The sequence below is a fragment of the Perissodus microlepis genome, chromosome 11, assembly GCF_051167445.1.
Source record: "Perissodus microlepis isolate ML-2025 ecotype Zambia chromosome 11, ASM5116744v1, whole genome shotgun sequence".
Taxonomy (NCBI): domain Eukaryota; kingdom Metazoa; phylum Chordata; class Actinopteri; order Cichliformes; family Cichlidae; genus Perissodus; species Perissodus microlepis.
Window position 1 is genome coordinate 6,373,062 of NC_140471.1, and position 144,179 is coordinate 6,517,240.

The 144,179-nt window shown below is 43.1% G+C and overlaps 5 protein-coding genes across 8 annotated transcripts; 3 read left to right on the plus strand and 2 right to left on the minus strand.

Annotated features, from left to right (window-relative positions):
• The first annotated feature begins 1,304 nt into the window (after positions 1-1,304).
• Positions 1,305-77,978, plus strand: LOC146377132 (dolichyl-diphosphooligosaccharide--protein glycosyltransferase subunit STT3B-like). Its single transcript, XM_084942753.1, has 16 exons — positions 1,305-1,951; positions 40,732-40,840; positions 41,727-42,014; positions 44,698-44,763; positions 46,765-46,864; positions 53,565-53,663; positions 54,098-54,244; positions 57,362-57,410; positions 58,218-58,372; positions 68,821-69,032; positions 70,316-70,503; positions 71,690-71,861; positions 74,405-74,578; positions 74,680-74,793; positions 74,877-75,086; positions 75,192-77,978. Exons 1-16 carry the CDS (start codon positions 1,677-1,679, stop codon positions 75,270-75,272), a joined length of 2,439 nt encoding a protein of 812 aa, XP_084798879.1. The 5' UTR covers positions 1,305-1,676; the 3' UTR covers positions 75,273-77,978.
• A 488-nt stretch (positions 77,979-78,466) lies between these two features.
• On the minus strand, positions 78,467-81,495 carry kiaa1143 (KIAA1143 ortholog). Its single transcript, XM_084942762.1, has 3 exons — positions 81,382-81,495; positions 80,670-80,820; positions 78,467-80,534 (listed from the first exon to the last, which is right to left on the minus strand). The coding sequence occupies exons 1-3, from the start codon at positions 81,493-81,495 to the stop codon at positions 80,311-80,313; spliced, it is 489 nt and encodes a 162-aa protein (XP_084798888.1). The 3' UTR covers positions 78,467-80,310.
• LOC146377134 (uncharacterized) lies at positions 80,793-87,766 on the plus strand. 2 transcript variants are annotated; one of them, XM_084942754.1, is made up of 11 exons: positions 81,826-81,907; positions 82,956-83,042; positions 83,177-83,361; positions 84,129-84,239; positions 84,413-84,553; positions 84,631-84,867; positions 84,959-85,334; positions 85,456-85,691; positions 86,246-86,421; positions 86,495-86,934; positions 87,060-87,766. In XM_084942754.1, the coding sequence occupies exons 1-11, from the start codon at positions 81,883-81,885 to the stop codon at positions 87,311-87,313; spliced, it is 2,268 nt and encodes a 755-aa protein (XP_084798880.1). In that variant the 5' UTR covers positions 81,826-81,882; the 3' UTR covers positions 87,314-87,766. The 2 variants fall into 2 exon arrangements, with proteins under 2 accessions (XP_084798881.1, XP_084798880.1); XM_084942755.1 differs by lacking the exons at positions 81,826-81,907; positions 82,956-83,042; positions 83,177-83,361 and adding an exon at positions 80,793-80,880.
• A 111-nt stretch (positions 87,767-87,877) lies between these two features.
• Positions 87,878-89,812, plus strand: LOC146377135 (transmembrane protein 42-like). Its single transcript, XM_084942763.1, has 3 exons — positions 87,878-88,094; positions 89,023-89,169; positions 89,306-89,812. Exons 1-3 carry the CDS (start codon positions 87,900-87,902, stop codon positions 89,447-89,449), a joined length of 486 nt encoding a protein of 161 aa, XP_084798889.1. The 5' UTR covers positions 87,878-87,899; the 3' UTR covers positions 89,450-89,812.
• A 495-nt stretch (positions 89,813-90,307) lies between these two features.
• Positions 90,308-108,272, minus strand: zdhhc3a (zDHHC palmitoyltransferase 3a). 3 transcript variants are annotated; one of them, XM_084942758.1, is made up of 7 exons: positions 107,816-108,272; positions 105,570-105,993; positions 105,251-105,375; positions 101,080-101,176; positions 100,797-100,878; positions 99,298-99,428; positions 90,308-91,888 (listed from the first exon to the last, which is right to left on the minus strand). In XM_084942758.1, the coding sequence occupies exons 2-7, from the start codon at positions 105,909-105,911 to the stop codon at positions 91,682-91,684; spliced, it is 984 nt and encodes a 327-aa protein (XP_084798884.1). In that variant the 5' UTR covers positions 105,912-105,993; positions 107,816-108,272; the 3' UTR covers positions 90,308-91,681. The 3 variants fall into 3 exon arrangements, with proteins under 3 accessions (XP_084798884.1, XP_084798886.1, XP_084798887.1); XM_084942760.1 differs by having other exon boundaries at positions 105,570-106,031; XM_084942761.1 differs by lacking the exon at positions 90,308-91,888 and adding an exon at positions 95,025-97,921 and having other exon boundaries at positions 107,816-108,271.
• Positions 108,273-144,179: the final 35,907 nt, after the last annotated feature.

Sequence of the window (144,179 nt, forward strand, 5' to 3'; positions counted from 1 at the left end):
TCTCAGTATCACCTTAAAACTGTCAAAGTGTTGATTTTAAACACTAACCTTGATTTTTATTTCAAAAAATGTGTTTATTTATGAGCACACACCACACCACCACCAGTCTCGTTCATTTTTTCCCCTCATCCAGATCCAAATGTATTTTTGAGACCAATATCCAAGGTAGTTTATGAAAAACACGCTCTTGACACACATGCACATGCTTTGATTTAAATGGGCCTATTGTGAGTCTCCCAGCTTCAACTAAGTACACTTTAATTAACCTCCCAACATTCAGCCCCCCACCCCATAGGTAGCTATTGACCCTATGGGTCATTAAGACACTATAGAACTTGACTGCATGCTGAGGTGGCAATTCAGACATTTGATTCATGTTACAGCACCTCATGAATGAATGAACATGGTGCAATAAAAGTACTTTTAGAAGTACATTTTTTCAAAAACTTACATTTATTTGAATTTACTTGAGTAAAGTTAGGGGTTGCCACCGGAGCATGCTGTCAAGTCTTGCTAATGACCTACTAATTTTATTCAGGTGTGTTGCAGCAGGGACACATGTAAGTTTCAGGACACTGGCCCTTGAGGACTGGAGTTTGACACCCCTGCCCCACACAAGCGTTTTTATGTAACCTCAGTTTTGCTAAAGTCCCCCCATTTATCGGTGTTACATAGTATGAATTTGTTTAATTAAAAGGACAACATTATTCTTTGAACTTGTAAAATTTAAAATTACTTTTACGTTCATGTTGAAGGTCTATTTTTTTCAATGTTTTGAAATATAAAATTGCTTTTATTCTCTTTGTGTAGTCAAATCATAAGCTTATAGCGATAGGAGGTCTCTGTCACTTCACTTAATCATTAATATAGCCAGTAGTTACAACTGAGACCTTATCACATAGTGGTAGCGGCATGTACTGGTTGATCTGACACAACTGTCTTTCATCTTGATGTCTTCATCAGAAACAGCTCATTACTTCCGGTGTGAATGAGTAGACCGGCTTGTACCACACAGAAAGTTGGCACAGAGCCCTTCTTCTGGCACATCGGTCCTTGTTCTGTCAGTTTCTTCACTATTTTCCGTGAGATTCATTTATTTCATTGGCTCGAGAGAAAGCCTGTCGCGTGCCATAGGCTTTTCCCGCTGTCTGTCAGCCCCCCTCCAACACCATCTTTCACTTCACTTCTCACGCTGGAGCGTCTTCACCGGTCAGGTTGCTCTTTTGTCATTGGTCGTTTTGGCCGTCTGTCAAATGCGCTTGGTCGTAGATTGGGTTTCTTCTGGAACCGCGTCCTCCTCAGCTGTACCTGTCTCGTTGTGAGAGGCTGACAGCGCTTCCTGTTCCACGCGCTGCTCCCGCCCCCTTTCATCCAGCTCCAAGGAAGGAAGGAAGAACTGCTCGAGCCGCGTGTGTGTCATTTCCAGTGTGCTGCAAAACCGCGCTGCTATGTAACCCCCTGGGATTATTGAACTGGTTTCGCGGTCGGTGGGAAGTAAGGTTAGAAAGTTTGGAGATACAGCCGGTGATTTGGGGGGTCCGGGGCCCGCAGGGAAGGTGGTGCGAGTGGGTTTGGAAGTGGAGCGTGGCAGAGAAAAGGAAGAAAGGGGGGTTCTTTCCTGTGCGAGAACTGATAGCTCGCTTCGCTTGCTTGCCACGACAGGACTGACGTAGAATATGGCGGAGCATCACCCGGTTTCTGAAAACAAACACAAATCCTCGCTGAACTCCGGGGTGGCGTACTCTGGGAACGGGCGCAGCAGCACGGCGGTGGCGGAGAGAGGCAACAGCGCAGGAGGAGGAGGCGGGCTGTCCGGCGGCCTGTCGCAGCCGGCCGGGTGGCAGTCCCTGCTGTCGTTCACCATCCTGTTCCTGGCTTGGCTGGCTGGGTTCAGCTCCAGGCTCTTCGCTGTCATTCGTTTCGAGAGCATCATCCACGAGTTTGACCCCTGGTAAGTTAGTTTCTCCGCAGCCCTGGCGGGTTTAGGCGGTTCGCCGAGATTAGCCTGTTCTGTCAAGAAGTTTCTGTGAGAACATGGCAGGTTAACTGTGACACATTTCGTAACGATCCTTCATGAAAATAAAATAAAAATGATAAAATGACGGCCTGCACAGTTTGTAAAAAGCAGCTTCTTATTGTGCTCAGTTATTAGACGGTCATCTTGGACAGAGCTCCATTGTGCCGACGCAGTGCTTTAAAATTATACCGCTTTCCCCCCCTCACTGTCCTGTTTGGGGGGAAAAAAGGTGAGCCTGAATGACTTTGGTGAGGCTTTTAGTGTCATGTGATGCCTGCTTTGATACTGTAGTTCCTAGTAAAAGTGCAATATCAGAGCAGGCGGTGGGGAGAAGGGGGTCAGAGGAGTGACCGAGGACAATAGTGACAGCTTCATCTGACGCTGGGTGAAAACGGAAAGAAGCGGCCATGAATGAGCAAATTGGCTCCGGTCCTTCTGACACAGATTTGTCCTGTTTACCCGCTGATAAGCACCAGCACAGGTTATGGAGGCTAATATAGTTGGTGTGCCAGCAATGTGCCTCATGCATATTACAGTAAAAGGCTTCCAGTGAGCAAAATGTACCCAGTTTTCTTTCTTTTAAAAAATATTGTTGCGATTTTCAGTGGAAACCATTGTTTCTCCTTCTGAAACTCCCTGCCTCTGCAGGGCACCTTTGGTTTTCCATACAAGTACATTTTCTAAAGTTTCATTTTCAGGTGGGGTCGGAGCACAAACTGCTGTGGTGCGAAAAGGGCTTCCTTACACTCTGAGACATTTAGTGCAGCTGACGGCTGGGATACCGAGTCCACAGTTAAGACTTTGATATAAGAGAGTGTTTTTTTTTAAAAAAAAGAAGGGCTGCTGGCCAAACTTTGAACTTTTTCCTGTGTTTGTGTGCCTTTCTGAGATTCTTCAAAACTTTCCTCGGACATAGTGAAGCCCCTCACAGGCTGGCTCTCTGCTAACCAGCTGTGACACGTCTGTCATGCCTTTTTTGTGTTTCATTTAGAACTGTGTGCGTGGGTTCTGCCAGGAATAGTCCAGGTGTTTTTTTTTTTTTGGGTCCAATGTATTTTATTTGTACTCTGAGGGACGATTGCCTGGTCCAACCCTGCGTTGCATCACTGAAAGCATTTAATGATTACTCTGAGACCAGCAGCGTGGATTAAACTGCCAGCTCCATGTCTGTCTGCTGAATAAAAGAGGAGGCTTGAAAGCTTTGGCTGGGTGAGAATCCCTCAGTTTCTTGTGTGTCACTGTCTGAAAGTGTAACATGGCGTGACATGGAGTGAAATTTATTCATGCACTGCTTTATTGTTCTATCACTCTCCCTTTGCTATTAGAACAGCAGCCTTAAGTAAAGTACATGTTTGGATGGCGGAGGGGGTGTGCATGCACCTGTTGTTTTTTTTGTTTGTTTTTTGTAATTTATTTATATAAAAAAAAAAATGTGACTAGTGATTACAATAAATCAGGCAGGTGGCACAATCTGCCTCACCGCGTGCATTGAAGGGGAATCCCTGGTGTGCATGTGTGAATGTATAAAGGAAGTAACAGAGCGAGAGTTTGAATCCTCTCTGCATGTGCACCTTGTGTGATAGAAGAAACCTTGAGGTTGCCCAGCATTCAGGAGAACAGGAGCGAGTGGGATTTACAGCAGTGTGCGATTGTTGTCTGATGACACTCTTGCACAGCCCTGTGACCTCACTGCAAGGTTGTTTGCCGTTCATGAGCTTATCTTTGAAACAAGAATGGAGGAGTATCAACCCTCCGCAACCCCGTTTGTTCTCCACCTCCCTCGCTCGCGCCCCCTCTCTCTGATGCATCCCTTTGATGTGGCTGGCTAATAGTGCGTTCCCCTCAGAAGTTCTAGATCGAGCTTTTAGATTTGACAGGAAAGGGAGCTGTGGCTGACATTAGGTAGCCAGCCCGTACGTGGTTAGTTCTGCTTTAAGTTTGGACTGCGTTAATATGCACAGTGCAGCATCAGAAAGAAGAAAAACCAGCTTCATTAGTACTTACGTCTTTGTCTGATGGACTAAAAGTTGCTTGCTTGTGAGTTGGACCTCCCTCACAGCAGCAAGGTCTGGCAAGGAGAGCGCGTCTGATCCACCTGTCATCTTTTTTCCTAAAGCGCCATCTCTCTGTATTAAAGCTTGTGGGCAATTTAAGGGAATTGGTTTCACTTGGTGTCCGGTTCTCCCGTGGCGACGATCTGATATCGGTGCAGGCATCAAAACCATTCATAGGTCGTCCTATCAAAGTCATCCAGTTTTATTTTTTTGAAATGTTGTCATTGTCATGGCTATTTCAATGCCTCTCTTTGGGTAACTGAGGGTTAATGTTTAACCTCATCGTATTTTTGACTGACTGTAGTTCGTAGTGAAACTGAATACTGAAATTGTTCAGTACTGAAAGCACCGAAGCATGTCTAGTCAAATGTATAATCTTGTTTCCTAACCCTTGAAGTGGATAATCCCAGAATAAAATGAAAACTGTAACTGTTTCAGATGCTTTTTTTTTTTTTTTTTTTTTTTTTTTTTAATATTTTAACTGACAGAAGATGAAATTGGCTGTAAGTAACAAACACAAATGCTGTAAGCAACTTACAAAACACATTATGTGCTCTTAGTGGGAGAGCCTCTGTGTGCATACTGACAGGATGTGATGCATAACTAAAATTACAAGTGAATGTTTTAGTTCAAGACCAACAGGAGTGAGAGTCATCGCTGGAGAAATGATCTCACCGACTGCATCACAGTCGATTTCGAGAAGTGTTCTGCTTTAGTTTTCATTCATCAGGGCCTTGTGGTTCGCTGGTACTTGATGTCCAGATATATTTGTCTGAAGACCTGCTTTTCAAGTTGAAGCTACATGTTGAGAACAGTGAATATGCTTATACCCAAACTTGTGCTGTTTTTCACTTCTCACCCAAGGGAAGTTGCAGCTTTTGGACAGATCTTTTAAATGCTGGGATGTGCAGTTTGAGGAAAAAGATACTTTCATGTTGGAAGCTAATTGAGATCGGGATTTCACCTTGGTGGCTTCGACTGGCAGGAGGAGGTGGTGGTTAATGTTAGTCATTGTATTTTTGCCCTAGATAACAGGGAAACTCATTCATCTCTGAAAGACTTTCGGTGATGCCGCTATCCGGTCACGCTGTTGTAAGCAAAAAAATTTATTTGCTTGCTTTAGTAAAACAGAAGTTCAATTTTACAGCCTATAAAGAAACTCACTGATGTACTTTTAATCCAAGGATGCTGCTCATGGATTTGCATCTGCAGAGGGGGTCGTTGCAGCAGTAACCGCTGGGTGAGGGGTGAAAGTTGCCTAACACATGCCCTGTATGAGTAATGCTGAAATCATCCCATGAGCTACAGAGTGAATGGACCTCTAGCCTTGATTTGAAATAATATTGCAGATGGCTTAAAAAAAAAACAAAAAAAACCGGAGGCGATTGGAAAAAGCATTTTACTTGATTTCAATCTTACAGCATTATTCAAATATATCTTAGTAGAGACATTGCCATTGAATAATTCTCTATACCCAGCTGTGCTCACATCACTGGCTAAATTATTCTAAGATTAATTTCCATGTTTGAATTCTGCAAATCAGTTGAGGCAGACCTTGTTAATCAATAGAGGAAGAGAAGCAAACGGAGCGGGATTACAGTGAATTCTGTCTAACATGAAAATGCTGTTCTGTTCCTCGTGTCCACAAACGTGGCATAATAAGAAATGGCTTGCTGTTTATGGAGGACGGAGTTGATGATGTGTGTGAACTGCAGAGTGGGCTATCATTGGGGCCACATTACCAGGCGCTCTGCGAATGGGAGCAAGAGGTTTTGTTTTGTGTATTGAACAGGTATTAGACCCAGGCTGTGGCGCTGCTGTATGTCTGTCTTTAAAGATCTAACCCCTCTTCTGCACGTTCCTGAGGGGGAGAGGCGCTTTTGAAGATTGAGAATGTAAAACAGGGCAGGCAGGGGAGGCGAAATGAAAAGTGCCTCATTGAAACTGAATCGGAAAGCAGATTCTGCACTTAGCCTGGTTAGCTTCATTGACACTGGCTGCTTTTTTCACTAATTTCTACAAAATTATTTCATCCCCACTGCCACTCAGGTCAAATGCCTCAAGTTAGAATTGTTTATTTCCTTTTCCTGTTTTCATTTCCCAAGTTTAGGTGACAGTAAAGTCACTGTTAAAACAAAAATTGTGTCCCAGTCAGCAAAGCACTGCAGCTACGTCTGGGCTTTGGCTGATGATTCACGAGAGCAGCCCTGTGGTCTCCTGTGAGGTGCCTTTAGCGGTGCATTCAGCTCGGTCACTAAGGTCATGACAGTTTGTGCCTCTGGTCAGCTGTGTTGCCAGACTGAGTTGATCCAACTGACACCTGATTCCTTAGTGGCACTGACTCTGCCAAGCGCCAGCGCTGTCTTTGGGCAGGGGAGCAAATGTTCTTTCCTACTGGCTGATGGTAGCAGGCAGCGAGATGAAGGCCCGGACAGGCTATCTGGCTCACACACAGGACCTCGAGGGGACAGCGACGTTGTGCAGTGTGGACTTTAATCCACACACCCAGTGTCATATTTTATTTACTGCTGAACTGATTTCAGAATTTTCACCTGTGATTTAATTTTTTTGTGTTTTTGTTTTTTCAGTTGGGTCTGACACACATTGTTGAATGTAAATCAATACTGTGCAACTGCCATGCAATATATATGACCTTTATGAAGCTGATAATGATGAGCTGTAGATGCTGGGGCTGTGCCTGTTGCTGCTTTACCAGAGTAATATGATGCCTACCACAGAGTTGAGCTCATTACAGGCATCACGCTACTACTTCCAGTCATTCTCATTCTCAGTGTTTAGCATTGCACGGAAGTGATGCAGATGGAAATGGAATATTAAAATCCTATTTTGATGGAAACTGGAACAGCAGTAATGAAAAACAACATTATGAAGGAAATATCAATTTAGCCACAGTCATGGCTGTCAGAATGTGTCAGGGAGAGGTTTGCTACTGTACTTTGAATCCGAGTGCACTATAATGACCTGATTCACCACAGGACAACAATGAGTGCAATTTAAAAATAAAATAAAATAAATGAATACATTTTTTTTGTATTGTTAAAGGTAATCTATTGTGGGAATGCATATTTAATGGCATTAATGAGGATGGAGCAGCACTCCATGTCATCACAGACGCTGCTCAGGAAGCAGGAGCTGCTCTTTCTGTAATAGCATGTTAGAAAGGATCCAGTAATGCTGTTGATCCTGGACAGGTCACCGGTCTGTGACAGAGCTGACGCAAAGAGCCGCACAACCGTTCACATTCATACCTACGAATGATCAGTTAAGCTAAAACGCATGTCTTTGCACTGCGGGAGGAAGCCAGAGTACTCTGAGAGGAGCCATGCAAAGAGTCTGTGTTCTCTCTTTATTTTCATATGTTTTAAATAAATGTATATATTCAAAACAACACGACAAAAATCCCTTCATGTTCACACACCTGGTATTATCCACAGGGTCTAACAAAGGCGTTTGGAAATACTGCTGAGCCAGTTTTAATTTGAATCTTCTTGGATTGCATTTTAGTCTGTATCTGTAGAAACACTGACACGTAAGAGCGATGAGCAAGACATGTCTGCTTCCTGATCTGGTGTCATCACTTATTACTTCTTACCTGATTCCTGATGACATGACTCTTTCCCGGTGGATAAACACCAGTAGTTTATCCATCATGGGCAAAAAGCTGAGTCAGTATTTCATCTCATCACCTTTTCAATTTTTTGTGTGATTCTGTTAGTTTCACAAAGTTTGTATAGCTATGGATGGATGGATGCTTTGAATTTCCCCTGTGGGATAAAAAAAGTACATAAAATATAATTATATATAGAAGAAATGGAACAAAAACATCCCGTTCAACAAAAATGAAATATTTGGCACAAGGTTATAGAGTCCAGGCAGGACTCTCGGTTAGCGTCACTTTGTGTTGCTGCTGTTTTTAAACAAACATGACTGTTTCTACAAACTCCAATTGGACTGCTCATCTGTCTCCAGGTAAAACACCTGTTTACCTTGAGTGACACATTATCTTTGCTTCACCTGGTTCCCTTTCGCTGTGTGTGGAGGAGCTGCCTGTGGCACACCTGCTCAGGAGCATGACCAGAAATGAAGCTAAACGAGTCTGTTTTCCAAGCTGACACAGCTCCTGCTTTGGTCCCAAGCAGCTCTGCTCTTTTTTTCATCCTGCGTCTGGCTTTACACTTAACCTTGGTTGCCTGTCCATTTTAGAATTCATTTTAACATTTTATTGTTTGCTTTTAAAGTTTTAAATGGCCTGGCTCCTTCTTACCTGTCAGACCTTCTACACCGATACACTCCACAAAGGTCTCTCAGATCAACTGACCAGTCACTCCTTGCTGTCCCCATGTCGAGACTGAAACACTGGGGGGGACCGAGCTTTCGCTGTTGTGGCCCCCAAATTATGGAATAAACTGCCCATCAATATTAGGCTGGCCCCAACACTTGAAATGTTTAAATCACTTTTAAAAACACACCTTACCAGAGTCAGCTTGTAGTCAGTTTTAGTCAGCTGTAGGTCACTCTTAATCTTTTTATTTTGCTAATTTTATTCATTGTATATCTTATTGTCTATTTTACTATGTTTTAATAGTTAATATATATACTGTCTTATTTTTATCTTCTTTTTCATTTATGTATTTATTTTATTGTTATATATATATTTATTTCTTTGTCTGCTTAATGTATGTTTTTAACTGCTATCTCTGTTTTATTATCGGAAAGCACTTTGGCCAACTTTGTTGTTTTTAAAGTGCTATATAAATAAAGTTGGATTGGATTACACAATAATACTAAGTGACACCTCTGCTGCAGCACACTGACTGTGGATCAAACCCACATATAACCCATAGCTCATATAAAGATATAATGTGGTTCTGTCAAAGTGCAGACCTGTTGGCTGCTCATTTTTTCCTCCCTCACGCTGGCCCTTTTCTGTTGATTAGCGTATGTTTAATCAACATTACAGTGTCATTCTCTATATATATCTATATCATACCTTATTATTTCTGTTGTAAATATTGACTGTGGCGGAGTAGTTCTCCTCACTGTAAGGTATTGCCCACGACTAGAGGTCTCAGGGCAAGGACTGGGTGCTGCTGTGGAACAGCGTAGCAAGATGACCGGGAACAGTGACATGTCAGCGGTTCTTTGTTAGCACTTTTGTGCTAATAGAGTAAACTCCTTTAGAATAATCTCTTCAAGACATCAGAATTTCTTTCAACATCACCAGCTGCCACTGTGCCCTGATTCAGCTGCAGTGTCACAGCTTCACACAGCTGCACAGATGAGCTGGCAAATGGCATCAGGAGGGGACGAACACCGGAGGAGTGTCATTAATAACATTTTGGACCTTTTGATGTGCCAGTAATTTGTTTTCCACCAGGAAATCCTGACCACTGCGTACACGTGGAAGATTTCCTTTATTCAGCTTACATAATACTAATTCTGCCGTTTCATTACGCAACAGTCAGAGTGGGGATGAGTCATTTTAAGCTATCGTTCAAAGGGGAGGGGGGAAAAGGTCGAGCACTAGTGTGAACTTGACTTTATGGCCACCCCCACTTTACAAATGTTCATGTATTTATTTAATAAGATGACAGGGAATGCTTTTGTTGCTGGCCCCTGATTTTTAGGCTGTTGCATGGAGCCGTTAATGTGAAAGAGCAGTTAGTGTGAAAATGCATTAAAGTTGACAGAGTGTTTTACTGGGAGATTGCAGTCAGAGGAAGTTGATGCTGGTAGCACAGATTATCAGGCCCAGTATCTGCGTGTGTGAACATTGGAGTGACTGCAGTGAGCTCTGGCTGCTGCTGGAGCTGTGAAACCGATGTATTAACACCGTAGGCTGACAGCTTCTCTTCCACCAGTGCTTTTTGATCTATGATCGTGTGCTCTACTTTTTCTTCTCTGTGAAATCTGTGTGTGTGTCTGTGTATGGGGGCATGCGAACATTTACAAGTAGCACTGTGATGTGCTGTGGCACTTCAGTGGGGGATATAATATGCACCCGAGAGCTAGATTTCTTTGTCCCATAATACCAGTTCTGTGTAAGCAGAGTGACAGACAGCAGTGATGAAATGGCTGCGCAATAAACCCTCGTGTTTTTGGCACACGTGTCCCCATCACAATGTTTTTGTTTTTTTGTTTTTTGACTGCTTGTTGTCTTTCTGGTTTCATGTTTGTGTAATGTCACCATGATTTGGTTTTGTGAGCTTGAGCTCAGATCTGTCTACAGCTTAAAGTGTGCTACCCTAACCAGTGGGGTTGCTCAGTTCTGACCTTGTGGTCCATTCTTAAACAGCCCAACACTAAAGAAGCACTCATCAGATATGGGACCAATTTATATATTTTAAAAAAAGAACAACACTGAACGCATTTGAAGGAGTAGTTCTCTGAATAAACTGTAAATAAACTAGACAGGAAGAGTCACGTCTTTTCTAACAGCCTGATTCAGCCACAATTACAAAGACAGGAAACCTGGAGGATTTCTCTTTTGCTGCTTTGAAATATTTTATTTAGCAAAATGATATTGCGAGACAGCACAGTGGTTAGCACTGTTGCCTAACAGCAAGAAGGTAATGGGTTTGAATCCTCTCTCTCTGGGTTCTCTGGCATCCTCCCACAGACCAAAGTCATGCGGTCAGTGGGGTCAGGTTAACTGGTGATTCTAAATTCCCCATAAATGCAAATATGAGTGTGAGTGATTGTTTCTCTATGTTAGCCCTGTGACTGACTGTTGACCTGTCCAGGGTGCACCCCACCTCTCGGCCTATGGCAGGTGGGATGGGATTCAGTCCAGCGAAAACTTGAGAGACTGATCGATAATGATTTCTTATTCCACCTCTTTTGCTTTTGTTACTGTGACACATCTTTCATTGTCAGACAGACATTGCTCTACAAACAAAACAGCCTGCGTAAAGGTAATAAACAAAAGCCACGGTTCCTACAAATGGTGCACTTGTATTTTTATCAGACAGGTGAAGCCCTGTGACTTCCTTTTCCACTTTTTTTTTTTTTTTTAAGCTGACATCTTCCCTAGGATGCCTCCCTCATGCTCTAACAGCCTCCACTGTGGATGGACCTGTCGTTGTTTGACCTCCAGCTCTACATCTCTGTGACAAACACACACACTGCTGAATGTCAGTTAACTTGTTTTCATTCACCCTGCAGGCCTCACCTCTTTGAGCTCCATACTCTCCTCCTGCTCGGCTGTGTTTTCCCTCGTCTGCAGCTAATTGGCTCCTCTTTGTCTCTCCGGGACCTGTCTCTCTCTCTGCGCGTGTGGAGGTGGATTGGTCTGTTCATGCAGGCATCTGACAGTGAGGCAGTAGTTGTGACTCTGTGAACTATTGTCATAGTGCTTGCAAGCCTCATGAGTTTGAAAAGTAGAACAAGTAATGGCACAGACAAACTGTTTGCCACGCTGTGTATTAAAGATCCTGGATTTTAAAGTGAAGGGGTCACTGCAGGACACGAAGTCATGTGACTTGTGGAATGCAGAAAGAGACCAAATGTGAGTCTTTGTTTTAGGTTGTATATTAAAGCTGATTCAGAATGATGGCATGTGTGTGACAGTGCCTGTGAAGCTTCAGTGTTTATAAAAGGTTCCCTCCTGGTGTAACTGACGTGTTCGCTCGAGAAAGTGGTCCTGTCTTCTGAGTGATGGTGTTGCACACTATCCTTTTTCCACACAAATGAGCCATGGATCCTTTGATCTCTCCCGTGGAGGGCTACTTCACTGACCTTCTATATGTACAGACATATGGACTCTACTCATATTAACCCACTGCAACGCTGACTTAGTTGCTCTCAGTTGGGGCCACCAGTTGGGGTGGCTGTAGCTCAGGAGGTAGAGCAGGTTAGTGGTTCGATCCCTGGCTCCTCCAGTCTGTATGTCAAATAAATGTGTCTGAATGTAGTTAGAAGCACTAAGTATAGAAGAAAGTGTGTGTGTGTGAATGGGTCAATGTGGCATGTTGTATAGAGCGCTTTTATTACTCCGGGAGAGTAGAAAAGCGCTATATAAGAATCAGAATCAGTCCATTGCTCTCGTGGCTTCCAGTGCTGGGATGGACTCCCAACTCCACTGTCCCTGGAGTGGAACCTTTATCTGTTACTCATTTGTCACAGTGGGTTCACTTGTATTTGTAGATGGTATTATTTTCAAAATGTGTGGGTGAGCCTCCTTTTGTGTGCACCAACACAAGTTCATTAATGACGACCTCCTTCTCAGGCTGTGAAAACAGCTGTGCTCCATGGCTTGAAGGCAGCTTTCTAAAGCCTGCAGAAAAAAATGGCACTCATCATGTAGTCAGTGTTATCAGCTTTATCCTCGACACTTGAAAGAGTGCACAAAGTCTGCATTGTTAATTAGAGTTGTGGTGCAGGCTTCTTGAGTTCAATTATGGGAAGGGTTCAGAACGTTTGACCCACATTGGTTATGTTGGTCTTTGATGTGCTTTCATTTTGGCATTTTACATTTTCCCTTGTGAGGCTTCAAACTTTACAGTTAATATTTAGGACTGCTAAACGTCTGATAGGTGTGCACTGATTGTGAAAGTGTGTGTAAGGGGGTAATTTGGCTCATAGCTGATGCAGTCACACTGATTTATTTATTTATTTATTTTGCCTCTTGGTCACTGTCAACCAGCACAGCTAATGTCACGCGATGTATTATGGTCTCTGTAACAGTGCCTTCCTGATTGCCTAGTACACCTCCATGCCCCCACACACTAACAACAGTCCAGCAGCAGTCTTGTGGGTTCACAGACTGTTACTGGGTGAATTGGATTGCTTTGAATTTCTCACTAAACTTAAAGAAGCCTGTTTTAGCTGCCCTTTTAGCTATGTACTGCATATGTGATTTGTCAGACCAATCTTACATCATTACCCTACATCTCAGATTGTTCCATATAGTGAAGCATGCAGATATTTAGTTGGAGTTAGCTGCTGCTATTACTATTATTAATATTGAAAGTTTAATAATTGAATCTGTAGGATTCCTGCAGTTTTCCATGTGGATGGTTTATGGACGTGAGTAAGCAGCAGTTCATCAGAGAGCCATTCTACAGAGAACGTCCTTGATTCGACGTTTCTCTGATTCTGTCTGAGGCAGCACATGGTTGCATTTTGTTCTGGTAAATTTGTTTTGATGTCTCCACATTGGCACTACTATCTTGTGGTGAAGATGAGAATATGAAGTTAAGAGTGTGTGATCTGTCAGTTTACCAGAAGGTGATGGATACTGGAGAAACATCTATAATTAAAAATGGCACCCAGTGTTACGAACTGTTTTCTTCTGTTTGGTTTTTAATAATTGCTATGAATTAAACTGAAGGGCCATGCTGTTTATTTTGAGTAAGAAGATTTATTTATTTTTTGCTGTGAACACAATCCTTTAAACTGCTGTATCTGGCTGTGTGCCTCCACACTGCTAACACACTAGTATCTGCAGTCTTTTGAAATCCTATTATGGAGACACTGACTAGATGCACAGATCTCTTTGTAAATTATTCAAATGAGTGGCAGATGCTTAATTTTCACTTGCCCTCTGCAGTGTTTTGGAGGGATTTGTGTTGAAGGAAAAACTGTTGAGTGTGTTGTTGCTACCTGTGGGTGCTCTGACATAAGCGTTCTGCCTTAAAGAGTGCATTTTTATTCCAAACCAGATTTCATTTGATGGTAGCATGCTAGAGAGTTTAACGGATGTTAAACTCTCTAGCATGCTACCATCCCTCTGTGATATCACCCACTTCCACCACCCTCACATGTGTTGCGTCTTTGCTTTGAGTGCATGCAACTGTGTGACAGGTCTACAGGCAGTGTGGGAGAGCTTTGTTTGGGATGTGATATCTTGGATATGTCTTCAGGATATTTCATTTTGTCCTCCGTAAATGTAAACTTGAACTTGATGCTCAAAGGTCACTTTGACCTACCTACCCCCCCCCCCCCAAAAAAAACCCCCAAAAACAACCCAAAACAAAATTTAAAAAAAACAAAACAAAGATTTTGTCAATACTATTCCTGCACCAAGCATGACGTGATTTCACTTGAGTGTATTAAAGATTAAAGACAAAGTGATAATAGTTTATATTCAAAAGGTCAAGGTCAGCAGGTCATCACGATGGTCATTTTATAACTTTCTAGAAGCGGCTCATGTCGGACTCAATCAGTGTTTAAGCTTCCTCCACACCCTGTTCTCAAATACTTTTATATCTACCAAAACATCAAAGCACAGTAAAGGTTAAGGATCCTTAAACAGAGAGTGCACACAGAGAGCAGCACCACATACCATCAGAATAGAGGGCACAGAAAAATATTCAATCTGACATTTTATATTGTTTCTTTGCTGTGATTGCTCATTGCTTAAATGTTTGTCAGAGATACTGAAGAAGAATATTGCAAACTTTTTCCTGCAGCATTTACTGGTGTCGTGACACTAATGTTGTGTAAAGGTTTATACTAGGGGTGGGTTTTGATAATCGATTTATCAATTAAAATCGATTCTGGCTTGGATAACGTTATATCGATTCATTAAAATCCTGAATCGATTTTTTAATATTAATTTATTTTGCCAGAATCTCAGGTGAAACCTCACAAAATTTTAACAACCACCAAACAGCTAAAACAGTAAATGAGAGCAGGTACACAGATTCTGCACAAAGACGTAAACACAAAGCGCAGACCCGCGGATCAGAATCAGTGAGATGTCGCCTTTCTCACCCGACGGCACGGACACGGTCAGGGCTGAAAGCCAACAGCTCGCTGATTCTGATGTTTCGGCGGGACCTTGTGAATCGGAATCGAATCGATTCTAGAAATCAGTGACGATACCCAGCCCTAGTCTATACCCCGTAGACCCATGTTTGCTTTTAAATTTCCATTTCCCTGCAGTGGGTAAACTACAGCTCCTACAAAAAGAGTATTTTTACTCATTTGTGTCAGCAATATGCGTGGTGACACAAGTTTATTAGTGCATATTAAGAAAATTTGCAGTTTTGGGAATATTTATCAGTGGTTGCCCCTTTCAGGTGCAAACTTTCAATTTTAGGAAACTTACAGTAGTGATGTGCAGACATTTTCTGAACTGAACACATTTCTGGTTAGTTTGCATCTGGAAACCTTTGGATACAACTTTCTTTAGTGTCTCTGTGCCCATTTATTATTAGCAGCTGGTACAGCTAGTGAGTCAAAGGCCAATTGCCACCATCTCAGCCAGTCAGAATCCTTTTGGCATTAGCTCTTAACTCAGCAGCTGCTTCATCCTTTGTTTAGTCAGATGTCTCACTTTGGATACCTTTAAACCAGGTTTATTTTATTTAAAGGATATAAGAAGCATCACTCTTTCTGACATGCAGCTGTCTCCTTGTCTCTCTCTTAGCCAGTCATCCTTTACCATTTGCTCAAACATCCTTTCGTGTATCATCTTTCTTCTGCCTCTTGTTCAATCAGTGAAGAGAAGTTGACGAGCTCAGTGCCGGCTCCACACGGACAGCCACTGAATCACACTCTGACTGATTTAGCTCCAAGTATTTCCAGCAGCATCGGTTTGGAGTGAATGTGCTGCGCTTGCAGATTGTCCCATTACATTGAGGAAAGTCATCTGTAACCATCTGAGCCCTTTCACTATCTGTCGGGGACCAAATGACTGCTGTTGGATCTTGTGTGCATAAGTAGTGAGATTTGCCATGCTTCATTTGATGAGTAAATAGATGCAGTCTGGCTGGAGGACTTTCCTCCTGATGATTTCTTCCTCTGTGCCTCTGAAGGAGTCCCTGCTTTGTCTATACTCGATGTTTGAATATGACACGGATCAGTTGAGCTTTTGTCATTAGTACATCACAGTTGACACACCTGAGTTTGGTAGTTTCTGATAAAATCAAATCTTTGCCTGAGCTTTTGTTTGTTTTGTGCACTTCAGGCCTGAAAATGTTGTAACTCGCTGCACAGTTCGCATTACACTGAAACTCGAATACTCTACATATGAATGCAGATGAAATGTGAAAAAATAGTATTTGGCATCTCGACTCTCAGCAAAAAGAGGATTTGCTTTGTCACTAGTCAGCGAGCAGCTTTCTTCTTTCCCAGCGGCGCTGTCCGACACTTTCCCTTGTTAAAATGACGAACGTGACTGGCGGCAGCTCATATCAGCTGTTGCTAATTAATTTTAATCCCATGAATAACTTGAAGGCAGACCGACGTACACGACACAGTCTGTCTGTATCCTGCCAAAGAGCGCCAACGCCCCATCACGAGAGAAATGTGTGTCTGTGTTTCACATCTAGCTGAGGGACGGGCCTGCTATCTGACACATTGCATCTGTGGAGACTAGCATGATGCAAACTCCTAGTTAAACTTTTACTTCTCTTTCAGTAATTTAGGTTGTAAACTTTATCTGAATCTCAATTGCCAGCTCTTCTTTTTAATGCAGCTGCTGTACGTGTTTTTATTTTCACATATGGTCATTAAGAGCTCATTCCAGTCATGCACGTTGATGACTTTAGGATTTCCCTTATCTTTACAGTGTGTAGGCAAAACAAACAAAGACGGGAGCTGTTTCTTTCTGTAGGCTGTTGGATTATAACTATATAATATATTTTGTGTAAATTACACAAAGAGTCCTATCCATTAGATTCAGAGCATGAAAAGAAAAATCCACTGACTTGGATAAACATGTTCCTGTGTGTGTGTGTGTGTGTGTGTGTGTGTGTGTGTGTGTGTGTGGTGTACGAGTAAGCCTTTGACATAGTGGCTTTTGTCAAAGGTTCAGCAGTGGAACCCCACTTATTTAGACCTGCTGTCAGCTTCTGATTTAGAGTCGCTTTGAATTAAATGGCATGCTGTCAGAGAAATACTTAACTTGTTCTAGTCTCACACTTGCATAAAGTAATAAGTAACACTAGAGCTGGGTGATTAATTGAATTGTAATTCAGTGCCAATTTTTGCCTTTCAAGGATTTTTTAAACAGGATAATCGGGATATGACTTGTCCTGTGTTATAAATGAAATGCACCGCTTTTCATTACGACAAGCTTTCAGCCCTCCGAACAAGCTCAGACTCATTCACTGTTTAGTGCAGCTTCAGCAAAGGTGACAGAAAAAAAAAACCTTTTGGACAATGAAATCTGTTTAGAAAGAGCTACATTTGTTAAAGGTTTCCACAGGTGAGCCTGTGCCTGCAGCTGCCTTTGTCTTGGAGGCTGTTTCACCTGTCCGAGGCACTGGTTGCTTCAGCTGGTGCTGTAGTTTCTGTTTCTGGGAGTCTCTGCTTGGGTCCGACTGTAAATTTCAGTATCGGCTAGTGAACATCTTCCTCTGCACCTCAATCTGTGCCTGCTAATAACCGTACTGCAACACACCAACTACACATGAATCCTTGAGCTAACTCAGCACAGTGGACTTGGGGCCACATTTACTAACATGCTCCACCAGTGCAAACTGGGCTTTGGCCAAAAGAAAGTACCGTCTGTATTTACAAAGAGAGCAGTGACAAGATTGCGTTTCAGAGGTGGGAACTGTGAGAGTTTTGTCTCTAATGGTGTTGCATGTGTGTTTTTGCGATTTACTTTCTCAAGGCGCAAAGTGTGCAAACTGATGCACAAACATTTGCTACGTGCAGTTTACTGCTAATTGTGCTGATATTTAATGCACTGTTGAACAGCATATCTGAATTTCACTGACTGCTCCTGTGTTTAGAAAACACAACTTTTGAAACCACCTGGAAACTAATCGCACTAATCGCACCTATGAGTGTGTTTGGCGATTGTGCTATTATATTTTGCCACATTCAGGATATCTGGCCCTTGGATTATAGTAGGAGTGACAGTATGTCTTTGGAGTCCATGGTGGGTCCACGTGTGTGCCTGCAGGCAATGATGTTTCATACCTTAGGCTCTGAAGCCTGGATTATACTTTGTTGTGAACAAAGACAACTGGAGACCCGACGGTATTCGGGCAGTAGTCATTCCTCTTATACAACTTGAAAGTCTTTTTCAAGACTGTTGCCAGGGCGCATGCATGATTGGTCCACTGTAATGTAACTTCTGTGTGGGCGAATCATCAAAAAACAGGCAGGGATATGAACTAGGGCTGGGCTATATATCGAGTTTTTAAAAAATATCGATATATTTTCATACGAGATATAAGATGTGACAATATCCTTTATATCGATATAGTCTACGTTACGTTATAATTATACTTGTGGAGCCACAAGTTTGCCTCTCTTTCGTCCACTTTTGTCTCTACGCAACGTTACTCGGCCTCACCTCTCCTTCACTGAACACAACTCCCCCTCCTCCCCCATAGCGTCACCTGCAGGCAGCGACAAGATGGACACGGCAAATCTCCGTTAGCGAGATGTGGGGCTGGACGGCGTCAACGTGTTAGCGAGCTAACCACGCTAACGACATGCAGCCCACAGGGGCTGCACGGCCTAAAATCCTTTCATTTTCTCAAAAGTTGACAGCGCGCCTTATGTATGAATTCTGGTTGTGCTTACTGACCGCGAACCGATTTTAGGTGGTACACGGCGCTCAGCAATCTGTCAAAAAATGTTTTAGTACGACTTTGGTAAGCTACGGAGCTGCACTGCTTGATGGATTGTCGGAGCATTACGGCTACCGTAGTCTGGAGCCTCGCGGAGTGATACGTACTGTGCTTCAACGTAATATTACCGTATTGTGTGTGTATAAGGGCCATAAATGGCACCTGTTAAGAGACGTGGTTACAAAGAGGATTTCAAACTCAAGGCTGTCAGTCACGCGGTAGAAGTTGGGAACAGAGCAGCTGTGAAATCTGTCTTTGTTATTATGCTCAGCGTCTGTTAGTTTACATTTTGACTGCACAATTGTGAGCTTTTTGTTATGCACAAAAACAACATTGTTTTCTTTTATTTATGGAGCATGATTATTTAATAAATGCTGATAATTTCTTCATGTAAATCTATGCTGTATGTAAATAAAAATGCCTGTGTGACATCTGGGACAAAATGTGTGACTAAGAACTCTCTTTTTGTTCTTAACTTATGGCTTTAAAAAAATATCGAGATGTATATCTTATATCGCCACCCAGCTAAAAAATATCGAGATATGAATTTTGGGTCATATCGCCCAGCCCTAATATGAACCTCCATGTTGACACCCATCCTCATTGTCCAATGATGAAATCTGCGTGAATTCTGCATGGCTTTTTGTTGCACCTGAAATGCCCCACAAATTGCAAATTCGCATGTATTGGCTATACAAATACGGGCCATTTACCATTGTAAGATGGGCTTGACAGTCAAACTGCCTATTGGACAATCCTCTGTCCCACTCCATGTCTACCTGTTTTTCTTTTGTTTTTCATTTAAATTATATTTAAAGTTGAGGGAAATTTCCTGCAAAAAGACATCTTTTAAAAGTCCAATAACTATATAATTAATTTGATAAATCAATGCAGTAAATAACAGCAGTTACAGTTGATGACTACAGTTGACAAACATAATTGTTATCATGTGGAAAGCTAGCAGGATTCCAGCTATTCTAACGTGCAAAAATGTAAAGATTAGTTTAGGGTTAGCTAAGGATGCTAGGTACTCGTGCTGTAGCTGATTTGGGTAATGTTCCGTAATAATAAATCTATTATGGTACCTATTTGCTGTAGTTCTGTATTTAATTGTTAAAGCATTGCACACATATTTTTCTCATAACAACTAATTTTCACAGCATGACCTAAAAGCAGAAGTTTGAAAGGTGCAATGGCTTGCAGTACAGGGAAAGGTGAAAAAGCTGCGGTCAGGCCTGCAGAGGAGAAGTGCGCATGAGTTCCTCTGCTGTGCTTCTTTGATATTCCGCCCCATCGTTCCTCATCTTAGATCCACATGAGCGGCATATTAAAGGGAGTTTCTACAGTGCTAACTTTGCATCAGAGAAATGTTGTTACCCAAATTAAACGTAACAACAAAGCTAAAATGATCAGAACGGTGTCGCCTTCTTTTCACAGCTGATTAATCTTTTAATGTGACAACAAACAGTCTCTGTGGCTGTCACTGATAAATATTTATCAGGATTACAAATTCGTTGTCCTGGTTTTATAGCTGACAAGAAACACAAAGGAGCTTGTGCAACATGTTAGATAGCTTTACAGTTCACTACAAAAGACAACAGTAAACCTGAAGAATTTTTCCTGCTTCCATTCCTGTCTTCTCTCTCTCCTTAATAGCCCGAGCTAGCCTTGCTTCTTCATTGTGGTGCTATGCCTTCACCAGGTCAAAGATATTCTAGCTGGGCATGTCTGTTTAATGCAGCCAGCCCTGTCCCTGTGCTGTCTGCTTCACTCTCGCACTTTCTCTCCATCTCTCGTCACGGCATTTCTCTTTGACTCCCAGCAGAGCGACGGGTTCTTACATGTAAGCCTGGCAGTGATGTGAATAGCACAGTGATAATAGGGGATCTTGGTGATGAAGATAGCAGTGGTTTTCTCATTTTGCTCATATTTTCTTGGGAACAGATTAAAGGGTTTCCATATAAAGGATGTGCAGCATCCAGTCTGTACTGCTGATTGGATGTTGCTGTGTGACTATGGGAGAGTGACCTGCAATATGCCAGGATGGGTGCAGCAAATTCACCTCATGCAATCTTAAAGCAGTGTTAGCGACATAGTTTTTCCATTAGGGGTTTTAGTTGGAAAGTATAGTGTGGCAGATTCCCTGCAAGATTTTTCACTCCAAGTCAGTTATTGACTGCTTGTCTGTGGCTGCCAGACAGGTGGCTGTTAAACTTGAATAACCAAATCAACACTTTGACTACTGTTTTCAGAAAGTGCAAAAGGACTGTTGGTAACCATAGCAACGATATTTGAATACAGCTTGTCTTATGTTTTCTTTGATGTAGAAGCATGATAGTGATGTCCTGATAGAAAACACCCACAGCTGTGATGTTCAGAGTTCAGACATCCAGCAATCATAAACAGACCTTTAAACCCACAGAGATCAGCTCTGTACAAACCTTAATATCATACAATCTTTTAAAGGGAACCTCCAATGCCGAACGTTCTGATAGCCAAACGTTCAGGCTTTTTGAAATGCTAACTCCAGTGTCCCACAATAAGTACCTAATGATGAAATTGTTTCCCTCTTGTAGCAGTCTGTGTTGCTGGACATGTTCATGCTATCTGCATATTCAAATACATGGATTTGGATTTATAATTGCAGAAGGTTACCAAAGGGCAACCGATCAGACTTTCGTCTGATCGGGGCCTGAGACGGCAGCTAAAATGGCTCTTTTCATTTCAGAAGTTGAACTGCGGGGCTGCACCAAAGCTCACTGTAAAACGAGGATTATTTTGAACTGTGTATCTTACAAAGCTAGACTAGGTCTAGACTGGTTCTTTTCCTCTGAGCTCAGCTCACTGTCGGGTTGTTCTGTAAATAAGCTCAGCTTTTATAGCTGGGATACCTCATTTTACCAAAACTGTAAGTGGCATTGGAAGCAGTTTCTCCTTGCTTGACATCTTTTTGTTCAGTGTTGCCTTTTACTAAAGCCACAGGTAGATTATTTTGATTGGAGGATCTATCAGTTTTTATTAATTTTCCATTAATTGCCCAGCCCTAATTAGGGGAAATGGTGTAAACAAATTCCATAACATGTTGGATCACATGTGCCCATATGGCCCCAGAGGTGATCCTACTGCATGCTGACTTCACAGCATGATTGCATTGATGGTGCGTATAAAGAAATGCAGAAATTCATATTTGAATGACTTTAGCTCAGTCTTTGGCAACACTACTTGACTGTAGTCTAAAGAAAAAATTCTGAGCTCCTATCTTTCCTCCAGCAATTTAGCAGCTTTTTAACTCTTGTAAAAAGCGAGCCCATGTCGAGGGAGAAGCTCTGTCAGGAGTTGGCTGCGAATTTCTTTTTGAGCCTGAGAGCCAAATGACAAATAGGACAGCCTTGCCCCAGAAACCAGACTTAGGGAAACATATTGCCTCCTTCATCATGTGGGCAGCCACCCACCATAGATAGACCTGTGACCTCTAATTTAGGAAACAACGCTCCAGGCCTCACAATGACAAACTGCAATTGCTTCAGTTACTTTAAATGTATTTAAATCACTTCTCCTCAGTCAGACCTGTGGGGCCACACTGGGCTGAATGTTCTATTGTGATCCATAATGGGAATCATTATGCTTTGCTTGCACTTTGATTACTGTGATGGCAAGCCTGTCACATAGCAACCTTGTATTATTATCACCGGCTGCTATTAAAATGAGTATTCACACAGCAGCCGCTTCCACTGCTGCAGCTCTGTGCCATTTATCATTAGGAATTTGACCTCAGTCTGAATGAAGACAGAGTGTAGGAGAGTCAGAATTTAGGCCAAGGGAATGAGTGGGTGAGCAGTGTGCTTATGCTCTGGGATTTCTATGGGCTCAGCAAACCTTAAACAAAAGGCATATTATTTATAAAAAAAAAGATTAGTCACATGATTTTTCCACCAGACTTTCACTGATGTGCCGAACTTTCTAATCTTTAAACACACTATTCACGTCAAACCGGTATGTTTCAGTGGCCTCAATGCCCTACTGACCTTAGAGACCGCTGCAGATCGACAGGCTTACGGTCAAAAACACATAGTACTCACTCCCTTGCTGAAATCCCTTATAAATATTACTCTATTTTTTTTTTTTAAATATTTTTTTTTAAATATTGAATGCACTTTAGTGAATAATTATGTAAGGTAATAAACTATTTATTGAGCAACATAATCATGGGATTAGTTTTTCCCATAATGAAGCAGCCCTGTGATTGACTAGAATATCAAATGAGACAAACAATACACTGCAACAACAGGAATGCCAACCCCCTGTAGAGGATTGGTGAAATGCAGAATGTAGATGGGGAAGAAAATGATACGACACACACAGCGACCAATGAAAGTGTCGAGTCTGGCTTGAGAGACTTCTGGTCTCAGTGTGAGTTCCCTGCATCAGTAATATAGTTCACAACAGTCCAAGACTAGCCAGCCGTCCCGTGCATCAGTTCAAATATGTTTTTTCATACAGGTTCATGCTGGTTTGGATCCTTTGGGCGAATGCAGTCAAGTACAAGCACAGCCGCTGATTTTATAGGATGCGTTAGCACACACGACGACCTGCTGTACCGTCTTCTCCGTGTTCTTAATGCGCTTCGTGATTTTTATGGAGGTATTGCAGAGAGGCTGACGTGCAGCAGTCACAAAAGTGCAGGCCTCAGGCCAAGGCTGCACTGATATGAAAGGAAATGAATTCATCACACAGTGCAGAATATGAAAGACCACAGCAGACACTTCAAACACTTCAAAGCCTGTTTGCTGCCAGAGGAGCAGATTTGACAGGAGCGATCTTGACATGCATCACGTTTTATGCGTCGCAAAATAGCCAGCATGATTTTGGTATCCAACTTTGATTTGTAAAGCTAATGGCTAACATTTGTAGGGAAATCTGGTTGTGTATAAGTTGGGGAATGACTGCTCAGAAAGTGGCTTTACAGCCAGATTTCCTTGGAGTAAACTTGAAGCTTTGTATATAAAACCAATACATATTTACACCAGGGAATCTTAAATTGAATTTCGTGAAATGTCAGCTCTTGCCTTGCCATCCTCTCCCCATGCAGCTTGTGCATCCACACTGGGTACTAAACACTTAATAACTTTCCCTGACATGCAACGTGAATAATGGCACCGAGCCACCAGCTAAATGGAGGTCAATTTTCACAGTGGCTGGTCAGTTTGTCTCCTGCCAGCCGTGGTCGCATGTACTATACCAGCTGGAGACTTTAGTCAGCAGCAGCACTCTGTTTTGACTCTTTAATGAAGTGAACTTTGCAGAACTTGGCAGTGTGGGCAGTACTCACAGACATCTCTGTGCTCTGGAGGACGAATGGACCACTGAATATGATTGATTAAGCTTTATGCTGGCGGTAGGTTAATGTTCATTTTATCAGTTTAGAGTGGAATTATTAGATGCTTGTTTCTTTAAGGTATTGATAAGGAAACTACTGGTGTGATTGTACCCATATATGCCGGGAGTGTCAAACCACAAGGGGCCAGAATCGGTCCTTTCAAAACCTCCATGAGTTTGATGTCCCTGATCTACACTATGTGCTCGATCAGTGTATGTAGCTTAGCCAATTAGTAATTAGTGTGTCCTCTGGACTGGAAGCAGTGTTGGCTTATTGGAGTGAAAGATTGCATAAATTTTTCCATATCAATCAAGATACATGAACGACAAATTAGACAAACATATAATATGTTAATGAATACATTTTTACCTAATTTTATGATGTCATGAATGTTTTAAAACTGGATATGACAAGCAAGAGATAATGGTATTTGTCCCTGATAGCTGCTGTTTGCTTTTAGTCTTGTTTCAGATTCTGTGAAACTTTTGAGTTCGTTCATAGGTTCAGTATGAAATGCTTAAAGATTATTTTGAACTGGGAATCACATAAAGCTACTTTAGTCAGTGCTAATAACGAGCTTGAAATGCTTTAAAAAGCAACTCATGATGTTGTAGCTGGACTCTAGCCCGTGAGTATGTTCAAACCCTGGCTCTCAGAATAACTCCATATGCCCTAAGCACCATTACACTGATATAGTATTGTAAATTAGCAGTAGTACTACTTTCGGCTTTATGCCCTCAGTCTCTTCATAGTCCCTGACTTGCATTTCAGAAGTGGATAATTTCATGAATAATTTCACAGGCTCCTGAGGGGATGACCATTACCTTTTCTAAAGCTTTATTCACATAAGAACTTTGGACAGTCTAGAGGGGATATTTTCTGTACATGGCCCACAAGATGAAATGGCCACATCATGGTAAATGGCCTATATTTGTATAGCGCTTTACTAGTCCCTAAGGATCCCAAAGCGCTTTTCACATTCAGTCATCCACCCATTCACACACTGGTCATGGCAAGCTACATTGTAGCCACAGCTGCCCTGGGGCGCACTGACAGAGGCGAGGCTGCCGGACACTGGCGCCACCGGGCCCTCTGACAACCACCAGTAGGCAACGGGTGAAGTGTCTTCCCCAAGGACACAACGACCGAGACTGTCCAAGCCGGGGCTCGAATCGGCAACCTTCCGATTACAAGACGAACAGCCAACTCTTGAGCCACGATCGAGCCACAAGCCAGATCCTTTTGCACATGTGGGAACTACCTGCTTTACTTTCCAGTAGTAAACGTAAAGAATATTAGCTGTATTATTTGCACAGCTGAATTTTTACCAGGGAGCTGACAAGTACAGGAATTTGCATTCCCATATGCACCTCTGACCAGTGATTTCCTGTCCTGCCATCATTGGTTTATAGACTCTGAGAAAAGACAAGCTGAGGTGAGCTGGTAGATGTGCACTGGCTGATTTGCAGGGTGTGGCTGATCGTCTTATGACGGTGTGAATGACTGCTCCCTGCGTGCAGTGAAGAGAGTGCGCTGCTCTGTTTCGTCTCCTCCGATCTGTTCCTGAAGTGCTGAGCAGCTGGTTGGAAAGGCAAAGCAACTCCTCATTAAATAATCATCAGGACTGCAATGGGCTGAACGATGGCATTGGGCTGTTTGTGCTTCACGCTGACCAACCAGCACCGCTGAAAACAAGAGCTCCAACCAACCTGTGAACTCGGCTTTCATCATAATTATAGAAATTTTGCCATAGTGGATTTGCATTTGTGCTCATATGTACTGAATTCATGTTTCAAACACAGTACAAGTTGCACAGGTCAGTTTGAACAGCCACCTCCTCGCTGCTACTGCAGCAGGATCTACAGCCTGCTCCAAAACTCCAGAAATGCACATTCCCTTTATACATATTTGATAGACTCCTTGTCCAGGAGAGAGGTGCTTTCAGGGTGTTGTTGGGTCTCAAAGTCAAAGCAATCTGCAACGAATGCTCTTCTGGGAGGCTAATATGTTGCCCTCGCCAACTTACTTTCTTCAAGGGCCTGTTAACTTAAACTTGGTGTCATTTTGTGTCATATCACCTGTTTTTGAAAAAGTATTACTCGGCTGTTACTCTCCCAGTCTTACTGACTCCTATGAAAAATGTTTTCTCCTCGGCTCTTTAAAGTTATAGTCAGCCGCACATGCTGAAGTCCTTGAAGATGAGCAACTGCACATTGAGGAGAGTAAAGACATGGAAAGGAAGCCACAGCTTTGTTAGTCTGCTTATCAGATCACACATTGTGCCGTCCTCTCTTTCATAGGATTTAAGATGCTTTTCTGTTCTGGAAATGGAGACTAGTTCAGCTTCACTGTGCACCAAAAGCAATCTGGGGCCTAAACCTTTACACATTGGGCCTCCTTCTCAAACTTTTCTATAGAAATGTTATTTTCCCTCACATGAAAAACTCCCACTGGATTTATGCTCACAGGCCAGTTTTGTTGAAACCACTGTGTTTATTTGACAAAACAGTGGCAAAGAACCCTGAATAACCTTTAGCTTCATTTTTCTGCCTGGTGTTGAGAGATCGACGCTCACTGTAATCAGTGTACATAAGTGGTTCTTTCTTTTTGATAAAAAAAAAAAGCTTGGTCAATAAGGTACATTAGCTAACTAAATGGCTGTAGCTTAAATGTAATTTTGAATCAGAATCAGTCTCCTGATGGTTGGACACGGGGAGGTGTTAAATTAAACTGGGCAGGCTGCCAGGCTGTAATCCACTGGTGAAAACGCTGCAACATTTATAAAGCGCTGGATTAAGCTTTTATTTATTTATTTTAGCTTTTAGACTGTTTGTATTTAAGTGATAATGGTAGTACTGAGAGAGCGGAACAGTTTTACTAATCCACTCTTCGGTGTACAGGAAGTCCTCCTTTGTTTTCATCGGTGTTACCGACGATGCATTAGTTATCCCTGCTGTTTTCTTTCGTGTCATACGAGTTATAGATGAACACATAATAATTAAAGTGTACTGGTGATGAATCGTCCTCCACCCTAAATCATACATTAACAATAGCATGATTTTGCACATGATTCATAATGATGAAGATAAAGGAAAAATAGAAATGACCAATTAAAAAGACCAATTAATGAGACTGAAAGAATGACCCATTTTAAACCTGAAAGTAACTGTATCATGATGTATCTGTAGGTTGTATTGTAGAGGAGGCCTATGTTGAAGATGTGTTTCATTGCTGTTCTGTTTTAAGAATTTTTAGACCAGGTTGAACCAGTGGCTGTGAAATGCTAAATGAATGAACTGGGGATTATTTTTTTTATTTAATCTTCTTATGCACGTCAGAGCTGTGACTTGGAGCTCACTTTTTAAAGGGCAAAAACTGACAATTGCAGTCCAAGTTAAAGGAAGCTGTTTTGTCATCAGACTCGTTCGTGACCCTAAACTCTGACTAGGAAGCAGGATTAGTGGCTGAGTGAGGGAACTTCATGGTATATTCAATCACTGTCTACTGATCAAGTCATCAATCATTTCTCTGGAAAATAGTAACAGTAATATCCTCTGAAGCAAGGTGTGCAGATCAAAATCAAGATCATTATGAGCAGCTTTATTTCTGGCTTTCTCCTGGTTGGCTGCAGGAAATGCCCTCGTTTAAGCCCTAGTATAGTGATCTCCAAGTGTTCCTAAAACAGCCTTTCTGAATCCTTACACAGCGTAAAAGTTGAAAGTAAGCCAACTTCCTGGTTGAAATATGTTTTAACATTAGTTGTTTTCTTGCTTTTAGATTTTTATAGTTTTCAGAATCTCCAAAAATTATAAATATATAAACATTTTTTTTGTTAATGGATAATATCTGGATAAATAATCTAGCTGGGGCTACTAGATAATCTCCAGAGCTTTCTGCATGCTCTCATTTGTTCTGGGACGGTTATGTAGTGTAACACAAACATCATGTAAATGCACTTGTGGGTAAATTTGGAAACCCTGGATTACCTACTTATCTAATAACCACCTTTGTGTGACCGCGTATCGTAATGCTAACAATTGGTTAAGTGCAAACAATATCCTGAGCGTGTTCATAGTGCAGCTCCTCTGGTTTACTGGACGGATGCAGACCGAGGTCTCTTAAATAAGGTGGAAGATCCACATTCAACTAGATTTTGCGCTTTTCTCCAGGAAGTGACAGCTGTGACGCAGACGATCAGTAGAGATTGATGTAAGGAATCAGACTACATGATGAGATGAAGGGAACAGTGATCGCAGTCCTTTTTAAAAAGCTTTCTTTCTCTCTCTCATCACTTTCTGAAATGGACTCCAAGTGCAGAGAATTAGACCATGAAATAGGCTACTGACTCAAATGGCTTTTCTGAGTCAGATTTTTTTGTGTGTGTGTGTGCTTAATTTCAGTCACAAAATGGAGAATATGAACACAGTGGCAATAACACAAGTCATTTAAATTAAAACGGTTGCAGCTAAAGTTAACCTGCAGTAACAAGCTCTGCCTCTCTGCTAGTGTTGAGGGGTTTTCCCGGACGGCATTCAGATATATTTTCATTATTATATATAGTATCTCAACATAAGAATGGCTGAAAACACTTCTGACTTGGCCATTTACATGTACAGGAAGCACAAGTTTGATGGCATAGTTTAGTAAATGCTATTAGAAAGGAAATACCAGTGATGATGAGGTAAAACACCTGTAATTAGTTAGCAAAGATGAATAAACCAGTGGTAGCCATCTACCAAGAATGGGTTCATGTAAAGAGTGATAACACAGAGTCAGGGAGCAGACATGGGCGCCTCGTCTGCACTTCCAGAAATGATATTAATGCATATACAGGCTAAAACGTCATCTCTTAAAAATGAAACCTGGTGAGCAGCTTTCCCAAAAATCTCCTTCATGGCACTTGGACAATTCCAGAGCAGCGTTAACGCAAAGTTTCACAAAGGATATATTTGGCTTGTGTACAAGAATTACCAGTCTGCTTTTTCATTTTTCCCCACTCTGTGTGGGTATGAAGACATTAGAAAATGTAATTTTCCCACATGATTCTATGTGTGCCAAGTTAAAAGACAAAAGGCAAGTATAACAGAGGCAAAAGGCTGACTTTTTTTTTTTTTTTTTTTTCATATGACTCCCACACAGTTTCATGATTTCCAAGAACAAATCTGTTGTAGGTGGCAGAGGCTGTTTCAACAAGTTAAAGTAGCTTTGATTCTACCAATTACTGAAACAGGTGGAGACCCCCATCTGTCTGTGGAATCAGTCAGTGATTTCTTCTGTCACTGCTTCATAATTAGTGCTGGCAACATGCTCCATCCTTAGCACAGCTTGTAGCCCTAACACTTGAATTTGGGTTTCTTTTTATTTTTGTTTGGATTTGTTTGCTGTGTATTCTCGGATACCCCCAGATATTTATATTAAATTTATGACATCGTACATGTAATTTTATTTTATTTTATTTATTTATTTATTTTTACAAATAAGTAAATAAACATCACAAACAAAAAGAAGAAAGGAGGAGAAAAAAGCAGCATAATAGAATAAGAGGCCACGGTGTGGGATTCACAATAAAACAAAAAGCACAACTTCTCGTCTCACGCGATTGGCTCAAGTCTGTTTCAAGGCCTCAATAACGGTGCCAATTCTCATGATATATGCAGTTTTGAAATAAATGCAGTTGCATCAGCATACACAATGTCTCTCTGGTTTAGGGGTCAATGTATTTGCCTTACATGTGAAAAATCCCTGTTTTGACACCAGGAGGATTCATAAAACCAGCCTCAGGCGGCCACAAGCTAATGTACTTCCAGTGGTGGAAAAATTTGGTGAGCTATGGGCTCTTGATTTCTGCTGTTAGCCTTGAAAATAAGCTATTATTATTGTTATTATTATGAAAACTCAATAGTGTGGCTGTAGCCCTAAAGCACCTCCTCAGCTTGAAGCTGTAATATTTGGCTCGAGCTATCAGATAACCGATGATCGTGCTTTCCTGGCTGATTACTAAAGCAAGTTTTTATTAGAGCTGGCCCGGGGGTAAAATATCATGCATCGAATTTGCTTCTGTTTCTGGCCATATGATAAAGAGCCATCTCCGGCCCCAGCTGCTGCCTCCCCACGCCTGTTGAAGGTGATTTAGACAATGAATGAGGGTCACCATTTCCTACGGTAATTTGCACTCTGATGATTTCTTATCTTGTCTGCAGCATCCTCGCTGCATGCTCAGCATCGGGTCACTGGTTGCTTAAGTTTGGAATTTGTTTCATTTCATTTGCTGGATTTATTTAAATTAAGGGAAAAGTTGTGGGTGATTTTGGTAATCTCTGATTCGTACCTGTGCTGACCTTTTGTGGTGGTTTTTGTTTTTTTAATTGGCCAATAATGCTCAGGTGGAGTTATTCTCATATCCTCATTGTGTCTTCTTGCTTGTCCACTGCTTACCATAATATAGGATTTTCAGGAACCTGATGAGACGTGATCTCAATGAGGATAAAACTGAGATCCTCCTTATTGGCACCAAATCAAACCTTTTGAAGGCGAACCATTTCTCACTCACCATCGATAACTCCACAGTTTTCCCTTCTCCTCAGGTTAAGAGCCTTGGTGTCATCCTAGACAGTTCACTTCCCTATAAATCTCACATCAATAATCTCACCTGTTCTGCCTACTTCCATCTATGCAACATTAACAGATTACTTCCTTCTCTTTCCACCCAGTCTACGTCCATTCTTGTCCACAGTCTTGTTACCTCCCGTATTGACTACTGCAATTCTCTTTTGCACGGTCTTCCCCCAAAAATCCCTCCATAAGCTTCAACTGGTTCAGAACTCCGCTGCTCGCGTTATCACCAGAACCCCCTCCTACCAGCACATCACCCCCGTTCTTCAGGAACTTCACTGGCTCCCTGTGAAATTCCCGATAATATTCAAACTTCTTCTGCTCACCTTCAAGGCCATTCATAAATTCGCTCCTCCTTACCTTTCTGACCTGTTAACCACTACCTGTTCTGCCCGTTCACTTCGATCTTCTTCTTCTATCCAGCTTGCTGTACCTTCCTTCCGCCTCACCACGATGGGAAGCAGAGCTTTCAGCTGCTCTGCTCCCAGGCTGTGGAGCTCTCTGCCCCCAGAAATAAGAAACACTGGTTCTCTCCCCCAGTGTAAATCCCAACTCAAAACTCATCTGTTCAAATCTACATATTCATTGTGAATCCACTGTTTGTTAATTTTATCTTGTGCTTTTGTTTTATTGTTCTTATTCTGCCATTGTTTTACTAAGTGTTTTATCCTATTGTAAAGTGTCCTTGGGTGACTTGAAAGGTGCTCATAAATAAAATTTATTATTATTATTATTATCTGATTATGCTTTTGTGCAAGGTCCCTCTCCTCTCTTGGCGTTCAAACCACCATATTTGTTTTTCCTCTTAGCCTCTGACTTCCACACTTCATGCCTGCTCAACCAACCAAACACAATAAGAGATCAATGATCCTTTTTTTTTTTTTTCAGTTTTCTTACTTGCTAGTGGGTTTTTTTGGAGGGGCTTTTAGTTATTGTAGTCCACAGTACAGGTGGATTCAGAAGAAAGGGTGAAAATCAAAAGTCCATACTGTACTATCCACACTCATCTGTTTGTGTCTTGCAGGTCAGACTGCTAGAGCTCTGTGTTTTCAGCTTTCCAGTGTTTCTTTCAGCACACACTGGTTTATTGAAACTGGTGATGGGTGAAGCTGGTAGCACTGATTGCCTTCCAGTACTCAGAAACTCTGAGGGTGTATCCACCCACCTGAACATTGTTTCGGACCAAACGCCCAATCAGATGGAGGACTCCACTGGAGTGCATCTGGGGTGGGTGAAAACCCCTCTCTCACTTCTGACTGGAATCGTGTATGTGGACAGGCACATGTGGGACCATAAATCCCTCCCTGCCAGTGTAACGCCTCAGTCTGTTTTTCCAGGGGCTGGAATACTGCTGCACGATGCAAACTCTCTTAAGGCTTAAACGTGCTGATGAATGACTTGGCTAATAGAAAACTAATTACCAGCATTTTTGGTCATTAATTTACATTCATTATAATGCTGAGCTGTGGGTAATCCTGATGGCCTCTTTTTGTTATTTTCCTCACAAAAATAAATGAAAAAATAATTGCCACATTAATCAGTAATGAATGAATTATCAATTGTTCATTTGGAGCATATTTAAAATTTGATGGAAAAAAAAAATGTTAGCCTTTTCATACTCCGACCCTCTATCCTCGTCTTCCCCTCTTGCCTGGCTCGGATCTTTCCTCCGCACTCCTCCTGCTCCTCCCTACATTCATTTGAACTAATGTCCCATCTTCCTGTTTCCTGTTTCTGCTCATCTTCTCCTCCCTCTGTCTCCTCCTCTCCCTCTCCCCTGGTAGATCACTTCTCAGCCAAGACTCGGAACAATGCAACAGTTTAAAAAGAGAATAAGAAACCCCCAGCGCGCGCGCGAACACACACACGCACGCACACACACACGCACACACACACACACTCCTCTGTCTTGTCTTTATGGACTGTGAAATTAGGTTTTACTTAAAATGGGGCCAGTGGAGTTTGGTGAGGATGAGTGATTTAAAGGATTGTTTGCAGTTTATGAACATAGGGAGAGGCAAGGGAACAGAGCTCCATTTCTTTCATGTTGGCTGCACCCATCTCATCAAGCATTCACAGAAGTCTGACCTCATACACAAACACAAACACGAGCTTGATAGGTGGAGAGAATGCGCTCTTATACTTTTTATTGCAGGGGCCTCTGACCCTCTGCCCACTCATGTCAGTGCATGTGCCGAGTACCCATCAGCACGGTACGGAGCTTGATATGGTTTCTCCCGCTGCCCTTCTGACCTGAGCCTCCACTTCAGCAGTGTTTTGAAACTGTGGCTGCCTCTCCCTTTCAGGGATCATTCTCACAACCTGAGCTTTGGGCTCCTGCTGAGTCCACGTTCTGGTAGTTAACTTGCAGGAGTCCAGACTTGCTCTTGGAAAAGTGTCAATATTTTGGGTTGATATGAAGCTCTGTGCAGATAACCTGCTGATGGGTATTACTCAGTTTTCATTGACTGCCGAAGCTGCTGTTGGTGGTTCTTTTGCATTCCTGCACGTGTTGTGTGAGCAGTGACTGCAACAGTCTGTTAACTTAGTCATTGTTAGTTTAGCAAATCACCTGCTGTTGTGGGCTTTAAAGCTTTTTATGTCAAATCCAGTGCATTTACTGTTACACTTCACTGTCTCCCTGTTAGTCTAAAGAGTTTTGAGGGTGGCTTTATTATTAACAAGTTTTCAAGGAAAAATATCTTGAATCTTTTAAAATATCTTTTTGGGAAAAAGTAGAAAATGAAATCACACTTTACTTAGCAGCATGAGTCGACTCTACCAGCAGTTAGAGTAACATTAGCAGACTAGTGTAGGTCAAGTGTTTCACACAGGCTGTACACAAAAGTTGGCATAGCTCAGTGTTCCCCAACCACTCAGGTGTGCCGTGGAAGATTATCTGGTGCCACCTGATTAGTACTCTAAGCGACTGGTGTGAATAACGGGCAGAACAATTACATTCTCCTATACTAGAGGGCAGTACAACTACCTGCTATAATTAAATGGGTTGCCAACTGCCAGTAAAAGAGAAGACGAGGAAGAAATTACATAATAGTCATGCTGTAAGACACCCAAGCGTGTAATAGCAATAGATAAATATTTGAAAACAAAAAGGAGTCAATCTGACCTGGTTCATGGAGAAAATTCCAACCCGTTACATCAGTAACGTGCTGTGTGGATCTGCTGGCAGCCGTACAAGACATGATCTGGGTGCAAAATTAATCAAACTAAGACTACCCAAATAGTGATGCTGGCATGGCACAAACACCGTCACTGTGAAGGCCTAAAGAGACGGGGTCTTAAATAACCTGGCAGAACACTCGCCAGGTGTTCTGAATCTCCGGTCATCTCTTGAGTGTGCAGCCAAACAACTCCTGCAACGCACACACGATGGTCTTGGAGCCGTAACACTGTAATAACATCAGTCACTGTAATATGGAATCATTTGAATGATCTCAGTTATGGACATGAATACTCATTTCCTGTGCTTTGAAATTTAGAAGTTGTTTTTCAGTAAATTTCCCTGTCTCTAACTAGACCAGTCACTTCCTGCTCTGTGTAGTAAGCTGATTTTTAAGACTTGGTGGAAAGAGGAAAGCATGGTGTCTTTATTTGGATTAAAGCAGAGTCAAAGTGAAGGATTAGAGAGTCCCAGTAGAAACGGCTGTGTTACTTCTGGAGAAACCTCTCTGCCTGCCTCTCTGTACCGCGAGCATTTTATGCATGACAGCACTTCAGAAGCCATTTCATTTCTGTTGTCAATTTAAATCTCGAGGGTTTGGGAATACATATAAGATTTTGGGGTGTACTGCTGTCGCTCTCAAATGGATTTGCTTTAGTGTGGCCGATTGAACATTTCTCTGGGACTGAAGTGTGCAGGTTGGAGAAACCAGAGATGGTTTGGAAAGTGTCATTCGCTGAGTGTCCCACCGGAACCTTAATTTTAAACACATACTCGGGTCACATCTGCTGAAAACAAGTTGATTCAGAAGCAGTGAAACAATGGGAAAACTAGACTCAGGCTGGCTTACATGACAACAAGGCTGCTCTTTTAAGTGCTGCTTTGCTGTTGGTTAAAACAAAACATGGTTTAACTGAACTGTAACAAGTTCAGAGCAACACAAGGCAGCATGCAGTATTTGGAGTGCTTATTGTATGTTGTTATGGAGGACACACACATTGGTGCCTTTGTTTCCTTCATGCACCTTGTACAGATCCTTCACTCTTAACTTGGCATGTCAACACCACAACATTATTTCTTCTGGGACCTTTTTGTGTAAATATTTTTGCATGCATGCCTTTTTTTTTATTTATTTTTTTATTATGTGTGTATATCATCTGCTGTGTGTGTGTGTGAGATTGAAGTGTACAGCTGCGCATTCATCTCTTTGATGTCACTTCCTGTCATCTCCTCAGAGCTGTGTGTTTTTCAGTCCTCCTGTGTCGAGCTCCCCCACGCACCATCTGAAAGCAGCGGGAAGCAGGATCAGCCTGTGGAGGCTGCCGCTGCGCCGCCTGTCCTTGGAAAACCTCGTGGCGCGGGTCATTAGAAGGGGACGCTGCCCTCGCTTTGGCTGCACTTTGGCTGTCTGCTGCGTTTAAAGATGCAGCAGGCCAATTTTCAGCGCACACAGCGAGGAGAAAGGCCTTGTTCTCTGAGATAATAAAGCAGAGTCCTATATTTGACTTCACTCTGCCCTAAAACGATGGCTCTGATTCAGCTGCAGAAATCAGCTCTGACTGATACTGTTATATTGACAGTGAAATGACATTTACTGATGTCGGTGCCAATATCTATCTGTTGTCACATCACATTTGTGCTGCCTATATTCTGAAAAATGTAGGCTTGAAGAGCTTCGTTTCCCTGCAACAGAAGGAGAAATAAACAAGAACAAAAAGCAAAGGAAGCTAAAAATGATCAGCATCCACTCTTGGAAGTAGCTGCTGTGACATCACTCACTGGTTTATGAAGGCCTGTTTTGAATAGCTTGTCAAACAGAAGTCATTAGCCAATGAGCACACCGGAGATGATCTGTCTTGTCAGTCTTGTCATTCATCTGTGCTTCAGATGAAGAGAGCTGGACTTACTTATTTTGCTTCTGATTACATCTCACCTCTCATCTAAGAGGCTGCTTAAATTCTCAAAACGGGTATTGAACCGCTCATGGAGTTTTCAGCTTGGAGTTGGTCCTGAGAGAGTTCCCAAGAAGTGCATGTTCAGTTAGACGCCATTTGTGTCCACTGTGAACATGAACAGAGGTGATCATTGAGCAGGTGGTGGCGGCCTACAACACAAGCTATTAGCCATCTCTCAGATCACACCTGAGTGCCCTTCGCAGGATTTAAAAGGCATTTCTTCTTGGAAGTTTTACTTCTACCACCACGATACTGTTTCAGAACACTGAGTGGCAGGTCTCTCACAATCAGTGGATCCCTATAAAAGACAAGAAAATATCCAAATGGAGACTCTAAGACACTGTACTAATAAATGGATACACGTACAGACCATGCATTTGGTACTCCTGTGAAATTACAACCAGACAGCGTTTTGCTGCAATTTCCAGACGACCTGCAGAAGGTGTTGTCATGGTAATCTGTCCCAACGATAGTTTTTCATTCATTGCTTGAGTTTTTGCCCCCCGGGGGCCGAGCGAGACCACATGTTGTCTGTGGTAAAATAGATTTATCTCAGTGCAGTAAAGCTTTCTGCTGGCTCTGAATTATTTACAGACTATAATTTTTCTAGCCAACTCTTAATTATCTGTTGATGAATGGCTGAGAGTGATTAGTGTTTGTTCTACTCTGGAAAAGAGATGTTCGTATTTAACCCAGAAGGCTGCTGCTAATGGAAGCGTAGTGCTGGATTTGAGGCTCGATGTTGTACTGGATCTCTCATACATATACCACTTGAGTAATATCTTTAAGTGGAAAAACAGCTCATTGGTTTTTGTCAGTGGATTTGAACAAATGGGCATCTGAATATATTCTCTGTATACCCCACCCTAAAGCTATTAGCAAAGAGTGAATAATGTGCAGAGTTCAGTCAGCCAATAGTGCTGTCATATATCTTAGATTTGCTTTTTTACTTTATCTTCCAGGCATGGGGAAGGGCCTGACATAAGTAGGACTTTATCTGCAGTATTGTGGTTCACTTTGTGAAGTACATATTTTACGGAGGCATGTTTTAAGCAAGGATCAGCCTGTTTAGACATCCCAAAACCTCAGGTGAGAAAAGAAAACAGAAGAAATATGTGGAAATGAGAAAACTCAATTACTGCTGGGTTTATGCTGCTCACTCGATCATCCTATCGCCCCTTTACTTTTACACTCCTGTTCAAAATTGAGAATGTTGTCTAGTTCCCATAAATGCAATCAGCTTTGACCTTTAAGACTGCGGTGTGGTTGCTTACTTTAATTTAGAGCCCTGAAGTGTTTAAGTTTTGAAGGTGCAAACCTTGATCAGTGCCATGGAGCAAGAAATTGAAGTCCCAACAACTCAGACTCTATAATTTACTGAATGACACTCTGAATATGTAAAACCTTGATATACAGGGAAAAAAATCCAATTGTGTAAAAACACATTTCCCCGTAGAACTTTAAAAGTCCCCGTTGACTCATTTAGTGTAAACTTCTGGGGTTCAAGAGCCCACACTGCCTGTAGTGCTGTGTGGCTGGGATCAGATTTTCTTATCTGGGTTGAGCTCTTAAGTCTCTGATACCAGTTTTAGTTGGTGTTATTATTTGGAATAGGATGGGACCAAGCTGGAGTTTTAGCATAGAAAGATTTAAAAAATAAAGAAGGTACTCATTCACCGGCTTTTGTTTGGTACAGTAGCTGGAGTTAGTTTCATGTCCTTGACTGAATTTAGAAAGGCTAGTGTGCCTTTTCTGGGGAGTAAAAAAAAAAAAGAAAAGAAGTTTTTCTGTGTTTTAATGAGCTCATATCCCACGGGTGAGACAGAATTCTGCTTCATCTGACATCCTGGCTGGAAATGGTTTTGAGAGCCCATCATCCAGAGTGTTGAGTGTGGGAGGTGAGTGTTTAGCCCATCCACTGGCTGTCTGAAAAGCTTTAGGATACTGCTGGCTTTCACAGACTGTAATGGTAAGAGGAAAGTTAGAGGAATTTTCTCAGACCAGGGAGGAACCAGGGCAGCAGACACACGATGGATGACTTCTGTTGTATGTACAGGCTCCTTTTCTCTCATTGCTTTTTTTTTTTTTTTTTTTTTTCCTCCAATCAGCCTCCAAGAGTGAGCATAAAAATCTGTGCACGTACCCTCAATCTAGAACTCACTCCTAAGGGGGCTGAGCAAGCCATATGCTGCAATCCCTCCATCAAGTTCTGTTTTTCGTGGAGGGACAGTTTGTATTGAGCACTCTAATACTTTGGAGAGGCTCAGGGGACAAGCAGACTAACTGCTGAGTAGTCTCAGCTTGGAAACTAAGAGCTACGTGCAGGATTTGTACAATAGCAGCAGTCTGTCTACCTGAACCATCTAATTATAGTCTGGGCTGTAGTTGAATTGCTCTAGTTAAAGTCTCACTGTCTGTAAACAACAGGCAGGCAGAAGGCTGGGGAAGAAAAAGAAGGTAAAAGTGAAAATGTTAGCAAATGAGCATGACTGGAGAGGGGAAAAAAAACTGCAATGAAGCTGTGCATCTGTTACGGTGTCAGCTGAGAGCACAGTAGTATGTGAAGGTGTGGATGAGGCAAGTTTCTGCCAGTTTACCCAACAACCCTTTCAATTAGCAGTAATTGGTTTTGCATACGAGTGTTAACGGTGCAGCCAAACCATTGGGGACCGATACAAATACGGTCACACCCGGCAGTTTGCAGGAAAACTAGGCACGGATCTGACCTGACTTTGATAAAAATGCAGTGCTCAGCTCCATGTAATGATGTCCTGTGCTGATGGTTTCTCAGCAACAAACTGTTAATAGGTCGAATACAGAGCTACAGCTACTGTTGTTTGTGGAAACGAAAAAAGCATCTTCTGCCTGTTAGCAAGACAAAGGCGAAGAAAAAGACCATTGCATTTTGCCACACAACCATACTTTTGCTAAAATTACTGAATAAGCTGTTGACCTCACTTCTTGAGTTCTGGCTCTGTTTAAATGCTGAAATAAAGGCCAGTTTTTCCTACACGTAGACGTCTGTTATAGCATACTGCAACGTTTTGGGCAGTAGGAGCAAGTTCTCAGACCTGAAATGCTGAGAAATGGTAGGAAAAGACTGAACCCTAAGTTGTGCCCTCTAAGGCAGCGGTCCCCAACCTTTTTTGCGCCACGGACCGGTTTATGCCCGACAATATTTTCACGGACCGGCCTTTAAGGTGTCGCGGATAAATACAACAAAATAAAACTAGTACCGGTACCGAAAAAAAGAAAATTTATTCATAACACACGTGAAAAGACCAAGGAAAACAGAGTTAACGATAAAAACGATAACAAAATAACGCTGAAAAACGATAAAAACCCTGAAAACCAAACATTTCACACCTGAGCCTCAACTCTCGCGGCCCGGTACCAAACGACTCACGGACCGATACCGGTCCAAGGCCCGGGGGTTGGGGACCGCTGCTCTAAGGAACATCTGGTTTGAATGTAGGTTTTTCTTTAGTAGATTTAAAAAAAATAATCCACTCTGTGCATTAAATATCACCCACTCTCTGAGCCTCTACTTACCTTAAGCCTTGACCTGCCTTGTGGCGAATGATGTTTTTAAATCACTTGCATAAGGTTTGGAAACATGTTCAGGTTAAAGTTGTGGTCTCCATTTGCTTTACAAAAACATGGAAGATATTTTCAGAGACGCAGTGAGGACATGCACAGTGTAAATGCTTTAAGCCAGTGGCTCATAAAACATTTAACTCCCTGATGAAACAGAAACACAGATCCCATTTATAGATTGCTATATTTCTTTTTAGATACCCCAGGAAAAAAAAACGTGTCACAGGTGTTGGATGTGTCCACACGTGTGTACTGAATACATGTCTAGACTGGTGTCTCTTGGCTGTGGTCCATTACTTGTTTACATCATTACAAATAAACCAATCAACGCAGATTGGGAGTCATATGAAACCAGAGGTGACTGAACTGAACCCCTGGCGAGTGTCATCCACAGTGAGTGCTACGTGGATCTGCAGGGGAGGGTTTATATATTTAGGAGACTAACGGGAAGCCGTGCTGTGCTTGTTTATCTTAGTCGTTGCAAAGAGCTCCAAAGGTAATGATGATTATGTGATCTGCTAGCCGTGACTGGAACTGAACCTCATGTCAGGAATAATGAGAAATGTTTAGAAATTGGCAAAGATAAAGAGGTGTTTTGTATTGTAAAATGACATGGAGAGTGAGTGGGAGGTAGTTATATGTTAAAATGCAAGGGATAGAAACTGAGAGGCATCCAGGTTATCAAAATCATTCTTCCAAGCTCAGCAGTTTCCCTGTAAAACAATGTCATTAAAGTCACGTTGGCAGCATTTCTATTTTTACACAGTATTCATATTTAAAGTTCATAAAACTTTCACCCCCTTAGACATATAAGCAGAATCAATAATTGTACTTTTGTCTGTATTCATTCTTATTCTTGCTAGCTGATGGTCAGTAGATTGATTCGTTTACTCCCATCACTTGGACTTTTAGAGGTCACACACTTCCTTCCTCCCTTCCTTTGGAAGCGGACCAAACAAAAACAAACAAAAAAATGGTAGTTAAACTCTAAATCAATTCATTACGTTTTGTTTTTTAAATTGCATTTAAAATAAGTAAATGTTATATTTATAAGGTTGGTGGTTTTAATCCCTGGTTGTTCGAGTCAAATACTTTTGGGCGAAATGATGAAATCCAACTTGCTCTCCAATTCGTTCATCAGAGTGTGAACGTTAGAAGGCACTTAAATGTCCAAAAAAGTGCTTGTGTGAATGCCGCATGTTGTATAAAGAGCTTTAAGTGCTTGAGCAGAGTAGAAAAGCATTTTATAAGAAGCAGCTGTTCGGTTATTTACTTGAAGCCAGACTGAAGCTCCCCGTTGTCAGGAGACCATGATCTTGAACTGTCTCTCGTAGGTCCTGGACTGTGTCTAACTATCTTGTCTCTGGTTGATTGTTTCAGGTTCAACTACAGGTCGACTCACCACCTCACCACAAATGGCTTCTATGAGTTCCTCAACTGGTTTGATGAAAGAGCCTGGTATCCTCTGGGTAGGATAGTTGGGGGCACGGTAAGTATTTTGTGTCTTCTGTGCATGAGTGTGTTTGTGTGCGTGGTGCGAGTCAGAGATGCCTGACTCAGGGTTATGAGGCACTGTGTGCACTTTCTGCCTGTACTGCACCTCTTTCTTTGTCCTTATTTCTCAAGAGTCACCTTATCATGATGAATCTTCCATCATCGGCTCACTTAAAACCACACACACACACACACACACACACACACACACACACACACACACACACACACACAAACAAAAGCATGGCTGGATGGCTAAACAGCTCCGAGGGGAAGCGGGGAGGTAAGAGCTTGTACGACACAGAGTGGATCTGTCTTCATAACCGCTAAAGGACAGACTGGCTCGAGTCACTTTTAACTCGTCATTACATTACAACTCATCTCTGAGCGCCTGACTCCTCCTCTTCTCTATATTTATAACTTACGTGTGATCTCTCTGTATGGGCTAATCTGTTCCCCAGAGTGCACTTCAGTGCGTTCACATTATCAGAGAAAACAACAGCTTGAATGTGTTTTTGCATAATGTGACACTGGGAAGAGAAAATGTTCTACTGAAGCTATACAATTATAGTGGTGTGTGTGTGTGTGCAGTCTGTAGAAACAATGCGTTAGGGCTGGGCAGTCGTTTCCTTGTGAGATCTTTAGAAAGTGATACAATCACAGCTGGGCCAGAGGGGGAGGCGGAGGGTTCCAGTGCACCCATTAATTAATGAAATCTATACACTGTATGTCCCAGGAGGAGTTATGTGCACACCCACATTGCTTAAATGAATTATTTAATAAATATTGCTGTTTTCTTTAGATAAGGCTTTAACACATTGAGTGAAATGGAAATAAAGATTTATGATATTCTGAATAAATTTCAACCCTCTTCCTTCTAGGTGTACCCAGGCCTAATGGTCACAGCAGGCCTGATCCATTATGTGCTCAACCTGCTGCACATCACTGTCCACATACGGGACGTCTGCGTGTTCCTGGCCCCGGTGTTCAGCGGCCTGACCTCCATCTCCACCTTTCTGCTCACGAGGGAGCTGTGGAACCAGGGGGCAGGACTGCTGGCAGCCTGCTTCATTGCCATCGTTCCTGGCTACATCTCCCGCTCCGTGGCTGGATCCTTTGACAATGAAGGGATCGCCATCTTCGCCCTGCAGTTCACCTACTACCTCTGGGTATGCCTGAATACTTCTTCAGCCTTGCCATAGTCTTATCACTCATACAGGGAATAATTAGAGTGTGAGGCTTTGAAGCACAACTCATGTCTTTTATTTAAAGCTGCATTAATCACTATTCTTAGATTAACAGTGAACCAAAGGACGTGAGGTACTGCTTCCAGATTACTAATTAACAGCCAGCACAGCACTGACCTAGCCTCATGATCTGACTGAAGTCCATTTTATTCATGCCTCATTAAAATATGCCATAGTAGGGGCTGTATTTGCTCTGTGATAAATCTGATCCGTTGGTTGCTACTGGTTGCTAGGAGCAGGTGACTAAGAAATGGGCCAGTTTTCGAGCTGTTATTGCTGCTGGCTGAGTGACAACCATTTCTATGTTGTTTCTATGTTACTGCACTCATCTCATTCACACTGGTTACTGTGTTCACCATATTTTCTCTGGCATGTGCGCAAGAACATCACAAGCCTCGTTTTTTTGCCCTCCCAACAACAGCTGTGAATGGCATGTTTTTTTTCAAGTGCGGAGCAGCTGTTGATGGGCTGGAACAGTAAGGTTGAGAGGTGACACGGAGATTCAAAGGCCCAGCAGGGTCATTCAGCCTGAGAGGAAAGATATAGTTAAGACTAGTCTTTTTTTTTTTTTTTTTTTTTCACCTTTCACTTCATAAAGCTCTGATAAACCTAATGCTAACTGCCTTATACCAACAAACAACTAGCTGGTGAACACAAGGGAACATTTGGTGCACAAAAACGCTGCCCTGTGTCTGCTTGGTGTGGATGTAGGTTAACAGACTGCAAACAGTCACCCAGGTAACGTCAAGAAGTCATGTGCTTTTAGCTTGTTTCCCTTTTAATAGACAGGTTCCAGTGTACTTTTACACTGAAGGTCCTTCACTCATTGATAGAACAAGTGCTTTTCTTTCAGTGGAGACTTTCCACCTCTTTAGCCGCTATGGAGTTATCTGAAAATGAAGCGGTAACACTTTGAAACTGTGCATGTGTGGTAGAAGAAAATATTTTTAAACCTTATTTTGGGGCATTTTTTTTTATGTTCCTCTGGGGACTCTGTACATATAGTTTTTATTTCTCAGTGACCATGCCCATCCATTTAGACTTTAATAGTTGCTCAAACATCTCAGTGGCTGCCAAGTTGCAACACTTCCTGATGGACTTATGGTATCAATTTCAAAACTCACAAGTCTAAAAATGCATGCAAGATAAACCTGGGCGTCTCTCTTGGGTTTCTGCGACTCGCTCAGCTCACTGAAAGACACGACTGTTTTGGAGAAAGCCTTAAATAACAATGAAAATAGGAAAAAAGCAAATGAGCTTGCCAAGTGTTACCATTTTGGCCTGAGATGGTTGCTTTCAGTCTCACGCTGCCAGGATTTTATCTCACGCCAAGTAAGAGGAAGCCTCAAAGCTGCTCGTCATGAAAAAAAACAGACATGTTAAACAGGACAAAGTCTGAGGATCTCATTTTTCAGCTTTTCACCACCAATGTTGGTCAATAAAAGTTATTTATTGGCAGAGGCAGGTCAAGCTACTTAAAGTTTATTAAACCCCTGCAGTGTGATGCAGCAGCAGGATTCATCCACAGTGACTTGTGGAGTTGTTAAATTGCCAATGGCAGTGTGTTGACTTCAGACAGGGGAGCTGTCACTCAGCGTCGCTATTTAAGAATTAAATGTGTGAGTTAACAGAAAACTAAACGCATTCAGTGCCATAGAACTGTGGTTTTGTGAATGTTGTAGCAACGTCTGAATGAAGCCCTGAGGCACCGACATGTGACCCGTGTGTGGGTGACAATGCCATCGCTTTATCAGACTGATGAAGCCAGCAGTGTTATCTGTCCCAGGATGAGAAGGGCTTAAGCATCTTTCTGCTTCTACAGATCATTCCTCACACTGGTCCTCAGCGATTTGTCCACATGGGCAAATGGGCTAATGTTATTCTTACTAAAGACCATCACCATGACATTTCAAGCATACCATTGAGATTCAGAGGACCCCTTTATCCCTGTTAAAAAGCCCTGAAGTCACTGTTAAGTGGTGGAATAGAAAGATGGGGAATACTAGAACAAGAACTGATTTCTATTTCCTGGATTCAGGCAAGTCTGAAATAATTGCACCATGAATAAATCACACACATACTTAAGTACACATACAGGCTTTTGAGGGCTTAGTAGATCTGCTCTAAGTGAAATACAGAATAGCTTAATAGTCTCCAGTGAATGCTCCTCATTCTCCTTTATCATCTTGTTTCCCCACTTGTTCACTTGTCCTCAACTTTCATTCAGTATCTGCTCTTCTTCCATCCACCACATCTCATTGGTTCAGCTCCATCATCCGTGCAGCCAATTGCAACAGCTCCCACCTGAGCCTTCGTTAAGTCAGGGCTCGTTAGCCTCGTTAAGCCCTTGTTAGCAGCTGCTGTGTCCTGCTGTGGGTAAGGTAAAGATGTGTAGGACACGGTGGTCTGCTTTGTGTGTGGGTCATTAAAGAGGCAAACATGATGAATAATTCAGACTATCATGTTGGGCAAGCAGCAGTAGAGCAAAATCATCGAGGAAAGAAACAGCGAGCAGCGCAGCTTAGTTAATGGAAGGCTCTGATTTACATTTGTGTGTGTGTGTGTGTGTGTTTGTGGGGTTAATGCTCTCTGGTGTACACCGCAGGTGAAGTCTGTGAAGACTGGATCAGTTTTTTGGACCATCGGATGCTGCCTCTCCTACTTCTATATGGTGAGAACTCACACGCACAAACACACACAGATCCTTTGTTATAATTATGACACTTTGCTGGTAACACTTGTGTTCTAATATGGCAGGAGGATGGAAATCATTCATGAATGTTGTAAGGACTAAATGTGCAAATGCAGAAGTGTTAAAGGTCATTGTTTACTATTCCTCGTACCTCCGTGTGTGTGCTTGTGTGTGCTTTATGAGAATGTTTGGCATAATCAGGAATATTTTTTTTTTATTGTTGTGCAGTAGTTTGGAAATTTAAACCAAAGGCCTGGTCCCATGGCTGCCTTAGTGCTTCCATTTCTGACTTATATAAACAGGATGTCTTGAAGCCTTCTCACCGTGCAAAAGAAAATATCGTAGATATTACAAATTCAATTGTATTTATATAGCACTAAATCACAACAGCAGCAGGCACTTTATATTATAAGATAAAGACCCTACAATAATAGAAGATGCCCTATGAGCAAGAACTTGGCGACAGTGGGAAGAAAAAACTCTGAAGATGCTCCTGGCAGAACCATGCTCAAAGAGGGGCAGCCATCTGCCACGACCGGTTGGGGGTGAAGGGAGGGAGACGGGACAAAAGACGCACTGTGGAAGAGAATCAGAGATTAATAAACAACTAATGATTAAATGCAGAGTGGTGTATAAACACAGAGTGAAGAAAAACCGCTGTGCATCATGGGAAGCCCCCAGCAGCCTCGGCAGCTTAACTAAGGGAGGATTCAGGTTCACATGATCCAGCCCTAAGCCAAACACTTTGGTTCTCCTTTAAAATATGACTATAAAAGGTAGCAGGCAATAACTCTTAGATTATGATGGCTTCTTTTAACTTCTGTTAAACGCAGGTGCCACTGGTTAACTCTTTTAGCTTTCATTGGCTCCTGTTACCTACCTGGTTAGCTAGTTTCATCAAATGGCAGTCGGTGCCTTAGCACGCCCTGAATTTCTCCAGACGTCTTCCGCAGTATTCGAGTTTGTTATATGGTTGGTTTGTAGTTGATTTAAGCTGCTTATTAATTTTAGCGGTAACCTACAATAGTTATTAATACACACACGCATAAAATGATCTTTTTTTAGTTAGCGGTGTCATTGTTATGTTCTGCCCCTGGCTGAAAATAATTGGAAGGGGTTCAGCAAATAGCCTCTAGCCCAACTTCAGCATTTGTAGTCCAAGGCTCACTTTGAGCACAGTTCCTTAGAGAGAGTGATTCTGACACTTGATAAGGACGGGGCCTGAACCTTAAACTGAAAAGGAGAGCAACTTGTGGATCGCAGAGTCACTCTGCATCACTGTCAGTGCGCATTGCCGTGCCCTTCACAGAACTGTTGCAGCAGTTATGATGTCCATCAAACTTTTTTGCACTCGAACCACCGGGAGCCATTTTCATCAGACGAAGACATGAAAAATGTCCTCGGGAGAACCGTTCCCTTAACCTGCCCATCATTCACGTCAGAATGTGAAGAATCACCTCGTGCCGTAAACTGTGACGCCGCTTCACTGGCAGCCGCTCGCTGCCTGGCAGTTACATGACACTTTGAGACGAATCAGAACAAAGCTTGAAAAGGGTTGCGTGTGTGTGCATCTCTGTTCTGTGCATGTGTGTCTGTGTGTTTGTGCTTCTGAGGGGTTTGTACCAGCAGCATAATGTGAATGCCAGTCGTAATGCTGAAGCTCATAATGATTTCACAGCTCACAGGTGGGCTGTGCAGCTTTGCACCCTCCTCCTTATTGCAAAGCGTCTCATTATTGAAGTGAATAAAAGAGAAAACACAGTCACTCTTTAGGGATTCGTGGGCCAGTTATACTTCTACTGATTATCTGCTACAGTCGAAAGCATTGTACACATTCAGCGGGGATAAGCTAGCCATGTAGCAGTCTGTGTATGTGTGGAGGTAGGCCTTTCTGCATGCATAATCCAAATGATTCTGCCCCGCCATTAATGAAAGCTTTGAATTAATTAAAGTGGGCTCATTAAATGTGTTTTTTGACAGGTTTCTGCTTGGGGTGGTTATGTGTTCATAATCAACTTGATTCCTCTTCATGTGTTCGTCCTGCTGCTCATGCAGCGCTTCAGTCGGAGAGTCTACATAGGTGAGATGCAGCAAAAACACACACACAAACTCATTTACATTCATTCGAGAGTGGGAAGCGATGACTTGAGGGTTTGCAGTTGTGCTCATTTGATGTTGACTTTATGCAGAATCAAGAGAAGATGTAGGGGTGCATTCAGCAGCTATGCACACACAGGCTCTGCTTTCTCTCCTTGAAAAGACTTTCAGGCCCAGCACATGTGGGGATGCCACACAGAAGACCATGTGCTTCTTTTTCATATCTGCGCTGCATAAACACAGTTACTAATAATTAACACCATCCATTAGCAACTGATGTTCAGTTTACACAAATCCCCCAGAGAAGGGCAGAAAGGATCTGGGATAAAAGTACGGGACTGAAAGTGGAAATGCAGGCAGGGAAAGGAAAGATTAAAGTGTCTTCCTTTCAAAGAGACTATCACACATGTCGTCACACACTCCTGAGCTCGCCGTGCTGATCGAAAATCATATCCTGATTCTGATGCCACATCACCGTGCCGTTGTTTCAGATTGAACTCGGTAGCTGAGCTCATGATCGTTTGGAAATGACATGTGGATATGTACAGACAAACTGGTGAGGGGAACTTGGTGGGAAAGCTGTGAAGTGTGGAATCAAAGAAGCCATACTGACTAGTGGCTGAACTCAGGACAAGTATAGAAAGAGAAGGCTAAAAGTGGAGATGAGACGGGGCGACTGTTGGGTTCTGCATCCTCCAATAGGATTATTGACAGAATGAATAATTTAACATGGCGCTTTCCTCCCTTGGTCTCTCACCTCCTTCATCCTCCTCCCCTCACCTCCTGCGTCTGTCTCTCTCTGAAGACCAGCACCGTACATTCTGCTTGCAGCAACACAGTAATTGAGTTAGTTCAAAGCTGTAATAGCTCGCTGTGTTCTGTGATGCATACCTTGTACTGTGATTTGGAGTCCAGTCTGTGGCCCACTGTCACACCCCAAACCCCGCTCGCTTCATCTTTCCTGTCTTCCAAAGCAGAAAAGCCGTAATGAAATCCAGCTGAAATTTCGTTATGAGCAGTGCGTCCTCTGTAGCTGAATAGAAACCCACTCAGATTCCTCTTTTTCTCTATTGGACTCAGCTTCTCACTCAGTACTCGTCTTGAGTCGGCATATTGCTCAGCATCTAGAGAGCACGCACTGTGTGCGTCTTTATCAGAGAAGGGTAAAGTGTCAGAAGTAGATCACATATATTGATCTTTTATTTCTTTATTTTTGCTTGATGTTAAATAATGCAGAGAGATTTAAGTAGATGCCACAGTGGTGGCATACACTTTTACCAATAAGAAACGTATTTATGCAAAGTCAAAAATCTAATTAAATAATAGAGTATATACTTTGTGACATAAGCAGCTGCCTCTGTAGAGAGTGCATGGGCTTGAATTTGGTAGGATAGACCACTTCTCCATGTGATGCAGGGTCTGGTTATAGCGTCCTTCCAGCTGGAGAAATACAGTTTCACCTAGGGCTGTGCGAGATGACGAAATATATCGGATGACGAAATTAAAACATCCGTCGTTTCACATTATACGCTATCGTTTGTTTCATGGTGACGCAAAATACACTGTTTATGGTAATATTTTTTTATTGTTTGGATGGGCACCGTGTGGATGCAGGCACAGAGAATACTAGCATGGCCAGTGAAGATGAGGCAGAATCGGGTAGCTCCAAACAGAAGGAGCAAGGGGCTACCTCTGTAGCATGGACATGGTTTGGTTATGAGAAGTCTGACACGGACCAGAAAACTATGCAAATTATGCCGCAAACTGGCCACCACCACAGACTCAAACATGACAAACCTCTTCTACCACCTACGCAAGAGTCACGTGAAAGAGTAAGGAGAGAGTTTGCGGATGAGAAGCAAAAAAGAGCCGTTAGGTACTCAAACTAAACCTTACACGCAAACATTACATAGCGCCACGCCATGTAATAAAGACTCACAAAGAAAATGGCGGCCGTTACAACTTATGTCTAAAAATGTATGGTTTCATGCATGGGTCAAAAAAACTCGACTCCAGGTACACGGTGCCCAGCTGAAAACACTTCACACAAGTCGAGTTACCCGAGATTCACAGAATTTACAGAAAAAGCACCATTTTGTGATATACATCATTATCGGGATGAGAAATATCTGATATCGAGATATGAGATTGTGATCATATCACACATATCAGCCCCAGTTCCCCTGGCTATGGAAAGTTTTGCCCAACTTCAAAACAACAGACTTTCTGGAGAAGTGGTTAAATGATATGAAGAACTGACACAACAGCAACGTGAAGGCTGGGGCTCGCTGGTACACAGCCACTAAATTTCCAAAATAAGAGCAAAATAACACTTTAAGTAGTTCACTAATAAACGAGTCAAGACTCAGGCAAATATAGAATAAAAAGTGACAGCCATTAATATACCTGGGAAGCACACTCTATATAGCACCAAGCACAAAAACAGCCACCTTAAGGTGCTGTAAGGTAAAGACTAGGGATGGGTATCGTTTAAGTTTTATCCGATACTGGTGCCAAACCGGTACTTTTGAAACGGTGCCGGTGCTCAAACCGGTGCTTAAAGAATGGAGAACACACACTTTGTCCAAAAACCTCTCATGTTTAGCTGTTTTTTTGTAAAAAGATAACAATGTTAGCCTTTTCTGCAGCTATGGGGCATATATGGCATCACTCTTGGCTGGAAGCAGCGCTTAAACAATGGAAAAAAAACAAACTTTGTCCAAAAACCTCTCATATTTAGCTGTTTTCCACTTTTTCTTTGGTCATTTTAGCCTTTTTTGCCAGGGTGAAGGGAGTATCTACCATCAAACAAGAAGACAGCCGCATGTAGGACAGTGTTTGCTAGTTCACCTTACATGCATTAATTTAATAACGTGGTTAGCGTACTCAACGTAAATTACACACGAACAACATTAAGCTACTCACGCAGAGAAGAACGGCTGCTGCTGCCATCATCATCCGTCATCATTTCTGCTACACTGGCAGGGCTAGGGGCCAGGACTCTCCTCTTTGGATTTTTGGGGGATGTTGCTAACTCCGGGTCCGATAACAGGCAACCCACCCGCAGTAGATGTGCACGGTGTGAGGTCTCGCAGCAAGCTATCAAATACGGCGCATTTCTCGGCTTTTAAAAAAAAAAACGCTATGCGTCGGCAGGTGTTTCATCAGATTTGAGGTGTTACCTCCTTTGACAGTATCACAGTATCAGCTTAAAGCACTTGTTGCAGGCTGCTGAGTTTGCATCTTTTGCTGTGAAGTACAGCCAGACTTTGACCGCTTCGCCTTGGGCATTTTTAATCTGTAGCTCTGCTCTAAAAGAACGTACGTACATGGACCCGCCTACTATCCTCGGAAACGTAAAATGATTGGCTAGAATCTAAAGTGTATCACAGCTCAGGAAAAAAAGCACTGAAATAAAGCACCGAAATGTGCGCTGCTTTTCGGTCTGGTTACTACCGTTTATGTCAGAACCGGTGCCATCATGGCACCGGATACCGGTACCCATCCCTAGTAAAGACTCTACAGTAATACACAGTGGTGTGATAGTAATGTCTTTGAGATGGATGTGTGCCTGAATATTTTCATATGTAAGGTTCCCAACAGTTTATCAGTGAAAGCAGCTCCACCTAACTACACCTATCAGAACAGAAAGCATGTGCTTTATATACATATTAGTGTAGTTCTGTATTTCCACTTTATGTGACTTATAAGGTCATTAGGTACAGCTATTATCAAACATGGAGCCCTGCTCCAAGTCTGTCTCTGCTAAACTTAATCTGTTCACTTTTAATCAGCATCAGAATCATAAAAGCCCTTCTCAGTGTGATGCAATACACTCCCAGCAGCTACAGCTTTGAAAAACACACCATAGTGTTGAATCTAATTTATGTCACAATATCATTTTTTACAAAGGATTTATTTCAAGTCTAATTCTGTTTGATCACAGTAGACTGTACGCGCATATCAATGTTTCAGCTCAGTGCATCAGCGTGGCTAGAGCAAGGTGTTTCCTTACATTAATTTACCACAGCAGTTGGTGAATCAGATCAGGCCGGCATCAGCAGTCTTTATTTACATTTTCCTCGTCCATGATAATGTTACCGTCATCAAAAGACCGTCACGGTGGGAGATTGATCGAGTCAGCGACCAAACAAGCTGCACTGCTTTTACATGGAAATATAAAGTCTGCTTTGTGGGCCCACACGTGGGGGATCTCTAGAGCACTGCCAGAGGAGGAGAGGAAATGTACATATCTGATTGGATAGTTGAACATTTGAACTTCCTGTTCCTCTTTGTTCCCTTCAGTTGGGTCAAGGCAGCTTGAATATTAAAAAGAAAACTGAGTGTATGTCTTTTTTCCTTTCGGAGTGAGACATCTCTCGGTACAATAGCAATAATAATCATGTCAGCTTGTGAAGACAGCAGTGGGGGGCTGATGTTTGATTCCTTTCTCATGAACAAATTGGTGTAGAACCCAACCACCTCCCTCCACACCCCCCTACCCAACACTTCCCTTAGATGTGCTTTTTTGAGGCTCAAGTGGAAATTGGAATCCTTACTATTGTTACAGAGTGACAACCACATTATGTTTTCTCCTGCATACAGCAACAATTCACTTAATGTTCTATTTAAATACATCAACTGCTTAAACTAACATTGTGCAGGACATCACTGTTTTCATCATTGATTCTTGTTTCCTGTCCATTCAGTCAGTTTGGTACAAGAAATCTCCTTTATGGATTCACTGCAAGTGTAGCCACGGTAAACATAGTTTAAAATATGTATGCCTCAAAGATATAAAGGCCTGGATGATCTGTCCTCTTCTTTGCAGATTAGGTCAAACTTGAGGTTATTTGGCTCTAAAAATATCAAACAGTGTCTGGAGCAGGAACACGAAGATTTTGCTCCATAGAGCAGCATTAACAGCCACAAAGCCACTCTGAAGCTCTCCTGTCCCTGTCCCCAAGTGTTCCCTGGCCTAATTATTAAGTGCAGTCGAGGGGTGTACCGAAGGTGCAGTAAAGAAAGCAAGACACACCCACACAGTAGGCTGTAGGTGATTATGTGCAGCTGCAGAGCCTACCATATCATGACATGAGGCAGTAGTCGGTGATGGCAGGCCACCAAACGAGCTTGGAGGAGAACGAGGCAAACCCCCATCGTCTTGTTGTTCTCCAGTGTTAGTGAGGATTTTTACATTGTGGGCACACTTTGATCTTAAATGGGCCTGACCAGGGAAACTCTCCTTTCTGCCAGTGTAAAGAAGTTCAACTGCACATTTATTTCCTGAGATATCATAATATAAGATGGTGTGGATGGTCGTTGGGAGGTCTGTCCTACTAAACATTTGTCAAAGCTGTTCAGTGGGCCAGTATTTGACCAGTCGATTCTGGCCCACGGTCCTTATGTTTGACACCCCTGCCTTAAAATATTAAGCTCCTTCAAATAACTGATGTTGTGATCTGGAGCTGTACAAATAGAATATAGAAACAAGTATAGAAACATGAGTCAGATGGCTCTAGCAAGTGCACATTCTCAGCTTGCGTGTTAGCCTGTTGTTTCATTAGCTGTGTAGTGCAAGTTTTGTTTTTTGTTTTTTATTAACTAGCAGGACTTGTTTGGAGGCTTTTATTCCTGAAGCTCTGTTTAAGTGCGTCTGATCCCTGAGCGGTCATTTGAAATGGTTTTCAGGTTTAGTCGACATATTTTACAGCCTGTTGTCTGGTTGTGCCGCTGACTCCCAAGTGTGTAAATCATTTGAACTCTTAAGTCGCTCTCACACTGTCATTCATAATTTAGGCTCAAAAGGCCTTTTTTGTTTCTTTCTTTTTCTTGTGTTCAGCGTCAAGGACTTTTCTGGGTTTGTTTGCCGCTCTTCTAAAATCACAAACGCCATTTCTTCTCAGGCTCCATCTTTCTTTGAATCGCAGACATTCTGTTTCATTTATTCACATTACCAACACATTCCCCAAGTCTCTGGTAATTAGAAACACAGTAGCTGCCACAGATGCATTTGTGCATGTTAAACAGGAACACGTTTTTTTTTTTTTTTTTTTTTTTTTTAAATTAAGATTAATGTGCCAAATGCAGGTCCTTCTGTCCAGTTCAGGTTTTCTGTATGATGTAAATTGTGTGCTGCCTCATGTGATGAAGTACTTACATCTGTGAGATCTGTACAGTGTTGTTTCTGCAGTGAAAGGTCATTCTGTCATTGTGAACGGCTCAAATGAAAGCCTCTGCTTACCCACTTCTTACACTGGAAGTTGCCCGGAGCGCACTGATTCTTAATGACACATAAAAATACGTCGCAAATACAAAGTTTCGTTTCAGAGGAAAAATAAAAAAGGGGATGCGGTTTGATTAATAGCGGTTTGTTTTCAGCTGTGGTGGTTTGCAGTGCTGTAATGAGTATTTTGTGCAGCTGCATGGAATTTGTGGGACTGAGTTAAAATAAACTAAAATTATTGTATGATCAGTACAGTGAAGGATTCTGTCAGCAAATGTGGGGCTCAGAGGAACCGGATAGACTTTGCATGTACACGTTGCACTTGTTAATAGAATCTATTCATCAGTTGGCCAGTGTGCTGACTGGATTAGATTCAGACTGATGTGAGTGAAAGTAAACACATGTAACACAGTTGACTGTGCTCATCTGGTCTTAACTGGTTGTTTTCTTCCTGCAGCCTACAGCACTTTCTACATCATCGGCCTCATCCTGTCCATGCAGATCCCATTTGTGGGCTTTCAGCCAATCAGGACCAGTGAACACATGGCTGCAGCAGGTCAGTAACCAGTCACCTGGGGTAAGGGTGGAAAGTATTGTTGGAAGTCTGGAATATGTTTACTGCAAAGCTATGGAGCAAGTCAGGTTTTCTAACATTCAGCAGAATCATTTTTATACTTGCAAAAAAAATCTGCACTACTCTCATACTTTGTCAAACACTGCACAGTATGCTAAAAGCTAGATTTCTACTGTGAAGGCTGAAGTGTAGATTGAATGCATGTCTTGCCTATGACGTTTGCTCATTTCCATGGAAGCATTTGCTTTGCGTGCTCTAAAAAAAGATGTAATTATCTGCAGCTTTATTTTTACTTTGTCAGATACAACTTCTAGGTTTGCCTCTCTTCTGTTGACTTTAAACAGTTCTGCATATATTTTCTGGTTGTGTTTATTTCAGATCTTAAACCCAGTCTTGTTTGCACTGTGTCTCTGCAGGTGTGTTTGTGCTGCTACAGGTCTACGCCTTCCTGCAGTACCTAAAGGACAGACTGACCAGGCAGGAGTTCCAGACTCTCTTCTTCTTGGGAGTCTCTCTGGCTGCTGGAGTTGTTTTTCTCTCTGTCATCTATCTGACATACACAGGTTGGTTATCTATTAGAAGGCTGGTTGTTTTATTTGACAGTGTGTAGTAAAGATAGATAAATATGTGGCGAGAAGCAGAGAAATGACATGCAGTAAAGTTTAATCTAAGTTTTTTTTAGTGCTGAGAACATCCTATGTTATGTTAACAATTTGGAAATGCAGTCACTCCAGAAATATTTGATAACATTGATGACCCTGGTCTAAATACTGTATCTTTCTATGAGAACGCTGCCCTGGTGTCACTGATCATGGAAGTTCCACTAACACCACCATGTGTGTCTGAAAGCAGAGCCCTATCCACTTTAATGGCACTTGTTCACTTTTACAACAGTCTAAATCCAAACGGTGCCCATTCCTGATGGTCCATTCAACCGTTTGTCCTCACAGGTGTCAATGCAGACTGTGAACATGGACCTTCTGCTGTCAGGATATACACGTTCCTGTGTAAATGACCGTGCAGAGGCCAAAAAATCTGCACAATATTTGGCTCCTGCTTAGTAAAGTATCAAAACACTAATAGTTTCACTTTATTTCCAAATCTTCTGGTTCTTTTTGGTCTTGCACTTGCAGGTTTTTACTTGGATGTGCAGATTTTTGCTCTTTGCCTGGAGAGAGCTGTGACGGTGGTCTCAGTGGGCACTGGGACACAAACTGGATATAGAGACTCATCAGTGTAAAATTCTCTTAAAGCTTTGGGGTTTTTGCTCAAAAGTGATTTAACTAGCTTTTCCCAAGCTCATGCTTATATGCAGTGCAGTTTTACAACATTTTGCAGTTTGTGCTGGGAGTAGGGGCAGAATGTGTCATGCAGCTGCAGTCTTTGGCACATTTTCCCATAATTCAATTTTTCAATTCAATTCAATTTTATTTATATAGCGCCAAATCACAACAACAGTCGCCTGAAGGCGCTTAAATACATAGTGACAGCCTAATACAGTCTTGTTGTGTATTCCTTATGACTGCAGACTGTATACAAAGGGATGGATTTTTACACATACAATCCTATAATTACATAATATTTCTGTTTTCATGGTAAGACATGGTTATTAAGACTTGACAGAAGCTATTCTTGAGTTGGCTAGTCACTCAGTTCCACGTGTGTGCAGCATTTAACATATCTCCAAAGGGTAATGATAAGTCAGAACAGCATGGCGTTAGTCTGGGATTTTTCGTGAGCGGTATAAGGAAGTAATGTCCTGTTACACAGTCCATCGCTATTAGGAAAAAATGATGCTGTGAGAGGAACGACACAAGAACGACTGAGCAAACATGATTGTGATGGCAATTTTCATGATGGAGCCTTTACTCTGTCAGAGATAATAGTTCTGCTTTCTACGGATGAACTGTAATCAGCACTAGAATGAAAGTGAATAGGCAGGTCATTCAGCTGAAATGCACTGCGCTGCACAGGTGAGCTTTTCTAAATCACTCTGTTCTGACACATCAGGGCTAAGAAATCTCTCACTATATCATTAGGCTGTCACTCTCCTCTGTGCCACAGAGTGCTGTTGAAGCGCGTGGCATTACACGGGGAAGTGGCTCTCTTACTTCATGGATCTCAGTTGGTGTGAATGGGATGGACAAAAAAAGTAGGAACGCTTGTCAGTTCAGAAGAACCATTAAAAACAACCTCAAATGATCACACAGTTGAAATCAGTGCATCTAACAGTCCTCTCAGAGCATTGTAATCTTGTTGAAAGGAGAACCTGACTGCTAGGATGGATTCTGATTCACTAAGAAAGATGTAATGGACCAAAAACTGCATTGTAGTGTGATTGACTTGGCTTTATGCAGTTCCCCTGAAGGTACTTTTAGTTGCTTCACATGGCTTCACTACAACAGATGGTTTCCAATCCTCTGCAGAGATGTCGTTTTCCAAATCTTAGTTCCACACATTTAGCTTTATAAACTTTGGATGTTATTTCTCTATCAGTCTAGTGAGTGAACATCTGTGTATAACTTTTTTTTTTTTTTTTTTTTTTTTTTTAAAGAAAATTTAAATGTATGCCTCAGTTCTCCAAAGGACTTTGACCTTAGAGTTACAGTACAGATCTTAAATCTTTCGGGAGCCTAAACAAGATAAATACATGTTCTTCAAATGTAACATCTGCCAAAGCCAGCATCATGTTTGTCTGCTTAACAAAAAAGTCTGAACTTTTTTAAGAAAACAGATGATACTTTACTTTTGCATGAATTGTGATCCCAGAAAAGATCGTAGGATCCTTAGATGAAATATTTAAAAGATGTGGACATGACTCTGTAGTGTAGTGGTGAAAGTTTCAGGAGCGGCATCTGGTTTAAAAATCTGTCAAATCACACATGCGGCGCTACCCTCTGTAGTGACCCCCACTACAGAGGGAGCAGCAGCTTTCCTTATTAAAATGTCACAGAAATATAATTTATAATTTAATCGTAAATTATAAGTATTTATTCTGGGGTCTTATGTAATTAAAGACACTGTGCAGCTTCTTTATAGTGGGCTTACGCACGTCCTATTATGTTACACATACTGTAAGTTTGATGGATGTGCAGAGACCCACCAACTTGCTGTTCAAACCTTCTTCTTGCAGATGACAGCCAATCAGAAGCCAGGGTTTAAAAAATGGGATGAATGTACAATACATAAGGACTGATTTGACCTGTGAGTTATGCAAGTCTTTGACAAATGTGCTTTATTACTTTGTACCCGAAATCACCTGAACCTTTAGTGCCATTAGGTCTTCTTTGGATACTGAGTGCAGGCCAGGTAATTACAGCCCTCATCTAAGGTCATTGAGATGCTTTGTGTAAAACAATAGCGCTCTCTGACTGGAATCAGTAAGACAATAGAAGCACCGATCTATTATCCGCATAGAAAAGGACCACCTGCTGGCTCTCTAACGGCGGTGATTAGTTTCCCTGCATTTATCATCGCACCGCCCACATCAGAGAGTAATTTCATGATCGATACATGCAGGAGGAGCGTAGCGGACCAATTAATTGTTGCACCGGTGTGTGACAGAATACACAGATCACTGACCGTCCACAGCCGTGTGTGGATGCTGGCCTGTGTGTTTTGTTGTACTTGTGAATACATTGTGCCTAAGTTCATATGGATGTTGTGTGTTTCTTTCTCAGGTTACATTGCTCCATGGAGTGGGCGTTTCTACTCCCTCTGGGATACCGGGTAAGTCACCAAAACTCTGCAGTAGCACAGTTACTCATGCTGGGGATGCAGGTACAGTCAGTCAGTTTCACAGCAGATTTATGATTTACCATGAAAATCTCATTTATTCAGCTTTACTCCATCTCACAGCATGTGTGTTTTTTTGTTTTTTTTCCTCTCTCATGCAGAGAGACAAAAGTTGTCACTCAGTTGTAGAAATCACTGCATTTTTCAAGTAGCATCCTCACCTTTAAGCCAAATTAAATGCATTACAGCATAGCAAATGCCGTAGCCTTGCCTCCCCCTCATTCTAGCTCCCAGAATTTTTTTTTTTTTTTTTTTGCCATTGGCGAATCAAGTCAGCACGTCATCCTGCCCCATCATAAAATCCCGAACCAGATAATGCTCCCCTTCTCTGCTCCCAGATCTGGGCTTACAGAGAACTGCCAGACTGCAGCATCAGCTGTAAACTGCAAAACTCTCACTGAGTGAATGTGCACATGGGTGTGTGTATACGTACATGCCTCAGTAATTTTTTTCGGGTTTTTTCTTTTTTCTTTTTTTTTGGAAGGGTGTTAAGTTTTCTGCTGCAGTGCAGTAAAACTAATTGGGTCACGCTCGGACCCAAGATAACTGACATCAGCCAAACCTGATTCTCTGTTGTCTGCATGAGCTCTCACATGTTCACCATCAACACAGTTGCTTTATTTTAGAGTGAGTCGGGTGGATGTTAACTGTTCAGATTGACAACAGTTCATATAGAGTTTATAGAGACCCCCTTTTTTCACTTCCTTTTATTAACTGTTTTATTTCCTGCGCTCTTCACAGCTATGCTAAGATCCACATTCCAATCATCGCTTCGGTATCAGAGCACCAGCCCACCACCTGGGTGTCCTTCTTCTTTGATCTTCACATCCTCGTCTGCACCTTCCCAGCAGGCCTCTGGTTCTGCATAAAGAACATCAACGATGAACGTGTCTTTGGTAAGAACAGAATAAATAATTTTTTTTCCCTAAAACGTGGAGCACTCCTCATGGCTTGTTCTTAGTGAAATGCTTTTGTGTGTTGGTTTAAAATGACTCTCTTCTGTCAGGATTATACAGCGTAATTTATTTGAAGTCGATCTTCTATTTTTGTTGCCACTTTTAAAGGAGACATATGGCTCATTAGCATTAATCTTTCCACAGAAGCACCTAAAACAGACTCCTTTTTCACTTATTCTTGCAAACTTGGTGGCGCAGGTGATTGTGTTGATGCTAAAACCACCTGTTAGCCCTGAGTAACAGCTAATCTTGATCTCACGTGGTAATGGTGAGGGTAGGAGCTGTCTGAGCTGGTGTAAAAGTCCAGCATCGAAGCAGCAACCAGAAAAGAAGCAAAATATTGGTGGATCTCTGCTCTTTATTTTTCATCCTCTGTCCGTCGTTACTGTTCTTGAGTCTGTTCACAGTTCCTCCCGCTACCTAGCTAGCTAGCCTGGCCACCAGCTGTGTAATTGTAAGCTGTGCAGTTATCAAGTTATTGTTAGGATTGTTAAAAGGATGGGGAGTAAGAATATGCGGAGAGGTGCAGAAGGAAGACAGCAGAGTATACAGAAGGTGGATGTGCTCGGTAAACTGAGTAAAAGCATGACCGGTAAGCTCCAAAGGGAGCTACAGGATGTCCTCTAAGTTCTGTTGTCTTACAGTGATGTACTGTTGCATATTGCTGCACATGGGTTTTTGATGGTGTTGAGCTACAGAATTTGTACAGTGCTGTGTATGCGTTCACTATCCGGTTACTGTACCTGCTGTTTACAGTGTTGTGTGACCACTGGAGGAAAAATATTTTCCCCTCACAATACACGTAAAGGTAAATGCACCCTTTTCTCTGCAGAGAATGTAAAAGTGTGATTGTGATGTAGTATGCAGAGCAGCAGTCAGTTATCCTCAGAGACGCATTCTTTCATCAGCACACACACTTTACACATTACGCATAAATGAAAAGTTTGAGGTGAGTCCCATCTTTTTTCAGATTATCTCTAATTTTGTCTTCATGCGTGAGCTGTTTTGTTGAAGATGAACTTCAGAAACATTACAAGGACTGTGCCAAAGCGATAAAGAATAACTATAATAAGGTTCCATTATGCACCGGAGAGCCATCAATGTGTGTAGTGCTGTAACAGATGAGTTTTGATGGCTGGTTGGTAAAATAACCATCAAATCCCTTCTGGAAGCTTTTTAATCTGTTTCTCTTTGAGTCTTTCTGACACTGCAAACAATAAGAAATGCTAATCTGACAAATACATGCTAGCAGAGTGATGCAACTCTTAACAAGGCTGATTTAAGTATTTCAAATGTGGAGGCATTTCAAAGTCATTTAGAGAAGATGACTCATGACAAAGTACTTAATATATTAATATCATTTATGTAGCTCAAGTAAACATTGTCCCTTTTTAATAGGCTCATTTAATGTCCATCACCTTTAAATAGGAGCCGTCTTTTGACTTGAGGATGAGCGCTCACCCTAACAACACAGTTGCTCAATATTCCTGACCTGAGTGCACCACAGTTTGCCTCCTGCTATTTATTCAGTCGATATCTGCAGGCTCACAAACTCCAGTGAATGTGTTTGTTTTTTTTTTACTTCTGTGGCGTCAGCAGCAAAGTTCTCAGTGAGGAGCAAACACTGTTCTTTACTATTCACACATTGGCAAAAAGTGCAGACATTCTGTACTTGAATAAAAGTACGAATACTACTGTTAAAAATACTCCAGTAAAAGTTGAAGTACTTATTCAACTTTTTTACTCAAGTAAAAGTAAAAAAGTACAGGCCTCTAAACAGGAACTTGAGTACAGTCAGGAGTTAAAGTTGATTCAGCAGAGGTGGAATCCTAAAATCAGTTGTAATGGCTCAGTGTGGGGAAAAGAATCACACTCACAATAATTTCTATTGAGAGCTTCAGTAGATTTTCTTAGTGTACAGGCTGTGATCAGCTGACCTGCTGCTCTTTGTGGATGTACACAACTCAATTCAACCAGATGTCAGCAGATGTTTCATGACTTGTCCTGGCTGAAGTCCATCCTCTACGTATCTACACATCCTCTTTGTGTTGGATCAAGGACACGTCTAAAACCTGCAGGACACCGGCACCTAAGTCCTGGAGTTGCCTACCCCTGCTCTACACTGACAGTACGCCGTTTATGCTCTGTTTTCTAGATGGTATAAAGGTGGAATTCAGTGAATTCATCTGAGCATCATCAACTAAAAATCCATATGAATCTCTGCTACACTTAATGTAACCTAACTCTGACCATAACCACAGTCACTGTGCACCAGCCACACACTGTTCTTTATTTTAAATCCATCACAGTACCGCAAACTAACCTGGTTATCCTTCACTAACCTGCAGAGGATTGTTATGCAACTATTAAATAACACAGTTAGTCTGCCTTTAAATCTAAGCTCTCTTCTTCCTCCTGTCCTGTCTGTCTTATCTTTCTCCATCTCTGAGTGAAGTGTTGTGGAAGTTTTCCATTATAATAAAGCCTGCAGACAAGCGGTGAGCGGTAGCTAACAATCTTTAATCACAAACAAAGAACAGAAAACCAAGCTTGGTGGAGAGCCTGCATGATCGTGGGGCAGACGGTCAGCAGAGTCTCCCCGGAGCCTAGCATGGCTCTCAGTTAAATACCTTCTCCAGGAACAAAAGGCAGTACACAGCTGTTTCACACCTTAAGGTTCACACTCCCTTGCTACCTCCCAAAGATGTGGAAGAGACAAAAGATTCTTCCGGTGGAGTTGTCTGCTTCCCCCAACTTCCTTACCAGACCCCCACCATCTGTCTAACTGCATGAGTGTGAGAAGTGCTAAAATTCAGTAGCACCGAGGCATCATACAATAAAATAATGTGATTAATACATAAATAAAAGAAATTCTTATACAGAAGTTAGCTGTGCTGTGAAATACAGCAGCTGGAACTTTGGTTAGCAACGCATCATAAAATGTAAGGAGTAGAAAGTAAAAAGAAAAGTAAATACTAACGTAAAGTACAGATACCTGAAAAATGTACTTAAGTAGTCATGAAGTCTTTGTACTTCATTGCTTCCCACCTCTGTTGAGATCCAGTCAAATGCTCGAGTGCCTCTTCCTGAGATGTTGTTGACAAAGAAGAAAGCTTTCACCGTTGCACTCTGAAGGCTTTCATGTAACTGTCACTCAGGTGGAATTTGGGCTCTGGATAAATGAATATCACCCCAATCTGTCCCAGGTTTACTCATTGTTATTTTACAATTAAAAGCTCAATAAAACCTGTCACTCTAATGCAGGAACTCTCACTTTGGTAATATAGAGTGCATTACACTGATGAGCATCAAGCTGCTAGTTGAGCAATAAAAGCACAGATTAAACTGCACTGGGCTTGTTGGAGCTTTCAGTCACATCCTCTGCTCTCAGCTGGAGTTGAGATCATTCTTCCCCCAGTTGTTCTGCGTTTTGTATGTTGTTCCCCATCAGTTTCTAATGAAATGCCTTTGTTATTGGAAAGAAAGGCACCACCATGCACAGGTATTATGTTAATTAAATCATTTATTATGCAGATCCTTGCTGGATCTATAAAAATACACATTCTGCTTTCTTATTCATATTTTTCTTTCAGTAGTACTAGCTCACAACTTACTTAGTTTTGAGACCCTTCGGTTATCAGCCTGCCCTGCTGTGGAGGGGATGGGAGACGTCTGCTTTGTTCCCAAGTTTGATGACATCCGATGGATCAGTCAGAGCTTATTGAGTCGTAACAACTCAGAATGATGACTGCTGTGGCTCATATAGTGACCCATTCCAGAGAGCCAGGGTGGAAAAGCCTGGCGCAAACAATAAGTAAATACATTTAAAAAAAAACTTTGCTGCAAAGCTTCTTTTTGTGCCATGTTGCTAAGCTAGAATATAAGTGAAGTCTCTGGTCTCTGTCTGCACATGTGGAGTTGTATAGTACAAAACATCAGTGAGACATAATCTATTATCAGATCTAATTCTACTACAATTCTGGCACAGAGCCTTTTATTTGCTCTCATGTTGTTCTAGGTCTTGTGCATGTCTACATTTTCTCCAAGAACTCAGTCTTTCTCCCACTGTCCAGGTGTGGATGCAACATGGATGAAGCGCCTAAGGGTGTAAAATAATGGGTTGTATGAATATGGGTTAAAGGGTGAATATAGCTTGTAGTGTGTGGCGCTTTGAGTAGTCCCTAAGACTAGAAAACTGCTTTTAGTGCCAGCCTTTGCTCAGAGTTGGGCTTTGAGTAAGCAGACCCTGAGGTGAGATTGATTGGATTGTAAACTGTTTTTAGATTTACTCAAACATTGGAGAAACAAAATCAGTATGCAGTTACAGCAACAAGGGAATCGTAAGTAATCCTGTTTCTTTCTGCCTGTTTATATCAGACATTCTTAGCTTTCAGAGTAACAGAACAGCCTGATCTTCCTCTGTCAGGTGATGAAAACACAGTAACCATGTTTTCTGCACTCCAGCCGCTGTCAGTCTGTATTTAGGATTTAGGAGTTTCATGTTTTTTTTGAGCATTATTTATCAGCATGAAATCATGCTGATGTGTTTATAACTAGCACAGTATCATCATTTCATAGGTACTGGTCATGTGAATGAGTGCAGTGAGTTGAAAAAGCAAAATGATACCTGGTTTAAAAGTGGTGATGTCCTGTTCAGGGCCTCTTTGTTCAGTGAATCTGCTATTTTTAGATTTCTAACTGGTTCCCTTCCCAGCTGAACCTCTGCACTTTGCAGTTTCATCGCCAGCATTTAAAGCTCAAAGAGGAAACTTTAACTCCTGCTTCAGACTGACCACCTCATGTGTTAGGCATCTGCTGGTGATGAGAGCTTGCTCTGCAGCTGTGGCAGTTTCCAGTCAGTTTGGTGTCCAAGCCCATAAGGCGGCACATGAGGTCAGTAATGGAGGCAGGAGAATTCTTGTTTTCTTTGGCATTTAACGGATTCTGTAACCTGAATTTGTTCCCCGGGGTGAGAACATCTGTTCGAGTTCGATCTGATGGCTGAAATGACCTGAGCTGTATTCACTGTATTCGCCTCCCTGACTCCTCATCTGCTTCCTCAAAATGAAAACATTCACAGGTTTGACAGCCTGGAGGAGGATCCAGTGCATTAACAGAGCCACAAGTACAAAGGGACTGAACAGTGCTTCCACTCAGTGATCGCCAAATAGCAGCAGCACTCAAAGCTGTCCACACATGCCCGAGAACATCTGGAAGAGAAGAGCGGCTAAGATTAATCTATTTTTTTTTTTTTTTTTTTTTTTTTTTTAAATAGACTAGTTCCTGAAAAACATTTTCACTTCGCAACTTAAACAGAATCATGTGTATGTTGTATAACAGTTGTCCTGGAACAGCTAGCTCAGCAGTGTTTGTCATGTACATACAGTGTGTGAGCTCCACATATAATTATTCCTCAGCAGCAGTCATCGTGGTTTTATGTGTGTGTGTGTGTGTGTGTGTGTGTGTGTGTGTGTGTGTTGTTGTTGTTGTTGCCCTCTTCATGTTCATTTCTTTAGACTGCATCCCTTCTCCCTTTTCTCCTTTTCGGTTTCTCGTTCTGCATCATTATCTTCTCCTGACATTTTTGGGAGTTTAGCACCTCGGTCACTTCTGCTAATTTGGATGCCGACCTGGTTCTAATGAATCTGTGTGCTGTGGTTATTTAATTAGAACTTTCTCATTTCAAAGTAAAGTCTACACAACCGTTAACACTGGAAACTGATCGTGTCTCCTGTATCAGCATGAATATAGAGCATAGTTTGTGGTTGAGGTAAGAACATTTGCACAAAAGTAGTGTGTAAAATGGTGCAGATGTAGGAAATCCTTTTAATGAAGCTAGAAGGGACACTGTGAAAGCACAACCCTCTGCCAAGGCCATTCTCCTTTCTTGTAGTTTTAATGTGTAAACTGCATTTGCACCAAAGATTTAATGGCTTCTTGTTTTGCCCACGTTCCACCCCTCCATCAAGGAGATCCAGCCTTGTTAGTTTTTGTGTAATCTTGCAGACAGAAAAACAAAAGACACTGAACACATTAATTAGCCCTCTGCCTGAGCTCTCGACTTGGCAGAGAACTAATTTATCTCTTTGGATTCATTTATTCTTCTTGTTTGTTCATCGTGTCACCAAACACCTTTCAGAATCCAGCGGGGTCCTAGAGTCTGACAATCCATCCAGGAACCTGAAGTATTTATGCAGAGATAGATAGATATACAGTGGGGCAAAAAAGTATTTAGTCAGCCACCGATTGTGCAAGTTCCCCCACCTAAAATGATGACAGAGGTCAGTAATTTGCACCAGAGGTACACTTCAACTGTGAGAGACAGAATGTGAAAAAAAAATCCATGAATCCACATGGTAGGATTTGTAAAGAATTTATTCGTAAATCAGGGTGGAAAATAAGTATTTGGTCAATAACAAAAATACAACTCAATACTTTGTAACATAACCTTTGTTGGCAATAACAGAGGTCAAACGTTTACTATAGGTCTTGCACACACAGTAGCTGGTATTTTGGCCCATTCCTCCATGCAGATCTTCTCGAGAGCAGTGATGTTTTGGGGCTGTCGCCGAGCAACACGGACTTTCAACTCCCGCCACAGATTTTCTATGGGGGTGAGGTCTGGAGACTGGCTAGGCCACTCCAGGACTTTCAAATGCTTCTTACGGAGCCACTCCTTTGTTGCCCGGGCGGTGTGTTTTGGATCATTGTCATGTTGGAAGACCCAGCCTCGTTTCATCTTCAAAGTTCTCACTGATGGAAGGAGGTTTTGGCTCAAAATCTCACAATACATGGCCCCATTCATTCTGTCCTTAACACGGATCAGTCGTCCTGTCCCCTTGGCAGAAAAACAGCCCCATAGCATGATGTTTCCACCCCCATGCTTCACAGTAGGTATGGTGTTCTTGGGATGCAACTCAGTATTCTTCTTCCTCCAAACACGACGAGTTGAGTTTATACCAAAAAGTTCTACTTTGGTTTCATCTGACCACATGACATTCTCCCAATCCTCTGCTGTATCATCCATGTGCTCTCTGGCAAACTTCAGACGGGCCTGGACATGCACTGGCTTCAGCAGCGGAACACGTCTGGCACTGCGGGATTTGATTCCCTGCCGTTGTAGTGTGTTACTGATGGTGGCCTTTGTTACTGTGGTCCCAGCTCTCTGCAGGTCATTCACCAGGTCCCCCCGTGTGGTTCTGGGATCTTTGCTCACCGTTCTCATGATCATTTTGACCCCACGGGATGAGATCTTGCGTGGAGCCCCAGATCGAGGGAGATTATCAGTGGTCTTGTATGTCTTCCATTTTCTGATGATTGCTCCCACAGTTGATTTTTTCACACCAAGCTGCTTGCCTATTGTAGATTCACTCTTCCCAGTCTGGTGCAGGTCTACAATACTTTTCCTGGTGTCCTTCAAAAGCTCTTTGGTCTTGGCGATGGCGGAGTTTGGAGTCTGACTGTTTGAGGCTGTGGACAGGTGTCTTTTATACAGATGATGAGTTCAAACAGGTGCCATTCATACAGGTAACGAGTGGGGGACAGAAAAGCTTCTTACAGAAGACGTTACAGGTCTGTGAGAGCCAGAGATTTTCCTTGTTTGAGGTGACCAAATACTTATTTTCCACCCTGATTTACGAATAAATTCTTTACAAATCCTACCATGTGGATTCATGGATTTTTTTTTTCACATTCTGTCTCTCACAGTTGAAGTGTACCTCTGGTGCAAATTACTGACCTCTGTCATCATTTTAAGTGGGGGAACTTGCACAATCGGTGGCTGACTAAATACTTTTTTGCCCCACTGTAGATATATATATGTAGATATATAGATGTATAGAGAGATAGATATAGAGAGATATAGAGATAGATATACAGGGTGGGCCATTTATATGGATACACCGTAATAACATGGGAATGGTTGGTGATATTAAAGTCCTGTTTGTGGCACATTAGTATATGTGAGGGGGCAAACTGCTCAAGATGGGTGGTGACCATGGTGGCCATTTAGAAGTCGGCCATCTTGGATACAACTTTTGTTTTTTCAATAGGAAGAGGGCCATGTGACACATCAAACTTGTTGGTAATGTCACAAGAAAAACAATGGTGTGCTTGGTTTCAACGTAACTTTATTCTTTCATGAGTTATTTACAAGTTTCTCTTTGTTCACAGCCATTGACATGTCGAAGAGGTTAACATGTGAGGAGTGGATCGAAATTGTGTTGATATCTGGTGAACGCAGTAACCGGGTCACATATACTAATGTGCCACAAACAGGACTTTAATATCACCAACCATTCCCATGTTATTACGGTGTATCCATATAAATGGCCCATCCTGTGTGTGTGTGTATATATAGATAGATAGAGATATAGAGATATGATTCTGCAGTATTTCAAGGTTAGCTGTCACACTAAGAGAGATCAGTGCCATTGACCAGCGGTAACTCGTTTGTACAAAAGGTCTTGAGTTTATGCAGACTGTGGTCTTGTGTTGGCGTCTGCTCGCACAGCTCTTTGACTGCACAAAGAGGCTGGGAATTCAGCACTTGCCTTAACAGCAATCGTATCCTCCTGAGAACGGATGAAAAAAGAATCTTCCCATTGAACTCTTTTTGTGATTTCCTGCCTCTCTGGAGATAACAGAGGCCACACAAACACACCAGATATCAATGAAATTGTCTTCTATTTAGTACATCACAGACTATTACAGAGGACATAAATGAATAGTCTGCTTCTCAGGAGGATATCTATGAGTCCAATGCTGATTGGTTTTGGCAGGTAAGGGAATGACAGTGAAGTTCATTAGGAAGAGAAGGAACATTGCATGAGAAGAACAGACAATTCAATCCACTAAAGCAAAAATCTGCCTGACTGAGGGGCAGCTGTGACTCAGGTGGTAGTGCAGGTCATCTACCAATCGAATGGTTGGTGGATCTGTTGTTGGTGGGGATGCTGTCCTTGGAGTCATGGGCAGTATTTTTCTTCCTCCAAACACGGCGAGTTGAGTTGATGCCAAATAGCTCGATTTGGTCTCATCTGACCACAACACTTCACCCAGTCCTCCTCTGAACCATTGAGGTGTTCAGTGGCAATCTTCAAACGTACATGTGCTTTCTTGAGCAGAGGGACTGCAGGATTTCAGTCCTTCATGGTTTAGTGTGTTACAACTGTTTTCATGGTGACTGTGGTCTTAGCTGCCTTGAGATCATTGACAAGTTCCTCCCGAGTAGTTCTGGGTTGGTTCCACAGCGTTCTCATTATCACTGAAACTCGATGAGGTGAGCTCTTGCGTGGAGCTCCAGACCGAGGGAGATTGGCCGTTATTTTATGGTTCTTCCATTTGCGAATAATCGCACCAACTGTCGTCACCTTCTCCCCCAGCTGCTTGGCGATGGTCTTGTAGCCCATTCCAGCCTTGTGTAGGTCCACAGTCTCGTCCCTGACATCCTTGGAAAGCTCTTTGGTCCTGGCTATGGTGCAGAGTTTGGAATCTGATGGATTGATTGCTTCTATGGACAGCTGTCTTTTATACAGGTAACAAGTTGAGAAGGCTCCCACTGTCAGCTCGTTACCTGGATAAAATATACCTGGGAGCCAGAAATCTTGCTGATTGATGGGGATCAAATACTGTTCAAATAAACCGACCATTGAAATTATAGACAAAATCAGCTGAGGTTCAAATCATTTTTTCATTGACCGTACAAAGTGCATTATTTGTGACGGACTCTTTCAGAGGTGCTAATTTAACTGTTTTAGCATTGAAACTCACAACACCAGCCTCTTGCTTGCTTATATCATAGTTTTTGTTCCTGGTTGAGAAGAATGAAATCTCTGTTGCTGATAGGGAAACATAAAAGATCGGGTTAGAGACCTTCCTACCAGTTTGAAGTCCATCTTTCTCCTCTGGCTGGTTATTGCACTTTCTTCCTTGCACCACTTTGTTGTTTACTTGTTTCGCTGCTCCTCTCTCCCTTGGCAGTTTTTTTGTTCTCTACCTGTTCCCTCCTAATCACTCCACAGATAGGCTTTGATCTTTCACTCCATGAATAAAGCCACACATGCACATTTGGCTTTGTGTTTGATTTTGTGCTGTACTGGTCTTTCTGCTGTTCTGTTTCTACTCATCTTGCTGTTCTTCCCCCCCACCCCCCTCTTTTGACCTCCTTTCCACCTATTAGTGAGGTTTACCCTGTAATAAACACAGAAAAGAAGTGCAGCCATTTAAGTGGCCATCAAACAGCAAATGCATTGCAGATGTAAAGTGACTTGGTCCCATTAAAGTGACTAAACATAGTTGAATGCAAAACTTAATGAAACTCGTCAAGTTTGGATTGTTGCATTGCGGTCACCTCTGACCTCCTTGTGTCTCTCTGCTTCTCGTCACAGTGGCCTTGTATGCTATCAGTGCCGTATATTTTGCCGGCGTGATGGTGCGCTTGATGCTGACTCTGACTCCGGTGGTGTGCATGCTGTCAGCCATTGCCTTCTCCAGCGTCTTTGAACACTACCTGGGCGATGACATGAAAAGGCAGAGCCCACCTGCAGAGGACAGCAGCGACGAGGACGACAGGAAGAATGCTGGCAACCTCTATGACAAGGTCAGGGGTCATCGTGTGTTCCCTGCACAAAATATTTTTTACAGACTTTGCAGTCATTGTTTTGTTTAAAGGTACTACGCAGGAATAAAATGGCATTCCATCAATGGGTGGACATGATTGTAGTGTCACATGTCAGCCAGCACCACAGAGTCAAATATATTATAATCCACCATGCAGCATAGGTTTAGTTATCTAATCTGTCTGTGTCAATGTGATCATGACTGCAGTTCACTGCAACATCTGGAGTCATTTATAACAACAAGTCTTAAAAATTATGCAGAGAAACTTTAACACTTGCAGCTTCACAGCTTCATCGCCTGTAAGTTTTGTCGGGTGGAAACGGTTCTGTAAACTCTATATTTAATAGCAGACAACACATCTGACTACTAACTAGCTGTTGCACATAGTGAAAGCTTTTAAAGAAATGAATTTTTTTTTCAGGAATTTGTTCAAATCAAACTAGTGAAAAGGAAAATGAATGCTAACGCTGGGTGTGGAAATAAGCCGCTAAAATCCAAGGCTGCCATGAGCTGCGCTACACTCTGAAGTGGCTAAAAGTAGTGGTTCAAGTTTTTAATCAAATGCACAGCTTGATTTTTAACCTCTGTTGGAGTCATTGTGCTAAGATTAAATATATTTTTTAAACGTGAACTAAATGCTTCAGAGTGGGATGAACAGTGGTGTAGTAGAAACAAGGATTATTTTGGATTGTGTATCATGCAGAGAATCAAACTAAAGAGCTAGAAATGATCATGAGTCTCTTTTAATTGTTGTGTGACCTTGCTCGTTTTAGAGTTCAAAGCTTGAGTCAGATATGAGGCATGAAAATAGGAGCAGAATAAATCACCGTTTAAAAAACCCCCAAAACAAGTTCTGTCCTAGTCCCTGTGTGTGCACCACTTGCTGGATGGATCAGAGGGTAAAAGTTTACGGGAAACATTTATCATAAAACGTTTGAAGTGACAACACTGCAGTTTGTAGCTGTTACGCTCCTCCTCCCCCTTTAACCTTTCAGGAGAAACAAACAGAACTCACGTCCAATGTTTTCCTCATCCTTCTGCTGCTTTTCCTCCAAATCGATACGTGGGGAATAATGCACCACAGGTCTGCTGAAGGTTGCTGTTAAATGTCACACTATAAAAGCGCAACAACAGTTAATTGTCTGCCTGAGAATTCTCTGCGAGGACTATTAAATAACCCTCTAGTACATTAGCAGCTTGTTTGGACAGCGGACATGTCCTGATGGAGTTTCAGTAACCTTTACCTCGGCTTCTCCCCGGCAGGCTGGGAAGGTACGCAAACACGTGTCAGAGCAAGAGAAGGCGGAGGAGGGCCTCGGCCCCAACATCAAGTCCATAGTCACCATGCTGATGCTGATGCTGCTCATGATGTTTGCCGTCCACTGTACCTGGGTCACCAGCAACGCCTACTCCAGCCCCAGTGTGGTGCTGGCATCGTACAACCACGATGGGTAAGGACTCTGGTTTAGCAGGACCTCTGTGATTGGAGGAACTATTCTGTGTTTGAGCTGTTTACAACAGAGCTGAGAGTATCCTTGTACAGTTGGCCCCTCTATAAAGGGTCAGTCCACTGAAATTACATATTTTTTCCCCTCCATGCTGTAACTGTGCATTTAGAGATCTGCCCCTGACATTTCTACCCTCACTCTAATGTACGAGCACGGTGTGCACCTCTTACAGCAGTGACATTTAAAAATCCAACAGCAGCTTCTCTACACAGACCACGCTGTCATCATGTTTTCAGTGAGGTTACTCTCTATTTTGTGTCTTTCAGTTCTGTGGGCTTAAGTGGATTACAACATTTGGCTCCACATGATGCTACCTACCAGATGTGCTGTGTTTTTTTTTTTTTGTTTTTTTTTTAAAGTTCTGTTTGCTGAAACTGTTCACTTCATGCTTTAAATGAATAGAGGCGGTCTTAATCCGTACCAAAGCTCCTTGCTCAGTGGCTCCATGCTGCCACTCCTCTCTGCAGATATCAGAAAACACTGTAGCAGAGTGCTGCACACTCGGTGGAACAGACTGCCGTCAAACGGAAACTGTCAGGCACATTCTGGTTCCTGAGGCAAAGATTTTAAAGAGGGACCCATCCAGCGTGTACTTATTTCCTGTCAGAGTAGATGCTGTTACAGTGATGGACGCTCATTATTATTTTAGAGTTCTTACCTTAAAATATAAAGTGCCTTGAGGCAACTGTTGTCAATAAAATTTAATTGAATTCATATTAAACATGGCCAAGGTTTCAAATAATTATGGCTGGTGTATATACCAGTAACCTCTGTGAGCCGAAAGCTCAGGCTACTCTAATAACCACTGAGTTTGTTTTCTACATGTGGTCCTGCATCATGTCCCTAACATGTTTATCTTGAGTCCATGGCTCTGAGTGTGAGCATGTACCTGCTGTTTTCAAGGGGCAGCCAATCAAAGAGTTCTTAAAGGGAAAGAAGCTAAAAGCACTAGTATCAGACAGAGGATTAATGGGCCACACCAAGCCCTGCATATGATCAATAAGCATTATTCTCAATTACGGATCAGGCGAAGCTAATTTAATTAAGTTATAAAATAAATGTAATCAGCTGGAAACGCGTATGCTTAGGCCCAACATCACAGGAGTATTAACACAACTGTCCCCAACAGCTCTCGCAACATCCTGGACGATTTCAGGGAGGCCTACTATTGGCTGAGGCAGAACACGGACGAGCACGCCAGAGTGATGTCGTGGTGGGACTACGGCTACCAGATAGCAGGCATGGCCAACAGGACCACGCTGGTTGACAACAACACATGGAACAACAGTCATATAGCACTGGTGAGAGCTGATCTGCCCGTTCCCCTTTATCTCCTGTCCCAGGTTTGGAAAAGCTGGTTTGAGTTTACCCTTTTAAGTCTGAGCCATGAAATGATTGCCAGGAAATTCTAATCCGGGTTGAAGGGTCATTCCCAGAGTTTACACTTCTGCTTGGTCGTGTGTTTGTAGAGGAGTGTTGTCAGAAATGCGTTCACTGCCTTGTCTTGTTTTACTCGTGTATTTCCGACTGCTTTTCTCTTACCCTTCTTTTTCTGATGGTTGCTTAGTTACACAACTTCAGGTCGATGTTTGTCAGCCCTCGTGTAGCGCCCTGAGTATTGATGTGTTGTCTTGGTGTATGACACCACCAAGTGGACACAACTGCATTAGTTCACTGCACTGCAAAACCCTAAGAGAGCTTAATACTGTACATGTGAAAGAGGCACTCCATAGATTCAGTGCTGCACCGCTACAAAGACGCACTGAGAACGGAGATTTAAATCAAAGCAGCAAAACCTGACTTACTCCTCGAGTCAGTTACCTAAAACCTAAGTCGCCTAACAGTTTCTCTAACTGGAAATGGGTTAGTTATAAGTTCTTTCTTATCAGTAAGTTCAAACCATTTAAATAGCTGACTTTGTGGATTGCATCCATGTGTTCCAGAGCACAGACACACAACTATTATTTTTTTTAATAATAAAAACAGACAAATGATCTGTATTACAAGATAAACAAGTACGAGTATGAAGCTATACAGCATGGGCGTTTGATGCCCAGAGCGAGCTCTGCTGTGAAAAACAAGGAACAACAACAATATCTTTTCCTCAACAACAGCCCATGAGGGACCTGTAGTGCATGAAGCTTTTATCACTTGCTTATTCGTTATTCAGTAAGAGCAGTTAAGGTTTCACAGCCCTGCTGTCTACTGACCAAAATCCAGAGTATTTCCACTCGAGGTCACTCTGGGTTGTGAACTCTGCTATCATTTCCACACAACTGCTGGGTTGTTGCTGAATAATTCCAGAGCCTAAACCAACCACCAGAAGAAAAGACAAATTATTTTAGGTTTAAAATGTTTGGTTTGTTTCCCTTTTGTATTTTACATAAGCTGCAAACATTAAGTTACAGTGGGGGAACTGATGATTTGACCCCCTGGTGAATTTGCAGGTTTGCTCACAAATAAATGATTTTTATGGAGAGAGACAGAATATTAGCCAGAAATCTTGAAAAGAAAAACATGAAATAAATGTTATAAATTGATTTGCATCTCATTGAGTGAAATCTGGGTTTTGATTCTCTACAACACGTGATATGTGTATCATGCTGAAATCAGGAGTTGGTTTCTTCCATTCCAACCTCTCCTCCACCGTCGTAAGAGCAAAGAGCTATCAAAGGAGGTCAGGAATAAGATTGTAGACCTGCAGGAGTCTAGAGTGAGCTACAATACCATCAACAAGAAGCTTTATGAGCAGGTGACTGTTGGTGCAGTTATTCAGAAATGGAAGAAATATTACATGAGCATCAATCGTCCTCGGTCTGGAGCTTTGTTCAAGATCTTGCCTCATGGGGTGAGGATGATCATGAGAAATGCGGTGAATCAGATCAAAACTACACAGGAGGAGCTTGTTAATGATACGAAGGCAGATGGGACCATAGTCAGTAAGAACAACACTGGTAACACACAACATAATGGAATGAAACCCTGCAGCGCTCGCAGGGCCCCCCTGCTCATGAAGGCACACGCACAGGCCCATCTTAAGTTTGCCAGTGAACATGTGAGTGATTCAGAGAAGGCTCGGGAGAAAGTGCTGTGGGAACAGGAAACATCAACTCGACCCATCGTGTTTGGAGGAATGGAAATGCTGAGTATGTCCCAAAAAGCACCATCTCCACAGTAAAGCATGGAGGTGGAAACATTATGCTTTGGAACTGTTTTTTTTTTTTTTTTTTTTTTTTTGAGAACCTCAAAAAAACCAGTTCCTTTTCAGTTCCTCCTTTCCTCAGCCAGAACATAGTCGAGTCTTCAAGCATGACAATGACCCAAAATATGGCGTCAAGGCAGCAAAGGAGTGGTTAAAGAAGCAGCACATTTAGTGGCCTAGCCGGTCTTTAAACCTTAGTCTTATTTGTGGAGGAGGCTGAAGCTTCGAGTTTCCAAGCAGCAACCAAGAAACCTAAAATGAAGGAGTGGAACAAAATCCCTCCTGAGATATGTGCAAACCCACTGACCAACTACAAGAACCATTTTACTGCTGTGCTTGCCAACAAATGGTTTCTATAGGTCCGGGCGTCTTTTGGAGTTTTTCCGACTTTTCTCAGAGAATTCTGACATTAATCTCAAAGCTGTGACATTCTGAGAAAAATGAATAGTTTGCTCTCAGGGGTTGTATCTGTGCAGCTTCTATCTATCTTCCTTACCTAAACTTAAGCATGGCTGCTCTCTGTGTTGCATATGGAGTCCAGCTTGCTCCCAAAGTCCAAAGACGTGTTAGATGAGTGTAAATGGTCTGTGAGGCAGCTTAAGTGTGATATTTCTAACCTGCGGTGTGTTTGTGCCTTAACAGGTGGGCAAAGCCATGTCGTCCAATGAGACTGCAGCCTATGAAATCATGAGGTCGCTGGATGTCGACTATGTCCTGATCATCTTCGGAGGGGTGATTGGCTACTCAGGTGATGACATCAACAAGTTCCTGTGGATGGTGCGCATCGCAGAGGGGGAGCACCCCAGGGACATCAGGGTGAGGGAACCATCTCGCACTCTCTGGATACATATGAACACGTGTTCGTTCTTTTCTTTAATTTATTTTCTTTCTCCACCTTTTGTCACGGCTCACCCCAGGAAAGTGATTATTTTACCCCCCAAGGAGAGTTCAGAGTGGACAAAGCAGGCTCCCCCACCCTGCTCAACTGCCTTATGTACAAAATGTCTTACTACCGCTTTGGAGAGATGCAGGTATGTCATCGTCAAGGAGCTTTTTCTACTTCGCAGAAACTAGTCAGTGTTTCATTTAAGTTATGCTTTTGTTTCTTGTTCAGTTGGACTTCAGGACGCCCCCGGGCTTCGACCGGACACGCAATGCTGAGATCGGCAACAAGGACATCAAGCTGAAGCACCTGGAGGAGGCGTTCACTTCAGAGCACTGGCTGGTCAGGATTTATAAGGTCAAGAAGCTGGAGAACAGAGACCGGGTGGAACACAAGCTGCGCAGCACTGACAGCAACAGGCAGAAGTACACCTCTAAAAAGGTCCCCACATCCATTCCAGCTCACCGCTGTTTTGGACATTTTAGCCAAACTTACACACAAAATCATACATTTCTACTTGAACGTGTCATTTTCTTCTGTTTACAGACGGCCAAGAGGAAGCGGGGATATGTCAAGAACAAGCTGTCCCTGAAGAAGGGCAAGAAACTCACCAAGAAATCTTTATAGAAGGTCCACCACCTACAGAGGCAGACTGTGGACAGGAGGGAGGAAAACGAATCTGACACACACAGCTCAACAATATCAAGCAGTAAAAAAAAGAAGAAAAAAAAGAAAGAAAAGGAGAAAAAAATCCACCAATCGAGATTGAATAAGGAACAGCAGAGGTTCTCTGCCCCGCCCCCGCCATCATCTTGAGCATCCTCACCTGGAAGCCCAGGCTGGGAAAGCATCGCCCAGGATCCCGCTGAACCCGAGCCGACCTTTGACTTGATGCTGGGGTTGAGGAGGAAGAGAGAGAGAGAGAGAGAGAGAGGGTTTGAGTTTGAGAGCCTCCTCCACGCTGGATTTAACCTGACGAACTGTGACCTTTGACTCACTTTTCTTTTTGTACTTGAACGTGCTGGGGAGTGAGAACGGACCGAGCAAGAGAGATTAGCCGTCCCTCATCAGGGGACTCTGCTTGGGGCTGCTCTATGCATTGCATCATTTACACACATACAGAAACTCTGTCAGTACTGAAACCCAGACTGACCGATACAGTACGCTTTCATCTAACATCATCCTGCTGCGCCGACAGCACGCCTTCATTTTTAGGTTAATTCTCACTTGCTACAGTGCATTAAAATTTTTATCAGCATGCCAGATCAACACAGTTGTAAACAAAGATGGTGCAGAGGGTTAAATTACTTTTAAAAGCAAGCAAAGTCACAATTTGAGCACCACAGGCTCAGCTGTCCCAAGCTTTACGGCCACATTTCAGGCTTTCAAGGCAACTCTCTAATATACTGTCACATGTCAAACATCGGCGTCCTCTGCTCTCACTGCTGTTCGCTTCAATCACTTATTTCAAAATTTGAGGAAAGTTTCCCCCTCACCTACCAACTTTTTCTGCCATGTCTGCAGGTGTGTGTGGATGCAGCTTCATGATTTTACTTTAAGAGGCACAAAGACATGTTTCCCCCCCTTTCCCCACATTTGTGTAAGATTTTCTACTTCAGAGTACAAAATTAGCGGCGTGAGCAATTCAACGAATCACATAAGCAGAATTTAGTTAAAGGCACAGGTGGATGGCTTAAAGTTGCGAGTGTGGTGCCAAAGGTTAACTTTACTGACTCTTCTGTTGTTTCTTTTTACTTCTCTGTAGTATCACATCAAAACTTATTAATGTGATTCGGTCAGCTCTGAAGCGTGTTCCTGTTCCTCGTGTCACTGAATGTAAATATGGAGTTTTGCAGGCGGCTGACAGTCGTCATCTTTCTGGCTGTCCATACACGGAAACAGGGTGGCACAGTAACTCTCCACTAACATGCAGCCTGGTAAATAATTGCGTTGTGCTGTTGTGTGTATCCTAAAGGCTAGCCATCACACAGAGATGTCAGGTTTATGAGGTTCTCTGGATCTTGCTCCACAGTCGTCATCGGTTTCTACCAGAGGAGGTCGTCCTCATTATCAGAGCTTAATGTTTCTCCTTCAGCTGCTTCTCACTGATGTGAAATCAACATGTTACCCTGTGATTATGTTATTCAGGTTAGTGGATATTATCTCGTGTGCTCTGCTCAGTAAGATGCTGGTGCTGGCATCTGTGCTCACGAGTTAGCTCAGTGTTGGATCACATGCACAATTGTTCTCCCGCTGGCACATTTTTGTGATGACTAATTTGCCCTGTGATAAATCTGACCCCGAATCTCTAGTCCTGTTCAGACTCCAGAGGTACTGGAACCTACATTTCCCACGATGCACCGGCTCTGCTTTAAAGTGATTTGTTTACAATCTGTGTGATCAGCTGGCTGTTTACATTATCTGAAATGGTAATGCTGAGCTGCAGCCCAGCAGGTGGACACGAACATATCTGTACCCTTCAATTTTTAATCAGCTGACTGTAATTAGTAAATGAATGAATGTGGGAGGGATCAGCGCTGCAGAACGCAGAGCGGTCCGTCCCACCTTCAGGTCAGTAGAAATGTGCTTGCTTTGCTGCTGGTGCCAGTGTTGTTGTTAAGTAGCCATTTGAAAGTCTCCTCTGCTCTCAGTGAAAACAATGAAGAGAAATCAGCAGCAGCAGTAATGCACCCAGCTGTTCGTCTGCAGTACCAGCTGTCTGCATGTCAAAAGGTGTCCCCGAGGCCTCATTCCCTTTGATCCCCCGTCAAGTATCCCACCGCACTCTGTAGATATCAGGCTGAGTCTCCCTCCGCAGGTACCGGGATCAAACGCGTTCGGTGCTCGTCCTCTCCTGAATTTAGAAAACCATCATCTGAGCTGGCAGGAGCAGCAGGAGGCTCTGCGGGTTACAGCCGCTCTACACTCTGAATGTTCCTTTTAAATTGGCGCACTTCTTTCTGTAAACCAAACTTTCCCTAGATTCAAATCTGCCATGTTCATTTTCTTACAAATATAACAAGTTGACTTTTTTTTTTAATGAGGTTTTGTTAGAACACTGCTCCAAGAAGTCCGTGTGGAGAGGGACAGCACAGGCCTTAAAGTTTAATAAAAAAAAAAAAAAAAAAGGTGTTTCCAAAGCTGCATGTCAGCGGGTGTATTTATTACATGGACGATGGAGGCTGCTGCCTAACACGAGCGCAGCGTCCTATCATGTGATGCAATGATTTTATTTGATTTTTTTCCAAGTCAAAGGTTCTTCCATCAATTGTAATGATCTGGATGCAGGTGTGAGAATGAAACATGCCTTTTTGAATAAAGAGGTTGAAATAACTCATCTTTACTTTTTTTCTTTAAATGAAAAAAAATGTTAATCTTTAGATTTTTTTTGCAGGTATAAAATTCACAGGTTGTAAGCATCGATTTTATGTCCAGTTTAGACTTGACTGTTTGTTTGCTCTGCTGGAGACCAATGAAGGGACATGTCTTATGGAGCTCTCTCCAGAAACTCGAAACTCAACCCACCAGTTAAAACCTCTTTGCAAGAAGCAGCCAATCAGGGGGAAAAAAAGAACCAAATCTGCTTTAAGACACAATGGAAACTTTAAAAAATATTTTGAACTGTAATCGTGCAAAGCTGCTCTTAGACAGTCCTGGAGTGAAACTATGCATGTGGAAAGCTTGACAGGTGGCGTGAGAGGAAGAAGAATTAGGCAATCGGCATCTGAAGAATAGTGAAGGTGTAGATCTGTTCATTCATGACATGAACACAGGTGGCACTGATGAGGCAACGCACCCACTGACAGTAAAAACAACCAACACAGATTTCTTAATATTTTTATATCAAAAGTTCACAGGAGTTGTAGCACTGTCAAAAAATACACAATGAAAACTGATGCACACACCAAAAAAAAGATACATCACAACTGCATTGACACAAATGCATCGTTTCTACATGAACTGTTCAGCTCCGCAGTTGAAGCTAGAAAATATTCATACATTCAGTGCATGACTGACTGTATTTAAGATTCTACAATGAGCCCCTGCGTACGGCTGCCAGACACGCACACACCTCACCACACACAACACAAGATTCAAACACAGCAACAAAGATCCAGGCTGATTCAGAGTGTGACACAGTGATCCGCAGCACTTTGGAACCTGAAGCAAGAACTCACAATACTGTCATATGGGGACAATTTAATTTCCATTAAACTAGCTGCTCCTGGAATTTAATGACATCCATTTATCAGCTGCTGATGTTCGTTTGTCTGATGAAGGGACGCATTACATGTAATACTTTAAAAACAAAAAGACCCCCACTGCTACCAGTACACTAAACTGAAGCTGGACAAATTTAGCTCCCTGCAGCTCTCAGAGTATTTTAAATGCGAGAGCAGACCCACTTCCGATGAGCTCATATTTTTCTTTGGGATTTGCTTTGTGGAGCGCACTGCCAAGCGGCTCCTGCAGCTGAATTAATTGGTTTTTCTAAATTAAAATTCACAAGCAGCTCCCGCTGTGACTTTGATTAGAAGTATAACAAAAAATAATTAAGGAAAGCTGCATCAAATAAATTTCAGGAAAACCGAATCTGCTGGAATTCATTAGCACTGATTCTTTGAAACAGAAAAGCTCTCTGCGTGCTGCTGTTTCAATTATTTACACTGGGCTTGAAGGGTGGGGTGCGGAGCACACTGTACAACTGATTTTCCACTAATTAGTCCTGGTCCTATGACCACAGCTATACAATAGTGATTGGATCTATAGCACAGCACACAGGTTATTTATGGACGCAAATGCAGGAGAAATTTACACCTGAAAACATGTAGATGAGCTGGTTTCAGAATCCGTGCAGTTCACAGAGACACTGCTTCAACTACCTGCCTGTGGTGTGTGAAAGAGCTACGCTGAGGTAAAGCCGTACGGTGATGTGCGTCTTCACTCATCAACTCCAGAATCAAGCAGGAGCTGGTTTACATCTCTCTGCTTGTGTTTGAGACATTTATAAACTTTGAGGTGTGAAAATATGAATTCTTGTCCCACAGCCTTGACTTTAGTCCCCTGAGAACTAAACCACCTTAAAAGTTCATATTTGTCCTCACAGAACACACACGAGAACATGCAAACTAAAATGTTAAAACAACAAAGTCACGGGGCTGGAAAAGAGCAAACCCCAAGTTCTACAAAGTGACACGAGTCAACACAGTCTGGTAGCTGTAACCAGGGAAACGTCCTGCTAACATGTCAGAGTGGGCTTTCACACAGCAGCTGAACCAACTCCCCTCTTATCAGTAACACAGTACTGTATAAATGTCCTTGTGTAGTTTCTGACCCTGACATGGATGCAGGATAAAGTTACACTAACAGAAGTATAACCTCATCTTCTTTGATGCATGTTCATTTTCCCCCTCAGCTTCACTGTTTCTGCTCAGACTGTTAAATGAATCAGAATCATCCCTGTAGTCAGACGGAGACGACTCGGAATAAATTCAGTTTGTGCCAGCTGATTTTTATGCTTTACTAAAAATGTATGAATCTATATGTCATGTATGACATGCAAAAACAGTAGCACTGTCCTTTAAAAAGAATGGACAGGCTGAACCATGTCTTATACTCAGTACAATGTTCCTGTTTCCTGACAGCCTACTCTCACCACTTCCATTCAGTCCTCCTCCTCCTCATCCCCTCCAAATGACAGGAGGCTGTTATTTTTAACTTTCTTTCCAGATGCCTCCTTTTTCTCCTCCTCCTCCTCCTCCTTTTCCTTGTCCCCTCCACTGCTCTTCTTCTTTTTGCTGGAGCTAGCACCGATGCCCTGGAATTTATCTGAGGAAGAGCGCTTGGCTGGTTTCTTGAAAAGGATTTTACCGTCAGGAGGCTGACCATCTGCGAAGCAGACGGAGGTATGTATGTGCAGGGTTGCAAACACAGGGTTTTATGTTAACATGCTGTATACAGTGCATGCATATGTAAATATTTTCTTACTCCTGGTGTAATTAAATCATTGAACTGGACTCTCACCTTTCTCTGAGCTGCCTCCAGCCTGTATTTCATCCTTCATCTTCTTCACCTCCTCTGCAGTCAGGTCTCCACTTTTAAGGACCACGACCTGAGGCAACTCGTCCTCTCGATCGCTGCCGCTGTCGTCATCCAGTGTTGGCATCACCTGACGCTGAGATAGCAAACAGACCGTTAGCCTGTGTGAGAAGTGTTTTAAAATCCTGCATTCACTGTGAGTGACGGTACCGAGGTTTCTTATTTCAGTGATAATCATTTCATCAGCAGCCCGACACTCAAACTAAAATCAGGAACCTGTACTTCAGAGTCATGATTCAAGTCCTGGTGGGGTTTTTTTTTTATTTTTAAATACAACTTCATAAAACAAAACAAAAAACAAACCCATTCATGAAAAGTCATGGCTTTCTGTTGTAGAATACATAAATTCAGTTGTAGAACGCCTGCGCAGTCACAGCTGAGCGCTGCAGCGCAGTTCGAGACTGCTCTGATGGTCCGGAGGAACAGCTGTAGCTCGTGCGGCCTCACTGCTCAATTCAGTGAATGGGACCCTCCGTTGAATTATGATTCAGAGCATTTATTCTTCCTTATATGAACACCATGCGCCTGCGCTCAGAAACAAACGTCGCAAAGTGTAGCTGTCACACAACCGAAAGCGATAATGGTTTGGTAGGCCCGGGACAGCTAACTGGCACGGCTAACCCAACCGCGTAGTTACCTTAGTGTCGACATTCGGTCCCTCTTTGTACCCCACATCGCTCTTAAACTTCTTGAGAAAGGACGGCTCCGCCGGCTTCACCCATGCTACTCCGCGGCCCTTATTTTTATTCATGGCAAAGAAGCAAAACAAGACAAGCAGCCAACGAATGCAGACTGCAGACCCGAGCAACTTCCGGCTAGCACGGACTCGTCAAAACATGGAAACCGTCACTAAAACGCGCCGCGTCACGTGACTTCAGGAGCTACTGTCATTGGTGGATTTGGGAACGTTGATGCCATAGCGCTGCTTGGTGCTACATTGGATCTGCACAAGGGTCGATAAGCTGTCGCTCAGTCACAGAAATGATGATTCAAAGCGAAACATCGCAGAAAAACTAAACCGATGAATGTCCTCCACATAAAGCAGCAACTCGCCCTATTTAACTCGAAGAAGGAAACTCTCCGCTGTGACTGCTCGTAGCGCCGTTAGCCGTGTGAGCATGAAAAGTTAAGCATTAGCATGAGACAGTTTGAGAACTCTGCCGATCTGGACTAGTGATGGTAAATTTGATTCTTTTTACTGAATCGAGTGTTAATGAGTCACTCACCAAAGTGAATCGGGTTTTTTGAGTCATTTGATTCACTGAGTCAGTTGACCAGAGAGTGCAAAAATTTTACATTTTCACTCAAACTTAATTTGTTTCCCTTTTCATGTAAATCCCACTGCTAAGATGAATGATTCAAAAAAATAAAAAAACAACAACTATTTTATAGAGAAAAAAGAAGAGCAAAAACATTTCTAAAATTAAGCAATTTCCTATCAAAATTGCTTAATAAACATTTATTTTGTTTATTTGTATTTTATTAGTATTTTCCTTAAGTGTGTCAAATATATATTTTCTCATCTAAATGTCCACTGCGCTGTGAGCCAGGGGGCGGTAATGCGCCTTAACATTGTTTGCCAACCAAGAAGAAGAAGAAGCTGTGAGTCAGGAGGGAGGGGGTGAGTGAGTGATTCGTTCGCTCGCTCTATGATTCAGCACAGGAGGGAGGGGGTGAGTGAGTGATTCGTTCACTCGCTCAATGATTCAGCACAGGAGGGAGGGGGTTAGTGAGTCCTGAGTGATTCGTTTGCTCTTTGATTCAGCACAGGAGGGAGGGGGTTAGTGAGTCCTGAGTGATTCGTTCGCTCTTTGATTCAGCACAGGAGGGAGGGGGTGAGCGAGTCCTGAGTGATTCGCTTATGCTTACGATTCAGCACAGGAAGGGAGGGGGTGAGTAGCTCAAATGTGTTGTTAGCATGTTAGCAGCGCGATGCTACTCTGAACCGAGGAGCTATTTTCTTGATGTGAGCTTCTACTCAGGGTTTTTTCTTCCAGTTCAGAGCAGAAATGCTTTTGTTACGAAACTGGCTGTTGTTTTTTTTCCCCACAATTTTAATTATAAGCTAGATATATTTCTACTAATGGAATTAGTTTGCTAACAGCAACAGGGATGAGTCAGTGAGTCAGTTGGGCTTGTGAATCATGATTCACGAGTCAGTAAAGTGATTCTCGAGTATTGAACGATTCGTTCACGAATCGAACATCACTAATCTGGACTCTTTTATTAAAGAACTGGAGGAAGAGTCTCAGACTAAGTTTATCACCTTTTCCGTGGACCGCCATTATAATGACAAAGGTAACGAAATGGAGAGTGTCTGCTAGCTGGACAGCAGAGCCGTAAACACTGCTCCCTGCTATGGTTCAGTAGTGAGTGTGTCGGTTAACGCCAGGGTCTTATCATCAGGTCGTGTGCTTGTATTTGTCACACAGATTGGCATCCTTTGCCCGGAAACCGCGTCTACTGGCAGTGGGCTGGGGGCTCTGGGATGCCAGCCATTGAATTCACTGGAGTCCCATTTATGTTTGTGGGCTCTAAAAGGCTCGTCTGCCATCAGGGCAAAGACCTCGCCGTAGCTCAGAAGCAGAGATATGCCGAGGAAAGGGCAAAAAAGACGGTAATTTCACTGCACGTTCAACACACACACAGAGGCTGGCTGGTGATGCGAGGAGCCGAGGGATTGGTTGTTTCGCTGCCAGGCAACCGATGACGCTGCAGCCTTGGAGAAAAAGGCGCGCAGAGTAGACGAGTTGGGAGTAGTGCTGTGGGATACTGAAATTTGTGTATCAATCCAATACTAAGTAAATACAGGACCAATAGTGACAACACTTTAAACCTATAAAAGGCAGCTTATGTAGTGGAGAGCATTGCGTCATGATTTATCAGACGAATCATCATTAATGTCCAATTTCTGAACACAATTTAATGGCCTATAAGTCAGTGTGATTTTTACTTTTCCACAACAAAACACACCTTTTAGTTTTTCATTTATTTTGAAATTGGGGCTTTCTGGAGACCTTGGATGTGCCTGTCTCTAAAGCACTTTGGATCAACTACTGTCATTTAAAGGTGTTATAGGCTTTGATCCTAATATTGATAATATCCATGCCATCCATCTGCTCACTTCTAATGGACAGCAGTGAACCACAGCTACTAAGAAAGGCGCACGACTCCACCTGTTTCTCAGTGTTTGATTTGAGTATGCTTAGATGTTCTGCTCAAGTTAGCTAATCTTGACATGAATTGAGTATGCTTAGATGTTCTGCTCAAGTTAGCTAATCTTGACATGAATTGAGTATGCTTAGATGTTCTGCTCAAGTTAGCTAATCTTGACATGAATTATTGAATGCATTATTTAACTGATTTCTTTCCCATAATCCACAGATGATTGACCAAACTTTAGTTAGGAACAAATCAAACTCGCAGTCTAGTAAAAAGGTGGGATGCCCAGCAGCCATATCAATCAGCAAGATCGCAACATTCCCTAAATTCAAGGTAAGTGGAAATGTTGGCTCTCCTACAGGAATGTGACCTTTAAGCAAAGACAGCTGAATTTAAAGGAGAAAGGCATGGAGTACGAGTTTAGGACTCAGACTAAATCATTTTGTTTTTCGGCACATGTTTCTCTCCATGATCACCACTCTGATTTCTATCTGCATGCATGTTAGTTGGAAGAAGACAGGGAGAGGAGTAAGAAGGCAGCCTCCAAGATACTGAAAGAGGCTTTGGAGAGAGATCCAGTTGTGTGGGGAACATGCTATGTTGTTACACAGCCAAGTGCGCATGCTGGGCACGCAATGGGAGAAATGGTAACGAACAACAGTCTCCTCACAAAGGACAAAAATCTGTGTTTCCATGTGAAACTACAAGTGTGCTATATTTAAAGGAGCCCGTGGACGCAAGAGTGGAGCAGCAGGTGGTGGAGCTCAGAAAGCAGGGCGTGAGGAAGGTCAGCGAGCTGAAGCGTCATCTTGCTCAGTTTGTAACAGCCGAGCTTTTTAAGGGAGCTAGCCCACCCCCTGCGTCCAGGCGCCGGTACTACCCCTCAGAGAAGGACATCCGAAATATAATGGCTAAGGTGAAGGACCAGGCTCGGCACAGAATCGATCAGGTGAACCTGGAGGTGAGCGGCGCCTTTATCACTCCTGTTTGGGTAAAACACCAGCATGTGACTAGTCTGTGTAAAAAAGAAAAAAAGATTGTATTTGTTGCAGGGCTTGTTTGAAGAATGGTGTGCTGCTACACCTGAGGACAAGTTCCATCTGCGCCTCCGTACAGAGGACGCCTCATTCCTCTTCTGCCATCAAACGTTGTGGCAGATGAGGCTGCTGCGCCTGTATGGGGCAGATGTCTGCGTGTTCGATGCCGCCTACAGAACAATCCGCTACCCTCTGCCCCTGTGCTTCTTGTGCGTCCGCACTAACATGTGCTACTCCGTTGTGGGAGTGATGGTACTCCAAGAAGAAACAACAGAAGCCATCAAAGAGGGTCTGGAAGTGTTCAAGTGTTGGAACGCAGACTGGAGGCCAGCAAGCTTTATGGTCGATTGCAACGCTGCCGAAATCCAAGCTGTTGAGTCTGTGTTTGAAGGTACGGTGAGCTAAAATGAAAGAAAAGTGATCACTGTGGATTTTTACTCTTTTTATACATGTTGGTGTTATGATTATATATCAGTGTGCTCTCTATTCAGTCTCTTTCTACCTCTGTGCAGGCACCAAAGCGCTGCTCAGTGACTTTCACAGGGAGAAGGCATGGGACGAATGGATACAGAAGGAGCATCGAGTGGCTGACAAAGGAGATGCTCTTACAAAGCTGAAAGCGATAGTCAGCTCACTCACTACAGAGCAGTACGAGGAGGCAGCGAAGGCCCTGATGGCCAGCCACACTTGGGAACAAAATCCTGCGTTTCAGAGCTGGTTTTCAGACACGTGGTTGTCCAAAGCAAAGGTAAGCATCTGAGAAAAAAGCAGCTCATGCACAGAGACATTTGAAAGAAAATGGGACAAAAGAAGTTGCAAAGAAAAGAGGTTTGCTATTTTGTGAAACACTAACATAAAATTAGAAAACAAATTGGGGATTTCATCAACTATGATACATTATATCATTAAAATAAATCATCATCAAGTTTAAAAGCCTGCCTCTGTTGGGTGGCCTGAACACAGCAACATGGGTGACTTCCTTATGTGTGACAGTCACATTAATGCTGAAGAATACAGCACAAGCCACTACCTTCCAGATTATATCCCTTTAAAGTAAAGTTTGGCTTATTTAAAATTGCCGTGAGTAAAATCTCATCACTAGATGGTGGTAGATATTAAAATATAGATAGTAAAATATATATGTTATATACATTTTAAAAAGGTTAAGTGGTCATATATAGTTTGAAAGGGTTACTTGTGATCTTTAAGTTAAGCCTGTGCCAGGTGATAAAGCAGCCTGGCTTCAAGCAGCTGAAATTCTATCGCCACAACAAACCCTCGCTATATCTTGGTTTGTTTAAGAGATGGGTGTCTGCCTTCAAAGAAGAGACACTGAATATAGCCATCATCACAAACCATGAGACTGAACACCAGAATAAATTGTTCAAGCACAAATACCTGGAGGACTACAGGGACCGGACTTTATCTGAAATGCTGGACATCGTGACACATGTGTACATCCCTGAACTGCGGAGGACGTAAGTTTTCCATTTGCACAAGCTTGTCTTCAGTGTGCACGGCATGTCAGCAAAAATAATGTTTCTCTTTCAGGTACATTGAAGCTAATGTGAGGTCATACAGACAGTGTGACTCCAGTGTCCCTCCTTTCCTGTGGGACAGACCCGCAGACGTCATTCAACACATCACGAGCTGCATGGACAGCTCTCTCTCTGAGGAACATGTGGTTAAGGTGGGCGACGGTGTGTTCAGAGTGAAGAGCGAGACACAGGAGGACCAGTCTTATGAACTGGCATTTGGGTCAGACGACAGCTTGCCCTCCTGTCAGTGTGATGACTGGAGGCGGTACAAGTTGCCATGCAAACATTTCTGTGCAGTCTTCCAGAAGGTCCCTGGCTGGATGTGGCAGCAGTTATCCCTGAAATACAGGGAACACCCGCTTCTTAACCTGGATGCCACGTGTTGCTCCATGACCCCAGACTCAGTGGACGAGTGGGGCACGGAGGTAGTCAGTGAGCCAGTAACCTGCAAGGGTAAGGTTTATCTGCAACATGAGAGAAGAACTTCATAAAAGTTACTGTCTTACCCGCACAATCATTAAGCTGTTACCTCAAATTTTAGGGAGTGCACATTTGTCTTAGTGTAACTTTCTTTGCAGACACACAGGTGACCTCTGACTGTGACAGTCCACCACGCAAGCGAGTGAGCAAGTCATATCTGAGGAAGAAATGTGTCAACCTCACCAAACAACTCATGGACAGAATATATACCACTGAAAGCCAAGACACACTTCAAGAACTTTCTGAGACGTTAGGCAGGCTGGTGAAGGGGCTCACACCTGTGTTTGGCAGTGAGGATGGTATGCTTCATCTGGAAGCAAAGCGGGTCCGAGTTTCCAGCTGCACAGACTGAGGGTGGAACCCACAAAGTGGCTGGCCTCGAAATCATCAGAACCCTCCCGGAGCCGCGCGATTTTTTTCGAACGCTCACTACGTCATCAGGTTCCCGGAAAGGAAACAACCAATTACAACAAAGCAGCTACAGTCAAGATGGCGAAGGCATGATATGGAAAAAGCACTTCAGCTTCACAATAAAACCAAAGTAGTTTTAATCAAAAATTGTGTCTCCATGAATAATGTCCATGAAGAGTAGTTTCTTTACTTATTTAAAATAAATCCTAGCGGAGTCCGATGACATCACCACTGAAGCTGTTAGGTCACCACTGAGCAAAGTAACAACTGACAAGCATTTATATGAGGAGCCATTAGGATGTTAATGCGCAATCTATACCTGCAAGAAATGTAAGATTTTCGGATGACAGTGACAGAGTGTACTTTACTGTGTAAATAAATTAGTGAAAAACCAGGCCTTTGTATTGTGTGTCCTGTTGTGTAGTGACGTATGGAGGAAGCTGCCATACAAGCTTTTATTGTGAAAATTTTCGTCTACCTGTTCGCATCCTTTAACTCAGGCTTGACTGCGGTCTGAAAGGATTAACATGGAGCCCTCTAACAACCAGCCGAGTTCGGGAATGTTTTCAGGGTCCTTTTATGCGTTATTAGCGGGCTTTTTGGCAGCTACTGCCTCTCTGTCAGCTAAGCTGTTGCTCGGTGCGAGCTACCTGAGAGAGATGTGTGAGACGCGGCTGAGCGACTGGAATCAAACACCTGGTGGAAGCGCAGCCTGTGACTGGGTGACACTGACTCTCTGACATCTTTGTTTTTGTATTTCTACAAATAAATAATTTCCTTGGCATGGTTACACACACACACACAACCTCGTCTTTCACAGCAGAAAAGCGCCATACAGTTACCAGACACTTATTACTGTTCGTACGAGTTCGGGTTACTCGAAACATTCGAGGAAGGTGTTTTGTTTGTTTGTTTTTTACGCATATCCTTGTTCAGAAATTATTCTAAAACCCCTTGATCATAACACCTCTTCCACTGAATTTATTAAAGAGTTTTCTCGTTTCCGACTACTGCCACAACAAAGATGGCAGCCAGCCGGTGTTACACCGGTAGAAAACAGTAACAACTTGGAGTAGTAATAGTCATGCAAGTGATCAGAAGCCTCTTAAAGCCTCCATAAAATACCTTAAAAACATTTAATTACTGTGTACTTAAAGGTTAGCTCTGTGACTTAAATGAATGTTAATACAAGTCGAGCACAAACTGTTGCCGATTAATTTGAATAATAAATTAATTCATTAATGATGCAAGCTGATAGTTTTGTTCTCAGTAACTTGTACAGCATCTAGCTGTAAAACATAAGCCAAACAGGTGTTAGTATTGTCATTAATTAGGGCGTGTGCCGGTACATAGTCAAAATTAATGTGATTAGTAACAACTGTATGATTGTTTTTCTGTATCTAACTGTGGTGGTGGTTTAAAGTTTTTGGTCATTAAACAGGCATGTTTGTCAAAGTTTAGGCTGTGAGGTAAAAAGTATATGTTCTTCCTGGGCATGCATAATTGGAAATGGAGAAACACTGTTTAGGTAGGGAATCTGAACTAAGGTTCTGCACTCAGTTCTGGTATTTAGCCAAGTTTCCGTGACATTTTTGCTGCAGAGGGTAAAGTTATGTTTTCGTGTGTGTCTTGCTATACCTTGGCCTACAGCTCCACATCCCCCTGCGGCTGCTGTGCGGCGGCCTGCTATTCGCCTGTAATGCAGTCATGTGGACCACCTTCTCCAAGGCACTCCGCCATTCCACCTCTACAGCCAGGGCCACTGTCACGACCACTGCATCCAACTTCATTTCCTCTGTAAGCTCTCTACATATGCTGAACTAATTTGATTTTCCACAACACTATAACAATAAAAGGGGAACATTCTGACTTTGCATTCAACATTCAGATTGCTGTTTTATATTTATAGTGAATGTGTTCTTCTTCTGTCCAGGGACTGCTAGGGAGGCTCTTCTTTGGAGAGAGCCATGCAACTCTGTGGTGGGCAGGCATCTCTCTCACTCTGTGTGGACTGCTGATGCTTCATGGTTCAGCACCTCAGACACACCCACAGGAAGCAGACAAGAAGGACAAGTAATGCATGTTGGAGTTGTTCCAAGTGTGCAGCCTTAAAACTGTTGACTGCAAAGAGCAGTTCTGTCAGGTTCTCCGCCTGCAGAATTGACTGATGTATACTTTAAGAGTTCTTCCTATAAAACAAACAACAACTGCCTTTTTATGGACTTTCAACTGAATTCTGATTCTTTAAGAAAATGAGGGGTTCCCTGGGACTTGCACAAAATCAAAAAACCCTCATATTATTATTTTTTTGTACCTGTGTGGAAGTTGATTTTTTAATGTGTGATGCATGTATTACAAACCACACTGTGACTTGCTCTGCATTGGAATACTGAGTGGAAATGAATATTTTCATAAATAAAATGGAAGTCGAACAAATGAGGGCACTTAAACACCACATATTTTGTGCAGAAGAATAGCCATCTCACAACCATGCTAAATTTACTCTAAAGAATGGAGAATGATTAGAAAGTCAATTGATTTGAGTTTGGCACCACCTTGTGGTACTTTTAGGAATAGCACCGGAGAAGACTGCACGCCCAGAAAATTGAGGAAACGTTTTTTCCACCTTCACCATGTGCTAATGTCGACTAGTTCAAACTAGTTGCAGCTGAATATGTTACCTTACAATGCCCACAAAAGCTAGATAGCTCACACAAAATTATGCAAATGACCAGCTGCAGTAGTCGGCAGAAGCGTAATGATTAAAGGCTGGAGGTAAAAATTCAAAATAAACCCTCTCCACATGGGTCAGTGACAACTACTAAACGATAAAGCCAAGCTCCGGTGTGCAGATCTGTTTTGTTCAAATTAAATTGAATGAAAATTTGGAGGGCACCGTGTTTCCCCCAGGACAATACAAACAACATGCCTGCTGTTCTGTCTGAACACCCATTTATTCCAGACCACTTAGCTGTGCCTCAGCTGCAAATGAGGTGTAATGTTTTCTCCAATTATGATACACACTTCTACCACAACAGCTGTATTTGTCTTCTGTGGTTGGCTATCATCAGAGGCATCGAAGCAGGAGAGCTGAAAGTGGTCACAGTGGAACAGAATGGAATCAGTGCAGAAAAACACAACAGGAGATAAGATGTACCACAATGTAAGGAGTGCTCTGACACGTTGATAAATATGTTTTTTTCCTTTCTCACAGTCGATTAGATGAGATGATAAGGCAGTATGAAAAAATGTTCCTATTAAGTTTTGAACTGGACTGCCAGTAGCTTTTGGTGTACAATTCAAACACTGCAGATGTATTTGCTAAAAACAAACACAAATAATCTGTCACTAGACTTAAAACAAACAAACAAAAAAGAATGACCATTCATATAAGGAAGAAACCCACACAATGATTATTAAAGCAATGTAAACATGATTAAACATAAGTGATACCATAATGTCCAGCAGCCATTTAGCAGTTAGAAGCCCTTATCCTCCAGCTTACATACACGCACAATAAAAATCCTCTATATGAAGTCATCTACTGCCCTTTTCCCACATGTGCAATGGAGCGAGAAATATGAAAATGGCAACTTGAGACAGTCTGGAATCAAGATGAGTAATAAAACAATGTAGTGTTTCAAACATTTGCTCAGTAAAGATAGATAAGGCACGAGGTGAGCTCGAACTAGTTTCTCAGACATGGGTCAAGCCTAATCTTAGACTAAAAACCTTTTCCAAATGGAGAGTTTGTATTTCTAGGCTTAACCGTTATCTGTGAAACTGGCTGTTCAAATCTGGGGGGAAGGCAAGAAGGCTGAAAGGAACCGTTTGTGCTACAGTGCTGGAGCAGAGCTGCTGTTAGTGGTGTTCTGAGGCAGCTCAGGGAGGCACTTTACAGTATTCTCTTCTCCAAACATTGAGCTGACTGAGCTTTGAATCCTCACAGCGTTTTCCTAGAGACAAATTCAGGAAAATGCTGCAGGTTTGGCAGATTTAGTAGGGAAATATGAGATCCTTAAAATGCACATTAGACCTTCACTTATGTGTGCAAATATTAAGCTAAGATACTAAAGTTTGATAATGGGTGCTCCGCACACCTATCAAATGGCTACACTGAAGGTAGGAACAGAAACTGTAAAAGGTAATATATCCAGAAAAAAGTCCTGTACATAAAAAAATGCATACATAATTAAAAATAAATTCTGGGCAGTTTTTCAACATTTAGAAAGTCCAGTTTCAAAAATATCTTTGTGCTTGTCAAGAAACCCTGCCAGTCTGCAATTTATGCTTTCCCCAACAGGTGGCGCTAGTTGAGTGGTATCTCTATGACATCCTCCTCGATGATCTCTCCCTGTGGGATGGCGACGTGGTCCTCAGGGCTCTTCTTGCAGCTCAAGCCTGAAAAAGGGCTGCACCAGGACAGTGAGAAGGGGCCTCCGAATGCAATCTGCATGGCCTCCCAACACGGAACTTTCCCCCACTTCCCCGTCTCCCCCTTCAGCCGCTCGATCCCCTGCAGACAAAAAACAGTGAGGTTCTGAGGTGAAGGAGCAGAGAGACAAACAAAGCAAAAAAAAAAAAAAAAAGCACTGCATGGGATCACCTGCATGCACCATCAATGACATCCACAGCACAAAACTGGTGATAGTATGTGTGATGGTTTTGCTTTTTTGTGCTAGTCCCTCAGACACTTAAACATGTCCAGCTTATTTAAAAAAAAAAGTCTTCAGGTTGAGGGTTTAATCATTTAAAGAGTTACTTGTCATTGCTGCCATTTATCCTGTGTGTACTGGCCAGGAAGCAAAGAGAACAGGACTGGCAGTGGAGCCAGCTGCTCTAATGGTTGCTAATTAACACCTAAACTGAACTGCAGCTGAGGCTGATGGGAATGTGATTACTTTTACAGGTCTTTGTTCCTACAACAAAGCACCAGAGACATATTTGGACTGGCTGGCTGTCTCAAAGCACATGTAAGTCCAGCTGAAGTAAATGAGGCTTCAGTGGATGCCCTCTTTGTCAGTTTATTTTTATCCTCAGACCTTTGAATGTTACTTCCTAATCCAAACCAAGTGCCAGCTACCACAAACTTGAGGCTTAGGCTAATGCAGGAAGCAGCTTATAATACAACACCAGTAACAGTAATGATGCTTTCACCTGGCTCCCACTCAAAACATGTCAGCCTCTCTAGAAGTGCTAAATCAGTCATTTTTAAGGAGTCTTTAAAGCCCTGCTTGATAAATACGCAATGTCTGAGTTTTGGATGCGATTCTAGCTTTGATGTCCAATGTGTGGGTGTTGACTGATAATAGGCACGCTCCAGCTTCAAAAATGTTTGGCATTCATTAAAGTAGACTCAATATTTGGGGTTCACGACTGCTGTCCAAACAGAAGACACTTGAAGAGGTCACCCTGAACTTTGAGAAGGTGGGATAGGATTGTTTTTCCCTCCAGTTTGTTAGTTTTAGGCTTCATTTCAAGATGGCCAACAGTTCTGATTTCTAATGTATAATGGCAAAAAGTAATGCTGACAGATACTTCTAGAACTAATGTAAGAAGTTATTTTAGAAGGACTGTGTTCCAAGATATTAACCTAAAACAACATGTACTCATCTGGATGCATGCTCAATCATCCAGGTAAGGAAATCCTTAGAAGTTGCTTCTGTTCATCTGGACGAAACGTTTCTCCCACTGAAAACGCTTCATCCTAGTACATTTGCATAATGACTGAATGGCGAACAATGGGCAGTTGAGTTTTTTGATCATTAATATGCAAATTTGTTATCACCGCTGATCAAAAACCATTGATCAATGGTCATGAGTACCATTCACAGAGAGTTGGGGAATGGCTGCAATCACAGCATTGTAAGATGGTAGGAGGTACCATTAAGCCCCCTCCTCGATTCATAGATGGTCGTAAATTGCCTCCTTGACTCCTGACGGTGGTGGTTTCAGTCATTGTGCAAAGGTACTGTTTTATAAGGTGAAGTAAACCTGCAATCAGCTGACATTAAAGAAGTCACTTGGATGAGTGACAAAGTGTTTCTCTCACTGAAAATGCTACGTCCAAATGAACAGAATCAACTTTTTGGGGCAACATGTAGTTCTGTGAGCTTTAGAGTGCTTACGGGGTTAGGCTAGCAGGTGCCCTGTTTATAGTCTTTATGCTTAGATAAGAAACTAAAGTACATGCCACTGAAGGTAGTTTTCGGGAATTTTGTGTTTTAAATGTAAATGTAAAAAAACAAACAAACAAAAAAAAAAACAACCTGAGTCTTGACAGTATTTTTAGTGACAGTCAAAGATCCATTTGGGTAACTCAGACGGCTGAATCTAATATTAGTTTCAACTTTGGGACTTATATTTATGCAGTGCAAACAGTGAATTTTACAGCCATCTTCTAGTGTATTGGTGCAAAGATTGCTTCATGGCCACAAGTTACAGTTAACACTAACTGAGAAATTAGAAGCATGACTTCTGATGAGTTTTAACAGTGTCCTCTAAATGCTTTAGGTTCCATGTTATTCAATTTGTTTTTAAAGAAACATGCCCAACATTTCATGCTGCTGTCCAAAAAGACTGGCATGCACTTCAAAAATAAACAGATGGCACATGCATCACATTACAGACAGAACTCACTCATTCATTCAAACCGTTTGGTTGAAGTAAAACAGCAAAGGAGGAACTGAAAGCACACGTCTGCCTTCTGATTGAAGCGTGCATACATGTGACATGTCAAGCTTGATGGGACGGCCAATGTGACTGCTGTTCGCAAGCTTACCTCAGTCAAGATTACAAAGGGCTGTCTGCTTCGGAAAGCTTTCGGCAGAGTGAGTTATCAACCAAAGCAAAAATGCATGAGTGAGGAGAGGACACAGTATCGGGGGGAGGAGGATCCCAGACGTGGGAGCAGAATGGAAGACAAGGACGGAGGGAAAATGCAGGATGTGAGGGCCATATAAGAACTGTGTGCACGGGGGAGAAGGAGGAAAAAACCCCAACAAAAAACCCACATCTGCTCCGGTATTACTATTTGAATATAAAATAAAGGGACAGGCAAAAGTAAATAAATGCACCTCCACAAAGGAAGCAAACACAGTTGTTGCATTGCATCTGAGAAGAATTTATTCTCTGTGCATGTGCTGAAATCTCTTCAGAATATTTAGAAAGAATTAAAATTTCTGTAAAAATAACAAAACAAAACAATAATAATAATAATAATAATCTCTGCCGTCACTCAGCTGCTTCATCATACCAGCAGTGTTTCACATACACAATTAAACTAGCCTTCAGCTGTACCATGCATTCAAAAACAAAGGATACACACAATATCATGTAAACAAAGAATAGAAGAATAAAACCGCACACTTTGGAACAAAGCAGTTCACCCAGGAGAAAATCTCAAATGATAAATACAAAGAAATACAAAGTGAAATTAAATCTTCTTCATTTTTAAGTACTTTAAATTGGATAGTGAATGTTAATACCTCGGTTAAATGCTTTGTAGGCTGGCGTGGTGCAGAAATGAATATTCTAAATCCATGTCTTCTCTTTAACTCCGAACACGATTTTATACATTTCCGGCAGCGAAGAGGATTTTAAACTGAAGCCAGTGTCCCTTCAGAGCAAATTCATATCAAAGGGTTCCCAAATAATCGCAGAATTGTGGGTTTTATTGAATTTGGCACACGCTCACAACATCAAAACACCACATGGGCTTAGAGCTGTGATTCACTGGCACGTATTCATGCAAACAGAGTGTTAGTGGGAGGCTACTGTAGGAGGCTAAACCTTTCTTAAAAAAAATAACACAAAAAAAAACCCCAACAACATAAAAAAACAAAAACCAGAATGAACATATGTTGACAGACTGTCAGCATCATTCTAACCCACATGTTTTTCCTGCTTAAAGACAGGCTGAGGTCGACATCAGTCACCTTTGAAAGGCTTTCCTTTTCCTTCCTTTAGCAGAACTCAGACTGCCAGCTTAAACACTGAGAATCTGGTTCTGTTTGCTGGAACAAACAGAAACCTCCTGGTTTGTTTTAGCCAAAAATAAGATGCATTTCTGTCCTCCAAGAGGCTTTGTTTTTCTTGAGCATGTATCAGAGAGGAAACAGGGACAATGTTGTAGGTGCTAAAAATCACTGAAAACATGATTAGGCTGCAGCATGACTTTTTGGTCTTTTTTGTTTAATCACAGAGATCCTCCAAAATGGACTTTCAATAGCTGATCAAGGGTCAGCTACTAAATCAGACCTAATTTGCTTTGCTTTTCCTTATTTTGAGCCATACTTTGTGTTATTATTCTGGGTGCTTATATTAAATAAGTTTCAAATAATGAGGTGAGACTTCAGACTGCTCTAAACTCAGTTTCAAACCGTTTGTTCTACTCTTTCCTCTGTTTGATGTCAAAGACAGAGGATCTCTCTAACATGGCCATCTCTGGCTCTGACTGTGGACACAGAAGCTCCATCCAACTCAAACATTCTTTTTACAAGAGGCGGCCAATCAGAATATAGTTGGTTTTGAGAAAGGGCTGCCTCAAAGGTAGGGAACTACACCACCTCGTTTCAGATGAGCACAAAGGTCCCTCACAGGATAAATAAAGATTACTAGCTTAGCTTTGCATGAGTCACAGTTTAAAGAAAACAGAGACCAAGAATGGAACTGTGGAGCTGGGAATGAGCATAACAAGCCCACTTTAAATATTCAGTACATCTGCCATCCTTTAGTCACAGCAGGCTATCAGCTCTGCTTTTTGGTACCACTGCAATCTCTTGCCTCGTGTAGTCTTACATTAATGAGAACCCAAACGGTTAAATGCAGTGTAATGTGCAGGTTTTTACATGATGAGATAACAGAGCTCTGTTTTCAAAACTGCTTTCAACTCCACCCTGAATGTAAGAATGAGACAATCTGAAAGTCACTGCTAATAGGGAAGAAAAGGGATCCATTTGGAAAATTAGAACTCTCATCACAAACATAACAGACCAAAAGTCTTTGGATTAACTTTTGTCCTAATAATGAAATTTTAAAAAAAATCTCCCAAGAATGAAAAAAGTGAATCAAAGAAGAGCAAAAACACTCAAAGGTAGAACATACATAGAAACTACAAGAGCGCCACCGTTGTGAAGTTCTCATGGCTGGGCTTACAGTGCTGCGTCCTCATTGGTCAGCTACTTTTAGACAACAGTCAGTGATGCACAGATTCAACAAGCGGTAATACCTTCTAATGTCAACAGCAGTCATAATAACATCTGAGTTAGGACAGACCGAGGGATAGCCCATTCTCTAATTAATGGAGTTTTACTTTCAGTCCACTGACATGTTCATCTAAGTGTAACTATCCCACATGAGAGCTTTGTGTCAGAACTGGGGCTGAAAAAAAAGACCACAGAGGAAAAGTCTGAACCCAGAAACAAAGGTGAAGATTATCATAACCAAATGGAGCACTCTATGTAATTCTAATGTAAATTCTTTTTTAGAATTGTTGTGTTTTGCTTTCACTTTCTTTGCATTTGATTCTTGAGAGATTTTTTTCAGTAACTATGAAAAATCCCACTGTAACAAAGGCAAGATGTCGATGTGCTATGTACAGCACTATAACAAAGGGTCGGCCTGAGCGTGGGTCTGATTACTGAATGGTTCAGACAATCCATTCCTGAGTAGACCCATTTAAAAGCTTTATCCAGTCCATGTCTGGAACACACTGACATTGAGTAATATTTAAAGGGTCAGTTCATCTAAAAAAAATCCACCAAGCTCTCTACTGGCATCAGAATAGCTAATGTGGAATTACAGTAACTCTAACCCTGATGTGTGATTTTAATATAATCTGGAGACCTGCAGTTTCCAGCCAGTTTTACCCTAAAATAGTCCTTAAAATGTCCTAAAACTCGGTGCTTCGCCAGTTTATGAAGCATTTTTGTTTACCTTATACATCATTTCCTTTTTTCACTGTAATGAAATTAGCTGGCAATTACAGGAAATACATAATACCTGCTTTTTCTTTATAATTTAGCTGAACTAACCCTTTAGGGAGAAGCAAAAAGGAAACAGTAAGAAGAGAGAGGGGCTTCTGATAGAGGAGAAAGAAAGCAGGTCAGAAACAAACAGATCCATCACAGTGTTTGCAAACACGACTGTAAAGTGTTTCTTTTTCTCTGCAACTCGACTCACTCAAGGCAACACAAAAATAAAACGTATAGAGCACTTAGTTGGCAACACAAAAAAAGCACATGAAAAGCTGTCCATTGCTAATGTGGGATATACAGTGGAAATCGCGTTGAGCTCTGTGTGTGTGTGTGTGTGTGTGTGTGTGTGTGGGGGGGGGGGGGGGGGTGCAGGCCTTCCCACTTTGGTTTTGATCACTCCCTGCGCTGAGCCTTCACACCACATATTGGTAGGTCTCAGCCTTCCCGTGGTCGGGGGTGGAGAAAGGGCTAAACCACAATATGGAGAAAGGGTGTCCGAATACCGCCCTCATGTTCATCCACTTAGTTTTTTTAGCCCATCTTCTCTCTTCCTTTTTCAATTGCTCTATGCCCTGAAAACGAGAGACAACCAAACTTCAGTTGGTGTGCTTTTGCGGCCCAGCGATCACAGTAATCACAAACTCCAAATACCCATTTCTGTATTAGAAAGATAAAAATAAGATCATCGGGGGCTGCACATCAGGCGCTGCTGAATTAGGACAGTGGAGAGCCGATGTTGTGCCCTTCCCTTGTGTGTTGCACAGCCCTGTGTATGCTAAAGCCCTCTCGTCATAATAAATAAGGTCTGGAGTTGCAGACAAAAAGAAGTTGAAAACAGGGAGAGTTTGGTTTGGTGAGCTATGCTTCCCATGCACACAGGTGCTGTGTGCTTGATTATTTCAGCTCCAAACTTGAGAAGACAGAGATTCCTTCTTTCACTGATACACTGACAAACGGACCTTTATTATAAAATTGCATACAGGCCTGCCCTTCATGAACAGCACATTAGACTCACCACCAGGGGGCAGACTACTGGTAATGAGCAGGTGTAAAATCTGGACTCTGCTCATCAGTTTAACTGGTAAACTTTTTTTTTTGCATGTGTGTTTTAGTCTCCTTTATTAAAGTGAGCTAGCCAATGCACACAAAGCTGCGTGCACTATTTGCCTGTGAAAAGTTGTGACTTTATTCAGTTTAACCAGCTCACCAAAGACAAAGAGTGTGTGTGTGTGTGTGTGTGTGTGTGTGTGTGTGTGTGTGTGTGTGTGTGTGTGTGTGTGTGTGAGTGAGTGAGAGAGAGAGAGAGAGAGTGTTGGGGTAGTAACACTGGGAGAAGGATGAGGATGGATGTATAGATAAATCAGGCTAATGAACCTTTTGTTACATGAGACATCTCCACAACAGAAAGAAGCACAGGAGTACAGAATTACTACTGGAAAGGACTGAAATGTTGCTATTATTGCTGTTATGAGTTACACCTGCACTTTTCCTGCTGAGTCTAAATGTCTCGTGTGAGGAAAGGTCCTATTTACAGATTGATACTGCAACAGTGACAGCCACAGTTGCCTCATACTTTAAAAGACAGTATGAATTAAACATTGCCAGGTTGGAGTTAAGGCATTGTTATTGTCACTCTGCCATAAAAAAGATGGAAAAACAGCCAGTAGGAGGTGACTTCCTTTGGTTGCAAACACAAATCAGGCTCTACAGAAGTCTATGATCCACCTCTGCAATTTCTGATATGATGGTAGGCGTAACTCAAATTATTTGCTTTTAAGGCACTTAGGGTTGAAGTTCTGCTGCAGAGTAAGAGACGTCAGCTGATGTTTTGAGACGTTAAAGATATTCATGTTAAAAGAAGTTGAGAGTTGCAGCAGCAGGGAGAAGTCCTGAAGCGCAGAGGAGTTAAAAGGAGGTGGTTAACAGGATGGTAAACTGGGTCACTTACGGTCTCGTCGGTACAGATGGAGTGGACTTGGGTGCCAAACATCACAGATGTGAAGATGAGGAAGAGGAGGCCCTCAAAGCACAGGAGTATGAGGAGGATGACTGTTGCTGGAGGAGAGAAGGTACTGCACTCTGGGGGAATGGGAGGGAGGTGGACACAGGGAAGTGAAAGGGCAAAGAAGAGATTCATAGAGGAACTGCTGCACTTCTATCAAAAAACTACTGCATCCAACTGCAGCTCTACAGTGACGATGCAAAGCTTTGAAGCCAGCAAGTATGAGCTTAGGTCAACTTCTTAAAGACTATTGTATGGGATCAGGAAGTTACGGCATCAGTAACTGGAAGGAAAATAAATGTCACAACAAAGAAGTAGAGACAAGATGTACTCATGTCAACAATATTTCATATTTTCATTTGTCCTAAGGAGTTGCAAGAATTGCCATATAATGGCCCAAAATGATCCTTTCCTCTAGCCTGTGGTCTGATGTATGTCCAGATTGTTTTGGTTTCAGTTGCTTGGTTTTTGAGATATCACCAATAGAAATGCCTGCATTCTCTTGAATATTATGGACCTAAATAGCAATTGCATTGACAAACTAAAAGCCCACCAAAAAAAATCATTTGAAAGCTCAGCAACAAGACCTCTTTCCTCATGACGCGGTTATTCCATAAACCTTGTTTATAGATAAGAATCCTTGATTATGGATAAGAAGTTGTGGATTTTTTTTTTTTTTTTGCAGTGCCTGGGTCATAACTTTGGAAACTAAAAAAAGCCAACATTTTCAAAACTGGGCAATTCACATGGAAAAAAATATAGCTGGACAAACACCACTATAGACCAGAGGGAGAATGTGCAACTTTGATTTTGTGTTGTATGTAGATGCAGTGGGGTAGGATAGGCTCCAGCCTCCCAGCACCGCTGAATAGAATAACCGATAGAAAGTGGATGAATGGATGTCCATGAAGATCATATATGTATACCGATCAGGCACAACATTATGAGCATCTGCCTAATATTGTGTAGGTTCCCCAGTCCTGACATGCACTCGACAGATGTGCTGTGGTATCTGTCCTGCAAGATGTGAGGTGGGGCCTCCATGAATCAGACTTGTTTCTCAAGCACATCCCACAGATGCTTGATTGGTTTGAGATCAGGAGAATTTGGCGTAGCTCATCTACTGACCACACGAGCCAGCCTGTGCCCCCCTTTGTTGAATTGCAATGATTTTCGTGGCTGTAGAAGGCGTTTCTGTTTTTTTGTCCCCCATTTATGTAAACAGGATGGGATAAACACAAGAACAGATACATGGTCCTTTAAGAAATGGAAACTAATGTGAAGAATATTGTAAGATGGTTATGTATGTAAATACAAAATATAAAATCAAGCAAATTACTTTTTTTACTGTCATGTTTGAGGGAAGATGTCTATTTATATCTAGAGCTCTGTTTTTTATGTGTTTGAAGGCTAACGAGAACTGTAAAAAAGGAAAAAGCACTTACTCGTCCAATCATCTTCAAAGCAGTAGAGGAAATGGAAGACCACCATGACCAAAGCGTGGAGAGAAGTGAGTGCAATGTACATCTGGGTTAAAAAAGAAAAATGAGAAAGTGGATACAATGAGCAGGAACTGACAACACAGGCTAACCACAAACAGAGTGGCATTTACCAAGAAACTGCTCCATTTCTATAGCAACAACTGGTGACTTTATGATTGAAAATCATGTGACAGGCGTAACCTTCAGGGTGTTTTTTCGTCAATTTACAGACTAACAGTGGACTTACTGTGAAAAGCACAAAGTACTTTTGGTTGTTCTCTCCAACACAGTTGTTGACCCAGGGACAGTGGTGGTCCATCTTCCGTATGCAGCGTTTGCAAACACTGTAAGAGAAGCGCAAGACGCAAATTCCACTGAAAACCAGGATGAAAACGTTTTGTCAATATATAAAGAAACTAAAAGACAACATGAAATATGGGATAAACTGAAAAAAAATGAAGGTTTTTAATGCAAATACTAAACTTTAAGGATTTACATTCTCTGCATTTGAGCAAACAGGAAGCTGGTGGTAAGGCTAGTGCTAAAGCTGGGTGTTCTGTGCAAACAGCGAGTGTTTGGAAATCATTACTGGATTTCCTAAGAAGATTTAATATGTTGCTTTACTGCTTTGTGACTACAATCATGCCTATGAACATAATTACAATATAAAGGCCCGATAAGCTATACTATTCTGTGTGTTTGTTCATCGCCTATCGCAAGAAGAATTCACTGAATCCACTTTAGTAGTTGGTACTGACAGGAAACTGAGTAAGAGCAGTACTGAATTTGAAGTTGTTTAGTTGAGCTAAGGTTGTTCTCTCTTACTAGTATATTCCTTCTATATACACCCCCAAGGCTACATGCACCCCACATGAAGTAAATGGGAAATTAGGATGCAAACCTAAATAAGTATATATCATGCAGTTTGATGCATTTTAGCAACCAAATGCTGTCGGGTAAGATTCCCATTTGAGAATGACTTAGGTTTTAGCAGTTTTGTGGGAAAACACAATATAACTTTATTGGTTTTATTTTGAAGGGAAATGCTGTTTTTATTTTAAATGCATGTACAACGATGAACCAAACCATTAACTTATGTGAAAGCAGCTGTTGAAACTAGGATAAGAAGAGAGGTGAGGATCAGTGAGGGGAAGTGTGGCTTCATGAAGAAAAAGAGCACTACAGATGTGACGTTTGCTTTGAGAGTGCTGATGGAGAAGTATAGAAAAAGTCAGAAGGATCTCCACTGTGTCTTTGTGAAACTAGAGAAAGTATGTGTGTATTATATACCAGAAGATACTGTGAAAGTCAGTGCTAAAAATTAACCCTGTTAATGATGTAATCAGGGAGAGAACACTGAATCACAATTAGCTGCACATTGTTTGATTGAAAATGGTGACATAGGCTACCACAGAGCTGTCAAGTGACTCATACGGGGCAAAGTGATGAAGAGTGTGAAGAATGACCACAAGTAGACACACTGTTTGGGTTTATTTCCTCTTTTATTGCTGACACACACTACTGACAGTCTCTCTGTCTGTTTCCTCGGCACCCACAGGTGCAGCTTTCAGCCACATTCTGACCTCTCCACTCTCTGCCCCGGGTTCATTAAAATTCACACACCGAGACAGAGAGAGAGATCGTTAACTAAAAACTTCACACACCTATGTCACCAACCACCACGGCATTGCCCCGTGATCTCACTGCACCACCCCTCCCCTGCAGCTGAGCCAGGGACCACACCTCCGCCACAAAGAGTATGGGACATAAGAGCAGAAATTTAAGAGTTTTGGAGAAAGAAAGGTAAAGATATTTTAGAGGTCTGAGATGCAGATAGAAGAGAAATCCTGAACTACACTACACTAATGCATGATCTAAACACCTAATCGAAAAGCAAGGGCCTACATGCACATAAAATATAAAGCCTGGTAAAGGCCTTCATTTGAAAGTTGCAGTTTCTTTCAAGCCAACTGGAGAACAACATTCTTACTCACATGCAAACAGAGAAGATGTTGGTTCTCTTTGGATCTACTTTGATATGTGAACAAACTCAGTGAAGAGGTTTAACAAATGCAAATACAGAGCTTCTCTCAGTGATCATCACTTGTCCACTATCCTTCACATTTCCAAACACTGAACCTGACTTCAACAGACTTGTTCAAGCACAAAACAGCCTATATTTCTCTCATTGAACAAGAAGAATTGAAATTGCAGGGGAATTCAACTACAAACACAATAGCAAAAGTACTTTATCACATACCTGAAAACAAAATCGTATTGAATAAAATACGACTTTGTATAAAGTGTTTTTTACTATGCCATTTCTTATTTTCATCGTATAACTGTAACATCTACACCTCATTTAATTGTTTTTCTTTATTTTCATGACTATTTACATTGTCAATTCTCACTGAAGGCATCAAAACTATAAATGAACATATGGAATTATGTAATAAACAAAAAGTGTGAAATAACTCAAAATATGTTTTATATTTTAGATTTTTCAAAATAGCCACCCTATGCTTTGATTACTGCTTTGCACACTCTTGGCATTCTCTTGATGAGTTTCATGAGGCAGTCACCTGAAATGGTTTTCCAACAGTCTTGAAGGAGTTCCCAGAGTTATTGAGCACTTGTTGTTGTTTTTTTTGCCTTCACTCTACAGTCCATCTCATCCCAAACCATCTTGATTGGGTTTAGGTCAGGTGACTGTGGAGGCCAGGCCATGTGTGTTTGGGGTCATTGTACTGTTGAAAAATAAATGATGGTCCAACTAAACACAAACCGGAATGGAGTGGCATGTATCTGGGCTCTAATCTGAGGTGCTGTTAACTTGCGGTTTCTGAGGCTGGTGACTCAGATGAATTCATACTTAGCAGCAGAGCTCACTCTTCCTGGGGCGCTTGATGGTTTTTGGGTACACATTCAAAGTTTTAGCAGTTTTCTGGACTGACTGACCTTCAGTTCTTAAAGTAATGTTAGATTCTTACTTCTCTTTACTTAGCTGATTGGTTCTTGCCATAATATGAATTCTAACAGTTGTCAAATAGGGCTGTCAGCTGTGTGCAAACCTGACTTCTACACAACAAAACTGATGGTCCCAACCCCATTAAGAAGGAAAGAAACACCACAGATGAAGCCTGCTAAGGCACACCTGTGAAGTGAAAACCATTTCAGGTGACTACATCATTGAGAGAAGGCCAGGGGTTTGCAGCGCTCTCAACAAAGCTAAAGGTGGCTACTTTTGAGTAATCTAAAATATAAGACATTTTTATTTGCTACATAACTGCGATATCTTGCTTCATATAGTCGATATCTTCAGTTTGTATCTACAATGTAGAAAGTAGTAAAAATAAGGAAAAACCATTAAATAAGAAAGTGTGTGCAAACTTTTGACTGGTAGGGACACACACACACACACACACAAATGTTTATTTGGCTATCTTTGTGTAACCTCTGCTCCCTAACTGTAACCATCAGGTTAAGCCAAACCTTCGTCTGAACCTAAACCTAATTCTAAATTTAATCCAAAAACAAACTCTTAACCTTCAAACAGGCTGAAAATGTCATCATTCTGAAACTACAACAGAATCTCACAAAGGTAGCACCCTGTTTTTTTTATATGCTTTTATTGTAACTGTCTGTTACTTTATTTAGTCACTCATGTTGCTTTATGGATTGGTTCTAAAAACAAACAAACCACAACATCTGCATTTTAAAAGCAATCACACCCAAACACATTCAACAGTGTATTCTACAACTAGTTCTCTTTTCAAACTTGCCTGCATGTGGCCTGCAGGCCAAATGTAGGGTAAATGTAAATAGAGCCTGACCAATATATCACCACTTTTGTTATAGGCAAATATTTTAGTGTCTGCATTTGTATGTGTTTATAGCAGCCAGTAAATGAAAAGTAAGCAAGAGAAGGGAAAACACCCTTCATCTGTGTTAGAGGGCTGATGTTGCATACTTTGACCACCAGAGGGACTCTGATCCGAGGAGAGTGTGGCACAGTGTAAACAAGTAATCCACAACTTGATGTGACAATAAAACCTATTTTTAGAATCCGCTGTCATATTATCTTAGTAAGGACTCATAAGTAGCTACACACAACAAATGTTCTGGGAATCGGTTTATACTTCATAGGTAAGAAAGAAAAAAATATCACCCAATATCAGATTTTTAAATGAACAAATAATGGTATGTGTCTCAAAAATCCTGTAACGGTTGGGCTCTATCTGTAAGCTGCAGCTAGAAATAAGTAACCTCGGTCACTCCCTCCGAGAATGGGAATCGCACCAGTTTCAGGATTTATGAAAGGTTAAAATTGGGGACGTTACTGCACTAAAGCGATGCATAGGACTAAGTTTGTGAATGTCAAATGCGGCAGTGGGAATTTCGCATCCTTTTTGCCCTACCTGCAGTGGTGTGCGCGGTCAGGCTTGATGCTGCAGCACTTGGGACATTTGTAGACCACCTGTCCTGGTTTCAGTTGAAGGCTTTCTATGTATTCCTTAGTGGCGTTTCCTTTTGGCACGGCCCCCTAGCAGGAAACATGTACATAAAGTAGATGACCTCAGTTATATGTGCAGCTCATTAATCACCATAATGGTCATTTTATTAAATGTCTGCTACATTAATCAGAACTTTATAAAGCTAAAGAGCATTAAGTGTCAGCATGGCACTGAGAATTAAAACAATTCGTATGCATAAATAATCCAATGCAACCTGACTTACAGGGTCAGTGCACATGGCCCTGAGGTGAGAGGCGAGGGCAAGGAAGGCCAGAGTGTTGAACAGAGTCCCGTTCACAATACTGTACATCAGGTTCTTGGAGGGCAACAGCATCACAAACAACACCACAAACTCAGCGTACAAGACCAGCAGCCAGGTGATGATGGCACACACAATGCCGCAGGCATCCCTGATGAACCACATGGCCGAGGCAGAGGAGGAAGTGATGACGTCTTTGGAGATGGGGATGCGCTGTTCCTCCTGTAGGCAGCTGGTTCCTCCCCCAGCCCCAGACTGTCCACGGCTATGCTCCACATCCCTACATCTGTGCACAGGGCTCTTCATCCTTCATCTAAGCTGGATTCCTGCTCCTGCTGCCACCAATGGACCCACAGTGCCTTCAGGCCTCCGCCTTAGTCACCGCATGCTAAGAAGTGAGGATGGTTCAAAGATTAGGTACACGAGCTGAAGGTTTAAAAACAAACAAACAAACAAACAAACACACACACAAAGAACAAAAACTCAAAAAATTTAGCCGCCAGCTGTCAGGTCAGTTTTATAATGCAGGCAGTGACTGGTTCAGTCTTTCACAGTGACTTTTTTTTTTGTTTTTTATATCTTTTTCGTTTTTTTTATTTCGCTATTATATAAAACTAACACCACATCTTATTTAAAGTTAATTTGTAAGTTTTCCATAATGCTACAATGATTAATTGATCTCAGATGTCTAGGCACTGTGGTGGTGGTGGTGGTACCCTTTTGTTTAGCTCTGAAATACTTTTTTTTTTTTTTTTTCCACAATCTGTCATGACATGATCTAAACAATTTGTCAAATGAACAGAACCTCTAAACATCATCTTAAATACGTATTTTGTTAAATTAACTTGTATTTGGGAAAATTACAAGTTAACTTTTTCAAACTATGACTTCTTCACCATTACTTCTACTGCTGCAGGATGCATTACAAAACTGATATTGAGTATTTTCCTGGATATCAGTATCAAGTTTCAAATTCTAATATCGTGAGAACCCTAGTATCCATCTCCTCTTCTTTACTTTATGAAATTTGATATATCAGCTTACATAAATGCCAATAGTGATAACTCAGCAAATAGCCAAAGCTTGTTATTAACTTTTTTGAGCTCTAACAATTAGAAAATATTACACATATACTAAAAATTCTATTTCTCCAAAAATCAGATCACTACCGGAGCCTTGATATTTTCCTTTACATTTCTAACCATTAAAACCTAATGTATGCACAATTTGGTGTTATCAACTAATCACTGAACAATGAAATGTGAGCTTTGCACATGTGCAGTGTTACACCTGGAATGACACTGCAGATTGTGTTACAAGAAATGTCAGTTGAACCGAACTTTCTTGTTTGCCGTGACTAGGTATGTGGGCAAATAAATTGTCACAAAAAACTATCAACACAGTTCTTTTGAGCGCGTTTGCAACATTACTAGAGGAAAAGAGGCATAAGAGTTTTTAATCAAACATTCAGACGGCACTCGGGAATCCTCTACATGGTGGATGTTCTTCTACGGACACCACAGGATTCTTCAGCTGACTCCTCAGAAGTGAAAGCTGGCCAGCTGCATGTCCGAGCTTTGTCTCTGCACTCAGTTTTACACAACCTGGAGCTCCACCAAACACACGAAATGTCTGGTCAGTGAAAGGTCACTGAAAGGTAGTAAACTGTTATCGTGACCTAATGCAACACTTCTCCATTCAAGACCCAATCCTCGTGTAAGTTACAGCTGGATAACGGGATGATGCATATGACCTGAGTGAAAGACAGTAGTATAGCTGTCAAAGTACATATCGAGCAGCCACCTTAAAAATGTGGCTCGATGGTTCCCTGATTATCCTGTTTTCATGGGCGAAGGAGTTACGATTTCGCTGCCGTGTGTAGCAGCTTTACCTTCAGCCACGTAAGAGCAATAATACCGGGCTAATAATGTAACATTATTAAAATCTATTGAAGACTACTTTACTGCCTGTTCTAATTAAAATCAATAAGGTGGTGAAACATGGAAAGCGGGCTTAACAGCGAGCGACACATTACCGTCAGCCCATTGCTAGCTAATACTAGCTACGTAGCTACCATGTCAGCGTAAGCGTCTAAGTTTTCTCATATTTATATAACAGTCCTTCCGTTTACCTGCAAAACAGGAGGAATCAAAGAGCGCGTCAATGCCTTCACCTCGTTTTAATTATCATTATATCCCACTGAATCTCACCTGAACGATGTGCATCCGCCGGTGGCTTTCTCCCCTGCTGCTGTTTGGTTACCCACTCGACGCCGTGATCCCGCCCCTTCATCATGACGTCGTGGCGTAGAAGACAGAAGACAGCGAATGGAACCACGATGAAGTTTTACGCGTCAGAGTCCTGGTCACTGTGGCCACTGTGTAGGGACTTCTCGTGCCTGAAACATCTGTCCTACTTGGCGTTTCTGTTGCTTTTCTGCGTCGCGTTGCCGAGCGACACCTGCCGTATGGTGGAGCCGAACTGCAGCGTGCTCAGAGTTTCCACCGCGTCCTTCGCGTCCGGGCTCACGTTCACGAACATGCAGCACTGAGGAGAGAAACGAGAGGTCGCTACAGGAACTCACTGCTGTCAAACTTCCTGTTTTATCCTCATTTCTGACTCTGGCAGGCCCAGGCTGTGTCCCAATCCAGCGACCGCACGCGTACTACGTACGATGCGTACTATAAGTACGAGAAGTGCGGAAGTGAGAGGCTTGTGAAATGGGACGGTCTTGCCTTCGTCGCGCTGTTCAGGTTGCCTAGCAACCATGATACTAACCGCGAGAAACGTGTCATACAGCTTTGTGTGACAGAAATGAAGGAGAACATATTTTGTTCATCTGAGACCACAGGACTGGAAAACATGATTGTTGGGCTTCATTTCTGTGCTGAACACTCATTTAAGATTAGTTAGTAAATAACAATTAGCTGATGTTGTTCATGAGACTAAAATCATCTCACTGTGGTAATGTAAATATAATATGGCCAATATTATATGTATTGTCAGATTATTATGATATATATATATTACAGGATATATTACAGCAGTGAGCTTGAACTCTGGGTCAAAGTTGCAGTTATTTATATTTCCTATCACCTTAAATCTTCACTCAAAGACAAGTATCTGTGACAGTGTATATACAGATGTATTATACATAAGAGACAAATATTGTTTGTTTAATATGTTAGAATTATTACATTTGGCTCAATGCTTACATATATGAGTACATGATAATAATAATCATGACCCCACAGAGCGTCATGATATTAATCATGACCCCACAGAGCGGGACATTCGCTTCAGCCAAAAATCTTAGAGGTGACCCAGAAAGCTGCAGGAAGAGCAATGACACATCCGGCAACAGTTAAACCTACTTTAAGTAGGTTTAGACCCCACGAACCAAGGGATTCTCTTTCTGTTGTCTCTTGTACATGTACTGCTGGGTGCTGAAGATTTTCCACGGTTTGTCTGAGTTCTGCGATCTCTTGCCTCAATTGTGCGTTTTCTTGACTGAGTTGTGTGTTTTCTTGATAGAGTTGTATGTAGTTTTCACTGAGTTGTGTGTTTTCTCCACTGACTTGTCCGATATGTTGACTGAATTCTATGCACGTTTCACTGAGTTGTGCGTTTTCTTCCCTGAGTTGTGCGTTTTCATGCCTGAGTTCATCTGTCGTACGCTGCAGTGGGTCTGACTGATCACCGTTTCCCTGTGACATTTCTTTAAAGGTTTAAAGCTCAAAAGTGTCAAAAAAGTTAATCTAAAAAGTATCTGTGACAGTGTATCTATAGATGTATTATGTAACAAATATTGTTTGTTTAATTTGTTGGCATTACTAAATTTGTCTCAATGCTTACATATATGTGTAAAAAGCAAATGTACGAGCTGTGATAACTGTGTCTGATAGAATGAAGAGTAGACTGATATATGAAATATTCCTTTATTGGGTGAGAAAATCAGACCATGTCATAACTGCTTTAAGTCATACAGAATAGATATCAGAGCCTTAAACAGGCTGACTTCTGCTAAATGGGTCAAACTGGGCAGAAAGTCTACAAACACATAACATCCTTATAGAATATGATGTAACACTATAGATCAACTTAGCTCAGAATATATAAAGCATATAAACAATTACAGCAATATGATGCAACAAACACAGTAGTGCTACTAATCCAAAATACTCAAAGCTTCATAGAACTGAAACAAACATTTATTTTTAGCTCCATTCTGCTGCTGATACATACTTTAGGTTTCTGAACATTAAACTTGTTGCTGCCTTTCATAGTGTGTAACTTGAAGGCCCTGAGTACTTTCTTCCACACTGAAAACACTGGGATGATAACATTATTTGAACATTACCTAATAAGACTGATTCAGGACAGACAGTTAGTTATGTTAAACTTTCCTAGCAGTCCTTCACAAACAGGGAACAGTCTTTCTATTCTCTCCATCTGTCAGCTGCTGCTGGCTCTTCCTCCTCTTCCTCACACACTGCTGAGTTTGTCCTGGTGGATCATCAGGGGTGCAAAGCCTCACAGATGATGTGCAGCAGTGGGTCCCTCAGTCTGTCCTCACTCTGGACACTTGCAGTTGTCACACATGGAAATCAAATGTGTGATAAGCTGCAGGATTCAAACACAAGTGTAACTTATAAACACATGTTCATACTTTTATTCCACAATTAGAGAGAAAGAAACAGAGAGAGAGTGCAGGACAGACAGACAGGTGACAGTCTCAGGTGTATACACTGCTACAAAACAGCACCAGAGAAGGAGGATTTAGTGTTTGTGTTATTACGAGTGCTAAACAAGAAGAGTTCCCAGATGTTACAGTGGACACATGTGTGACTGCTGTGATTAAAGCATCTTTCTTTCAGCTTAACGAGTGAACCGTCAGCTCGTTCAAACACACGTTAAAGTCCGTTTGGCTCGACACCACCGAACAGAGGCAGCAATATAACATAGCTAACATTAACAGTGCAGTGAATCCTGCTTGTGCCGTGATATTCAGGACTGCAAACCGAGCAGCATCACTGACTTTCAGCTTGTTGTGTTTGTGGATATATGACTGACTTTAATTATCCATGAAATCATCACATTCTCTGTAAGATTAAGGTCAACTACATATATTTATATATGGGGCGATCGTGGCTCAAGAGTTGGGAGTTCGCCTTGTAATCAGAAGATTGCCGGTTCGAGCCCCGGCTTGGACAGTCTCGATCGTTGTGTCTTTGGGCGAGACACTTCACCCGTTGCCTACTGGTGGTGGTCAGAGGGCCCGGTGGCGCCAGTGTCCGGCAGCCTCGCCTCTGTCAGTGCGCCCCAGGGTGGCTGTGGCTACAATGTAGCTTGCCATCACCAGTGTGTGAATGGGTGGATGACTGAATGTGTAAAGCGCTTTGGGGTCCTTAGGGACTAGTAAAGTGCTATACAAATACAGACCATTTACCATATTTAGAAGTAGAGGCTTCAAAACCAAGTTATGGCTGAAAGTACAAACATCACTAATGTCACATAACTTTGCCGACATGTGACCAACAGTAATGTTCTTCATTATTAAACATTTGCACATAAATAAGTGACATAATACTGTACTGACTTTTAAAAGTTTACTCTTCAGCCGCTCCCTTCTGCCGTCTTTTGGAGAAGGGTCTGGCTGCATATATAATATTATTATATTATATATATTAAGTATTATATATTATCCAGCTTGTATCGCTATATCTAAGAGGGATAAGTAGAGTAACTAGAGGAAGGTGAAATAAAGTTTGAAAGCCTAGTCTAAAAAAAGTTAAAGTTAAGAAAAGGTGCGGTGTTGCAGAGCTACTTGGAAAGGCTGCCGTCACTCCAGCGCCATCTTGGTGATGCAGACATCAGTGCAGACATCTCAGCCTTTGTTGGGTCTTTTTGTCACCATGAGGTTTCGGACTGTTCTCCAGCGAGTTTTCATGAATTTATCTGACTGACCACACAGAACAGTCCTGTTTTATGCTGCTTTTATTGAATCCTCTGAGGTTCTGTTCAAACTCTTAAACACGGTCGTCTACATCTTGTGCGGCAGATTATTTTTAAACCTTTGAACAGGTTCTAACGGCCATGCTTCACATGCAGATCTGTAAATAAACCTTCTCAGGTTACAGCTGCGTTTTGGTGCTTTGTTCTAAGATCTTGTAGAGAACCTGAAGCACTAAACTGAATGTAGATACAGAATGTTCCTACTGAGAAAGGCTGACCTGATGTTGACTCCCGGGTTTTCCTTGCTGCCCATCATGGTGTATGTCTTCCCTGAGCCCGTCTGTCCATACGCCAAAATACAGACGTTATATCCATCCACACAGGAAGTTATCACAGGCAGAGTTCCTGCAAACACGACTTCCTGCAGAGAGCAGGGACAAAATCTGCAGATAATTAATGCTGGCTAGAAAAAAAGACAGCATGACCGACAGTCGACCATCCGAGGTTTGCTGCTTGGATTTTTTGGATCGTCAAATGAAACGTCATGCTAATTTGTTTATGAGGCATTAAACAAAAATTACAAACCAATCAACGTTAATGAGCTGAGTGCTGCGAAGGCCAAGCGCTTGTTAGTGCCCAGGCTTCATTAAAATCTAGAGCACATTAACGATCAAAAACAAACCTTCCCAGTGGGAAAATTAATGACAGAGCTGTGGTATTTAATAATATGCAGGATTGCTTTTAACTGCTAAGTTTTCTGTTAATTAACACAGACACTGTAATATAATCTAACCTCTTAACCTCCCCCAGATCACCAGCAAGCAATCTAAAGTAAGAGTTTGTGTTCAGAGAGCATCCGTCTCTTTGTATCGAATGTTCAGCTACCTGCAAACAGAAAAGCTCGTAAAGGAATGAAACTGCTGTGCCAAAAAAAACGAGTCTTCATCTGAAAGGTTTCATCTTCTACTTTTTGAGCATTTATCTTTAAGATGTGGTTGAAATGGATTTCCAGTTGAGTGTCAGTAGGCCAACCACTGGCTGCTTCTGTATTGTTTAAAAATAGGCATGACTGAGGGAGGAGCTCCTGTCTGAAATCGTAAGTTTGTGTGTTCCACTTGAGCCAACTTCCCCAGAGGACCCTCGAACTGCCCCAGGTGGTTCTTAATGTCAGCAAGTACCAGGTGAACTACAGAGCAAAGGTGCTTGTTTGAGACGATCAGCTCCCGGTCAGCCGGCTCATCTGGTGCAGTTGGCCGATGTCCACAGCAGGCTTGATGACAGGTTTGACAGGTGGGACTGGAGAAGCTCGGCGGTACAGGAGGGATCGGATCTTCTCCCGGAGCTCCTGCTTGTCAGCCTTGAGCTCGGCGAGCTTCTGATTCAGGTGCTGAACAACATCAGTCAGATAGCGGACTTCAGATAGCTAGGATCAGGGTTGTTCCAAAGATTTAGGCGATTACTGACTGGGTGAAAAACCAGCTGAGCCGATGCAAGCGTTGTAGGTGAGAGCACGAATGGAGTAATCTTGTGATCTTTCCACTCTCCAAAAGAAAGTTGCCAACCTGAAGGAGTTGAGGTCATGATAGTTGTGATTTCCTCCTGGGGGGGCCTGCAGGAGGATATCTCCAAACATGGTGTGGTAGACGGAGATGACCTCATCGGGGTCGTAGTTACACTGTCTGAGAGCTGCCGTGATCTCCTTCTGGTCCACCAGGCCAGGGAGGGCGGACTGGAACACAAAATCTTATTTCAATGACAGGCACATTTTTAAAACAGGCTCATTACTTTGGATTAAGGTGTTTGAGAGGAGTTATTATTTCACATCACTGCGAGCCTCCGAACATCAAACTGATTTGAGCCTAAACAGAAACACATGAGAGGAAATCCTGTTTATGTATTAATCACCAGGAGATGCCACGTAAAAAGAGATGAAAGAGCCAAAACCATGTGCCACGGTCGGGGGTTTAAGTGGACCCCCGTGCCTTTTGTTTTGGCACAACGAGAGCAAGTGTACGCGTCACATGATGTTTGTTCATAAAACTGCTGCTAAACAAACTGAGGCAGACTAACTGTGTTATTTAAAGGCTGCAGGTTGGTGCAGGACAAACAGGTGAGTTTGCTGTTTGCTGTACTCTCAATAGAAATTATTGTCAGTTGTGGCAAAGCCCCCTCTACAATGGAGGCAACAGGAAATAGTTATTACAATGTAGACTGAAATAAAGTTTGTATTTGTTAGCTTTGCATACTTATAGGTGATAATAATTTTCTTTAAGGAGCTACTTTTACTTTCATATTTTAATTACTTTTCAGAGTCGGTACTTTTTCACTTTTACTTGAGTAAAAAAGTTCAATCAGTACTTCAACTTTTACTTGAGTACTTTTCTACACTAGTATCTCCTCCTCTTCTTTTACATGGCAGGGTTTTCTTCTCTACACAGTTCATCACACCGAAACACCAGTCGGCTCATTTCTCAGTGTTCTCTCCAAAGGAACATGAGCATCATTTGGTGTACAAGTGGGATTGCTCCAGAAACTGAGCACAGCATTTGTTTGCAGGCCAGGAAGCCAAACTCAGCCATGGCCCGGTAGATTAGCTGATGATAAGCATACAGTTGGTAAATCTCATATAAGATGTACTTTGTGAGCTTCTTTGGCTCACAGACGAGATTATCAACAATCCAGAACCTTCTTTCATAATATATCTGACACCTTGGCCAGGTCAGCACTCCATCACAGGCAGACTGACACAACCAGTTTAGATTATTTAACCCAACATGCATGTCTTTGGACCGATGCAGGCCAGTGGAGAACAAGGAAAGTCCAGATAGAAAAGAAGACCACTGCTCCACCATGTCATCATTTACAAACACAATCTGATGTTAGGGTAACTCTAATAAGCAGCCGCCCACATGGTTACATCTCCATGCACCATGTTCCTCACCGTGACTCCTTGGACTGGAGCTTTGCCGAACTCGGCGTTCTTCTTGAAGCTGGCAGCCTGGTGTTCAGAAAACAACCTGCCACTGAAAACTAAGAAAACCAAAGAGCTCATTGTTGACTTCAGGAGACACAGCACTGACTTGGCCCCCCTTTACATCAACGGGGAGTGTGTGGAGAGGGTCCACACCTTCCGGTTCCTTGGTGTCCTCATCTGTGCTGACATCTCCTGGACAGACAACATCTCCGCGGTCGTCAAGAAGGCCCAACAGCGGCTGCACTTCCTGAGAGTCCTCAGGGAGTACAAGCTGAACTCCAACCTGCTGCTGACCTTCTACCGCTCGTCCATTAAGAGCCTGCTAACCTACTGCATCACGGTATGGTATGGCAGCTGCACCAAGGCGGATAGAGTGAGGCTTCAGAGTGTGGTCAAGACAGCACAGAAGATCATCGGCTGCCCTCTCCCCTCCCTGATGGACATTTATTCCTCCCGCTGCCTCAGCAGAGCAGCAAGCATTATCAAGGACAGCTCCCACCCTGGTTTCAACATGTTCAGCCTGCTTCCCTCAGGGAAGCGCTGCAGGTGCATCAGCACAAAAACCCACAGACTCAAAAACAGTTTCTTCCCCAAAGCCACAACCACCCTGAACTCACACATGCACCGATAACACTTTTTTTTTTCTGTCCTTCCCACTTCCTCTATGGACCACCACTGTGCAGTACCAATTCTATGTGCAATAACTCAACTGTATATACACAACACTATTTATTACATATTACTTTTTTTAAAAACCGGCTTGTATATTTGTACATTTTATATATATATATATATATATATATATATATCTTTTTCCCTATGTTAATACTGTCCATATGTATATAGCGCTGCAGAACTGTACCCCCCCCCCCCAGCATGTTTACACTGAGTAGGAGATGCTCTGTATCTCATTGTACAACTGTATAGTGACAATAAAAGCATTCTATTCTATTCTGATGCTTGTTCCCATGTGTGGACCGGATGATTGATGACACCTTCACTCCTGCCCATCACTCCTGTTTTCTCTGGTTACCTGTCAGGTTATGTATTGATTTTAAAATGCTTTTACTTTTCTTTAAAGTTCTTTATTGTCTTAAAAAAAGACTACCTGTCTGACCTACTTCAGCCTTGTGATCGAGCCTCTCGGGTCCTCGGGCACTTTGAGACTTTCGGTTTGTTCCAAAGTGCTGAACACAAACTTTTAATGGGACAGTGTCCAGGTTTACTGGTTTGACTATTAGAAAACTTAGAGCAGCTCAGAGTGTTGAGACCTTCACCCCAAACATTTCACTCTGCTTATAAGAGTGCTGTTTAGTTTAATGATTTTTTTCCCCGCTCCCCCAGTTACTTTTTGGGTCAGTATCAAAAGTGACGCCTTCAAGCTGTGAGCTAAAATGAAGTTAATGTTCTGGGTGGAGGGAACTGATTTAAAGAGGTTTGTGTGGCGCTTTCTGTTCCAGTCGCAGCAGCACGACCAACGTTACTGCAACCGTGTCCAACCAACATGCAATCCTGTGGCCTTTGAAATGTTTGCTTTGAAGACGGAGGTCAGACCTGCGACCTGTCGCAGGCAGTTGCAGTGAAACACAAAGTCAGTTCGGAGGAAGTAAAGCTGTGACCTGCATATTCTCTGGATCCAAAAACAACAACACACGAGTGTGTGTGAAAGCTGTATAATGATGACACCAATGATGCTTGTAGTGTGAAACAAGCCTGAAACCAAAAGATGTTTATATGAAAGCAGATTATTTAAGACCACAAAGGAAAGCTATAAAAATGTTAATAATAATACAGACTGTGGAAGTTAACAACTTATTAATGTCACCAGCACATCTTTTTAAGCCCATCGGCGCATGCACGCTCTGTTTTGTGTAGCTATTTTTAAATGCCAGTAAAATTGCAACCACATACAATAGCGCAATAATTTTTTCCCATATGAAACCAGAGGAGTTGTTCTTACGTAACATACATTCAACTTGTCGTAGGTCACGGTCTCATCCACAAATGGCTTTTTGCAAAAATCGCATAAAAAGCGTTGGCAACAACAAAACCATTAAAATCCAGAAACACGCTTTGCCGATCAGCTGTTCATAGCACTTCCTACACTGGAATAAACGTCAGCGCAAACTATGGCATGGCCGCTATTACCTTCAAAAACCGGAAGTGACGCCATTTTCTGTGGGAAATGTAGTTTTCTCCCTGCAGGACCTTTCAAAGGTTTACTGGTGTTTTTGAAAGTCATGTTTGACTTTATGTCTTTCTGTAAAGTTTCTGGGAGGCTTAAACTTAAATTTCACTGTTGGAAATAGTTTATTTTGATGCTGTTTTTTTTTTTTCAAATAATATTTATTTTCGTTTTTCTTAAAGTTTATAAAAAATATCTCAAAAATAAAACTACAAAGACACTCCAAATAAATTTCCTGTAAACTATTTTGTGCAACTTTTTTGCATTTACAGTTTTGAGAGACAAACCTCTGAAATCTATTCTGTAACTAGAAATATGTCTAAACACCAAACAAATGATTTTCAATTTTTTGTACTTTATTGCACTTTTTTGCTATGTATGTAGTTACTGAGGACTTTAGTTAAGTGACAGGTGTACCCCGACCCTTCGATACACCTGTGATAAAACTTTGTAAGCTATGTATCTGTAAAGTGGCTTTGAAATTGTCTGAATTTTTGCTGGGTTTTTTGCGAGCAGACTTCACCTGCAATACCAGCAGCTCAGGTGTGTTTGTTTCTTTGACTAAATAATTGATGCGGTCTCAGGGAAACTGACCGATTAGTACAATTTTCTTTTTATTGTTTGTTTTTTGTTTGATCTCTTTTCTAATAAATAAAACAATAAGAAAACAAACAGCTGAGGTGACACGTGAAACTACGTTTGCAATGACAGAAACCTGAGGTGCTCCCAGCAACTCGGGCAAACCCTGCGCTCGACCTTTCAGGCTTCATGGAGAGAAAATTAATTAATTAAATATTAAAAAAATAAGAAAAATAGGAAAAAAACTGAAATCTTTGGTTTTACACAGTCTCCTTTTTCTTCATCATAAATTAAGAAGTCGAGCAGGACATGATCACATGTGCAAATGTATGTGCATTCATGTGTGCCTGCGTGGAGATCTGAGGTTGGCTGGTAGGGTGGACCTCTGCGCATAATCACATGTATGTGCCAGCATTGCCACGTTTGGATTTCTTGGAATGTGGATTCTTTGGGGTGAGTTTATCTGTGGATGTGTGCAAATGTATGTGCATTCATGTGTGCTTGCATGGAGATCTGAGGTTGGCTGGTAGGGTGGACCTCTGCGCATAATCACATGTGTGTGCAATCAGAGCCACGTCTGGATTTCTTGGAATGTGGATTCTTTGGGGTGAGTTTATCTCTGAATGTGTGCAAATGTATGTGCATTCATGTGTGCCTGCGTGGAGATCTGAGGTTGGCTGGTAGGGTGGACCTCTGCGCATAATCACATGTATGTGCCAGCATTGCCACATTTGGATTTCTTGGAATGTGGATTCTTTGGGGTGAGTTTATCTGTGGATGTGTGCAAATGTATGTGCATTCATGTGTGCTTGCATGGAGATCTGAGGTTGGCTGGTAGGGTGGACCTCTGCGCATAACCACATATGTGTGCAAGTATTGCCACGGCTGGATTTCTTGGAATTTGGTTTCTGTTGGGGAGTTTATCTCTGGATGTGTGCAAATGTATGTGCATTCATGTGTGCCTGCGTGGAGATCTGAGGTTGGCTGGTAGGGTGGACCTCTGCGCATAATCACATTTGTGTGCAAACATTTCCATGTTTGGATTTCTTGGAATTTGGTTTCTTTGGGTGAGTTTATTTGTGGATGTGTGCAAATGTATGTGCATTCATGTGTGCCTGCGTGGAGATCTGAGGTTGGCTGGTAGGGTGGACCTCTGCGCATAATCACATGTGTGTGCAATCAGAGCCACGTCTGGATTTCTTGGAATGTGGATTCTTTGGGGTGAGTTTATCTCTGAATGTGTGCAAATGTATGTGCATTCATGTGTGCCTGCGTGGAGATCTGAGGTTGGCTGGTAGGGTGGACCTCTGGGCATAATCACATGTATGTGCCAGCATTGCCACGTTTGGATTTCTTGGAATGTGGATTCTTTGGGGTGAGTTTATCTGTGGATGTGTGCAAATGTATGTGCATTCATGTGTGCTTGCATGGAGATCTGAGGTTGGCTGGTAGGGTGGACCTGTGCGCATAACCACATATGTGTGCAAGCATTGCCACGGCTGGATTTCTTGGAATTTGGTTTCTTTGGGGGAGTTTATTTGTGGATGTGTGCAAATGTATGTGCATTCATGTGTGCCTGCGTGGAGATCTGAGGTTGGCTGGTAGGGTGGACCTCTGCGCATAATCACATGTGTGTGCCAGCATTGCCACGTTTGGATTTCTTGGAATGTGGATTCTTTGGGGTGAGTTTATCTGTGGATGTGTGCAAATGTATGTGCATTCATGTGTGCTTGCATGGAGATCTGAGGTTGGCTGGTAGGGTGGACCTCTGCGCATAATCACATGTGTGTGCAATCAGAGCCACGTCTGGATTTCTTGGAATGTGGATTCTTTGGGGTGAGTTTATCTCTGAATGTGTGCAAATGTATGTGCATTCATGTGTGCTTGCATGGAGATCTGAGGTTGGCTGGTAGGGTGGACCTCTGCGCATAACCACATATGTGTGCAAGTATTGCCACGGCTGGATTTCTTGGAATTTGGTTTCTGTTGGGGAGTTTATCTCTGGATGTGTGCAAATGTATGTGCATTCATGTGTGCCTGCGTGGAGATCTGAGGTTGGCTGGTAGGGTGGACCTCTGCGCATAATCACATTTGTGTGCAAACATTTCCATGTTTGGATTTCTTGGAATTTGGTTTCTTTGGGTGAGTTTATTTGTGGATGTGTGCAAATGTATGTGCATTCATGTGTGCCTGCGTGGAGATCTGAGGTTGGCTGGTAGGGTGGACCTCTGCGCATAATCACATGTGTGTGCAATCAGAGCCACGTCTGGATTTCTTGGAATGTGGATTCTTTGGGGTGAGTTTATCTCTGAATGTTTGCAAATGTATGTGCATTCATGTGTGCCTGCGTGGAGATCTGAGGTTGGCTGGTAGGGTGGACCTCTGGGCATAATCACATGTATGTGCCAGCATTGCCACGTTTGGATTTCTTGGAATGTGGATTCTTTGGGGTGAGTTTATCTGTGGATGTGTGCAAATGTATGTGCATTCATGTGTGCTTGCATGGAGATCTGAGGTTGGCTGGTAGGGTGGACCTGTGCGCATAACCACATATGTGTGCAAGCATTGCCACGGCTGGATTTCTTGGAATTTGGTTTCTTTGGGGGAGTTTATTTGTGGATGTGTGCAAATGTATGTGCATTCATGTGTGCCTGCGTGGAGATCTGAGGTTGGCTGGTAGGGTGGACCTCTGCGCATAATCACATGTGTGTGCAATCAGAGCCACGTCTGGATTTCTTGGAATGTGGATTCTTTAGGGTGGGTTTATCTGTGGATGTGTGCAAATGTATGTGCATTCATGTGTGCCTGCGTGGAGATCTGAGGTTGGCTGGTAGGGTGGACCTCTGCGCATAATCACATGTATGTGCCAGCATTGCCACGTTTGGATTTCTTGGAATGTGGATTCTTTGGGGTGAGTTTATCTGTGGATGTGTGCAAATGTATGTGCATTCATGTGTGCTTGCATGGAGATCTGAGGTTGGCTGGTAGGGTGGACCTCTGCGCATAATCACATGTGTGTGCAATCAGAGCCACGTCTGGATTTCTTGGAATGTGGATTCTTTGGGGTGAGTTTATCTCTGAATGTGTGCAAATGTATGTGCATTCATGTGTGCCTGCATGGAGATCTGAGGTTGGCTGGTAGGGTGGACCTCTGCGCATAATCACATGTATGTGCCAGCATTGCCACGTTTGGATTTCTTGGAATGTGGATTCTTTGGGCTGAGTTTATCTGTGGATGTGTGCAAATGTATGTGCATTCATGTGTGCTTGCATGGAGATCTGAGGTTGGCTGGTAGGGTGGACCTGTGCGCATAACCACATATGTGTGCAAGCATTGCCACGGCTGGATTTCTTGGAATTTGGCTTCTTTGGGGGAGTTTATTTGTGGATGTGTGCAAATGTATGTGCATTCATGTGTGCTTGCATGGAGATCTGAGGTTGGCTGGAAGGATGGACCTCTGCGCATAACCACATATGTGTGCAAGTATTGCCACGGCTGGATTTCTTGGAATTTGGTTTCTGTTGGGGAGTTTATCTCTGGATGTGTGCAAATGTATGTGCATTCATGTGTGCCTGCGTGGAGATCTGAGGTTGGCTGGTAGGGTGGACCTCTGCGCATAATCACATGTATGTGCCAGCATTGCCACGTTTGGATTTCTTGGAATGTGGATTCTTTGGGGTGAGTTTATCTGTGGATGTGTGCAAATGTATGTGCATTCATGTGTGCTTGCATGGAGATCTGAGGTTGGCTGGTAGGGTGGACCTCTGCGCATAATCACATGTGTGTGCAATCAGAGCCACGTCTGGATGTCTTGGAATGTGGATTCTTTGGGGTGAGTTTATCTCTGAATGTGTGCAAATGTATGTGCATTCATGTGTGCCTGCGTGGAGATCTGAGGTTGGCTGGTAGGGTGGACCTCTGCGCATAACCACATATGTGTGCAAGCATTGCCACGTCTGGATTTCTTGGAATTTGGTTTCTTTGGGGGAGTTTATTTGTGGATGTGTGCAAATGTATGTGCATTCATGTGTGCCTGCGTGGAGATCTGAGGTTGGCTGGTAGGGTGGACCTCTGCGCATAATCACATGTATGTGCCAGCATTGCCACGTTTGGATTTCTTGGAATGTGGATTCTTTGGGGTGAGTTTATCTGTGGATGTGTGCAAATGTATGTGCATTCATGTGTGCTTGCATGGAGATCTGAGGTTGGCTGGTAGGGTGGACCTCTGTGCATAATCACATGTGTGTGCAATCAGAGCCACGTCTGGATTTCTTGGAATGTGGATTCTTTGGGGTGAGTTTATCTCTGAATGTGTGCAAATGTATGTGCATTCATGTGTGCCTGCGTGGAGATCTGAGGTTGGCTGGTAGGGTGGACCTCTGCGCATAATCACATGTATGTGCCAGCATTGCCACGTCTGGATGTCTTGGAATGTGGATTCTTTGGGGTGAGTTTATCTGTGGATGTGTGCAAATGTATGTGCATTCATGTGTGCTTGCATGGAGATCTGAGGTTGGCTGGTAGGGTGGACCTCTGCGCATAATCACATGTGTGTGCAATCAGAGCCACGTCTGGATGTCTTGGAATGTAGATTCTTTGGGGTGAGTTTTTCTCTGAATGTGTGCAAATGTATGTGCATTCATGTGTGCCTGCGTGGAGATCTGAGGTTGGCTGGTAGGGTGGACCTCTGCGCATAACCACATATGTGTGCAAGCATTGCCACGTCTGGATTTCTTGGAATTTGGTTTCTTTGGGGGAGTTTATTTGTGGATGTGTGCAAATGTATGTGCATTCATGTGTGCCTGCGTGGAGATCTGAGGTTGGCTGGTAGGGTGGACCTCTGCGCATAATCACATGTATGTGCCAGCATTGCCACGTTTGGATTTCTTGGAATGTGGATTCTTTGGGGTGAGTTTATCTGTGGATATGTGCAAATGTATGTGCATTCATGTGGGCTTCCATGGAGATCTGAGGTTGGCTGGTAGGGTGGACCTCTGCGCATAACCACATATGTGTGCAAGCATTGCCACTGCTGGATTTCTTGGAATTTGATTTCTGTTGGGGAGTTTATCTGTGGATGTGTGCAAATGTATGTGCATTCATGTCTGCCTGCGTGGAGATCTGAGGTTGGCTGGTAGGGTGGACCTCTGCGCATGACCACATATGTGTGCAAGCATTGCCACGGCTGGATTTCTTGGAATTTGGTTTCTTTGGGGGAGTTTATTTGTGGATGTGTGCAAATGTATGTGCATTCATGTGTGCCTGCGTGGAGATCTGAGGTTGGCTGGTAGGGTGGACCTCTGCGCATAATCACATGTGTGTGCAATCAGAGCCACGTCTGGATTTCTTGGAATGTGGATTCTTTGGGGTGAGTTTATCTCTGAATGTGTGCAAATGTATGTGCATTCATGTGTGCCTGCGTGGAGATCTGAGGTTGGCTGGTAGGGTGGACCTCTGCGCATAATCACATGTATGTGCCAGCATTGCCACATTTGGATTTCTTGGAATGTGGATTCTTTGGGGTGAGTTTATCTGTGGATGTGTGCAAATGTATGTGCATTCATGTGTGCTTGCATGGAGATCTGAGGTTGGCTGGTAGGGTGGACCTCTGCGCATAACCACATATGTGTGCAAGTATTGCCACGGCTGGATTTCTTGGAATTTGGTTTCTGTTGGGGAGTTTATCTCTGGATGTGTGCAAATGTATGTGCATTCATGTGTGCCTGCGTGGAGATCTGAGGTTGGCTGGTAGGGTGGACCTCTGCGCATAATCACATTTGTGTGCAAACATTTCCATGTTTGGATTTCTTGGAATTTGGTTTCTTTGGGTGAGTTTATTTGTGGATGTGTGCAAATGTATGTGCATTCATGTGTGCCTGCGTGGAGATCTGAGGTTGGCTGGTAGGGTGGACCTCTGCGCATAATCACATGTGTGTGCAATCAGAGCCACGTCTGGATTTCTTGGAATGTGGATTCTTTGGGGTGAGTTTATCTCTGAATGTGTGCAAATGTATGTGCATTCATGTGTGCCTGCGTGGAGATCTGAGGTTGGCTGGTAGGGTGGACCTCTGGGCATAATCACATGTATGTGCCAGCATTGCCACGTTTGGATTTCTTGGAATGTGGATTCTTTGGGGTGAGTTTATCTGTGGATGTGTGCAAATGTATGTTCATTCATGTGTGCTTGCATGGAGATCTGAGGTTGGCTGGTAGGGTGGACCTGTGCGCATAACCACATATGTGTGCAAGCATTGCCACGGCTGGATTTCTTGGAATTTGGTTTCTTTGGGGGAGTTTATTTGTGGATGTGTGCAAATGTATGTGCATTCATGTGTGCCTGCGTGGAGATCTGAGGTTGGCTGGTAGGGTGGACCTCTGCGCATAATCACATGTGTGTGCAATCAGAGCCACGTCTGGATTTCTTGGAATGTGGATTCTTTAGGGTGGGTTTATCTGTGGATGTGTGCAAATGTATGTGCATTCATGTGTGCCTGCGTGGAGATCTGAGGTTGGCTGGTAGGGTGGACCTCTGCGCATAATCACATGTACGTGCCAGCATTGCCACGTTTGGATTTCTTGGAATGTGGATTCTTTGGGGTGAGTTTATCTGTGGATGTGTGCAAATGTATGTGCATTCATGTGTGCTTGCATGGAGATCTGAGGTTGGCTGGTAGGGTGGACCTCTGCGCATAATCACATGTGTGTGCAATCAGAGCCACGTCTGGATTTCTTGGAATGTGGATTCTTTGGGGTGAGTTTATCTCTGAATGTGTGCAAATGTATGTGCATTCATGTGTGCCTGCGTGGAGATCTGAGGTTGGCTGGTAGGGTGGACCTCTGCGCATAATCACATGTATGTGCCAGCATTGCCACGTTTGGATTTCTTGGAATGTGGATTCTTTGGGCTGAGTTTATCTGTGGATGTGTGCAAATGTATGTGCATTCATGTGTGCTTGCATGGAGATCTGAGGTTGGCTGGTAGGGTGGACCTGTGCGCATAACCACATATGTGTGCAAGCATTGCCACGGCTGGATTTCTTGGAATTTGGCTTCTTTGGGGGAGTTTATTTGTGGATGTGTGCAAATGTATGTGCATTCATGTGTGCTTGCATGGAGATCTGAGGTTGGCTGGAAGGATGGACCTCTGCGCATAACCACATATGTGTGCAAGTATTGCCACGGCTGGATTTCTTGGAATTTGGTTTCTGTTGGGGAGTTTATCTCTGGATGTGTGCAAATGTATGTGCATTCATGTGTGCCTGCGTGGAGATCTGAGGTTGGCTGGTAGGGTGGACCTCTGCGCATAATCACATGTATGTGCCAGCATTGCCACGTTTGGATTTCTTGGAATGTGGATTCTTTGGGGTGAGTTTATCTGTGGATGTGTGCAAATGTATGTGCATTCATGTGTGCTTGCATGGAGATCTGAGGTTGGCTGGTAGGGTGGACCTCTGCGCATAATCACATGTGTGTGCAATCAGAGCCACGTCTGGATGTCTTGGAATGTGGATTCTTTGGGGTGAGTTTATCTCTGAATGTGTGCAAATGTATGTGCATTCATGTGTGCCTGCGTGGAGATCTGAGGTTGGCTGGTAGGGTGGACCTCTGCGCATAACCACATATGTGTGCAAGCATTGCCACGTCTGGATTTCTTGGAATTTGGTTTCTTTGGGGGAGTTTATTTGTGGATGTGTGCAAATGTATGTGCATTCATGTGTGCCTGCGTGGAGATCTGAGGTTGGCTGGTAGGGTGGACCTCTGCGCATAATCACATGTATGTGCCAGCATTGCCACGTTTGGATTTCTTGGAATGTGGATTCTTTAGGGTGAGTTTATCTGTGGATGTGTGCAAATGTATGTGCATTCATGTGTGCTTGCATGGAGATCTGAGGTTGGCTGGTAGGGTGGACCTCTGTGCATAATCACATGTGTGTGCAATCAGAGCCACGTCTGGATTTCTTGGAATGTGGATTCTTTGGGGTGAGTTTATCTCTGAATGTGTGCAAATGTATGTGCATTCATGTGTGCCTGCGTGGAGATCTGAGGTTGGCTGGTAGGGTGGACCTCTGCGCATAATCACATGTATGTGCCAGCATTGCCACGTCTGGATGTCTTGGAATGTGGATTCTTTGGGGTGAGTTTATCTGTGGATGTGTGCAAATGTATGTGCATTCATGTGTGCCTGCGTGGAGATCTGAGGTTGGCTGGTAGGGTGGACCTCTGCGCATAATCACATGTGTGTGCAATCAGAGCCACATCTGGATTTCTTGGAATGTGGATTCTTTGGGGTGAGTTTATCTCTGAATGTGTGCAAATGTATGTGCATTCATGTGTGCCTGCGTGGAGATCTGAGGTTGGCTGGTAGGGTGGACCTCTGCGCATAACCACATATGTGTGCAAGCATTGCCACGTCTGGATTTCTTGGAATTTGGTTTCTTTGGGGGAGTTTATTTGTGGATGTGTGCAAATGTATGTGCATTCATGTGTGCCTGCGTGGAGATCTGAGGTTGGCTGGTAGGGTGGACCTCTGCGCATAATCACATGTATGTGCCAGCATTGCCACGTTTGGATTTCTTGGAATGTGGATTCTTTGGGGTGAGTTTATCTGTGGATATGTGCAAATGTATGTGCATTCATGTGGGCTTCCATGGAGATCTGAGGTTGGCTGGTAGGGTGGACCTCTGCGAATAACCACATATGTGTGCAAGCATTGCCACTGCTGGATTTCTTGGAATTTGATTTCTGTTGGGGAGTTTATCTGTGGATGTGTGCAAATGTATGTGCATTCATGTCTGCCTGCGTGGAGATCTGAGATTGGCTGGTAGGGTGGACCTCTGCGCATGACCACATATGTGTGCAAGCATTGCCACGGCTGGATTTCTTGGAATTTGGTTTCTTTGGGGGAGTTTATTTGTGGATGTGTGCAAATGTATGTGCATTCATGTGTGCCTGCGTGGAGATCTGAGGTTGGCTGGTAGGGTGGACCTCTGCGCATAATCACATGTTTGTGCAATCAGAGCCACGTCTGGATTTCTTGGAATGTGGATTCTTTGGGGTAAGTTTATCTCTGAATGTGTGCAAATGTATGTGCATTCATGTGTGCCTGCGTGGAGATCTGAGGTTGGCTGGTAGGGTGGACCTCTGTGCATAATCACATGTATGTGCCAGCATTGCCACGTTTGGATTTCTTGGAATGTGGATTCTTTGGGGGAGTTTATTTGTGGATGTGTGCAAATGTATGTGCATTCATGTGTGCCTGCGTGGAGATCTGAGGTTGGCTGGTAGGGTGGACCTCTGCGCATAATCACATGTGTGTGCAATCAGAGCCACGTCTGGATGTCTTGGAATGTAGATTCTTTGGGGTGAGTTTATCTCTGAATGTGTGCAAATGTATGTGCATTCATGTGTGCCTGCGTGGAGATCTGAGGTTGGCTGGTAGGGTGGACCTCTGCGCATAACCACATATGTGTGCAAGCATTGCCACGTCTGGATTTCTTGGAATTTGGTTTCTTTGGGGGAGTTTATTTGTGGATGTGTGCAAATGTATGTGCATTCATGTGTGCCTGCGTGGAGATCTGAGGTTGGCTGGTAGGGTGGACCTCTGCGCATAATCACATGTATGTGCCAGCATTGCCACGTTTGGATTTCTTGGAATGTGGATTCTTTGGGGTGAGTTTATCTCTGAATGTGTGCAAATGTATGTGCATTCATGTGTGCCTGCGTGGAGATCTGAGGTTGGCTGGTAGGGTGGACCTCTGCGCATAACCACATATGTGTGCAAGCATTGCCACGTCTGGATTTCTTGGAATTTGGTTTCTTTGGGGGAGTTTATTTGTGGATGTGTGCAAATGTATGTGCATTCATGTGTGCCTGCGTGGAGATCTGAGGTTGGCTGGTAGGGTGGACCTCTGCGCATAATCACATGTATGTGCCAGCATTGCCACGTTTGGATTTCTTGGAATGTGGATTCTTTGGGGTGAGTTTATCTGTGGATATGTGCAAATGTATGTGCATTCATGCGGGCTTCCATGGAGATCTGAGGTTGGCTGGTAGGGTGGACCTCTGCGCATAACCACATATGTGTGCAAGCATTGCCACTGCTGGATTTCTTGGAATTTGATTTCTGTTGGGGAGTTTATCTGTGGATGTGTGCAAATGTATGTGCATTCATGTCTGCCTGCGTGGAGATCTGAGGTTGGCTGGTAGGGTGGACCTCTGCGCATGACCACATATGTGTGCAAGCATTGCCACGGCTGGATTTCTTGGAATTTGGTTTCTTTGGGGGAGTTTATTTGTGGATGTGTGCAAATGTATGTGCATTCATGTGTGCCTGCGTGGAGATCTGAGGTTGGCTGGTAGGGTGGACCTCTGCGCATAATCACATGTTTGTGCAATCAGAGCCACGTCTGGATTTCTTGGAATGTGGATTCTTTGGGGTAAGTTTATCTCTGAATGTGTGCAAATGTATGTGCATTCATGTGTGCCTGCGTGGAGATCTGAGGTTGGCTGGTAGGGTGGACCTCTGTGCATAATCACATGTATGTGCCAGCATTGCCACGTTTGGATTTCTTGGAATGTGGATTCTTTGGGGGAGTTTATTTGTGGATGTGTGCAAATGTATGTGCATTCATGTGTGCCTGCGTGGAGATCTGAGGTTGGCTGGTAGGGTGGACCTCTGCGCATAATCACATGTGTGTGCAATCAGAGCCACATCTGGATTTCTTGGAATGTGGATTCTTTGGGGTGAGTTTATCTCTGAATGTGTGCAAATGTATGTGCATTCATGTGTGCCTGCGTGGAGATCTGAGGTTGGCTGGTAGGGTGGACCTCTGCGCATAACCACATATGTGTGCAAGCATTGCCACGTCTGGATTTCTTGGAATTTGGTTTCTTTGGGGGAGTTTATTTGTGGATGTGTGCAAATGTATGTGCATTCATGTGTGCCTGCGTGGAGATCTGAGGTTGGCTGGTAGGGTGGACCTCTGCGCATAATCACATGTATGTGCCAGCATTGCCACGTTTGGATTTCTTGGAATGTGGATTCTTTGGGGTGAGTTTATCTGTGGATATGTGCAAATGTATGTGCATTCATGTGGGCTTCCATGGAGATCTGAGGTTGGCTGGTAGGGTGGACCTCTGCGCATAACCACATATGTGTGCAAGCATTGCCACGGCTGGATTTCTTGGAATTTGATTTCTGTTGGGGAGTTTATCTGTGGATGTGTGCAAATGTATGTGCATTCATGTCTGCCTGCGTGGAGATCTGAGGTTGGCTGGTAGGGTGGACCTCTGCGCATGACCACATATGTGTGCAAGCATTGCCACGGCTGGATTTCTTGGAATTTGGTTTCTTTGGGGGAGTTTATTTGTGGATGTGTGCAAATGTATGTGCATTCATGTGTGCCTGCGTGGAGATCTGAGGTTGGCTGGTAGGGTGGACCTCTGCGCATAATCACATGTTTGTGCAATCAGAGCCACGTCTGGATTTCTTGGAATGTGGATTCTTTGGGGTAAGTTTATCTCTGAATGTGTGCAAATGTATGTGCATTCATGTGTGCCTGCGTGGAGATCTGAGGTTGGCTGGTAGGGTGGACCTCTGTGCATAATCACATGTATGTGCCAGCATTGCCACGTTTGGATTTCTTGGAATGTGGATTCTTTGGGGGAGTTTATTTGTGGATGTGTGCAAATGTATGTGCATTCATGTGTGCCTGCGTGGAGATCTGAGGTTGGCTGGTAGGGTGGACCTCTGCGCATAATCACATGTGTGTGCAATCAGAGCCACATCTGGATTTCTTGGAATGTGGATTCTTTGGGGTGAGTTTATCTCTGAATGTGTGCAAATGTATGTGCATTCATGTGTGCCTGCGTGGAGATCTGAGGTTGGCTGGTAGGGTGGACCTCTGCGCATAATCACATGTATGTGCCAGCATTGCCACATTTGGATTTCTTGGAATGTGGATTCTTTGGGGTGAGTTTATCTGTGGATATGTGCAAATGTATGTGCATTCATGTGTGCTTGCATGGAGATCTGAGGTTGGCTGGTAGGGTGGACCTCTGCGCATAATCACATGTGTGTGCAATCAGAGCCACGTCTGGATTTCTTGGAATGTGGATTCTTTGGGGTGAGTTTATCTCTGAATGTGTGCAAATGTATGTGCATTCATGTGTGCCTGCGTGGAGATCTGAGGTTGGTTGGTAGGGTGGACCTCTGCGCATAATCACATGTATGTGCCAGCATTGCCACGTTTGGATTTCTTGGAATGTGGATTCTTTGGGCTGAGTTTATCTGTGGATGTGTGCAAATGTATGTGCATTCATGTGTGCTTGCATGGAGATCTGAGGTTGGCTGGTAGGGTGGACCTGTGCGCATAACCACATATGTGTGCAAGCATTGCCACGGCTGGATTTCTTGGAATTTGGCTTCTTTGGGGGAGTTTATTTGTGGATGTGTGCAAATGTATGTGCATTCATGTGTGCCTGCGTGGAGATCTGAGGTTGGCTGGTAGGGTGGACCTCTGCGCATAATCACATGTGTGTGCAATCAGAGCCACGTCTGGATTTCTTGGAATGTGGATTCTTTAGGGTGGGTTTATCTGTGGATGTGTGCAAATGTATGTGCATTCATGTGTGCCTGCGTGGAGATCTGAGGTTGGCTGGTAGGGTGGACCTGTGCGCATAATCACATGTATGTGCCAGCATTGCCACGTTTGGATTTCTTGGAATGTGGATTCTTTGGGGTGAGTTTATCTGTGGATGTGTGCAAATGTATGTGCATTCATGTGTGCTTGCATGGAGATCTGAGGTTGGCTGGTAGGGTGGACCTCTGCGCATAATCACATGTGTGTGCAATCAGAGCCACGTCTGGATTTCTTGGAATGTGGATTCTTTGGGGTGAGTTTATCTCTGAATGTGTGCAAATGTATGTGCATTCATGTGTGCCTGCGTGGAGATCTGAGGTTGGCTGGTAGGGTGGCCCTCTGCGCATAATCACATGTATGTGCCAGCATTGCCACATTTGGATTTCTTGGAATGTGGATTCTTTGGGGTGAGTTTATCTGTGGATGTGTGCAAATGTATGTGCATTCATGTGTGCTTGCATGGAGATCTGAGGTTGGCTGGTAGGGTGGACCTCTGCGCATAACCACATATGTGTGCAAGTATTGCCACGGCTGGATTTCTTGGAATTTGGTTTCTGTTGGGGAGTTTATCTCTGGATGTGTGCAAATGTATGTGCATTCATGTGTGCCTGCGTGGAGATCTGAGGTTGGCTGGTAGGGTGGACCTCTGCGCATAATCACATGTATGTGCCAGCATTGCCACGTTTGGATTTCTTGGAATGTGGATTCTTTGGGGTGAGTTTATCTGTGGATGTGTGCAAATGTATGTGCATTCATGTGTGCTTGCATGGACATCTGAGGTTGGCTGGTAGGGTGGACCTCTGCGCATAATCACATGTGTGTGCAATCAGAGCCACGTCTGGATGTCTTGGAATGTGGATTCTTTGGGGTGAGTTTATCTCTGAATGTGTGCAAATGTATGTGCATTCATGTGTGCCTGCGTGGAGATCTGAGGTTGGCTGGTAGGGTGGACCTCTGCGCATAACCACATATGTGTGCAAGCATTGCCACGTCTGGATTTCTTGGAATTTGGTTTCTTTGGGGGAGTTTATTTGTGGATGTGTGCAAATGTATGTGCATTCATGTGTGCCTGCGTGGAGATCTGAGGTTGGCTGGTAGGGTGGACCTCTGCGCATAATCACATGTATGTGCCAGCATTGCCACGTTTGGATTTCTTGGAATGTGGATTCTTTGGGGTGAGTTTATCTGTGGATATGTGCAAATGTATGTGCATTCATGTGTGCTTCCATGGAGATCTGAGGTTGGCTGGTAGGGTGGACCTCTGCGCATAACCACATATGTGTGCAAGCATTGCCACTGCTGGATTTCTTGGAATTTGATTTCTGTTGGGGAGTTTATCTGTGGATGTGTGCAAATGTATGTGCATTCATGTGTGCCTGCGTGGAGATCTGAGGTTGGCTGGTAGGGTGGACCTCTGCGCATGACCACATATGTGTGCAAGCATTGCCACGGCTGGATTTCTTGGAATTTGGTTTCTTTGGGGGAGTTTATTTGTGGATGTGTGCAAATGTATGTGCATTCATGTGTGCCTGCGTGGAGATCTGAGGTTGGCTGGTAGGGTGGACCTCTGCGCATAATCACATGTTTGTGCAATCAGAGCCACGTCTGGATTTCTTGGAATGTGGATTCTTTGGGGTGAGTTTATCTCTGAATGTGTGCAAATGTATGTGCATTCATGTGTGCCTGCGTGGAGATCTGAGGTTGGCTGGTAGGGTGGACCTCTGCGCATAATCACATGTATGTGCCAGTATTGCCACGTTTGGATTTCTTGGAATGTGGATTCTTTGGGGTGAGTTTATCTGTGGATATGTGCAAATGTATGTGCATTCATGTGTGCTTGCATGGAGATCTGAGGTTGGCTGGTAGGGTGGACCTCTGCGCATAATCACATGTGTGTGCAATCAGAGCCACGTCTGGATTTCTTGGAATGTGGATTCTTTGGGGTGAGTTTATCTCTGAATGTGTGCAAATGTATGTGCATTCATGTGTGCCTGCGTGGAGATCTGAGGTTGGCTGGTAGGGTGGACCTCTGCGCATAATCACATGTATGTGCCAGCATTGCCACGTTTGGATTTCTTGGAATGTGGATTCTTTGGGGTGAGTTTATCTGTGGATATGTGCAAATGTATGTGCATTCATGTGTGCTTGCATGGAGATCTGAGGTTGGCTGGTAGGGTGGACCTCTGCGCATAACCACATATGTGTGCAAGCATTGCCACTGCTGGATTTCTTGGAATTTGGTTTCTGTTGGGGAGTTTATCTCTGGATGTGTGCAAATGTATGTGCATTCATGTGTGCCTGCGTGGAGATCTGAGGTTGGCTGGTAGGGCGGACCTCTGCGCATAATCAAATTTGTGTGCAAACATTTTGATGTTTGGATTTCTTGGAATGTGGTTTCTTTGGGGGAGTTTATTTGTGGATGTGTGCAAATGTATGTGCATTCATGTGTGCCTGCGTGGAGATCTGAGGTTGGCTGGTAGGGTGGACCTCTGCGCATAATCACATGTATGTGCCAGCATTGCCACGTTTGGATTTCTTGGAATGTGGATTCTTTGGGGTGAGTTTATCTGTGGATGTGTGCAAATGTATGTGCATTCATGTGTGCTTGCATGGAGATCTGAGGTTGGCTGGTAGGGTGGACCTCTGCGTATAACCACATATGTGTGCAAGCATTGCCACGGCTGGATTTCTTGGAATTTTGTTTGTTTGGGGGAGTTTATTTGTGGATGTGTGCAAATGTATGTGCATTCATGTGTGCCTGCGTGGAGATCTGAGGTTGGCTGGTAGGGTGGACCTCTGCGCATAATCACATGTATGTGCCAGCATTGCCACGTTTGGATTTCTTGGAATGTGGATTCTTTGGGGTGAGTTTATCTGTGGATGTGTGCAAATGTATGTGCATTCATGTGTGCTTGCATGGAGATCTGAGGTTGGCTGGTAGGGTGGACCTCTGCGCATAATCACATGTGTGTGCAATCAGAGCCACGTCTGGATGTCTTGGAATGTGGATTCTTTGGGGTAAGTTTATCTCTGAATGTGTGCAAATGTATGTGCATTCATGTGTGCCTGCGTGGAGATCTGAGGTTGGCTGGTAGGGTGGACCTCTGCGCATAACCACATATGTGTGCAAGCATTGCCACGTCTGGATTTCTTGGAATTTGGTTTCTTTGGGGGAGTTTATTTGTGGATGTGTGCAAATGTATGTGCATTCATGTGTGCCTGCGTGGAGATCTGAGGTTGGCTGGTAGGGTGGACCTCTGCGCATAATCACATGTATGTGCCAGCATTGCCACGTTTGGATTTCTTGGAATGTGGATTCTTTGGGGTGAGTTTATCTGTGGATATGTGCAAATGTATGTGCATTCATGTGTGCTTGCATGGAGATCTGAGGTTGGCTGGTAGGGTGGACCTCTGCGCATAACCACATATGTGTGCAAGCATTGCCACTGCTGGATTTCTTGGAATTTGATTTCTGTTGGGGAGTTTATCTCTGGATGTGTGCAAATGTATGTGCATTCATGTGTGCCTGCGTGGAGATCTGAGGTTGGCTGGTAGGGTGGACCTCTGCGCATAACCACATATGTGTGCAAGCATTGCCATGGCTGGATTTCTTGGAATTTGGTTTCTTTGGGGGAGTTTATTTGTGGATGTGTGCAAATGTATGTGCATTCATGTGTGCCTGCGTGGAGATCTGAGGTTGGCTGGTAGGGTGGACCTCTGCGCATAATCACATGTATGTGCCAGCATTGCCACGTTTGGATTTCTTGGAATGTGGATTCTTTGGGGTGAGTTTATCTGTGGATGTGTGCAAATGTATGTGCATTCATGTGTTCTTGCATGGAGATCTGAGGTTGGCTGGTAGGGTGGACCTCTGCGCATAATCACATGTGTGTGCAATCAGAGCCACGTCTGGATGTCTTGGAATGTGGATTCTTTGGGGTAAGTTTATCTCTGAATGTGTGCAAATGTATGTGCATTCATGTGTGCCTGCGTGGAGATCTGAGGTTGGCTGGTAGGGTGGACCTCATATGTGTGCATAACCACATATGTGTGCAAGCATTGCCACGTCTGGATTTCTTGGAATTTGGAATGTGTGCCTGCGTGGAGATCTGAGGTTGGCTGGTAGGGTGGACCTCATATGTGTGCATAACCACATATGTGTGCAAGCATTGCCACGTCTGGATTTCTTGGAATTTGGTTTCTTTGGGGGAGTTTATTTGTGGATGTGTGCAAATGTATGTGCATTCATGTGTGCCTGCGTGGAGATCTGAGGTTGGCTGGTAGGGTGGACCTCTGCGCATAATCACATGTATGTGCCAGCATTGCCACGTTTGGATTTCTTGGAATGTGGATTCTTTGGGGTGAGTTTATCTGCGGATATGTGCAAATGTATGTGCATTCATGTGTGCTTGCATGGAGATCTGAGGTTGGCTGGTAGGGTGGACCTCTGCGCATAACCACATATGTGTGCAAGCATTGCCACTGCTGGATTTCTTGGAATTTGATTTCTGTTGGGGAGTTTATCTCTGGATGTGTGCAAATGTATGTGCATTCATGTGTGCCTGCGTGGAGATCTGAGGTTGGCTGGTAGGGTGGACCTCTGCGCATAACCACATATGTGTGCAAGCATTGCCACGGCTGGATTTCTTGGAATTTGGTTTCTTTGGGGGAGTTTATTTGTGGATGTGTGCAAATGTATGTGCATTCATGTGTGCCTGCGTGGAGATCTGAGGTTGGCTGGTAGGGTGGACCTCTGCGCATAATGACATGTGTGTGCAATCAGAGCCACGTCTGGATTTCTTGGAATGTGGATTCTTTGGGGTGAGTTTATCTCTGAATGTGTGCAAATGTATGTGCATTCATGTGTGCCTGCGTGGAGATCTGAGGTTGGCTGGTAGGGTGGACCTCTGCGCATAATCACATGTATGTGCCAGCATTGCCACGTTTGGATTTCTTGGAATGTGAATTCTTTGGGGTGAGTTTATCTGTGGATGTGTGCAAATGTATGTGCATTCATGTGTGCTTGCATGGAGATCTGAGGTTGGCTGGTAGGGTGGACCTCTGCGCATAACCACATATGTGTGCAAGCATTGCCACGGCTGGATTTCTTGGAATTTGGTTTCTTTGGGGGAGTTTATTTGTGGATGTGTGCAAATGTATGTGCATTCATGTGTGCCTGCGTGGAGATCTGAGGTTGGCTGGTAGGGTGGACCTCTGCGCATAATCACATGTGTGTGCAATCAGAGCCACGTCTGGATTTCTTGGAATGTGGATTCTTTGGGGTGGGTTTATCTGTGGATGTGTGCAAATGTATGTGCATTCATGTGTGCCTGCGTGGAGATCTGAGGTTGGCTGGTAGGGTGGACCTCTGCGCATAATCACATGTATGTGCCAGCATTGCCACGTTTGGATTTCCTGGAATGTGGATTCTTTGGGGTGAGTTTATCTGTGGATGTGTGCAAATGTATGTGCATTCATGTGTGCTTGCTTGGAGATCTGAGGTTGGCTGGTAGGGTGGACCTCTGCGCATAATCACATGTGTGTGCAATCAGAGCCACGTCTGGATTTCTTGGAATGTGGATTCTTTGGGGTGAGTTTATCTCTGAATGTGTGCAAATGTATGTGCATTCATGTGTGCCTGCGTGGAGATCTGAGGTTGGCTGGTAGGGTGGACCTCTGCGCATAATCACATGTATGTGCCAGCATTGCCACGTTTGGATTTCTTGGAATGTGGATTCTTTGGGGTGAGTTTATCTGTGGATGTGTGCAAATGTATGTGCATTCATGTGTGCTTGCATGGAGATCTGAGGTTGGCTGGTAGGGTGGACCTCTGCGCATAACCACATATGTGTGCAAGCATTGCCACGGCTGGATTTCTTGGAATTTGGTTTCTGTTGGGGAGTTTATCTCTGGATGTGTGCAAATGTATGTGCATTCATGTGTGCCTGCGTGGAGATCTGAGGTTGGCTGGTAGGGTGGACCTCTGCGCATAATCACATGTATGTGCCAGCATTGCCACGTTTGGATTTCTTGGAATGTGGATTCTTTGGGGTGAGTTTATCTGTGGATGTGTGCAAATGTATGTGCATTCATGTGTGCTTGCATGGAGATCTGAGGTTGGCTGGTAGGGTGGACCTCTGCGCATAATCACATGTGTGTGCAATCAGAGCCACGTCTGGATGTCTTGGAATGTGGATTCTTTGGGGTGAGTTTATCTCTGAATGTGTGCAAATGTATGTGCATTCATGTGTGCCTGCGTGGAGATCTGAGGTTGGCTGGTAGGGTGGACCTCTGCGCATAACCACATATGTGTGCAAGCATTGCCACGTCTGGATTTCTTGGAATTTGGTTTCTTTGGGGGAGTTTATCTGTGGATGTGTGCAAATGTATGTGCATTCATGTGTGCCTGCGTGGAGATCTGAGGTTGGCTGGTAGGGTGGACCTCTGCGCATAATCACATGTATGTGCCAGCATTGCCACGTTTGGATTTCTTGGAATGTGGATTCTTTGGGGTGAGTCTATCTGTGGATGTGTGCAAATGTATGTGCATTCATGTGTGCTTGCATGGAGATCTGAGGTTGGCTGGTAGGGTGGACCTCTGTGCATAATCACATGTGTGTGCAATCAGAGCCACGTCTGGATTTCTTGGAATGTGGATTCTTTGGGGTGAGTTTATCTCTGAATGTGTGCAAATGTATGTGCATTCATGTGTGCCTGCGTGGAGATCTGAGGTTGGCTGGTAGGGTGGACCTCTGCGCATAATCACATGTATGTGCCAGCATTGCCACGTCTGGATGTCTTGGAATGTGGATTCTTTGGGGTGAGTTTATCTGTGGATGTGTGCAAATGTATGTGCATTCATGTGTGCTTGCATGGAGATCTGAGGTTGGCTGGTAGGGTGGACCTCTGCGCATAACCACATATGTGTGCAAGTATTGCCACGGCTGGATTTCTTGGAATTTGGTTTCTGTTGGGGAGTTTATCTCTGGATGTGTGCAAATGTATGTGCATTCATGTGTGCCTGCGTGGAGATCTGAGGTTGGCTGGTAGGGTGGACCTCTGCGCATAATCACATGTATGTGCCAGCATTGCCACGTTTGGATTTCTTGGAATGTGGATTCTTTGGGGTGAGTTTATCTGTGGATGTGTGCAAATGTATGTGCATTCATGTGTGCTTGCATGGAGATCTGAGGTTGGCTGGTAGGGTGGACCTCTGCGCATAATCACATGTGTGTGCAATCAGAGCCACGTCTGGATGTCTTGGAATGTAGATTCTTTGGGGTGAGTTTATCTCTGAATGTGTGCAAATGTATGTGCATTCATGTGTGCCTGCGTGGAGATCTGAGGTTGGCTGGTAGGGTGGACCTCTGCGCATAACCACATATGTGTGCAAGCATTGCCACGTCTGGATTTCTTGGAATTTGGTTTCTTTGGGGGAGTTTATTTGTGGATGTGTGCAAATGTATGTGCATTCATGTGTGCCTGCGTGGAGATCTGAGGTTGGCTGGTAGGGTGGACCTCTGCGCATAATCACATGTGTGTGCAATCAGAGCCACGTCTGGATTTCTTGGAATGTGGATTCTTTGGGGTGAGTTTATCTCTGAATGTGTGCAAATGTATGTGCATTCATGTGTGCCTGCGTGGAGATCTGAGGTTGGCTGGTAGGGTGGCCCTCTGCGCATAATCACATGTATGTGCCAGCATTGCCACGTTTGGATTTCTTGGAATGTGGATTCTTTGGGGTGAGTTTATCTGTGGATGTGTGCAAATGTATGTGCATTCATGTGTGCTTGCATGGAGATCTGAGGTTGGCTGGTAGGGTGGACCTCTGCGCATAATCACATGTGTGTGCAATCAGAGCCACGTCTGGATTTCTTGGAATGTGGATGCTTCGGGGTGAGTTTATCTCTGAATGTGTGCAAATGTATGTGCATTCATGTGTGCCTGCGTGGAGATCTGAGGTTGGCTGGTAGGGTGGACCTCTGCGCATAATCACATGTGTGTGCAATCAGAGCCACGTCTGGATTTCTTGGAATGTGGATTCTTTGGGGTGAGTTTATCTGTGGATGTGTGCAAATGTATGTGCATTCATGTGTGCTTGCATAGAGATCTGAGGTTGGCTGGTAGGGTGGACCTCTGCGCATAACCACATATGTGTGCAAGCATTGCCATGGCTGGATTTCTTGGAATTTGGTTTCTGTTGGGGAGTTTATGTTTGGATGTGTGCAAATGTATGTGCATTCATGTGTGCCTAAGTGGAGATCTGAGGTTGGCTGGTAGGGTGGACCTCTGCGCATAATCACATGTGTGTGCAATCAGAGTCACGTCTGGATTTCTTGGAATGTGGATTCTTTGGGGTGAGTTCATCTCTGAATGTGTGCAAATGTATGTGCATTCATGTGTGCCTGCGTGGAGATCTGAGGTTGGCTGGTAGGGTGGACCTCTGCGCATAATCACATGTATGTGCCAGCATTGCCACGTTTGGATTTCTTGGAATGTGGATTCTTTGGGGTGAGTTTATCTGTGGATGTGTGCAAATGTATGTGCATTCATGTGTGCTTGCATAGAGATCTGAGGTTGGCTGGTAGGGTGGACCTCTGCGCATAACCACATATGTGTGCAAGCATTGCCATGGCTGGATTTCTTGGAATTTGGTTTCTGTTGGGGTGAGTTTATCTCTGAATGTGTGCAAATGTATGTGCATTCATGTGTGCCTGCGTGGAGATCTGAGGTTGTGGATTCTTTGGGGTGAGTTTATCTGTGGATGTGTGCAAATGTATGTGCATTCATGTGTGCTTGCATAGAGATCTGAGGTTGGCTGGTAGGGTGGACCTCTGCGCATAACCACATATGTGTGCAAGCATTGCCACGTCTGGATTTCTTGGAATGTGGATTCTTTGGGGTGAGTTTATCTCTGAATGTGTGCAAATGTATGTGCATTCATGTGTGCCTGCGTGGAGATCTGAGGTTGTGGATTCTTTGGGGTGAGTTCATCTCTGAATGTGTGCAAATGTATGTGCATTCATGTGTGCCTGCGTGGAGATCTGAGGTTGGCTGGTAGGGTGGACCTCTGCGCATAATCACATGTATGTGCCAGCATTGCCACGTTTGGATTTCTTGGAATGTTGATTCTTTGGGGTGAGTTTATCTGTGGATGTGTGCAAATGTATGTGCATTCATGTGTGCCTGCGTGGAGATCTGAGGTTGGCTGGTAGGGTGGACCTCTGCGCATAAACACATGTGTGTGCAAACATTTCCATGTTTGGATTTCTTGAAATTTGGTGTTCTTTAGGGGAGTTTATTTGTGGATGTGTGCAAATGTATGTACATTCATGTGTTCCTGCGTTGAGATCTGAGGTTGGCTGGTAGGGTTGACCTCTGCGCATAATCACATTTGTGTGCAAACATGTCCATGTTTGGATTTCTTGGAATTTGGTTTCTTTGGGGGAGTTTATCTGTGGATGTGTGGAAATGTATGTTCATTCATGTGTGCCTACGTGGAGATCTGAGGTTGGCTGGTAGGGTGGACCTCTGCGCATAATCACATGTGTGTGCAAACATTTCCATGTTTGGATTTCTTGGAATTTGGTGTTCTTTAGGGGAGTTTATCTGTGGATGTGTGCAAATGTATGTGCATTCATGTGTTCCTGCGTTGAGATCTGAGGTTGGCTGGTAGGGTGGACCTCTGCGCATAATCACATGTGTGTGCAAGCATTGCCACGTCTGGATTTCTTGGAATTTGGTTTCTGTTGGGGAGTTTTTCTCTGGATGTGTGCAAATGTGTGTGCATTCATGTGTGCTTGCGTGGAGATCTGAGGTTGGCTGGTAGGGTGGACCTCTGCACATAATCACATGTGTGTGCAAGCATTATCTTTTATCCTGTCTTCCTTCTCTCACCCTAACCGGTCGCAGCAGATGGCCGCCCCTACCTGAGCCTGGTTCTGCCGGAGGTTTCTTCCTGTTAAAAGGGAGTTTTTCCTTCCCACTTTCGCCAAAGTGCTTGCTCATTGGGGGTCATATGATTGTTGGGTTTTTCTCTGTATCTATGAAGCGCCTTGAGGCGACTTTTGTTGTGATTTGGCAGTATAAAAATAAAATTGAATTGAATTGAATTGCCACGTCTGGATTTCTTGGAATGTGGATTCTTTGGGGTGAGTTTAGCTCTGGATGTGTGCAAATGTATTTGCATTCATGTGTGCCTGCATGGAGATCTGAGGTTTGCTGGTAGGGTGGACCAATGGGAGAGTTTACTGACTGACGCGCAGAAGAAATAGTTCTTTATGGAGCCTAGATGGTGTGAATGACGAGACCAAATACTGCAATATCTTGTACCAAAAATATATTGAATAAATGGGGGAAAGGGGGAGTGGAACAAAATAATTAATACAACACACAACATAAATAAATGCCCACAATTAATTAATAAATTAATGCTGTGATTCTCTGTACAAGAGTCCTTTTGTTAAGAGTCCATTTGGTCCTTTTTTTAAAGTTTATTTTTTTAAAGTTCACTTCTTTTTAAGGAATTCCTCCTTAGGGTCCAGCTTCATGTAATGGGAAAATATGTCCGTAATCCAAAGACTGCAAAGTGGGGGAAAAGAGGGGGGAAAAGAATGGTCCTACCGGCTCGCCACTTCAATATGAAGAAGATCAATTCAAGGGGGGAAAAACAACCCTGACCTGTAGGCCAGAAAAATGTCCATTAGCACATCAAGTTCAATTCAGTTTACCGGTAATCAAATACGTTTTTCTGCAGTTCTATGCAACAATGCAAATCATGAATTATCATCATCAGTCACAAATGTACAACAGTTAAATTATTAATCATCTTGGCTACGTAGCTTAATCCACACATTCCAGTAGCGTTCACTACAAACAAATACAAAAACAACAATAAAGAGAAACAACTGTCTAACAGACAGCATAGCCGAATTCAAGGCAACACATAACGATAATCATTCAATTGCACTTTGTTTCAAAGTAAGCCCACTTAAGTGCTTAAGTACATAAAAGTGTTCAAAAATAGAAGCTTTCGAATCGGAGTTCTTCCCGCGGTGGGAACGCCGCCGAACAAAGTCATTTTTTAATCGCAAAAACGATCGACTGGTTACTGACAACTAAAAAGGTCGTTATTGGTAGATGTTAAGGACACTTACCGCTGAGGTGATACAATTTTATAGACGAATTTAGGGGAGAAAACGCTTTGTTTTCCAACACGCCAGAAACTTACAGCCACAGCAGGAGTCGAACCCGCAAGTATCCCTCCACAGCCGGTTTTCATACCTGCCGGGACATGGAAGGAGCAAATCAGGAGAAGGGGATCAAATCAGCTGACGTGGGTCTTGTGACAGTGCGTAGTTGATATGGGTTACAACGATAACCCAAGCAAAGATTTCCTCCAAAGAATACAAATCTGCATTTTGAGAGACACTATCTGCTACAGAAACATTATCAGAGTCAGAATCACACTCCATGTCATTCGCGTCGTTACCATAACAACCAGCAGTCCTGCTCTGCTGCTCCTCCACCCTTCCTTCCCCCGAGGCAACAACACACTCTACACCCAACTCAGAGCTCCCCATTTCATCCCCATTCTGCGCCGTACTGACCGCCACGCAATCACTCACCTCACTCCACACCAAAGCCGTAGCGTCCGCGGGAGAAACGCCGACCTCACCTCGCACCGAGGGCGCAGCGTCCTCTTTAGATAGGGCAGTTTCACCACACGCTAGAGGCACAGCTCCAGCCGGGTCAACGGCGGCCTCGCCCCGCACTATAGACACAGCCTCAGCTGGGACAAGAGCAGCTTCGTCCCGCACTAGAGGCACAGCCTCAGCTGGGGCAACAGCGGTCTCACCCCGCGCCGGAGGCACAGCCACGTTCAGCGCCTGCTGCCCGCTAAACCCCCTCCCCACTATCATCCACAGCAGGTCCCGCCGCAAGCTGCCTGTGAGGACACATTATTTTCTTATGACCCACATCTCCACACTCAAAACATTTCATGTTCCCAGAACTAGCATACACCATGTAGAGCCCTTCTTCATGTCTGACACGGAAGGAGACATCCAGTGTCTGTGTAGGGGAGTCTAAAAACATGAACACTTGGCTCCGAAGGGACTGAACATGCTTTAACTTGGCGTCCTTACAGCCCAGACTCACTGTCCGGGAGCCACTGGCAAATCTCCCAAAGCGCTTCAGTTCCTGCTCTAAAGCCGCATTGGGAATAAACGGAGGCACCCCCGACACAGTGATCCGAGTGGAGGGCACTGCGAGGTGTGAAACCTGCATAAATTCATCGTTCAAATACAGGCCACTCTCTATAAGCTGATTGACAAACCCCTGCTCTTTCAAGAACATGACAACCGCTTTATTCATACGTGAAGCATACGAAATGTTTCCATGCCCCACCCGCTCACCTACAGCCAACAGCACCTGCTCGACAGCGGTGCTCGGCTGCGGCACCACCCTGACTCCATGCTTCAAAGACAGGGACAGCGTCCCACCGGATGCCATGCCTGTCAAAGTGAAATACAAACTACACAATCACAAACAGCTATGAAACAATCATACAATAAACACAGCAAGAAAACGGGAAAAAAAGCATTCAGTGAAAAAAATCACACACTCTCACTCAGACACACCAAACTCACCACCATCAAACTCCCAGCATGCAGTGCGAGAGAGAGAGAGAGAGAGAGAGAGGAACAGAGAGGGAGAGAGAGGAACAGAGACTTTTGACTTTTCACACAACTTTATTTACACCGAGTTAAACAAAACAAATAAAACAAAAAAAACAAACACACAATCAATACAGTCATTGCACACTAACCATTAACTAAGGTACCCAGCACACACACTCAAAAGTTAAGCACAAGTGTCCCATCTGCTCCTACTGAACACAAAACCCTTCCAATGCCCCACACAGTTTCAAAGGAGTCCAGACTATTAGTCAGAGAGTAAAAAGCATGCTCTACTCTCAGACGGGATGCCAACAGGCCCTTCAGACTTTGCACAACATCAGTCCAACCCTGACCCAGGATCTGGTTCTTCCTAGCTTTCCATACTGCCAGCTTAGCTGTGCCAAACAAAAAATTAATCAGAACCAAGGTCTGTCTCTTCTGCACTGAATACTTAGGGCCAAAGACAAACAAAGGTACAGAGAAAGTCTCCCCCAAAGATTCCACCCACTCCTGCAACAAAGAAAATAAACCCACTAGCCGCGGACAACAGACCACTAAGTGCTCCAGCGTCTCCCTCTCTGAACAAAAAGGACAACCCTCCCCAGTGCTTGGGTCCAGGTGGGCTCTGTGTCTGTTCGTGGCTATTGCTCCATGTATAATCCTCCACTGGAGGTCAGCCATCCGTTTTTCAACAGGAGGCTTATACAGGACCCTCCACCTGCCTTTAGGGGTAGAGACCGAAGCAAAAAACTCAGTCCATTTTGACTCCCTGATTCCAACCAGAGAGCGGAAATTCAGCACCTTAACACAGCATAAATAAAGCTACTTCTTGCCACAAGAGCTGAAACTATCCAGCACTGGTGTCCCCTCAGGCTGCTCCTCAAAGGCAGAACTGACCATCAATGAAGGGAAAACATATTCGCTGTCATCAGCCCATTGATCAGCCAGGACACGGTCTCCAGCAAAGTCTCTCAGTGATGGCGACAGAGATTGCCAAACTTCCTCCATAATTCTCTCCAGCACTCTGTAGGACTTAATGCCTGTGACACCACCAAGTGCACCCATAGACATCCTTGTAAGATGACCCAGTTTGACAACGCCAGCCTCCACAAACCTGGTCCTTATTGTAGCAGAAGAAAACACAGTGCTGGGAAAAAAGTCATTAAAAAACAGCGGCTCCTCGAAAAGCCACATCCCAGGTCTGGGGTCAGGAGTGCGTGCGACCTTCAGCGTCCCCAGGCGTTCACCACCGAGCTGTAAAATGGCACAAGTCCAGACAGATCCACTTGATCCAACTTCAGAAGAAAGAGGTGTTTATCCAAACCAAGCCGGCCCACTCTCCTAAGCAGCAACTGAGCAGAAGCCAGCCAGCTGTGACCACAGCCATACAGCAGCCTCTGTGCCGTCTGTAGTCTAAAGGTTGCTGTTCTGGACAAAACATCTATCAGGCCTTGTCCCCCCTCCGCCACAGGAAGATACAGGCCCTCCGCACGCAGCCAATGCTGTCCCGACCAGACAAACTTCACCAGAAGCCGCTGCACCTCTTCCAGAAGACCAGG

Coding starts and splice junctions, on each gene's coding strand:
- LOC146377135 (XM_084942763.1), top strand. CDS start 87,900: ATGGAGCCCTCTAACAACCAGCCGAGTTCGGGAATGTTTTCAGGGTCC. Junction 88,095..89,022: donor GAAGCGCAGCCTGTGACTGG/GTGACACTGACT, acceptor CTTGGCCTACAG/CTCCACATCCCCCTGCGGCT. Junction 89,170..89,305: donor CATCCAACTTCATTTCCTCT/GTAAGCTCTCTA, acceptor TCTTCTGTCCAG/GGACTGCTAGGGAGGCTCTT.
- LOC146377134 (XM_084942754.1), top strand. CDS start 81,883: ATGAGACAGTTTGAGAACTCTGCCG. Junction 83,043..83,176: donor CCGCCATTATAATGACAAAG/GTAACGAAATGG, acceptor TTTGTCACACAG/ATTGGCATCCTTTGCCCGGA. Junction 86,422..86,494: donor ATCCCTGAACTGCGGAGGAC/GTAAGTTTTCCA, acceptor TTTCTCTTTCAG/GTACATTGAAGCTAATGTGA.
- LOC146377132 (XM_084942753.1), top strand. CDS start 1,677: ATGGCGGAGCATCACCCGGTTTCTGAAAACAAACACAAATCCTCGCTG. Junction 44,764..46,764: donor GCCTCTCCTACTTCTATATG/GTGAGAACTCAC, acceptor GTTTTTTGACAG/GTTTCTGCTTGGGGTGGTTA. Junction 69,033..70,315: donor CTGGCAACCTCTATGACAAG/GTCAGGGGTCAT, acceptor TCTCCCCGGCAG/GCTGGGAAGGTACGCAAACA.
- kiaa1143 (XM_084942762.1), bottom strand. CDS start 81,495: ATGAATAAAAATAAGGGCCGCGGAGTAGCATGGGTGAAGCCGGCGGAG. Junction 80,821..81,381: donor GACCGAATGTCGACACTAAG/GTAACTACGCGG, acceptor TTGCTATCTCAG/CGTCAGGTGATGCCAACACT. Junction 80,535..80,669: donor TGGAGGCAGCTCAGAGAAAG/GTGAGAGTCCAG, acceptor TCTGCTTCGCAG/ATGGTCAGCCTCCTGACGGT.
- zdhhc3a (XM_084942758.1), bottom strand. CDS start 105,911: ATGAAGAGCCCTGTGCACAGATGTAGGGATGTGGAGCATAGCCGTGGA. Junction 105,376..105,569: donor GGGCCATGTGCACTGACCCT/GTAAGTCAGGTT, acceptor GTTTCCTGCTAG/GGGGCCGTGCCAAAAGGAAA. Junction 99,429..100,796: donor CTTTGAAGATGATTGGACGA/GTAAGTGCTTTT, acceptor CCATTCCCCCAG/AGTGCAGTACCTTCTCTCCT.